Here is a 139,743-nt window from a genome sequence, read left to right as displayed (position 1 = left end):
CCCTTGAGAGCTTAGCTGGGTGCCTAGAAGCTGGGTGCGGGGGAGGCGGAGCTAGAGTGGTCCATTGTGATTCTGTCCCACTGTCCAGGTGCCCCATCCTGCAGTCTTCCAGTTTGGGCTGTGTGTATTGGGACAGGTTGGTGTTTGGGACAGAACAAGGATTCTGTTGGTGTACCTCCCAGTACACTGCTCAACAAACTCCCTTCCTGAGCTAGCCAGGGTGGTCTCGGGGTTGGTGCTGGAATCTCTCAGCTTGTTGTGCTGAGAGGGCCTTCTTGGTGCTAGCTCCCCATTTATGGAATAATCTCCCTGATGAGACCTGCCTGGTGCCAACATTGTCATCTTTTCACTCAGTGCCAGGTAAAACTGCCCTCTTCTCTCAGGCATTTGGCAACATATAATGAGTCTCTTTGACTCATTATTCATCTGATTGGATGAATCAGAGGTCGGAATTAAGATTGCCGGGAGAATTATCAACAACCTCCGATATGCAGACGATACCACCCTAATGGCAGAAAGCGAAGAGGATCTAAAGAGCCTCTTGTTGAGGGTGAAAGAGGAGAGTGCAAAAGCTGGTTTGAAACTCAACATTAAAAAACTAAGATCATGTCATCTGGCCCTATCACTTCCTGGCATATAGAAGGGGAAGAAATGGAAGCAGTGACAGATTTTACTTTCTTGGGCTCCAAGATCACCGCAGATGGTGACTGTAGCCATGAAATTAAAAGACGCTTGCTCCTTGGGAGGAAAGCTATGGCAAACTTAGACAGCATAGTAAGAAGCAGAGACATCACCTTGCCGACAAAGGTCCGTCTAATCAAAGCTATGGTTTTCCCAGTAGTAATGTATGGCTGTGAGAGCTGGACTATAAGGAAGGCTGAGCGCCGAAGAATCGATGCTTTCGAACTGTGGTGCTGGAGAAGACTCTTACGAGTGCCCTGGACTGCAAGGAGGTCAAATCAGTCCATCCTAAAGGAAATCAACCCTGAGTGCTCATTGGAAGGACAGATAATGAAGCTGAAGCTCCAATATTTTGGCCACGTAATGCAAAGAGAAAACTCCCTGGAAAAGACCCTGATGCTGGGAAAGACTGAAGGCAAAAGGAGAAGGGGACGGCAGAGGATGAGATGGCTAGATAGCATCACGGATGCAATGAATATGAACTTGAGCACGCTCCGGGAGAGAGCGCAGGACAGGAAGGCCTGGCGCGCTGTGGTCCATGGGGTCACGAAGAGTCGGACACGACTGAACGACTGAACAACAGTGAGTCTCTTGATTGTCTCTGGCTGATTGTTTTTGCATGAAATGAAATGGAACATACATGCTGAGGCTACCTTGTCAGGAGTAGCTCAGGACATCATGGCCGCCATGGCAACTATGGGTCTGTTTCACTCATTCGGCAGAACACACTTCGGATCGGATTTTCTGCATAGGATGGGGTGATGAGGATCTGGGGGTGGAGGAACTTTCTATTATTCATTTATCTGATTTGTATCCTGCCTTTCTACCAAGAAAAATGGCAGTCAACGTGGCTTACAATCATAAAGCTTGATGAAAATAATAATAAAACAATGCATTAAAACACAATACAAACACAGCAATAACAGAATAAAAACAGCATCCAACCAATCAGACCAGCTTACTCACCAGAGGCCTGTTTGAATACAGAGGTCTTTGCTTGTCAACAAAGACCTCTGGTGAGAAGGGCAGTAGAGAGGGAGAGAACCTAGCTTCCCTTGGGAGGGAGTTCCACCACCTCAGAGTGGCCACCGAGAAGGACCTCTTTTGCATCACCACCAAACGCACCTTTGAAGGTGGCAGTCTTGAAAGAAGGGCCTCTCCCAAAGATCCTAAGACCCTGGCAGACCATATGGGAGAAGTTGTTCTTTCAGGTAGCCTGGTCCTAAGCCATTTAGGGCTTTATAAGACATAACCAGCACTTTGAATTCTGCTCAGAAACAGACCAGTAGCCAGTGAAGCTTTTATCAAGATTCCCTTTTTGCCCTGCTGAACACTCCAATAGCCAAATCAACACTCAGACAAGTGGCTGCATTTCGAAGGCTTTAATTCCATTTACCCTAATGAGGCCTACAGATGCAAATTGCTAGAGATTCACAGACTACAAAGGAAAAGCCTTCGAGGAGTTCAAAGAGGAGCTACGAAAGTTGGTCTCCATTTGGGAAAAGGCGGCAAACTCTCTTAACTTAAGGAGTGGGAGTGGAAACTCTCCCCCTCTCCCGTGACACCTCTAGGCGCAGCTTACGCCAAGCCAAACGGGCAGAGCGCCTAAATTCAGGCCCTGCAATTTCCCGTTTGTGCCTGCATCTGCGTCTTGCATCTAAAGGCCGATCTACATTGCACCCGCCATCACAATGAATTCGGTGTCCCGTCAGGTTAAACGCTTTTGCATTAAAATGTGATTATTCACACTCGCCCATTTTCCCCGTTGCAGTGCTTCATCGAATGCACGAGCTCAGCTCACACTCGAGCGCTGTGCTGTTTTCCTGCGCGCGCTTGTCTGATCTCGGAAGCTAAGCAGGGTCGGCCCCGGTCAGTAGTTGGATGGGCTACTGCCTGGGAATCAGGCTTCCTGCACTGAGCTGGGGGTTGTTCTATCCCTTCAAATGTGATTAAGTTTTACCCCCTCCTATCCTCCGCTCCAGATGTTTTTTTTAAAAAATTAAGGCGTTATCCTCGCAGAATCGGGGCTTTTCCGCGATGTCTTTTCCCCTAATTCAGGCATGATCTTCGAAGATCATGCCTGAACTAGAAAAAAAAAAAACATCACGGAGATGGACAAGGCTGAGTCCAGACAACACCCAAACTGCAAACTGTCTGAGGCCTGGATGGAAGCCCTAGTCCAGGAGTCCCCAATGGTGCCCACACAGGTCTTCATGCCCCCTTCCATTTTTCTTTAAAATAGAAAAAACATTAGGGTGTCAGGTTCTGCTTCCTGTTCTTGAATCTGCCACTGATCAGTTGTTCAGTGGGAAGGAAGGGAAAGCAAGGCAAAGGGGTAGAGGCGAGAGAAAGAGCGAGGCTAGAGGCTGGGAGTGGACAGAAACAGCAAGATAAAGGGGTGGGTGGGAGAGAAATAGCAAGGTTAGGGGCTAGGAAGGGAGAAAAAGAAGGTGGCAAGGGACAGGGAAGGGAGAGAAATAGTGAGGAAAGGGGATGGGGGAGAGAAAGAGTGAGGCTAGAGGCTGGGAGTGGAGAGGGAGAGCAAAGGGGAAAGGTCTGTGTGAATGGGAGAAGATTGGGTGGGCCAGGAAACTACTCTTTCCATTTCCCCCTCCCTCCCAACTTGTATCCTCGCTATTTCTCTTCCCTACCTCTTTTGACTAGCCAGACTCCCACAGCATCCATTATGTGACTAGCTACTTCCTCCATGGGAGCCATTTTGTGGTGGTGCCCACAGCAGTTTCTCAAATTCCCAAATGTGCCCACAGGCCCTGGTCTCTGCACTCCCTGTTGACTTGTGCCACAAGTCCCCTTACAGAACATTAGAGCTACATAATTTTATTTAAGGAGTGGCTACATATTGAAATACTGTTAACAGTGCAATCCTATACATGTCTACCCAGACATAAGCCCCATTGTGTTCAAAGGTGCTTGCTCCCAAGTAAGTGTGTACAGGATTGCAATAAAATACAGGAGTCATATCCCTGATTCCATTTGGGCATTTTACAGCTAACCCAACGCAGAACACACAAATACAGGATCGCCCTCTTGTAACGTTCATATTAAAGGCTAAAGTGTTGTTGTTTTGGGGGGAGATTAGTTGAGAAAAATAGATGACAAAAGAGGGGAATGATAGTTGTTAGTATAGAATGATGCAAGGCCTTCCCCAACCTGCTGCCCTCCAGATCTTTTGGACTATGTTTCCCATAAACCCTGACCACTGGCTATGCTGCCAGTGAATCACGACAGGAGACTTTTTTTTATAAAAATCTCTGCAGAATTTTTATAACCCTTTGAAGAAGGCCTTATAATAAAATAGAGGCTGAAATGCTTCAGGCTTTTTACCAACAAAACCTGTTCAGCATCTTGAGACAGTTCTCTCTTTCTTGGTAGGGAAAATAGAGACACACAATTTCTTCCCCCTCTCTTACAACACTAGAAGGCAATCAATGGTTTGGCTTTGACCCCAAACACTAGGGTCAATCAATGGCATTGATCAGCAGGAGATTCGACGGAGACAAAGGGAAGTACTTCTTCATGAAGCACATAATTCATTTATTGAATTCGCTGCCACAGGATGTAGTACTGGCCACTGGTTGAGATGGCTTTAAAAAGGGACTAGATAAAACTGTGGAGGAGAGGTCTATCAAAGACTATTAGCTATGACAAGTAGGAGCTGCAACAAAGTGATGCAGCATAGAGGGTTCCGGGGCTCGAGCTGCTCCATTCCATTCACACTCCCCCTGGTTTCCTTTCTTTCTTTCTTTCTTTCTTTCTTTCTTTCTTTCTTTCTTTCTTTCGCTTTTTTCTGTGCTGACTGAGCATGCTCAGTTCTGAGTCTGGGGGTTTCTCTCCCCTTCCCCACTTTAGGATTAACATTTTCTAAAGGATTTTTTTGGTGCCTCTGCAAAAGTACCTTGAGTGTCCCTAAGTCTGCTGATACCTGCTTCTTGTGCATGCACAGTGCCAGTTTCACTACACCTATGCACCTGTGGATCCCACCCAGATATTACTTAGGATACCAAGGAAGGTACAAAATTGGATAGACTAGCACTGCAGATTGAACAGAACAGGCACACTAGGCAAACCTGACATTAGTTAGAGCGATGATTATGGGGCAGTGCACATTTTCTGATGGGTGTTGCTGAGGCGCTGCTGCATATTTCCTGACCGTGTGCCAGGAAAGGCAGCAGTTTCCTTTTGGCAGGTGCAAATTAGTTTTTTCTCACACTATGGAGGAGGTGAGGAGTTACAGCAAGAAAAACAAACAAGAATGCAAATACCTTCATAGAGATTTGGGAATTAGGATACAACAAAGAGGATCTGTTGTCAAAGATAAACAAAACCACCACATCGGCCCGTATCTTGCCCTAACGCGAAATGTACTGGCTAAGAAAGATGTCTTTGTGAGCAACGTAATGCAGGGGAGGTGTTCCCTTTCCTTCTTCCCCCAGTGGTTCTTCTTGCCACCATATTTTAAGGTGTGCAGCAAACAGAGCTGTTGATTCTAGGGATGTTGGAGAAATCCTCCACGGACCCCAATGAAGCCAGATTCAATAGAACTATTGAATCCACCCCCCCAAAGTCTGTGGAGGATTGAATCTTCTACCTCCTCCTCTGTTGCGAAGTCTTCACTGGGGGATCCTGCCTGCCACCGGCTCCAAAGCCCCAGCGATACGGCCGCCATTGCCATATCACTGGCTGGACTGGCTAAGTGCAGACACAAATGGCGTCCAGCATAGCCAAATATGCCATTTGTGTCCCTGCTCTTTGACATGATAGGCTACGTAAATTTTTATGTAGCCTATCACGCGAAGGAACAGGGATGCAAATGGCATATTTGGCTACGCTGGACGCCATATGCGTCTGCAGTTCGTCAGTCCACCCAGCAATATGGCAATGGCCGCTGTATCGCTGGGGCTTTGAAGCCAGCTGGTGGCTCCACGGAGTTGCCGTGGAGCAGAGCTGGCCGGTGAGGAGTCCGGGGGGGAGGAACGGATCGCCTCCCCGCCCCCGGTGGACCCCCCGCGGACAGCAAGGAAAGGGATTCGTACATCCCTAGTTGATTCTGCAGCTATTATTCCCCATTCCCCCAGAGTTCACTGGACCCAGCCATTTCAGTAGTCTTTTGACCTTTAACCTTCCATAGAGGAATAAGTAAGTCAAGATTTAGGGGGAGGACAGTCAATGGCAGGAGCATCGCTCAGTGGCAAGGCACTTGCTTTGCATGCAGAAGGCTACCAGTTCAGTCCCCAGGTTCTCCAGAAGGAATCCTACCTGAAACCCCAAGGTCTACTCAGTGTCAACAACACTGGCTAGATAGATGGCACAATGGTCTGACGAGGTATAAGGCAGCTTCCAAGATTCCTATGCAATTGTAACAGTAGTCACAGCAGGATCTTCATCTGTAGTGTAAGCCCAGCTTTGTAATTTGCATTACAGACAGATTTCAGCAAGCTGGATGCTGAATCAATGATCCGTCCAGTGGAGACTGGTGGCTCCAGTTTCAGAAGGGTGGTGATTCCATTCTGGGTTTTAGTTAGAACCAGACAGAACTCTAAGGTGCTATCCAGAGTGTTGAACTCATTTTGGCGATAGGGTGTAGCACCTTGGATAGTACCTTTAGAGTTCTGGCTGGTTCTTACTAAACCCTAGAATGGAATTACCCCCCCTCCAAAAATGGAGCCACCAGCCTCCACTGGATCCCTCCCCCTCCTCATGCAAAGACATTTTGCTGCCTGAAGTGGAGTGGTCAATGATGCTCCGGCCTGCCCCCCCCCCCACGTCAAGATCCATAGTACCCAAGGCTGGCCAAGGTTTGTAGCCCGCAAGGCACACGCGCACACACACACGAGCACCTCTCCCCCTGCTTTGCACTTAAAACTGCAATAACGAGCTATCTGTTGCCCTTTCATGACACCCCAAATCTGGTAACTAATGACGCTGCCTCACTTTGCCTAATGGTTCAGCTGGCCCCGCTCATGCATCGGGCAGATGTCTGTCTGTCTGTCTGTCTGTCTGTCTGTCTGTCTTCCTTCCTTCCCTAACTTTTCTCCATTGTGGGTGATTTACAGAGATTTCCCATGCATTTTCCCAGCCTGGTACTAACTAGACTGTGATTAGCATCAGCAAGGTTGCTGTATCAAGTGTCTTCAGACCATTTCCCACACATGACAATTCCTTCACATTACAATAAACAAACAAAATAATCACAAGCCTTTCTAGAACAGTTCAACTGCTCCAGGGATTGGGGCGGGAGATATGTTGGTGATATCACCAGTGCTAGCCAATAGGTGCCCTCCACAGCTAGTTTTTCTCTGGTTCTGCCTATGTTGGAAACTTGCAGAACTGGTTTTTCAGAGCTTACCTGAGAAAAGGTACACTTACATTTAGTACAGTGAGTGCTTTCGACACCCTCCCCTTGGAAAATATGTTACATCTGTCTTCATCTTTGGAGCCAGATAATGGCAACCTAGCATGTTTTAAGTGCTGCTTTTGAATGCAACATTTTGTACTTGGATGCAGATATCCAAGTACAGAAATGTATGCACATCTTTTCTTTCTCATCAAACATGTGTTGAAGAAAGTGAACTGATAAAAATTCCAGAAGGGTAGCCAATTATTATTTATTATTTTATTATTATTTAGTTTATTACATTTTATACTGCCCAATACTGGTTTGGAAACTTAAAACCATAAAGTACAACAATATAATAAAACATAATATAAAACCCTTTAAAAGTTTAAAATAGAATAAAACCATAGCAAAAACCAGAGAACAAACAAGCAGCAGAGCAAAAATCTAAAAACACAACACTTTAAAAAAGAAAACATGACTGAAGACCCAGGAGAATAAGAAGGTCTTCATCTGGTGCCTCAAAGACCACAATGTAGGCACCAGGCAAGCCTCTCTGGGGAGGGAATTCCACAACTGGGATGCCACTACTGAAAAGGCCCTCTCCTTAGTAGATGCCTGCCTCATTTGAAAGGGGCACTTGAAGAAAGGCCTCTGGTGGTATAAACAGCAGGGGATGTGGGAAGAAACAGAAAACTCCACATATTTGGCCAGATACTGTGGCCATGAGGTTCTGTAGGTTAGATAGGCCCAGTCTCAAAATGGAGATTTGCACAGGTGTAACCGATATCAGACTACACTGAGCAATCTGGTGCAGAGAAGCAATGGCTGATCTCTGTTTCTGAAAACACAAAGGCTGGCTGCAGCGCAGATCTGTCTTCTGCCTTGGGTGAAACGCCCAGGTATTTGATGACATGATATTAAATCAGCTTCGATCCTGACTGACATTTCCTGGAGCTCAAATGTTCTAGCTCTCTCTGCCATACACTCCTCCTTAAGTAGCCAGTGCCTGCCACTGCATTGAAATAGAACTTTAAATGGATTGACCAGTGGCGTAGTGGTGCATTTTGAAATGTACCTCCTCCTCATGACAGTCTCCATAGCCATGCCCCAAAGGAAAGACTATATCAACAAACCAATTCTGGCACTTTTCAACTCAAGCAGGAACACATCTTTTATAAAGTGATTGGGTTTGAATTGCCCATTCAAGACCAGGGTCGTGTTTCCACGAAAACGGAAGGAGAAGCTAATGGAGGAGTACCAGATTTTTTAAAGGGAATCAGCTTTGCTGCAAGCAGAGCTCCACGAGCAGATTCTCTAGACCAGTAACAGAACAGATTCCCTTTCTGGTGGGGATGGGGGTTGGAGTGAACGTCATCTGACTGGCAGGGGCTGCTCAACCAATAAGAGAAGCTCCCCCCCTTTTCTCCTTTCCCTTGAAAGTCCAGATGAGCCAACATTTCAGGAGCAAGCGTCACTGAGCACAGGAGTTACTTCTGAGTAGATACACATATGCTTGTCCTGGGAAACGGGGGTGGGGGGAGAACATAAAGATGGAAACCAGCCTCCATTTTAAACTGCAGGATCTCATTGACAACAATGGCAGTTACTTCTGATGAGACACTAATGTGTTTGTTTTGGGAAAGACAGCAGTAAACACAAAGATGGAAACCAGCACCCATTTTAACCCTCAGGATCTCTGTAACAAAGGGTCAAAGTAGTTTCTTCCTAAGGCAATAAGCCAAACAAAGGAGAATCTGAGCCTCAAGATTGTGCTGTGCCATGCCAATTGAGGGGATCTCTGTAATTTCTGTGGGCATTCAGAGGGCAAGCCTCATTCAGCACAATGGGAGGAAATACCCCTTGACTGGGATCATGGTGAAAGGCACACCCCTGGGCAGGGCTAGCATACTCGAGGTCAATACAGGGGTTGGAGCATGCAACAACTATATGGGGAGAACCTGACTTAAGGAAAAGAACCGGACTTTAAGCAGTCTCAGGAAATCTGGTTTTTCCCTGATAAGCTTCTGGGTGGCTGCTGGATGGCTAAGACGTCATGTATCCCTAATGACCTCAACATGCAGCCTGCTTGAAGTAAGTCACTGGTGGACCCCCCCCCCCCTCGCAGGCCACCACAGAATACTTTACATTCAAAAAGGGATAGCTCACAACAATATAGCTGCTGAGAAAACTCATTCCCCCCTCCCATGCCGGCTACTGTGGGGATGCAGCTAAGCTCAGAGGGAACAGGGAATTCTCATAGGGGAGGGGGTGGCAGATGATGTCAGCATTCCTGCTAATGAAAAAGCGCTGGTGCTGCATCCCTGTGAGCTGGCACTGGCTCCATGACACAGTGGCATCCGATCCCTAGCTGAAGAGCATAGCGTTGGATCCAAACTTAGTCATGCTTAGAGCAGACCCACTGAAATCAAGGGGACTTCACTTAGCCACGACTAACGTGCCCCATGGATTTCAGTGGGTCTCCCCTAAGCATAACTACTAAGTCTGGATTCAAGCCATTGTTTGTATTAATTCTCTTTTAAAAACTCAGAGTGGGCTTGGAGGAATTCCTTCCTGGGAATGAGTTTCATAAAAGGGTCAACAGCTCTATTTTTACTCATCTTTCTTTGGTCATCTGCAGCAACACTTTAAGCCATGTCCTGATCACTCACCTCACAGGGGGAACTAGGTGCTCCCTAAATTAAGCCTTAAGCTCTGGCCTAGTTCTCTCTGAGGTAGTTGTCCTGTATCTGGATTGTACTACTTCAGACTGCAGGGTGGGGACTTACATGAGCAAATGCTTACACACACACACACACACACACACACACAACTTGTAGAAAGCTAGTATGTCAGGGAAATGGCTAGGTTAACTGATGTGCTAGTTTACCATGTGCAGGGATTTCCTTTTGGTATGGTGGAGCATTTGGTCATCTGATCCCCCACTTGCACTCTGAAACAGTATAGCTAGTCACATACACATTGCCAAATAAGAGAAAATGCATCATGAAAAAAGAGGGCAAAAGAGGACACATTTGCACAAAATTTGCTTATGCTAATTTAATTAATAGATGCAAATTTAGAAATAATGACTAGATTATAAAAAGAAATGCCATGCATCTCACCATAGTAACCTGCTGCGTGCCTTTCAGTCTGCAGTCCAGGTGCTAACTGTGGATGGGCATTTTCCAGGCCTCTGAACTCTCTTCCTCTGTTCTTTATCTTTAAAGTGGGCTTGAACTGCGCACCCCTTTAAATAGATGGCTGCCCTCTGCAAAGTAAGACACATGGCCACCCTAGGTACAGCTCCATCATAGGCTGACCACCTCAGGGAGAGCTAAGTCTCTGTTTCACCTCCTTCCCTCCGAAGGAGCCTATTTCTGTATCCTTCTTTCCCATATTTCATGTTCCTGAAGAAATGCTGGGATAGGGTTTACCAGACAAGGAGGCCTTTGGTGATCCCAACAGCTGTAAGGGGGTTTGAGCCCACATGGCAGATGTTTGCTATTCAAGCCACTTCATTACTGTTTTAGAAACAAAACCCACAATTCTTCCTGACCAAAGAGGGCTGGTTTTGATTGACAGCCAGTGTGTGTTTCATGCGACATAAACCATATTATTACACAGGATATTTTTTAAATGACAGACTCATTATTGAAACGTTTCCCTGGAACCTTTTAGAAAACACTGAATGTGTGTGTGTGTGTCTGTGTGTGTGTGTGTGTGTGCATGCACGCCTATGTGTGTAGATCACCAATTCCTCACTCCCCTTTCTGGCATGCTAAAGCAGACTTCCAACTGACTGTAAGAAGCACCAGGATTAAAAATTGAAATATGTTTTAGCTACAAATCTCTGTCTAGGTCTTAATTTTCTAAAAAGACAGTTGTTGAGGCTCTCTTGAAGTCATGTCCTCTCCTTGGCTAGCCCTAGCCCTAATTCCAGATGTGCAAGAGCTTCCTGCAGTTACTCAGGGAAAGACACTTTTCCTATGCTCAGAGAAGTACCTCTCTCCTTTATTTATTCCTTCTCAGATCCCTTGCCTTGAGTGACAGCACAAACAATAGGGTCCAGAGTTAAACTCCCAGTGGCTTGTGGAAGTAAGATTTGTCATTTATATTGCACAAAGTGTTCAACACACATTAGGGACATGACTTCAGTAACAATTACAAAAGGCCTGTAAAGTAAACCTGGTCTTGAAGATATGATGAAGCTGGGGCTCTAGCAGTTGATCAGCTAGTGATGATTTTGTGGCCTGATCCAGGGGTTGCCCAATTTGCTGCTCATGCCAACATTTCATATGTAATGCTGAAAAACACATTTCAGTACTTGAATTATGGGGGGGGGGAGTTAGGGGGGCTTAATTTCATTTCTTATATTTCTATACCACCCCATAGCCAAAGCTTGCTAGGCAGTTTACAAACATTAATGACATTTACAAGCCTCATTCCCTAACTCCTTCCAGTTTTAGCCAAATCATCTACCCCCATCCCCATTTAACCTTCTTAAACAGTAGCTAAGGGGAAAGCATCAGAGAAGAAAGGGGCCCCAACTCTGTCTGCTCCCCCTGGTAATTCACGCACTTGCACAATTCAGTCTTTCTTGCTTGTTTGCATATGTGGTGGAGATGTGAATCAATAATGATAATAATAAAAAGGACTGGAAAATTGTTAGCGTACATATTGAAAAAACTAATGAATATTAAACTTTCTTTACATTGGTCCCTTTTTAAAAATTAACCTTTATAAAGAAGTTTGCATATCACCTCTCGTTGTGGCATAATGAGCGCTTATATATAATTGCAGCAGCATGGATGCCAAATACTGGAAACTTCCTCAGTGGTCTGACTGGGAAAACAAGTTACATGAATATGCTGCCATGTCAGAACTAACTTTATACATGTACTAGAAAGAAGGGAGAATTCTCATAATTTTGTTCAAAAGTGGATTGCTCATTCTCAATACGGGAAAATAAAATTAACACTGCATACTATAAATTATGCTTTTACAATGGTATAATGTCTATATTGTAACTTATAGAAATGTCTGTTTTGTATTAACCTTCATGAACCAAAACTAAAAAAAAAATAAAAATAGGCAAATGTTTCTGGGGGACATCTTTTGACCCCAAACCACGTTCCAAAATATTTCAGGGTAGTAAAATGCCCACAGAAATCTACATGTGTTATGTCAAAAGAAGGGTATTTAAACCTGCTTGCCTGCACCAGTTTTTGTTTGGAAAAAAACCCCTCAAAGCATTCCAATGGCAAAATAGAGCTATTAGGATTTTTTTTTTTTTTTTGGTCCTAGATGGCTCCCCCCCCCCCAAAGGAAATTGTAGATAGTAAGTGGCTGAAATATGGGACATTGTTTACTACTATGCTGGCAACAATGCCCTAAAAGGGCTGAATTGAAGGTCTACTTCTATGTAAATCTGCAATGAAAAGTAAGGTTTTTAATAGAAAATGAAATAAACATTTTATATATATTTATACAGAAATGCTTCCAGTTCCAATACCCCTAATCCTTTCTGGGTTGATGCATTTTTTCTGGCCTCACCTCTTTCTTTCCCCAATATTAAATATGTTTATTTTTTATTTAAAGTAACTTGGGCATGGTGTGTGTGGATCCACACACCTGTGTCAAAGACTCAACTCCAAATAATCTCCAGCAAACTGTGGCCAAGTTGAGAGTCTGCTTGATACTTCATTATCTCCCCCCCATCCCAGAAAATTCATTATATTCACTGATTGTCGCCTTTATTCCATTCGAGTAAATAGGATTACACGAGTGTAAAGAAGAAATATACGTTTTCTTACTGCGTCTGATAGTTGACTGCAGAGTAGAAGTCCCTGGGCACAATCCGCAGGGGAGTTCTCTTGTGCAAACTCCTCTGAACCCCCCCCCTTCCCCATTCATTTCCGTGAGAGCTACAGTAGACCACTTTCCGACAGATAATATCCTTCCTCGATCCTTATAGTTCTAGAGCTGAAGTTTCAAATGCAAGACTATCTCTTTCACATCTCCACCCATTTTTAGTCGTTCAAATCAAGCCCCACCCGCTGTACCCGTGTTTACTTGTTTGTTTGACGTGACCCTACTTTAAATTGTACTAATTACAATCCTTGCATAAACTCTAATTGACATTTGCAGAAGTTTCCCGGCTAGAATGCTGCCCTAACTTTGGTTGAATCCCAGGTTTGGTTTATTTATTAAGGTCACCTTCGTTATTCAAAGAATAGAATAAATGACAGAAATGCACATTCAGTGTCACTAACTGTTTAATCCAGTTTAATTTAAAGGGGTGACAAAACAAAGGACTATTATTTCCTCCGCCCCTCTTTAATTAAAAATTCCTGGTTGGTACTTTTTCTTTTTTAAAGGAAAAGAATAAGGAATGAGGAGGAAAGAGTGAAAGTATTGTAGAAGGTGGTACGTTATCTCACACCCAGATCCTCAACTTGAAAAGTCCCATTGCTTTCTAGAAAACGTCCGTCCAAGTATCCATGCTGGAGGGTAGTCACCTGACAGAACAAAACTTCTACACAAAATAAGTCCTGTTTAATTTAATAGCCCTTATTTCCTAGAAGACATTGTTAGGATATTGTTAAACTGGACTTGACTGCGAACAAGATATTTTTCTTTTGGCATGAATTGCTTTTTATCAGATTCCTGATGTCATTATTGCTTTACTTCATGGCCATACCTTGTTGTTTCACAAAATACACATTTATTTATTTATTACTGACAGAGACAAAACGGGACAAAACGGGGGGCCGAGGGGAGTTGGTCACGCCGAAGTTTCATGGAAATCAAATAAGACATCATGTTTCTGAAGGCTGCAAAGGTTATAGACACTTACCTGGGAGTAAGCCCAATTAAACACAGTGGGAGTTACTTTGGAGGAAAGGTGCTTTGATTCGAGTTCACGTGTACGTTTTCCTGTCTGGTTTGCAATTCGTTTAGCAGTATGGTGGTTTATGTCATTTTATTATATGTTTGTACGCTTATAAAACTTTGGCATCTTTTCTCCACCACTGAGATGGATTTTTAAAGGCATCTGTGTCGGGTTTTTTCTAATAGAATTTCTATCTATTGGAAGAGACAATATGAACCAAATGGTAATCGCTTTGGATTCCTTTCCTTCCCATTTTCGTTTGCAGTTCAATCCAGTCACAGTTTTAGTCTGTATGTAATCCAATTCATTTCCAATTCGCCCATATCCATACGATAGTTTTGTTAATGAATCAGGTTATTTTCACACATCTGGGGATCCCAGAGTGGGCCAAGTGACCGTTAAAATGTACAGGTAAGTCCAGAGAGGTGGGGGAGGGACGGTATATCAATACGTGTAAAAACCCAGTAGGGGGGGAAACATTAATTAAAATGAAAAAGGGGTCAATAGGGCTAGGGGATATGTGACTAGGAGACTAAGAATTACCGATTCAGTCTTTACGGGGAGAAACAGCACAATTTTCTTCAGATCTGCTACTTCTACATATCTACTCATTGGACCCATTGAGTCCAATGGAACTTGCTCCCAAGTAAGTGTATAGGACTGCAGCCAAAATTGTTTCTATAAGGCGAGGAATCCCTTGAGTACTAACTACCCTAATGTAAAGGGAGATTGTCTCCACACATACCCTCCGCTAAAATAAATAAATAAAATCACGATACATATTAATTAACCCAAATCTCATTATTTCTTACCTTTCTAGAATGTAAAATGTGTTGGTTGCTCTTGTATGGCTAACGTAACCATAGGGGAAAGAAAATTACAATTAACAACGTGGTGCTCTGGGAGATATTTATTAGAACTGTTATATTTAGGAAAGCATTTATCTGCTTTTATTTAGCAACCTGTGTTCCGAGAATAAAGCACCTCTCCCCCCTCCCCCGCCCATCTTTCTGTTCCCAAGGAACTTTTAATCTCACACCGCAGTCTTATACATTTTCCAGAGGGTTGGCCACGTTTATCTATTGCAGCAGGATAATTCTATCCTGTCTCCACAGCAAAATCAAGACGGATATAATAATGTTCAGAATATCTTATATGTGTGAATGGGATGCCTTTAGAAGTAGTAATGCTTTTTGTTTGTTTCTGGGTTTTGCATCGTTTGTTTCTGGCTTTTGCACCGTTAATTAATAGGTAGTTTTATTGTTAGCTGCCGTGGAAAGTTTTATAGGGAAAGGTGAGACTCAGACGTTGTAAAGGCAGTAATTGAATCGATCAGCCAATGGCGCTACAGAACAGAGAGACTGAGGTTACAAATCGTTGTTAATTTACAGCGCAATCCTATGCATGTCTACTCAGAAGTAAGACCGATTGACCTCGATGGGTCTTACTCCCAGGAATTTGCGTAGTATTATTTGATAGAATTGTTATACACACGTGCGTGCACATAATTAATTATACAATGATCAAAGGATCAATAGGATGATCAATGATCAAAGGATCTCTTAGCCAATAGCTAGCCTTTAGGATCAATAGCCACCTCTTCGCTAAAGGATCAACAGCCAGCCCTTAGCTAAATAGGTTTCCTCGCAAGTAAGCCCTCCTGAGTTAAAAGGGCTTACTTTGCGGTAGGCACGTTTACAGTGCAAGCCTATAAAATACGCCTCCTTGAGAGGCATGGGACTTACTCCCAGGAAAGTCTGCCAGTAACAGGTGACGAAGGCCGCTGTTCGGAAAAAATGCGGGAAGGAATATATAAGGCGACAAAGGTTCATCAAAGAATTCTTTAGGAATGTCTAAGATGAGGGGTGCAAAAATATTGGTTCACAAAAATATTGGTTCACTAATGCTGCAATCCTATCCTTGTCTACTCAGAAATAAGTCTTAGTTTGTTGAATGAGCCATGCCCACCAAGTAAGTGTATATAGGATTGCAGTCTAAAAGAACTCTTATGAATTATCATTAAAAAATCAAAGTAAAAGAAATTCTTGCAATCATAAATTATAGAAGTCATTAACGTTAAGTCTCGGTACAGAAAAAGGCGTGGCTCGACTGGGAAACCAATTTGGCTCCCCTACTCGGGAAGAAGTGACAAATCGTGAACATAAAACGGAGATGCAACTTAAAAAAAAAAAATAAAAAGTAAAGAGCAAATGATTAATGGCCATGTGGATTTTGTGTGTGTGCGCGCGTGCGCTTTTAAACCTCAAAACACCGAGGACATTCCAAGGAAGCCCAGAGGCAGTTGCATTTTTTACAAAATAAAATAAAAGAGTGCGATGGAGGGGAGGTACATTCGCCCTCCCTTAAAGCACATCGAATTGATTTATCCGAGACCCAGAGGAAGAGGAGATCAGAAAGTTAAAAAGTGCTTAAAAATAATCCCGAGAAGCAAGGAGGAAACTGACAGGATTTGTCAACAATCGACTTCTAAAGGAAGGGAGAGAGGGATTAAATAAATAGATAGATAGATAAATAAATAAATAAATCTAGATGTTGTAAAATTTAACTTCACAAGGTAGTACAAAATGTGTTGTTGTTTTTAGTGTTATGGTTGATGTTTTTAGTTATGCGTAAATGATGTGTTCTTATGTTGTGCACTGTCCTGGGCTCCCTTGGGAGGAAGGGCGGGATGGTGCTGATGCTTCATCTGCTTGCTACGGGGGCGGGGGATTGCTTGGTTCTGTAGTTATTCTTTCCCCTAGTAAACTGTGTTTTATCTAACTAGGGGAGACAGTGGGACAACCTTGGCTGGAGTGTCTGAGATCATATTCAGGCAGGTAGTTTTTGCTCCAAAGTCGACATCCCTTGATTGGCTTGTGAGAGTTTTTAGCTCTTCTTCCGTCACTCAACACTCAACACCGGGGGCCGGCGGGGGCGAAAGAGACTTTTGAAAAAAATAAACAAATCCAATCCTATGGCTGCAATCCTATACCCTGCGAGGAAGCCCCATTCAACTCACTGGGTCTTCCTTCTGCGTAGACACTCATAGGATTGCAGTGTAAGGATGCCTACAACAAATAACCCTTTGAAGAACTCAGTAGAGGTTCCTTTCGACCAAACCTATTTAGTTAAGAGCTGACTGTTGGTCGTTCGATTATTTTATAATTGTGTGCGCGTGTAAAGAATTTATCAAATAATTATGAATTGAAAATAATAATAATAATAATAATAATAATAATAATATGGCAACATTATGTTACCGTTTTATATAAAAGCAGTTTTCTGTGAGTGAGAATAACATACGAACTATCCTCCAGCCAAAGTTAAGTATTTTTCAGCCCAGTCCCACGCGTATCTGCTCAGAAGCAAGCCCCGCGGAATGCAGTGGGGCGCCCTCTTTGAGCGGGCGTGTGCAGAGGTTCGAAGTCCCATTGATCACAGTGAGAGAAACTGACAGCACAATCCTCTGCATGTTTACTCGGAAGGAAACCCTACTGCGTTCAGCGGGGCTTACCCCCCAGGTCACTGAACGTAAGACTTCAGCGCGGATTTTATGGCTGCGCAACCCGCGTGGCTTTTATCCGGAAGGTCTCCTGGGACCCACTGCTGGCATTTACGTCTGAGTAAGCATACTTAGGGATGACACTTAGAAGGGCTCCACTTTCTGTATATATATTTTCAGCGGAAAGACTAGTCGTTTAGTTAGTGCGTTCGCTGGCCGTTGCCAAATCACCTTTAGGACAATTCGGATCCGCTCCCGGGACTCCCCGTCCGAACGCTTTCCCGAAGTCCTCCCGACGGAGCACTTCCCCAGCCTCCTTCCTCTTCTTTTGCCCGAACCGGGAGAGGCGAAGGTGCGCGTCTTCGAGCCTCCGGAGACAGGCAGGGAGGGAGGAGGGAGGAGGAGCCGGCGGGGAAGGGAATGCCCGCCCGTCCGCGCGCGCGCACCAGCCGGACCGAGCCTAACCCACGGCCCTGGCCCCTTTCCCGCGCGGGGGGGGAGCCAGTCCACACCCCGGGATCTTAAAATAGAGGGACGACTGTGGCGTCCGCGGCGCGGGGCCTCTCGACGCGGCGCTGACGGGGAGGGCGAGCGTTTGATTGACAGCCGCCGTGTCCGCGGCAGGGCCGGCTGCGCGGCTGCTCCGCGGCTTATATAGAGGCTGGAGGAGGCGGGGAAGCGCGGCAGAGAGGAGCGCGCGGCGGGCGGGCGGCCGGGCAGGTGAGCGCGCGCCACCGAGGAGGCAGCCGGCGCGGGGTGGCGAGATCCCTGGGCCTCCCGGGCAGCCCGCTGCGGTCCCCCCGCCCGGCCGAGCTCCCACGCCGGCCCTCCGCCCGCAGCGGCCCACCCCGCTCCTTCGCTCTGCGTGGGGGCTGATCCTCTCCCGCCCGCCCCCGGCTCGCCCCCCGCTCCAGCCAGCCATGCACTGCCAAGCCGAAGTCAGGCTGGCTTCCCCCGGCCAGCTCAAAGCAGCCAGGCGGCGCTACAAGACTTTCATGATCGACGAGATCCTTTCCAAGGAGACGTGCGATTACTTCGAGAAACTTTCGCTCTATTCCGTCTGCCCTTCCCTCGTCGTGAGACCCAAACCCCTGCACTCCTGCGCCGGTAAGAGCCTCCGGGTCCTCCCCGCCCCCACAGGTTCTTTCTCCAGAACCCCCCCCCCTTTTTCAGGGGATGGCTGGGTGTCCCCCCCCCCCCCCCGGCTAAGCAAGGAAAGTTGGAAATGGAAGCAAAACCTTTGCAAATGTTAAAAAAAAAAAAAAACAACTTACCCCACACTGAAGAGGGAGGGGAAATCTGCTGTCAGAGGTCTACATTTGCAACAGTCAGCGTTGCTGTGCATTAAAAAGAAATGTTCGAAACGGTTGTAAGATGCTGTGAGTGTTCATTGGAAAGGTGGGGCGTAAATACTTCCCAATAAAACAAATATTCGAAATCTGTTAACGCTTGTCCCACTTTGCTGCGGCCCACGGGATAGGAAGAAGGAAATCGGATTGGGTCAGTACATTTTTCAGACATGAGAAAGAAAGAAAAAAGTGCAACCTCTCAAAGTGGGGTCGGGGCAGTTTGGTGTATTAGAGACTGGCAACTGGAGGTGGAAAACTGGAGCTAAATCCGTCCGCTTGAGACAGTGTCAGATGTTCAGGTACCGTAGAGGAACTGGTGGCCATGAGTCTTCCTGACAGTCCAGAGCTGAGGATGGGGATGGATGCCTGACCCATCTCCTCCTCCTCCTCCTCCTCTTCAAAGTGGTCTTGTAAACTAGTCGCTGACTAGGGACACACGTCAGCCCAACCGTTTTTGATAAGGCAATTTCTCACAATTGCTAGGCGCATAGTTGTTTTTCTTCCCTTCAGTTTGAGCGTCTGTCTGTAAATGACTAAGCTGCTAGGCTAATATGTACCACTAATTCCAGGAGTCCCCCATAAGCAGGAAGGTCAAGTGATCATGCTTGGTGTACATTCCAACAGGAAATACATTTTTTTCCCCTTGTTCTTTCTCTCCCTTTAATAATTGGCGCACGGCTATCTTGGTTTCATCATGAATCGGAAGGGAAACAATGCAAAGTAGGTTGTAGGTTGTGAGAAGGTGAACTTCGCAAGCATTAAAAGCTCCCCAAACTTAGGAGGGAGAGAGTGTGCTCAGAAATTTGCAGCTGGTATTGCTTTAAATGCATTAATTACTTCCTCCCACCCCAGTTTTGAATTCCCAAGATGAGGGGTTAAAAGAAGAGTGAGTAAGCACAGGATTCATTCCCTCCACTCCTTTAATTTATGCTGATAGGTGTATGGTTGATTTTTCTAACCCATGTTGATTGTTGTGAATATGGAACTGAAAGGGTGACAGTTCTAGATTCATTAGCCTGCAATAAAATGCTCTGGACATGTGTGTGTGGGGAAGGTTTGAGAGCTGGGGTTGGACAAGTGTGTAGAGGGAACTCTGAACCAGGAAGAGTTGATGATGACGCTGGACAAAAGCTATTTAATAAGGAGAATCAAATGGCTTTGCCTTAACTTAAACCTCCAAGGGGCATCTCCTTCCGCTAATCATCCTTTTTTTTCTGCTCCTAAACACTGATCAGTGGAAACTAGATCTCTCCCAACTCCATCTTTATTTGCGTGCGATTCAGAATAAGCCCTGTAGCTGGATTGCATTGGCACAGAAATGGAAAGACTCCAGAAATCCAAGTACTCTTCCAACTCATCTGTATTTGCTTGGCAGCTCTGTGTTGTGTAATGGTAGGCTTGGACCAGGGTGACCGAAGTTCAAATCCCCATTCAGCTTTGAAGTGTGGTAGGTGACCTTGGGCAAGTCATTATCTCTCAGCCAAAGCTACCTCACAGGGTTGTTGTGAGGCCAAAATAGGACAACCCCAACTTTGCCACCAGGAGCTCCTCGGAGGAAGGGTGGAATACCAATGTAGTAAATGAAGTGTCCCATGGTCTTCCATGATAACTAATTCCAAGAGCGTTGCAGCCTATTTCCTTGTTAGGCATTGTTTCCAGGCATTACTTTGGGGTAAAAAGGGTGAGTTGCACAGTGCACTGCCTTTCACAGGACCTCATAACCACAGGGTTAGGGTTGGTGACTGGGCACTCCTTGGATTTAAATGGCTCCATATGAACTCATCAGTTATCTACAGAAGTGAATGAAGTGGTGAATTTTAGGGCTAGGATCACAGATGGTCCTTGCTGAAAAATATATAGTGTTTTTGACAATGAGGCACCAAAACTAAAATCCCCACTTGTGATTCATTGCTGAGAAATGTTCCTGTCCCTCAGGATATGTGAATGGTACAATACAGAGAATTAGAGAAGACTCGATGTCCCAAATCTTTTTTCATCTTTTGCACAAAAATTTCAGAAATGGGAATCCAATGCATCTGAAAAAAGTATGTCAATTTGAATTGGATTTTTAAAGTATTATTTTTAAAAGGGCGTAATCCAGCCAAAGTTGCGAACTTTTAAAAGCGTTGTTGAATTCAGTGGGAGAACTAAACATGTATCCTATTGAAACTCGGCTATAAAGGTGTTTAGCTTGTCTAGATGGTGCCCTAAGGTTTTCATATGGCATTCCCTTAAAAAAAACTAATTCACTCAGAACAAAACATAGCTAATGTGCAATCTGTGTTCATTTCATTGTGGCTTGCCTGGACTTTCCTGAAATGAAACGAGGTTGCACAGTGGAAGTGTCTTGTTGAATAAATCCATTGCCTATTGGATTCTCCAATAGGAGTCAGGTGTTAAGCTACACCTGTGAGAAATCAATGGCAAAACTCTCATTGATATGATTAAATGGAGCCAGTTTGATGCCTTTCCTCCTGGTTTTGTAGAGCAGGCTTTCCCTTTCCCTTTCCCTTTCTTCTTTTTTCTTGAGATAAAAATGATAACTGGATTTCAAGGCTCACAATTCATTTTCACAACAGTTGAAAGGAGGCAATTCCATGGAAAGCTATATTGCCATTTCAGATTGTATCAGTGACTGCACAATTCTATACATGTCTACTTAGAAGTAAGTCCCATTCAGTTCAATGGGCCTTACTTCCAGGTAAGTGTGTATAGAATTGCAGCCAGAAAGTCCTATTATTTCTTCTTTTAACAACTGAAATAATAAAGAAATCCTTTTTGGAAACCATATACCTTAGGAGACAAGTGTGATTGTGTTTACCTTACTCTGTAATGCGCCATGTACATTGATAATGCATTGGTGTTGTACAAGTAGATAAACTATAGTGATCATTGCATGACAAGTCATGGAACATTTTAACGACAAATTTCTTTCAAAATAAAAGCAGGGGGCTATTTACTTCACTGGGCTTAATGGGTCCCCCCCCCCTTGGGGCACCATCAGTATCCATTCTGGCTTTATTTTAAATCCACCTCTGTGTTATTCCATCGTGTGTTATTCCTCCTGTGATGAGGAAGTCATCTTCCTAATAGCCTCCGAGATCCCAGTCCTAAACATACATACTAAGAAGACAGAATTCTCTCTGAACTCAATGCGACTTACCCAGATTCAGCTGAAAGGCAATAATAGTTCCCAGCAGCCATCTATGAGATTTCATTCTCAAAAATATTATAACTTCTTTATATCTAAATCTGGAGAAACAGACTGCAAAGTATAACAGATTGTATCATTAATTAAATTGCTAGAAAAGTGCCCAGAGGTCAACCCCCACCCTGCCACACAATTTCCAGAGTAATCCATACTTGGAGATTACCCCATTACAATATTACCCTGACATTTGTCTTTTCATATCAATTTCCTCTGAACTTTCTCTTTTATGCAAGAGGTGAGCCAAGAATTCTGGAGTAAATAATTACTTATTAAAGACCTGCAGGCAAGATTTCACTTTACTTTTTATTTTATATTTTTGCTCAAGTTTTGATGCTTTAGTATATCCCAGAAAGTGGAAATGTATCTATTATTAAATGAAAGTCCTATTAAAAAAAGAAAGTCTTCTGGAATTTACTGATTACATTTCCCTATGTCCCAAACCAACTTGTGCAATAACGCACAAACATCCAGAGACTTTATGCTCATTCCTGGAGGCTGCAATCCTATGCACACTTTCCTGGGAATAAGTCCCATTGAACACAGTGGGACTTACTTCTGAGTAAAGATGCTCATGGACTGCACTGTGAGTGAACATTTATCTTTCTACATTGTATGAAAGTTTTGTTCCATATAGAGATTTTTATTTTTATTTTTTGCTTTTTAAAGGAAATAATGTCAGCACTGGATTTAACTCTCTCTAAACTACTCTCCCCACAAACGTCCACATGACCAATGCAAACAACAACAACAAAATAGATCTACGTGTGTGCCGCAGATGTACCCCCAACCCCATCAATCCAGACTTTATCCCATAACTTTCCTTGAGAGTGAACTTATTTTATTTATTTATTTATTTATTTATTTATTTATTTCATTTATTTCATTTCTGTACCGCCCAATAGCTGAAGCTCTCTGGGCGGTTAGTCAACTTAACTCTAAAAGATGCATTTTCATATTTTATGGAGTTAAGTTGACTAACAGGAAGTTCTTTCATTATCATCCTGCCCATGGGAGGGTAAGCAAATGGCTAAGGTCTACTCACTTTAGTTTCGTAAGTCTGAGGTAACCTGTAGTAAAATGAGGTGATTCAGTTCACAGACATTCAACTCTTAAGCATTTTATTTACTCAAACTCTCAGTCTTTTAGTTTGAAAAGCAAATCTGTATTTCTTAGGAGAAATACCAGATGTTGTTCCAATAATCTCAGTTTTTTCATGCAATGATTTACCCTGGCACAATTGATTACAGATTGACTACCATTGGCATATATATAATATATAAACCAGTGGTGCTGGCTAAAGAGGAGGAATTGGGCAAGTTTTGCAGGTTGGATTTTTTTTAACCCTATATTCTTGTGATCGCTGTTGTTGTATTATCATTTTATACAGTGCCACCAATGTGTAAACTTTGTTATGCCCCTTACAGCATAAGCAAAAGAACAAAGGAGAGTTCCCTGCCCCAAATGGATTACTATCTAAAGTTTGAGAGGCATGTGGAAACTGGGGAAATGGAGGGATAGAAGAGGTGAGGATAATGAGGGATTCATGTGAGCAAATGAAGTTACACATCATTCGACTTCATTGCAGTGAGGAGTAAATATGGGGAGAGACTGCCTATGCAAGAGCTTCATGAAAAGGTGGATTTTAGGGAAGAGTGAGATGGTGCTACATAGGTTTTCATGCCGAGTTACTATTTTCTAGGCAAAAAGAGCAACGGGATTACAAAACCACACTATGCCAAATGAAAGGTTTCCCATGACTCTGCACTGAACAACTGAAGCTTGATTTGCACTGCTGTTCATGAGAAGAGATTGTTCCCCAGATCAAGGAAATGAAACTGATACATAAATATGGGTGAAATTAATATGACCTGGTGTAACTGGAGTCAAATCGCTGATCTAAACATTGGCCTGTTCAAGTGCCCCCAAACTGGATATTTTTCCAAAAGTAGGAAGTACTGAGAAAGTCACAATGATGGTGCAAAAATTAGCATGATGCTTTTTTTTTAAAGCCTACACACACACACACACACACACACACACACGGTATAATAATAGACAAAGTAATAGACATTCTATAACCGTCACCAAGGTGCTCTAGTTTTGGCTCTTGTCCTAGCTATCACTGTTGAAAGCGGAAGTGGAAATGTTTGATAAAACTGAAAGAACATACATTTATTCCTGTTTTGCCAATTGCTTAAAAACACACACAAACAGCATGGCCTCTCGACTTCCACAGTTTAAGCTACTTGTTTTTAGATCTTCCATCTCTGAAGGCTGCAATGTGAAGGAAGACGGCACCATGTAACTCTGTCCAAGCGTGACCGCTCTTAATGGAAACCGTGTAAAGTTTGCCCAGATATTACAGCGAAGGCTGCTTCTAAAATTCTTGGAATAATAATCTTCATAATTAATCACTTCATCTTCACAGCTGTGCAGCAGGACAGACCTTTCTCATGTCGGGAGTCAAATCTCTTAGTATTTGTGTTGGCCAGAGTGGCAACAATCTCTTTGTTTCATCTTGGAGCCTCTCGGTTGGTAGGGTCAAATATGCCTTTCCAATATTCTTGGAGATCCCACTGAGACTGGAATGAGATAAGATGTCTGCACACTTGTGCCTAAGCAGCAGAGCAATCTAACATAGCCCCTTTATGAAAAGCAGAAATCTGTAAAGCACTGGAATCTCTGATGGCCATGTCTCACAATTTAATCTCAAATCTTGCAAGAGATTGCCATGAATTCATAAACTTCTCAGCATATAATTTTAAATTGCAATGTCTTGATATTGGTTTATACTTACATGGTCAAGTTTCTAGCCCACAGCATAGCAAAACATGGAAGAACCAGAATAGATTGTATCACAAAATATGAGAATGCATCTCAAGCATTACCAAAACTATCAGAAACCAAAGTCTAAGAAAAAAAAATACACCCAAAGCATTCAAAATGGGAGGATTGAAATAACTCTATTTAATCCAATTATCCAAGAGTTTTTTTTAAAGAAGAAATCACAGTCTAATAGGTCTAAATGCTGAAATGCAGTGCAGTTAATGCAGATTTTATATGTCTTTGGTGGAGTTGCAATATGATTATTGCAATATCAAGATATTGCAATTTAAAATTATATGCTCAGAAGTTTATGAATTCATGGCAATCTCTTGCAAAATTTGAGATTAAACTGTGAGACTTGGCCATCAGAGATTCCAGTGCTTTACAGATTTCTGCTTTTCATAAAGGGGCTATGTTAGATTGCTCTGCTGCTTAGGCACAAGTGTGCAGACATCTTTATCTCATTCCAGTCTCAGTGGGATCTCCAAGAATATTGGAAAGACATATTTGACCCTACCAACCGAGAAGCTCAAAGATGAAACAAAGATTGTTGCCACTCTGGCCAAAATCAAAGGACATTGGGAACAAATCTGCAAGTAATTGGTTAAATCCCAGGGATCAATCTTTATGGATCCTATAATTTTTTTGTGTAATAATTTGGACAATTTTCTCCATATTTCTGGAAAACATCTGATTTTGAATCTGATAGTAGTGACAAGAATTGTTCTAGCTAGTCACTGGAAAGCTCCAACAGTCCAGTGACAAAAAATAGCTGATTAGAACCTTAGAAACTGAATTGCTTGAAGAAGAAATTGATTTATTATTTCACTGTCTTTAGAAGATGTGGATTTTACATTGTAATTTCATTGTATTGGACCAAAACTGGTTTTTGTAGAAATCCTGTTTCATTCAAATATGAGGATGATAGTAATCTAATTTATCCAAGTCCACAAAAGCTTGTGCCATAATAAATTTGTTCGTCTTTAAGATGCCACAAGACTGTCTGGGTCCCCCCCCCCCCCTTGAAATCAATCTGTCTCAAGAGGACTTTGGTATAACTTGCAATTTCTTGTAAGAACTGGTCTCTTAACAGCACAATCCTATGTATGTTTATGCAGAAGCAGGTCCCACTATGTTCAGCGGTGTTGCTTTCAAGAAGTGGCGCAGGAATAGCTTAACTATAGAACAGCTCATGTGTCCTGGGTTTCCTGCCCCCTATATGCAAAAAGTCCTAACATTTCAGAACACGTGTGTGTAACAAATGCAGTGTGTCAGTGTCTGAAGTGGCCTTGTGAAATGTGTTTTTCTGAAAGCCAGGTCTGGGGACAAGCAACAGGAAAGGGCTGTTGCCTTCATACCAAGGGCATTGCAAGGCAATTAAAAGTTTCGGGGCCTGGACCCATAGGGCAGAATCCAATGGGGCACTGATGTCCACACTGATTCTCTTTCACCCCATCAATTCTGTTGCACAAGTGGCCCCCACCACTTGCGCAACAATGATTTAGTGCTTCCAGGGCAAGCCAAAATGTGCAGAAATGCTTGTTTCTGGAAGGGGGCAGGTTGATGAAGCTCACATAAGGGAGCTTCGCTGGCCTGCCTCCTTCCAGAAACAAGCATTTCTGCTCATTTGGGAGCTTCTCCTAGGAAGTGCTAAATTTCCCTTGTGTAAGTGGTGGGTCCCACTTGTGCAACGGAATTGGTAGGACCCAACTCTTACAGAAGGAAATCAGTGGGGCAGAAAGGAATCAGCAAGAGTGTAAGCAAACCATTGGATTCTGCCCATCGGATACATATCTACATAAAATGTGCATCTGCTATATGCACATTTGTAAATAATTACTAGGATTTATTTTAATTTTGCAGAAAGCAAAGCAGCCAATTAATTTCTCATCCAAATCACCTGACATATATATATTTTTATTAATTTGCATCCTGCCCCAGGTCATCTCAAATCAGTAGTGCCTCTTCAATGACAATCAATTTGTTATTTCTCACTGGTCCTTCCCCAATTCTCCCTCCTCCTATTTCTCTCTGAGACTGTTTGCATGATCACATCAGTGACGGGTAGATTTGCATAATTACCCTTGCCAGTGCAGCTTGCCATGTTGTGCAAACCCAGTGAGGGTGGCTTGTCACCATGGTTAACAAATCACCCCAGAACCCTAAAATAGCCCATGTGTTCTGGGTGGCTTATTAACCATGGCAACAAGCCACCCTCACCAGGTTTGCATAACAGAGCAAGCCATGCTGGTTAGGGTAACTATGCAAATAATTCCAACAGTCTTCTTGGTGGTGGCTCCCCAATTATGGAACACTCTTTCCATTGAGGTCCACCTGGCACCTACATTATCATCTTTCCAGTGCCGGGTTAAGACTTCCTTCTTCTCCCAGGCATTTGACAGCACATGATAAGACTTTTAACAGGGCCTGAGATTTTTTTTATTGTTGATTGAGCAAAATTCTTTTATATTTTTGAATGTAAATGGTTTTATATTACCTTATTATTTTGTATTTTTAGGGTTTAAATGTTTGTAAATCTCCCAGAGAGCTTTGGCTATTGGGCCATATAGAAATGTAATAAATGAAATGGCAGGAAGGCACAGTGCAGCTCCAACTCATCTCCCTTAGGGTGATACATGGTGCACAAACATACTCAGCAGCTCCTCCCAACATCAGCTGTGTCCCGCACTGCCTGCATCCCAGCTGTTACCTCCTATCACAGATCAGAGAGAACAGCATAGGTTTCTCTAGGGGCAATGCTTCGAGGCTAAGCCCTACCCCCTGGAAGAATCTAAGGGGGTTCCTTGGGCCACATGGGAAACTTCAGTGGGCAGGAAATTCCCCATCCCTGTGGAAGATGGACCCTCTGTCTAATCCAGCAGGGCTCTTCTTATGTCTTCTTCTTTGCCTTAGATTGGTATTTACTGAAGGAATTTACAGCTGTTGACATGTCTGCATCAAAAGCAATGGAATGCTTTTGTGTGAATAGAATTTATTAGATCCTTATGTCATTAGCAAAATTGCCCCTATTGTTATTGACAGCTAAGATCATACCTTCAAAGAATTGATATATCAGGGAAGAGAGTGATTGTACTGAATATTCTTTGATCAGATTCAGCACCAGGTTGAGTTGCAGTAAATGAATTTAAGCTATAGTCCATATTTAATTTATTTATTTAAATTGACATGAAGTCATGTGGCTGAGATTCAAGTACTTTGGCTTAATAGTTTCATGTACTGAAGTCTTGGTATCTTTCCAGCATTTGTTTGTCTTTGGCCACTGAGAAATATAATGAGCTCATACTTCTTATTGTTACGGATACTGTCAAAGGTTATACATTAAGAAGGGGCAGTGTGTTATCAAACATGTGTGAGATTTTTGATTAGTGCAGTGGAGAACCCAGATGGAAATAGTTATTAAAATGTCTAGGGATACATCTTAAATTTAAGGTCAACCAAAAGTAGGCATAGAATGTATTGATTTTCTCAGGGTTGGCTCCAGACATTTTGCTGCCCGAAGTAAAGGACAACATGAAGTCCCCACCCCCATTCCATATAAAGAACCTGACTGGATGGGCAGTTGAAATGTAGTCCAATGCTGGTGATGGGACAGAAACTGAGGGGAGCAGGTTTGTTTAAGGCACCTCTTTCAACCCTAAAGCCAAATTCAATTTTGGAGAAGGCCTTGAGGACCACATTCCAGTGGTGGGTGGAGCTGAGGGCAAAAGGTGCAGGGCCAAAGGAAAAATTGTAGGACCAATATATCAAAAAGATACCAGCATACTTTAGCTTCAAGCTCCTACTGCTAGGAACTAAGCATTAGGAGAGTCATTTCAACCTTTTAGACGGTGAAATAACTGTACAAAAGCTGGGAAATCACAAAGTGGCTGGGGAAAGGGGGTGGTGCCAGGGAGAAAGGACCGGCCCGCTGGGGAACCCCAGGGGGCCACACTAGGATCCCAGGAGGCCTGGCTTTGGCCCCCCAGGACTGAGGTTATGTACCCCTGGCTTTGGGGGCATAGGGCAGGATGTATGCTTTGCTGCTCCCTCACTGTGCTCTACCTGGTGCCTGTGCTCACTGCCCACTCAAGTGTGGCAATTAGCAGCAGTGGTGCCAGTGTGCATCACATTGAGCAACACATGAGCCTGCCAAATGCTTGCTGGATTGCATGGCCCAGCCTGGCTGCCTCTCAGCTCATTCAGTCAAGGTCCTTTCCTCATGGTGCTGTCTTAGACATGTTGGGCGAAGGGGATATGGTAAGCCAGCCTAGGTCATGTCAGCAACAAGCAAGCAATGCTGCCATTAGGGCATTGGGTCAGGAGGATGAGAATAGCTGGGGGGCTCAGGAACGTGGGGATGGTAGGAGCTGTTGCTGCTCCTCTCCCATCTCTCGGTATCCACTGCCTGATGTGTATACATCTCATTCTGTCAAATGAGTGGGCCGACCCTCCTGTTCATTGAGCTGAGCAATTATATTCCTGATCTCTAGTTCCAATACATATAAGAGATAATGGGATGACACAAGGAGCTAAAGATTGTTCATTTTCCAGTCTTTTGTAGAAAAACAGAAAAGGCTTGATTTTATCAGAAATTTCTTTCCTTGTCTCCTCTTTGAAGGAAGTTGCATAGCACTTGAAGAATAAAAGCTAGAATTGAGGAAAAACTGTGGACTATTAGCACTAGTTTGAGATGGCAAATCTTCCATGCAGACAAATGCCCAATGGGTCACACTGCATTTGGTGGAGAAAAAAAGAGCCAATCTAGATCTCATCCCTTTACATGAATAATCTAGTGCAGGATTCTGTTCTGTGCAGACCAGAACAAAACAATGAAAAGATCCAGATGTAATCATAGATAGAGTAGACACATTGCCATAAGTGGACAGAGCTGACATCAAGGCTAGGCATGGTGAGGCACTTGCTGAGGCCCACACCCCAGCAGGGGACCACTGACAACAGCCCCATGGGCTCGATCCTCCTCTTCACCACTGCAACCTACTTGTTCACCTGCCCTTCACACTGGCCCAGAGACTGGTGGTGGTGAGAAGGAGCAGTAGATGCCTCTGCTTACTTGCTCACAGGCTATTTGCCTGTGGTAAGCAAGCAAGTGGTAGCTATGATGTGAAAGAGGCCTGGAAGCAAGAGCAGCTGGTGACAACGGTGGTGAGAGCCTACACTCATAGCGGGAGGGGGGCCCTTGAAGGTACCTTGCCCAAGGGCTCACAAAAACCTGGAATTGGCACTGTAAATGGGGAAAGTTAGTCTTGTCTAGCTCAAGTCCCATTGATTTCAATAGGTCTGCTCTTAGTATGACTAAATCTGGATGTAACCTATAAACACAAAATCTGTGGAGCAAGGATAGAAAAGCGGTTGTCTGTTGCATATGTTTTATCCCAAGCCATTAGAGGGTTCCAGTTTGTTTCACTGTGCCACCAGCCAACCAAATTACTGGTATAACTACCAGTTACCCCAGAACTGTGACTATTTGCAGAATCAATACAACAGGACCAACAGCCTTAACCATATCTACCATTGCTATCAGCTGCAAATCTCTGTACACTCCTGGATTTGGATGCAAAGGTCCAAAGATGCAAAATATCCGTGGAATTACTGTGTTTGGCAAAAGTTCATACCCAACTCTCTTTTGTGTGCAGGTGTTTCTGGATGAAGCTCCTTTTGGTTTCTGGAATATCAGGCTGTAATCTTATATAAACTTAATTGCTTCCAAATAAACATGCATCAGGCAGTTAGTTTGTCAGGTTCATTCTTGTAAGATTTAATTTATGCACCCATATTTAAAAGATGGATCTATTACAACATTATAGTTGATTAACAGAACACTTTGGGGAAGATATCCCATTCTTTCTTGAAAAGAAATGTTTTATGTGTAAATCTGAGTCTATTTTGTTCCCTTAAAAATAATAATCAAGTTTTCATCCATCATCGTGATACAGTTTAGACTTGTTTATGGCAGGCGTGTCGAACCTCTTTCAGCCTGAGGCCTGAATTCAATTTTGGAGAAGTGTCAGGGGCTGCATTCCAGTGTGGATTGGGGCCAACATATCGCAAATACCAACATATTTTAGCTTACAACTCTTACTAAGCCTTAGGAGAGGCATGTCAACCTTGGGGGGGGGGCAGGGTGGAACATGCAAAAGCCAGGAAACCATCAAATGATAGGTGGTCAGAGGGTAAAACCAGGAACCACCTGGTGGCATGGGGAAGGGGTGTGGCCATTTGAGGAACCCCAGAAGGCCAGATTGAGACTCCAGGCAAGCCACATTTGGCCCCTGGACCCTGAGGTTTGACACCTTTGGTGTGTTGTATATACCCTGCTTTGTTTCTTTTAAAGCAAAGTGGCTTACATTACAAATGTCAAAATACGTCAAAATGCATAAGGGGTGGGAGGAAATGTGCGCATTTTCACAAGTTCAAATTTGCACAAATGCGAATTGCACAAATTCAGGAAATGGGAAAATATCAGATTCCATCAATGACTAGACTGAAAGGTGCCTGACAACCTGCAAAACACAGACAGAACAGATTTTACAAAACCTGCACATCCCTAGCTTCACTTTACTTCATGGTATGGTCCTGCTTATTTGTAGTGTGTTCCTGACCATTTCATGGTCCTCTTTTTAGTGATGCTGTTTGTAACCTTTCCAAATGGGAGAAGGGAGGGAGTAGCCTATCAATACGACAATGGAACCAATGACCTAGGGAGGTGGGGGGCTCTCCCACACTGGAGGCATTCAAGACGAGGCTGGACAGCCATCTGTCAGGGATGCTCTGACTTGGATTTCTGCACTGAACAAGGGGTTGGACTCAGTGGTCTTGTAGGCCCCTTCCAACCCTACTATTCTATGATTCTATGACCCTCAGGCTTTCCAAGGACTGCAACATTTTAATGCTCCATGGATCGAACTACATAGTCTTTAAAAATACAGAAACCTGTAAGAGGTTATTAGGTTGTAGGTTGTACAATAGAAGGGTGAATATTGATATTTCTAAGCCTCAATCAGCCTTGTCAGCTCTGTGGAAAACAAGGGGAGGAAGCAGATTTATGACATATTATAAAACAGTCCAGTTGTTATAATCGGTGACCCCAGAAACACAACATGGCATTCCATGTGGACGAGGTCAAAAGAGCCCCAGCATGGCATATCTGGCTCTGTTTTAAATTTGATCCGGGACACTCTTCAAAATCCAAGTGGAAACCATTTCTGCTGGGAAACATTTAGCCAAACCCCTTTCCCCTTTTAATTGAACGGATACTGTTACGGCATTCCTGAGGGACACTGCTGAGCTGTGGGAAAGGGAGAGAGGAATGGATACGGTGTGTGTATATCAAAGTGTGGAGGAGCATGAGACACCCTTGCACCTAAAGCTTATTATCTGAAACATAGCAGCTGTATTAATCCAGTTAAATAAAGCAAACACAATATTGTGGATAATACCTTTTATCAGGCTCATTTACACCTAGGCCCAGTGAAGTTGCATCCTGTCAGTCATATATCTAACTGGAATTGGATGGATGGCTATAGAGGCAGTTGCTCTTCCGAGCTTGATTAAGCATATTTGTCTGATACAAAAAGCTAGAAGGACAAATTCAGATTTCTTCCAGATTACAATTTTGGCTGGTATAATCCACTGATGACATTGGAACAAAGAGAAGCAGTCACTTCTGAACATTTTTACATGTATTTCAGGGCCAAAACAGACATTATTTTAAATCCATATCTAGCAGCTACATCTTATTTTTTTTCTTCCATTTTTACTCTTAACAGGGCCCCTGTTCCAGATTTTAAAAGTCCCCCTATCCAGCAGGCTAGGGGCCCAATCTGGATTGCCCTCCCTGTGCCTACTCTAGAGTAAAAATGGGCAGGGGGGACATAGCTGCTATGTACAGATTGAAGGTAATGTCTGTTTTGGCCTTCCATTCAATTTTATTTCCATATTTGCTATAGACCATCACCACCAAATGTAAAATAGACAACAATAACATATCACCACAGGTTACTATGATGGGCATGAAGTAGGTCACCCAGAATTAATTGTCATTAATAACACTTCACATCATAGAAATCATATTGCACAAGTTTTAGATAATGCCGAGGAGGCATACACTGCTGACTTTAGTAGCTCTCCCTATGTATTTGCTAACAAAAAGCTGGCCTTTTAAACATCTTTATCCATCAACAACTGGGGAAGAAATGTTCTTACAAACAAACATATGAATGAGGAATTTTAAAAGACAATGTTAAATGTTAAAAGATAATGTACAAGATCCTCAGTTTCTCCTGTGCCACAATAACATACTTATTTTAATAATGGGTTTTTACAAATGGCTTTAATTTTATTGCTTATTTCTAGTAAGCTGCTGGGAAGACTAGTCTGGTTGAAAGGTAGCTTAGGTAAAATTTAAAAAGTTAAAATAAAATGCATATATGATCATATAAACAACAGAATGCAGGTAAAGAAAAAAGGAAGAAATTCCTATAGTTTGTGATCACAATAGTGAAAGACTATTTGGGTTGAAGCTGATTTATGGTAAAATCTTGTGTGTGTTTACTCAGGCATAGAACCCACTGTGTGTGATGGAATTTACTCCCATTTAAATGTGTATAGGATTGCAGCCTTAGGGAGCAATCCTATGGCCACTAGACAGTGGCTAGATGGCCATAGGATATCGTGTTATCCAGTAACCGACCTTGGAGCCCATGCTCTGAGGTCGGTTCCTGGAGAACCAACCTCCCCCCACTTCTGCACTGCCTCTGAGGCAGCACAGAACAGCCACGTCCTCTGTGCTCACAAGAGGAGCGTGTAGCGGCCAAAAAGGGGCATGACTGGGGGCGTTCTAGGGCAGGGAGGGCGGAAATGCCTGTATGACACATCCAATGTGTTGTACAGCAGCCTCCTTCCCGCTCCATCCTCCCATGGCTAAACAGCTGCAATCTGCTGTCTAGCTGAAAATGCAGGGCAGGAGAAGTGTGGAGGGAACAATCCCCTCCGTGCTTCTTCTGCCCTGCTTTGGATAGGCGGTTGCCTCCGAGTTCAGAGGCAGCTGCCTATCTGGATAGGATTATGCCCTTAATCCCCTTGACATCATGCATAAGGGCAAAGCAAGCAGCTTTAGCACACATGAGGCTGCCACTGAAAACAGAAGGTCCATGCCTCCTTCTCCCTTCCCTCCTCCCCCATAACATGTATGGAAACTCAGTTTATGATGTGATGTCATGCTGCAGATTTTGCTGCCTCTGCTCCATCTCATTCATTGCCACTTTTGGGATGGGGAAACTCACAGCATGATGATGTCACATCACTCTGAATATATCAAGATATTAAGGGGAGAGAGGGTGAATGAGATACAAGGCTCCCATTTTCATCAGCAGCCCTGTGTCATTTGCAATTCCACCTTAAGTTGTTATCTACAAAATAAGATGCTGACCAAGGACATAACCCACTAGGAAGTTCAGCTTTGCAACAGGAGCAGCAGAACAGCATGGCTTTTGTGCTTTCATACTGAAGTATGGTGGCTGTGATCCTTAACAGAAGTTGCAATCTAGGAACACTCTAGAACTGAATTCTGTTATAAGTTGCTTCTAAAATGACCTGATTTTTACATGGTCTCTTTTCAGTGAATGCAATGCATGGTTTCTGTAACCTGCTCTCAATAATACATCCTGGAAAATGGTATGTTCTGAGTTTTCTCGTGCTAAATTTAGCACCTTAATAACTATGTACTAACTAGGCTTACTGCAAAGTCCCTGAATAGATGCCAGCCAGAGTTGCTTAAATGGATGTATTACTGCATCTTTTTTCCTCCCAGCAATTGTCCTGCCCTTCCTCCTCCGCCTTTATCAGGGCTTATGATCTGTTCTGGATTTTTTTTTTTTTTTTAGTGGTTGTTAATCCAGTTGTGTGGATGTCCGCCTATTTACCGATCATCACAAGGTAAAGAACTCATCAGCTATGAGGATTACAGACTTTCTGCACAAAGGACTCGAGAAGAATCGATGTATTATAGCCGTGGTTTAGAAGGATTAAACATTGTGTGGGAGCTGCATAACAGTTGCTTCACTTATATTGTGAAGAAACAAGCGTAGATGTTGAGTGTGGTTAGTTTGTCTTTTCTTTCAAAAAACACTAGAACAATTGTAGTGAATACAAAACTGTACCAGTGAGTCATTCATATGTCTATAAAAAGGTGCTGATAGCCCTGTGTTGTAAGATCACATAACCATGCCATTTTTAAAATGTTTTTTCTCATGCAGATCCCACTGTACTTATAGCCAAATCCTAGGCATGTTTACTCAGAAGTCCTGCATAGCTCAACTGGAGTTACTTCTTAATAAGAGTGAGATAAGATTTTAAGAGCAATTGCCACAGATTCTTTACCCATGGGGTGTGCTCAGCATCCCAGATGTGTATTCCACATAACACAGCAGCAAGCAAATGGTGCTCCCTGCCCGCTCCAGTCAGAACTGTCTTTAAAGGAACATTTTATTCTTATTAATTAATTTATTCATTTCATTTCACTTCTATACCGCCTCTCTGGTTGGTGCACAACAGCTCACAAAAAATTACAAGCCACAACATTATAAATACCACACGACTTCACATAATACAACATTATCCTAAAACTTAGGCTAAAAAATTTTAACATACAAAATTTAAAACAATTTCTAACAGCTAAAAACAATTTCAATAAACAATTTCAGTACCAGACCTGTTCAAGGCAGCTGACATAAGTGCCCCATCATATGCAATTAAACGCGTGAAAGTAGAAGGCAGTCTTAACCTGATGCTGAAAAGATGACAGTGTCGGAGCCAAGTGGGCCTCAGTGGGAAGTTCAGCTCATTCCAGCTCATTCCATAGTCGGGGGGGGGGGCACCACTGAGATGGCTCTCTCCCCTGTTGCCACCTCTTAGCCTCCCCTGGAGGAGGTGCTCGGAGGAAGGTTCCAGATGTTGATCATAGTGTCCGAGTAGTTCATGTCAGGAGAGGCGTTCCATCATGTATTGTGGTCTCGAGCTGTGTAAAGCTTTATAGGTTAAAACCAGCACCTTGAATCAGGTTCAGAAACATACAGGCAGCCAATGCAAATGGGCCAGAATTGGTCTTATGTGCTCAGTTGTGTGGTGTTTATAATGTTGTGGTTTGTATTTCAGTTCCATTCTATTTCAGATCAATAGACAGAGCAAACTTAATCCACACCGCTATGCCAACTGCCCTCTCTTCCCACAGGGCCAAAGAATCCCCAACTGGGGAGGGGCTGTAGTTCTGTGGAAGAGCACATGGTTTGCAATCAGAAGGCTCTAGGTTCAATCACCAGCATCTCTAGGTAGGGCTAGAAAATAAACCCTCCTGAAATCCTAGAGAGCCATTCTGGTAGGCCAGAACAGTGCTGGAGTCAGGGGCCCTCGTCTGCACCAGAGGGCCTCCAGGCTCTGTGACATCTCAGTCATCATTGGAGGAGGTCACCAGGATTGGGACCATGTCAGACATGAAAAGGGAGCAGTGCAGTAAAATTATACAAAGGCTACATGGAGTTAAATAAGCTTTACTGCACTACGTTGCATCAGTGCATCCATTCAGGATCTAAATATTATATAAACTAGTACTGAAATATAAACGTGTAACCAGTTGGTGATCAACTTGATTTATATGTCTGGAAAGCTGCAATGGAATTCGACACACAGTTGCATGCTGACACCAGGTCCAAATGCATCATGGATCCTCTCTAGGCTTGAAAGCCTATGAAAATTGGAGGTCCTTTCCAATGATTTATAGGGAATCTATTGGTCTCTGCCTTGTCTTCATTAAGTGTTGGTCATTTAAGCTTCCTGCATTTTTCAAGTTGGAGATAACCCTCGCATCCATTTTTGGCATGGTGAGTTTTAAACAGGAAACTGCCTTATGATAGGTGAGACTATTTGCCCAATAACAGAGACTCTGATGCATAGTGACTCCAGAATCTTAGGCAGGGGACTTCCCCATCATCGGTTACCTGATCCTTTTGACTGGAGGTGCCAGGAATTCAACCTGGAACCTTCTGCATGCAAAGCATATGCTCTGCCACTGAGTTCTAAGCAAGGGAAGATGAGGCAGTACGGTCCCTAGATTCTACACAAACTGCACCATGGTAAACTGTGAATTCAAGAATCAAACTTCAGTACATCAAAAAGCAAGGCACTGGCCTGATTCTCTTGGTGTTGGTGTCATGTGGCTTCTGCCGAAAAACTGCTCTGTCATGGTGAGAAGCCAAGTTGCAATGATGCTTGAATGATGCTGGGGTTTTTTGCGGGGGGGGGGGGTTGCTTAGGACTTCCCCTATCAGTGCTGTACATTCCTAGAGGTAGCTGGTACTGTAGGGCAGGGATGGGTAGAAGGTGGAGCTCTGAATGTTTTGGTCTTCAACTCCCAGAAGCCCCTGGCAACATGGCCAATGCCCAGGAATGCTGGGAGTTGAGTCCCAAACATCTGGAGATCTACTTTCTGCCCAGTCCTGTTGTAGGAGGCAGTTGCAACATACTGCTGCAGCAAGGTTTGGGTGGCATATTAATCCACTGCATTGATAATGTGAAGATCAAGCCACAATTAATGTTGCTGAGAAATTATGTCATTAATGTGTTTTATTTTATTAACTGACTAATGAATGGACTGGAATTTGCATGGGTAGGAATAACCCTTCGATCGATATAGCGATCAAGCCACCTTATGAAGTTGTCAGAGTTGGACACACTGTGCCCAACATGTCTGGGTGAAGCCATGCCCACTGTCCTCTGCCTCTATAATTATACCTCTATAATCCCCTGAGGGAGGAGGGGTCTATCCACTCCATTCCCCTGAGGAGGGTTGCCCCACAGCAAGGGGCAGGGGTCATGTGTATAACTGTGCCCCTCAGCCTACTGATCTCCCCTGGTTTCAAACTGTATGGACTACAAAGCTATGTGGTGGTTGAGAAAGTCTGTCCTTAGCGGCTGAAGATGTTACTGCAGGCTTCAACCACATGGACACAGTTACATGAATCAAAATTAATTGATGTGCTTTAAAAACAAAATAACCCCAAGCTGCATACCCATACGGTCCCTTTAGTATGCATGCCAGGTTTTAGGTGTCTAAATTTCACAGTCTTGGCACTATGGGGCTGAGAGAAAGACAGATCCACATCCTCTTTTATTATTATAAATAACTACATGGTAGATTTGACTGTGTAAAACAGCTATTGCAAATCAATGATCAAGGGTAGAACTTTGTGAATGCAACACCTGTCAATGGCAGGAAAATCAGGAGTGGTGACTGACCAGTCACGCAACTGCAGTCACATCTTGGTTATCAACGTATAACTGCTTTCATGCATCACAAAAATGGGCCCAGTGGCCTGTTAGCCAAGTTTAATTGATCAGCAGCTACAGTCCAGTTGTCTGAAGGGTTTTTAAAGATGGTAATGGATACTTGAGGAGCATCTTCTGCCAGAGCATCTTCCTGCCCTTTAAGACCTAGCACAGACAGGGGTTTTTGGCTGGTTGCTCCCAAATTCTGGAACCACCGCATGTTGATGTTTACCAGATTTGGGACCTTGATGTATAGCAAACATCCTATGCATGTTTAGACTGTCCTATAAATCCCAGCATTCCCCAGCCAGCATGTAGGCCTTTTTCTGTCTAAACATGCAAAGGATTGCACCCTTAAAGACTTTAAATGAGTCTCTACTGGGTGCCCAATTGGTTCTACTGATTGCTATATTTGTTTTTCTGTTTATCATCTCCTTCATAATTTTATAGATGTTTTATTGTATCTATTATATTGAAAAGCAAGCTGCACGTCATCGCTCTAAATAACTTGTGGCTGTATCTTGGTGCATGCCTGCATTGGTAGTTATGTTAAGTATACTGTGGAGTAAGTCTCTGTTTTAGGGTGATGCTTAACCTATGTATGCAAAATGGACATCTCTGTTCTTTCCACTAAACTACTCTGGAATTTTCTATAACTCAGGCCACTGTGGATTATGTTCTTCTCTATGGATGTGTTTCCAATCATGGCAAAACTTTTAAATTGCCCACATGCCACGTAGCAGGAGGAGCAGAATAACCAGTTGCTTTATATAATTTGGCAGATTTTGGATACAGGATAAGCAAAACAAGGGATAGATGTCAGCCTGTGTGCATATGAGGGTGAGAGATGCCCCATTTTTATGTCAGTGTGGTGAAGCATTTCTTTTGAATGCATCTTCACATGGTGTCTATGTGAAGGAATCCTTGTGAAAAAATTTGACTTCATGTAATAAAGTTTACGATATCTACATATGAGGGCACATCCAAATGGCATACTCACTGTGCAAAGCAGGCTTGAGAAAGAATGCAATGCTTGAATTACAGGAGGGTACAGGGGTCCTTGCCCTCTTACTCTTTTTTTTTTTTTAAGTGATGGCCTCTTTAGCTATGATGTTTTAGAAGATGATATGATTTTGCCAAAATTGGGGCAAGCCAGGGTATATGGCTCGTAGATTTCATTAATAGCTCCTCTACCTTCAGTGTGGCCAGGTGTCCCCTTTTACAGAGGACAGTCCTCCATTTGAAGTGTTGCCAGAGGACCATCCTCTATTTGAAGGTGTCCTCTGTTTGAAAGACTCTCTTGTTCACTTCTGCTTTGAAGATAAAGAACCATAAGAACTGTGGCTAATCAACAGTTTAGCACCTGGATAGTAGACTGAACAGACAGGCATGGAGGTCACCTGGTCAAAGTCTTCCACTCTATGGTGAGATGTATTGTATTTCTATTCAAATTATACTAATCATTTCTAAATGTGTATATATACATATAAATTAGCATCTGGAAATTTTATGCAAATTGGTGTCCCCCCCCCCCTTTTTGGCTTTTGCATTTCCTCTTATTTTATTGATTCATAAGTGGCCACCCAACCCCCAATAATTGGGGTAGTGTAAAACTAATGTTTGGGTCAAATGGGTGAGATTCAGGCCTGAGTGCAGAGAGAGAAAGAAGCAGCGGAGGCTGGTGGCTCCAATGTCAGTGGGGTGGTATATCTGCTTCAAGTTTCAGTCAGAACCAGTCAAAACTCTAAAGGAGCTATCTAAGATGCTGAGCACATTTTTGGGGATAGGGTTCAGCACCTTGGATAGCTCCTTTAGAGTTCTGACTAGTTCTGACTGAAATCCAGAGTGGATGGCCCCACTGACCTTGGAGCCACCAGCCTCTACTGGAGAGAAGGAAGTGGAGCTTTGGTGGAGGAGACCTGTGAAGAGTGCTTGCAATTTATAATCCAGCACAGAGTTTATCAGTCCCAGTCTATTGCTTGCAGTGTGTTTGCCTGGAAGGGAGAAGAGGAAATAGCTGCGTGTTATCCTATGCATCTTGCCAAACAGTTATCGAACAGCTACATTCACTTGCTATTGTGAGTGTAGATGAAAGTGTGTTGGGTTTATTTATTTGCAGATCTCAAATGTACAGACCACACATATAGATGGCTCTCATACATAAGGGAAGCCCTAGACTACCTGCCAGCAACTGGCACCCTAGGCGAGCCATGCAATCGGCGCCCCAAGGGCAGATCAACGCTATTTTCCATTTAATGTTTGTAAGCATATTTATTTAAACAGAGACATAATTATTCAGGTTTTCTGTCCATTCATCTGTCCAACCAACATTTCTGACATCAGATAAAAAAGAGAAATGGAATTTTCAGAACAGATTTGTACATGAGAGCAAGACGATATTTCAGTCCGATCTCAAATAAAAATGCATTAAAATGTTAATTATAACTTTTATTATTACAAAGCCAAAATCATCCATTACATTGTTCTGATTTAACTGCCATTATCACCATACCCAATATAGGAAGAACTAAGAAAATGCTTGGAAAACTAAGATTTTTTTAATTGTATTTTTCCCTTCGAATTGGGCACCCCATTTAACTTGGCACCCTATGCGGCCACCTAGTTCGCCTATATGGATGTGCCACCCCTGAAAGTGTGTGGGGTTTATTTGCAAATCTCAAATGTAGAGAACACACATATAGGGAGGCTTTTATTAAGCATTCATAGTGGGTCATTCATGGAGGTTTGCCGGTCCTTTCAGGTTTATTCTGCCATGATTTAACTCACCAAAAATGCAGTAATACATAAAACCTGAAACAAAGTGGTGGTGAAAATCTGGAATAGTGAAATGTTGTGCAACATTGCAGTGCCATCTACTGGCTGTATAAATGAAACATATGGGGCTTGCACAAACAGAAAATGCCCCCTCCCCAAAGTGGGGGGGACGGACAAGCGTGTCTCTTTTGCTGATAGTAATACTGCAAAGTGCTCCAGTAAGGATGTGGGATTTCAGCCTCATGTGATAACACCAGCGGGTGGCTCTTATACAGAAGGAATATTTGAAAGTCAGATTATCTACATATTACTACCAAGTAATATTCTCCAAGTGTGGAACTTGGAGCTGAAGCATCACCATCCATGCTCAAGGAGGAGGTATCGGTAGGCATGGAGGAACCCCAAGATTTGCCCGAGTACAAACAATCTTTAGAAAAAGGAAACTAAAGGGGGAACCCCCTAAACAGCTCAAAGGTCAGTGGCCACAGAATGAATTCTGTCAGATGGAAGTTGGGAAAAACCCATACAACCAAAGCAGGGGGAGAATGGAAAGGAATATTCTGAAGAGGGCATGGCTGGATGGAATCTGAGCCCAAATGCATTGTGTTGCAGGTCCTGTTTGTGTGGACAATAGCAAGTATAAGCTTCTTAGCTGTTTGGCAAGCGGCACAGGATGACCCACAGCTATTTCCTTCATGAGTTATAGGTTCTTTGCTATGACTGCAAACCAACAGAGCTGTAGAGCAGGTAGGAGAGAAGCACACAGGAGTTGGGCTTGTTCTAAAAGTGTTTACTGCTTCTGATCATGTGGCTGAACTGGCAAGCCTGGAAGGGCAATGCCCATTCTGTGAGGAGAGCAGCTGTAGTTAAAAACTTTCAAAAGGCCTCCCGCTTAGCCTGTGCTTTACTGCTGCCTCTTGGCCAGGGCAGGGTGTCTGGGATGGCAAAGCTAAAGATGGGGAGAGAACTTGGCTGGGTACAATAAGATAAACACTGATATGCTGTACATATTCAATATATTAAAAGAATGATATGCATATCTATAAGATCAAACAGACCATGCAAATGAGATGTAGAAAAGTGTGGAGAATCACAATTTAAAAAAATGGTTTCCTCATTGCTTGTATGGATATCATTCAGTGAGTATGGTGCTTTTCTGCCCCTTTTCCAAGTCTGCTTATTTGCACTGTCTGCTTAATCTTGTGGGGAAAGCATTCTTTCCCCTCCCTGTCCCCCAACATAAGGGGATGGCTCTTTTAGGATGGAGCTTGACCCTTGCAGTTTGTATAGTATGTCTTTTTAAAAATAATGGTTTTGATCCTGACTGATGTACAAAAACTGAAAAGGCAAAAAGTCCTGACTTATTTGTGCTTTGAAGTTAGTCAAGAGTAATTTAAGGCCTATTGATTTCAATGGGTCTAAGCATGACTAAGTCTGGATCCAACCCAATTCTTTTAAAAAAAGAAATGCATTGCCCATTTCATCAGGGTGCATTCATAGCCTAAAAGTTTTTTTAATTGATCAGTCAAACTCATTTATTGATAAACAGTGCAATCTTATGCATATCTGCTCTGAAGTAAGTCCTACAAGTGGGATCTGCTACAAACGTTTGTAGTATGTAATGCTACAATAGCATGGACTCTATTCCATTCCCCCACAGCCCACCCCCAAGTTTTTGGTTCCCACCCCCCAATAATCAATCATCATTTTGTGTCCACTGAACATGTATAGTTGTCACTGGGCTGGCTTTGGGGGTGGGGTGTGGGGTTAAGGTCTTTTTCTAATTTTTTTTCCTACTTCTACAAACCTGGGGATTCTCCCAGAACTACTGATGCCCCCCTCTCACGTGTGGGTGGTGGTGTTTTGGCTACATATGCAGCAGCACTCACTGCCTGAACATAAATAGAGGGAATAATTAGTTTTGATGGGACTCCCAAGGAAGTGTATCTAGGACTGCAGACTTAGACATTCATAGGATTGCACTGTTAATGTTGTAGTCTTACTTTTACTATAGTGAATACATATAATATATTTCTGTTTTTACTGTATGCAACCTGGTACTTGCTTATTTTTGTTTGTGATTTTTTGGGGTGTGTGGATGAGGATATCCCTTCTCCTTTTTTGGTCTGTCTAGGTTTGCAAGTTAGATCTTTTGCTAATAAATTAATGTACAAAAGGTTCTACACAAAAGTCTCAAAATTCACATTCTGAATACAAAATTTGAAATGTAAAATGTTCATTGTGAAATTTAACCTCCAGAATCTAATCTTCAAGCACTTTAGATGTGGTGACATCTCTTGATGGCTTTGATACTGATGGGTTCAGATATTGTTATGTTTCATGAGCTGTAAAATACCAAACCCTTGTCCATGACCACTATCCAATACAGACAAATGTAAATTACCACTCTGTGGCAATTCTCAAACACTAGTCACCGTTCTATGCCAGCTATTAAACAATTAGATGTCTCTAATTCTCTCCTTTCCCTCAGGATACTTATTCGGAGAAGCTTGGTTTCAAGTCAAACTTTTGAACTCATGAAATTGACCAAACTAGGAATTGCGGGCGGGATGGGGACCAGTTTTGCTATAACCTGAAGAGAGTTTCAGACCTTGAAGCAATGGGAAAGAAAGAAGGGGGAAAGAATTAAGAAAAAGCTCCCTGTTTTATAAGCATCTCTATCTCCTCAGTTTGAAAACCTGTAATAAAGTCGGCTGCACCTATGAGTAACAGAAGCATTTGAGATGTACACATTGGATGATGTAATTTATTGGTGTAGAAACCATTTCTATACTGATAAGTAACTTATCAGGGCAGTTCTGAAAATGGTATGCTAATGTCTCAGCAAGCTGCTTAGTTCCTGCTAAAAATGACTTAACCAAAGGTGATCTGTGCAGGAGCTGAAGCCTTGCTTGCAAAAATAAGCAAATAAACTTTTTTAAAATTGTAGCTCTTATAATCCTTTTCATAAAGCCCTATAATAAATGCATAAAGCTGGCAGTTGGAATCATGGGGTAGTATCCAATGTTAGTCCTACATAGAATAGTTTCATTGAAATGAATGGGACTTAAGTTAGTTGTGACTAACTTAAGTCCCATACATTTCAGTGGGTCTATTCTATGTAGGAAAAACATTGGCTGCTAGTCTTAGTAACACCTCTTCACCTTTTTGTGTGAATACAGCCTTATGAATATAAGCTAAATGAGTGATAAGGAATACAGACTAGGGCTGTGAAAAATCCTCCCATTTTCCCATCCGATTTGTTGATAGTGAAATTTGGAAGGGGCATTTTGCTGAATATTCTCTGTTGTGGTGGTGGTGGGGGAGAAGAATTCTCCATTAATTTCAATGGGGGGCAGGAAAGAAAATGCTCAGGAAATGCCAGCTTAATACTGAAACAAAGTATACTACTGGCTGATGAAGCAAGCAGTAGGCTAAGAGAGGGAGACCAGAAGGAGGAGAGGCCAAGCCCATGACTTCCTTCAACAATATTAAAATATGCTGGGTTGGATCCACAGTTGTGCCTGAAATTCTCCACCCCATTCACAGGCAGTGAAATTGTGAGAGGGGGCATTTCGCCAAATATTCTCTAGCCCCCTTACTCTAGAAATTCTCCTGCCATGAGGGAGAAGCCTGAAAAGGAAAATTCTCTTAATTTTTTTTTCTGAGAAGTTTCGATCCAGTTCTAGTACAGTCTGTGCAAAAAGAGTCTGTGCACGGATAGCTTGAACTTAGGCTCTATGAATATGGAAGAATTGATGTGTGGATATCAGGGGTAGGACCTACCATTGCACCTCTAATTCCCCCTTTGCATGTGTTTATTGTAGCACTTTAAGAACATCTGCTCTTATGAGCATGAACAGGATGACAAACAGTGTTGTGCAGTGGTTAGAGTGTTGGACTGGGACTCAGGAGATCCAGGTTCTAATCCGCACTTGGCCACAAAGTTCACTGGGTGACTTTGGACCAGTTACTGGCTCTCAGCCTAACCTACCTCACAGGGTTGTTGTGAGGATAAAATGGAGAGGATCATGTAAGCTGCTCTGGGTTCCTTGCAAGTGGAAAGAAGGTGGGGTATAAATATAACAATAAAAATAAAAACAATAAAAGATGGATTTTTTAAAAGATTCACTAGTTCATTTACTTCTTTTTAAAACTAGTGCCTAGGGACAGGTGAGACTATTACTTGGTTCATTTTTTAAATAAGACCTTCCAAAATTTGCAATTTTCTTTATAAATGAGTCAGAAAAAGCTTGAGGTTCAAAAATTCTCAAGAAGAAGGGAAGAGTGAAATGACAGATTCGGCTGTCCAGGCAGAGGGCTTTGAGTGTCTGGGTTTAAACCCCTGTGTATTCTGCCATGTTTGTGGTGCTGAATTACGGTTGTCACCTCTTTTTTCCTGACAGGCTCCCCATCTTTAACAGCTACATGTGGGGGAGGCAGGTACAACACAGTCTTCCCCATGCTGGGAATAGCTGCACCTGTAGCATTTCGCCAGTGTTTTGTTTGGTTCATGTTTTGATAATAACTTACCCAAATCCACTGATTCCTTCAAAAACAGGATGGAAAGTACCTGAGACTTAAAAAATTGAAATGTGGGAGAAAGTGAAAACAGATGGATTTGTCCTACTTGTGCCTCATATATACCCATCATCAAAAAATGTTTAAGTGTAATCCTATGCATGTGTAGATGGGAAAAAAGTCCTACAACTCCTGGCATTCCCCAGCCAGCCATGCTGGGAGTTGTAGGACTCTTTTCCATCTAAACTTGTATAGGATTGTGCCCTAGTTAAAGCTGTGCACTAACTACATGGATGCCTTCACTGAAGATGTGCCCATGGAAGGGCTCTGAGTCAGTGAGGACTGCTTAGGCTTCATTATCAATCCATGTAAGTGGTACATAAAGAAAGCGATTTCATAAACATAAAAAAAAAGGTAAAGGTGTCCCCAACCAGTCGTGTCCGACTCTAGGGTGTGGTGCTCATCCCCGTCTCTAAGCCGAAGAGCCAGCGCTGTCTGAAGACGCTTCCGTGGTCATGTGGCCGGCATGACTGAACACCGAGGTGCACGGAACGCTGTTACCTTTCCCGCCGAGGCGGTACCTATTTATCTACTTGCAATTTCTTGCTTTCGAACTGCTAGGTTGGCAGAAGCTGGGACTGAAGACGGGAGCTCATTCCGTCACGCGGCACTCGGATCTCGAACTGCTGACCTGCCGACCTTCCAGTCTGCAGTTCAGCGTCTTAACCACTAAGCCACCGCAGTCCCCTTCATAAACATACCAAAGAACAAAAGAGAACACTCAGTTTAAAACATCCCTGCAATCGATGAATGGGAAGTAACCTGCAGGATAACAATGTCTTCTCATTCACCATTGCCTTCCGTCTGATCTGCCTTCCATATTTGTCTCTCTTTTTTTAATGCCAGAGAATTTAAACATTATGACATCCACATGTGGGTGGCATCAGCATCTTCATTTCAGTCACGGAGAAATAAAGCCAAGAGCAGTTCACTACGCAAGGAACTTTAGTCACCTTAATCCACAAATCAGTTAAGACAGATGATTTGGACTGAAACAGATTTAGTCACAATGAGGTCACCAGGATTACATTTATTAAAGATCTCTTTGGACTTAACTAGTTAGGCAGATGAAGTTCTATGCCTGCTCACAAACTGAGTTCTCCCATCTCTCTGGCTTGGCAAGAGAATATGGAATCATCTCTCCTTGTTTGTAACAGACATCTTGATGATTATTTACTTACAAGCGTGGGGGGCAGGAGAGAAGCTGTTGCACTGTGGAGTGTTTCTGTTCAAGTTGCCTGTGACTCCATTCCATTCCTCCTGCTAATTTCCATTTTCCCACCCCCACCGCACCCAACAGTCAGTCAACTGTCTGAGGCACTGATCATGCTGCTTGTCAAAAGGCAAGCAAAGGTGGAACCAGACAGACCTTCCTCCCATAACGCTGGGGCCAACACTGCAAGGGCCACGTGCTTCATGCTTAACCACTCCTCCTCTAGCATGCAGCAAGTCCTGTGATGTTGCTCTTAGAATTCAGACAGGCTCAGAGAGGAGAAGGTGGTTCTTGAAGTATCCAGATATCCTAGACTAGTTAGGGCTTTAAAGGCCAAAGCAACACTTTGGACTGGGCCTGCAAACAAACCAGTGAAGTTAACGCAATGTTGGAGTAATATGCTTTGATGGGTGTACCCCAATGAACAACTAGGTAGCCATATTGTTAACTAACTGTCAAATTTATGAACTGCCTACAGAGGCAGTAATCTAACCTGGATGGGACTTGGGCATGAATGATGGTGGTTGGAGAAGCTGAAATCTAAAATAGATGTCCTTACAAGATTTTAGTTGGCAAACAGCATAAGTGCAGAGATTTAAAGCACTGTCAGTCCTCAAATCATTCTGCCCTGACCTGATTGGCTATGGTTTCCACCCTTGATCCATCTCTTGATACAGATGCCTGTGTGGATGGTGTTCAGCCAAATCTGAAATTAAAGTAGAGCATTACATCCTACTGTGAGTGGGTGGGATGTATCGGGTGGAACGACAGCTTCTCTAGGGCTTGCTGTCTGGTATTCCTGAATCTTCCTCCACTCACAAAGGGATTTAAGCAGCTGCCCTGTGTGGCTGAGTCATGCAATACTGTAGATCTCTCTAGGGATGTTACTTTTTTTGGAAGATTAAAGCATCAGAAACTGTCAAGTGCTCATAGGTGCATTCCCAAACCTTTTGGAGGCCTGAGGAGGAAAAGCCAAATGTCCACCACTAGTGCTAATCTAACATGCAGCACAATCTGCCAAGATGTTCTCCTGAGCGAGCCTCATCTAAATGAATGTGGCTTGCACAGGAGAACATCCTGGTAGATCGTGCCTCATTCATGGCACACATCTACCTATCTCCCACTCTGCCATCTATAGAGGTAACCACTGCCCGACTTTGCCTCCGGGTCGGGCTGGTTCTGATGACACAGAAGAACAATCTTCTCTTTCAGTCTTTGAAATAAAAGATTATAAGTGGAATAATTTAGCCACATGAATTAAACCTCAGGAGTTTTTGACAGTACGTTAATAAGCTTGTAGCAAGCTTCCACTGGTTGAAGAGATAAATCAACGAAAGCTTGAGTTGATTAATGGGTGGTCGGACCAATTTATGGGGTTGGCTTAATGGGTGGTGAACCACTTTTAATGGGCCAGTAGTGATTAGGATCAAAAGGATGCACCTGTTTGTTTTTATTTTGCCTCAAGTCTATTTCTAAAATTGGAATGAAAAAGAAAATATTGAAGGTGTTCTTTCTTTCTTTCTTTCTTTCTTTCTTTCTTTCTTTCTTTCTTTCTCAGAATGAGTGGTAGCAGGCTTGGCATCGGTACCTGGAATACTGGGGCATTTTCTGGGGCCCATGTGCCCTAGCAGGGCCCACCAAGGCAGTCACCTTGCCTCCCCACCCCCAGTGCTCATCACCACTTGGGTCCCCTGGTGGTGGCACCTCTACAGAGGCCACCCTCCCTCTTGCTTTCCTTCCTGCTTGTGTGCTCACTTGTGTGTTTACCTGGTGCCAGTCATGCTGTAATGGGCTGGGAGCCAAGCAGCCACTTGACTCCTGGCGCATTATAACACACAGCTGCCACCACGGGGTAAGGCCACAAGCATATGAGCGCTTATACAAGGGGGAGGCTGGTGGTTACCTCTGCTTCACAAGGCTGGTGGCTGCACCAGAACTACCACAGGGGGTCCAAGTGGTAGCATACACTGGGGGGGGGGTCTGATTGGCACTGGGGAAAGCACCAAGGGAAGTCTGCCCAGGGCCCCCCAAAACTGGATCCTGGTCTGAGTGATAGCTTTCGTTTGCTAATTTGTATTTGCATTTGCATTTGTATTTGTATTGATTGATTGATATATACCACTACATATAATAAAAATCCCTAAGTGGTTCACATATAAATATTAAAATCACATTTAAAATACAATATGAAAAACACACTGTTAAGAACAATCCCAATAAAAGCAATGCAAGGAGCAGTAAGATGGAGCGGTGTGATTAGCCCAGGGAAAGCCTGGGTGCACGAGTGTGTTTTCAGGGGGCATTTGAAAGATGCCACATTTTCCTCCTCCCAAACTGCACCAGGGAGGGTTTTCCAAAGGGGGGGGGGTGCCACTGCTGCTGAGAAGGCCCTCCATCAGGGTATTTCATGGTGACATTGTTTTAGTTTCAGAATGACCAGCAAGGCCGCCTCTGACGAGCATACGCCTGGGTATGTACAAGGGGAGGTGGTCTGCTGGGTATCCTGGTTGTTTAAGGTTTTGTACGACAATAACATAACCTTGTACGTATCCTCTTGTATCTCAAAGAAGTGCCTATATTACGGGTTTGGAAATATGCAAATGAATTTAAATGTAATAAATTATTCTCAGTCCATTAGCAGCAGATGAGTAATCAAGACAAAGTTCTTGAGGGCAATTTAAGCTCTATTGGGAGAGAAATGGTGGGATAACCATCAAAGCAAGCAGCAACCTGTTTAGTAGGGGACGTTCCCTCTACTCCTAGGAGGAGGCTGTGTCCTTCTTTTATGACATCTCTGGGTCCTTCCACCGGTGTTTAGAGTGCTCTTGGACAAGCTGTGCAGTTGGCAATTCTTTATTTATCTGTGTTGTGTGCCCTTCCCTCCTCATTACCCAACCGCGAGAGATTTGTCTGAGCTAATTGACAAAAACAAAGGTTAGGCCGGCCGGCCAAAACTCTATCATATGTCATTATGCATCCTTCTAAATCGCATTGTTTATGCAGCTGTTCTGCAAAACTGGACACTGGGTTTATTTTTGTCCCATAGAGGGGAGGGGGAGGAAGAGAAGGGTATTCTTTCTATTGTGGCAGGTCTTGGTTCAAAAAATTAAAATAACAGCTCAGGAGATTCAAAGAACTTAAATGCACTAAGGACCTCTGTCCAAGGTCTGAAATGTGGGGGGCTGTATAGGAAGATTGTGGGCACTGATAATATTAGGAGGAAACTGTAATAGGAGGGCCTTGAACTGAAACGTCAGTCCACAGTTGGTAGATTTAAATCTGCACCTGTCAGAAGTATTGCTCTCATTGTATTTAAAGCAACCTTCTCCAACCTGGTACCCTCCAGATGTTTTGGACTGCAACTCCCATCAGCCCCAGCCAGCATGACCAGTGGTCAGGGATGATGGGAGTTGTAGTAAAAAAATCTGGAGGGTACCAGATTAGGGAAAGCTGGTTTATGTAAAGTGAATGGTAACTATGATTGTATTTTTTTAAGTAATTCTGTTTTGCATATTTGAGGCAACATCCCAGATTCTATGCATGGAGATGAAGGCTGAGTTTGTACAACTGTCAGAATCAAATAGGATTTCCCCATACCCCTCCAGGACTGTACCACTTCAGGACTCAGAATGTGGTAGTGGCATATTTGCATGTTTTGAATGATCTCCTGTATAAACTGAGTAAATAGAAGGTGTTGGATCTCGATTAAATTAGTTCAGCTTGCGTCTCATTGAAAACAGTGGGACAAATGAGTAATGACTTAACTTACTTCCCACTGATTTCAGTGGGAACCAAGTTCACCCAACTTATGATGCTTCCAGGAGGATGTCTCTAGCACTATCAATCTGAAGGCATCGTGCAGCTATTCCATCTTTTTTTTAATGGTTTAGTGATTAGAGTGTTGGACTGGGACTTGGGAGATCTGGGTTCTAGTCCCTACTTGGCCATGAAGCTCACTGGGTGATTTTGGGCCAGTCACTGACTCTCAGCCTAACCCATCTCACAGGGCTGTTGTGAAGATAAAATAGAGAGGAGGAAGATGATGTAAGCTATCTAGGGTTCCTTGCAGGAAGAAAGAAAGGTGGGATATAAATGTAATAAATAAATACATAAATGGATTTTCTGTAGTAAGAAAAAAGATGGAAGAAGTGGTGGGTAAACATGGGAGGGCTATGAGTAAAAGATGACGTTATCTGGAAGTGCCCTTAGCCTGGATCCAAACCATAGCAATTTATTTATATTAGTAGCAATGAACTGGAAAAAACTAGCTTAACCATTATTTTGTCCCCCCCACCGCCCACAATTTTCTTTTTGCTAGAGCTTTGAATCCTTATTTACATTCCAGTCTATACATGTGCAGACAGTTCTTCACACATCACGGTTTTTCTTCTGTATTAAGGATGGTGTATTTACCTGCTACAATTGTATATGACAAGTCCACATTCCCATTGTAAACAGCAACAACAAAAACTAATATAAAAGCTACAGTTTTAATGCACATAGGAAATTAAGCTGCAATCGTATACTGCTTCAGATTATAGTGGGGGCTCACATGATGGAGTGCTCCCCCATGAATAAATGATTCCTACACATAAAAAAAAACCTAGCAAGTATTGGGAAAGACTAAGTTAGAACACTTTTTTTAATGTCTACTTGTCTACACTTATGGATTTGTTTATTTTTTCTGTGGAGGAGCATCCCATAATAATTTGCACAGAAAAGTATGTGCTCTACCATTGAGCCATAGCCCTTCTATAAACATTCCTGGTTGTGTTGAGAAGAAACTACCAGTGCAGTAAACTGCAGCCAATAATCAATGTAATCTATCCTGGGTTTGGGAAACTCGTACCGTGAAGTGCCCAAAGGAGGAGGGTGTTTTTTTCTGGATTTATGTAGTCATAATAGAGAATGGAATTGGCTGCATGTTTTCCCCACAACAAAATGCAGGAAAATGATTCTACTTTTCATACAACTGACTTCCTGTGCCCATAGCCCTTCATGCACCCAAGAAATGTATCCCCTGTAAGATAAATACGTTTCCTGAAAGGCTAGAGAGCCTGGCATTAAAACAGCTCATGGTTTGCAAATAATTAATTTTGTTTTCCATCCTTGTGTGTCACTCATCAAATTATTCTGCAGGAGAAGGCAGTGGCGCTTTCAGCAAGCGTTTTCTTGGCACCAGGCAGAAGGGTGGGCTTGTGAAACTTGAAGCGTCTTTTGTGTACAGTGTGAGTCAGCAGTGCAGAATCCATGTTTGCTTATGGATGTTGCGATAATTAACAGAGCAGGAAGCCAACAACTGATTGATTTATATTTAGGCATGCATTCACACAAACACACATGTACTAAGCAATAATAATGCACCTCTTAGGACTCAGAGACAGATTTGCAGTCAGATGATTTTCTGCATGTTTAGGATTTCAGGTGTAACCTATTGCTCTTTTCTTCTTTTTCTGGGTAGCTTGTAGGGCTGCTGTCTCAGTGTGATAGAGCACCTGCTTTGCATGCAGAAGGTCCCGGGTTCGTTCCCCGGCTTCTCCAGGCAGGGCAAGGAAAGAATCCTGCCTGAAACTCTCAAGAGCTGCTGCCAGTCAGTGTCAACAATACTGGGCTAGATGGACCAAGGCTCTGACTCAGTATAAGGCAGCTTCTTATGTTTCACTTCATTTCATTTTTTTCATTTCTGTGTTGCCGAATAGGCAAAGTTCTCTGGGCAGTCCACAGAATCCTCAAATGGAATGGGTGGTGTTTGCATGGTGCATATTAAACAGGGATGGAACATTACTTTTGCATTTAGGATTAGGGGCCAGTCCCAAGGTCTGCCTTTATTAAATTCTTTTGCATTTCCAAAGGTTGCAGGTTGTCCCATTTTGGGGGAGCTAATTAGTTACTGTCAGTGCATTTACCTTGAAGATATAAGTAGCAGTATAAAAAGTGTCATTATAAGTAAGTGTTAATTATCCTGCTGATTAGTTTTTGCTGTAACCTCTGAAGGCCTTCAGGCATGGGAGCTTTAAGTGCAATCAAATTTATTAATTACTATTATTATGCCCAGATTATGCTGTAATGTTGAGTTGATAGGCTGCTAATAAGGCTGAGGTCTGCTACACTCATCATAGTGGAGCCAAGCCAAACAAGAAGGTTTTAGAATAATGGGAATTATGTGATTTGAAGACTACAGAATGGAGAAGAAGTTTGGTGCCATATCTAACAGATGAAAATATAAACAGAACCGCTGCCCCTCCCCACTGCATTATTTGCTGGCTCTTGGTTGATTAGCCTTGGTTAATTATTACCCAAACAATTTGAAAATGAAAAATGCTCTATCATTGCTAAGCATAATTATAATGATTATCAGAGCTTAGTTGGGCAATTAAAATTCTGTTTGCCGCCAACTGAATGCACAAAGAGATGACCCAAAATACTTTTTCTAATTGTTTGTTCCTCTTCTAAAGACAGATCAAAAGCATTCTAGAGCATGGTTGGGCAATTTGGTGCACCCTTTCGCAACCCTCCAGATATGTTGGAATACAACTCCATCATCCCCATCAACCTTGGCTTCTCAAAAGGAGGGAGGGGGAGGAAAAAAGTGGCTGCTCTTAAAGCCATGGAGTCTGCAACCTGATTTAGACCCAACACTAACCTGTGGTTTATGTAACCCATGGTTAACCCACGGTTTGCAGGGTTTGTCTGGCAGATGATCAGACAAAAACACATAAGGTGCAAGGAATGAACATTCAAACCATCAGGCTCCATATCGGCATTGCATCGCTTCTATCTTGGAATCCATAGTGAATATCTCCTGATTAGTTCTCATTTTATTTTATTTATTTATTTAAAACATTTCTATCCCACCCTATATCATTAAGATCTCAGGGTGGAGTACAGATAAAATCAATTTAAACAGTATAAAACAATAAATAATTTAAACACCTAAAAACATATTAAACTATTAAATAAACTAACACCAGTTAAAATCTAAAACAACAAAACAGTTAAAACAATGTGCTAGGGAATGCATTTAGCCCTCAAAGTCTTTGGTAAAAAGCCATGTTTTTAGTTGGCGTCGAAATGTGACCAATGTCTGTGCCAATTGGTCCTCCAAGGGGAGGGCATTCCACAACTGGGGTGCCACAGCAGAGAAGGCCCTCTCCCACATCCCACCATAGAGTACGTCTCGTACTGGTGGCATGCAGAGGAAGGCCCCGACAACAGATCTCACTTCTCAGGCAGGCATATACAGGGAGAGGCGCACCCTCAAATATAGTTCTTCCAGTTAGGAGCAACGTAAAGTCAAGAAAGCACTTATTGAGGATGGCAGCCCATTTGTTCTTAAAGGCCTCATATTCCCTAAGCATCCCTAGAATACATTTAATGCGCAACTACTTTGGGAGGCTGATTTTGTGGTGTTATCTCTTCAGTGCGGGGACTGGCTTTCAGAATGCAAGTACATTCAGGAGAAAGAGTGAGTTGGAGAAAATTGATTAAAATGATTTTTAGCTTATGGCAGTTTTGTGTTACCAAATTTTGGGGGAATAAGGGCACAATCAATAGGGTTGATTGTGCCCTTATTCCTGTTGATTGTTACCTCAGTGATCAGAAGCCTCTGAATTCAGAAGCATCCGATCATCCAATGCAGGGTGGGAGGAGCAGTGGAGGCAATCTTCATCTCCCCATCCTCCCTCCCTGCAGTTTTTGCTAGACGGGCTTTTTTTTCACTAGGTGCTTTGGAGGAGGAGGGAAAGAGGCGGCAGGAGGCTCAGGATAACTCATATTCTGGCCCCTCCGGCCTACTCCCCTCCTGCCCACCAGAATGCCCCCCTTTCCCCTCCCTGAGGTCATATTTCTGACCTCAGAAAGGCAACCGGTGGAATTCTCTCCACCAGGCTGTGAAGAGACAGGGGTTGGATCTTTGACTTCCCCTTCTGAGGTCTGAGCGGTGTATCGGAGGGAGGAATCTGACCTATCCTATGGTTCCTTGGATGCTCACCCAGGGACCATAGGATTGCTCTCTAAGTAAGATTGAGAATGCATTTGTTTCTCTTTTCAGAATTTCCATGTTTAATACGATATTAAGGTTTTCTCCAGATGAATTAATCAGCTCATAGTTTATAATATACTTGACTATTTGGTCTTATTTAATTGACCAGTATACCACTGAAAATGTACAGTATTGAAGAAATGGATTTTTCCTTGTTATAGTAGATTTCATAGTGTGTTATAATACTTAAGAAAAGTGGTCTATGTAGTTCCTGAGGAAGACTATTTCTTGTCGAAACAGTAATACACTGGGGTTCTGTTGACTGAGATGACTGAGATGATGTATACTGGAACTATTGACTTCCTTTGTAATTAAGAGAGATGGTTGATATGATGTTGGAATTATTGATTTCCTCTGGAATTTGGTGAATATAAATGAGTGTGCTTAATTGCTTATATACATGTCTTCAAATTATTATAAATTCTACTCTTTTCATTCAATATACATAGGCTAATTGTAGTTCTGTAAGGTTCCTTTCACCTTGTGTGTTTTTGATTAATTCTAATTGGGGATCCTATCTTTTTTGTTTCATTAGATGATCAAACAAACCATGGATTTTTTTTCTCAATACCCAGGTTGTTTGTTTCCCTCTTCCTTCACCTGCTCTCTCCCTGTAACCCAAATGCCTTTGCAGTGGTGTAGTACTGGCATGCACAGCAGTTGATTTTTTTTAGGGTGCAATCCTATGCATGTTTAGACAGACAAAAGACCTACAACTCCCAGCATGCTGGGAGTTGTAGGCCTCTTGTCTGTCTAAACATGCATAGGATTGCACCCTTAATCACTTGCCTGCTACCTCAGTAGCCTGGCAAAACAACCCATGAATAACCCATGGTTCTGGGTTCACACATGACCCGCATTCTGGGTCATTAAGAAACAGAAGAGGTATCGGTATGCTCTGGAAAACATAAGGGAATAACCTCCCCCCATTCCCCACCACAGCCTAATGAGGACTGAGCATGCTCAGTAGCTTTGGAATGTTGAGTGTCAATTGGAAAAGAAAAAGCAGGAAGGGGAAGAGAAAAGAATATCCAGGAGAAGGCAAGGAACCCTGAGCGGAGGTATGCTTGTTAGGAGGTTTTGTCACTGTCCCTTTGTATCATTGAATAGATGATATGCCTCCTCCAATTATATCGTCTGCTAAAACATAGTGTCTGAGTCAGGGCTTTTAGTGAATTCCACCCATCTCCATAGGCGATGCTATGTTGATGTGGATTATGAGTGAGGAAACTCAGCGTATAATGGTTATGTGAGTTCTAATATACATATGGCCAGGATGTGTATGTAATAAAACTCAACATGTGGATACTAATCCCGATAGCAAATATGACATGTATAATAGCTTTTATAATCTGCTTTTATAATCTGCTTTTAGACCAAATACATTAATGGGGGGGGGGTCTTTGGAGATCAGGTCTTTGGAGGTCACCTGCTGAGTCTGCCAGACCTGTCAGCTGTATATCCAGCAAATGAACCTGACTTCCTTGGGAATGCTTGGATTCTCTCCTTGGGTTCTCAGGTATCAGCGGTAGGAAGGAGAGCTTTTGCACAACTACACCTAGTGTGCCAGATGCAGCCATTCCTGAGTCGGTCTGAGCTGGCAACCGTTATCCATGCCTTGGTTACATCACAGTCAGACTATTGCAATGTGCTGTATGTGGGACTACCCTTGAAGAGTGTCTGAAAGCTTTAGTTGGTGCAAAATGCAGCAGCTAGGCTGTTAACTGTTGCATGGTATCGTAATCATATCACCCCAATACCGAAAGATCTGCACTGGTTGCCAATTGTTTTCCAGGATCAATTCAAGGTGTTGGTTTTAGAGCTCTAAACACCTTAGGGCCTGGCTATCTGAGGGACTACCTTTCATGGTATGAACCTGCTTAGTTATGAAGATCAGCAGGAGAGGCTGATCTTTTGAAGGCACCCTCGCTTTGTCATGCATGTGGGAAAGGGCTTTCTCCTGCATTGGTCCCAAACTGTGGAACGGACTTCCTTTGGAGTTGCAACTGCATTGAGGAAGGGGATCAAGGCACATCTTTTTAAATTGTTATGGTGTTTAGTGCATTTTTTAAATGTTTGATTATGTTTTTATGAAGATGTATTTTATGCTTTGCGGGTTTTTTTTGGTAAACTATCTTGGTTGGCCTTAGAATAGTGGCATAAAACAAACAAACAAACAAACCATCGAGGTGGGCCCTTCATATGTAGGTGATAACTGTCTAGATAGAAAAAGCCATGTACACTGTCAGGTATAACATGCAGAGTGACAGACCTAGCACTCTGAATGCATTGCATTGGTGAATTGAACACTTTTGCTATACTATATATGAGGTATATTTAGTATAGCAATGGGGAAAGATTTATGCATGAAGTAGCCTTTTGAGTAGTTTTACCAATGGAATCCAAGGAACAATTGTTCCTGTTGATTGTCAGTGATAGAAGACTATGCAGGATCCCCCTCCCCGCTTTTCACTCCCCAGTGGCTGCTTTTTGGTAGTTGCTATATTTGTAGGATGACTCACTCAGGGAAAGAATAGAAAACAAGTGGAATTTGTAGATAAGTCTTATTAGTGTAATGGTAAAGCTTTGAAATGCGTGCTGGTGCTTGAGTGGTGTATGTGAATAGAGAGAGAGAGGCTGAATGTACACGTAGCAATTATACCGTTATCATACCGTTATCGTAACTATTGGTACACATGACACCAATGGGCACCAATAGTTATGATAACGGTATGATAATGGTATGATAACGGTATGATAACGGTATGATAACAGTATAACTGCTATGTGTAGATTCAGCCTCTAGAGAGAGAGAGAGAGAGAGAGAGAGAGAGAGTCAGTAGTCATGAGGAATTTTTAGAAACTTCCAAATGTTTACAAGCTGATCTATCAATCTATTCTGAATATGAAGTGGATAGTGCTGGCTATTTGGGTACCTGAGGCAGAAATTCCATTGGCATCCTTCTCACTAATTAATATGAGGTATGAACCACCAGTAGTTCCTACTCTACAGGCCTCATTGAAATGATCAAGATACAAGAAATTAACAGGAGACAAGCAGAATCTGCAACAAAATGTTGCAGTGTGGAGTGCTCCCTGTTCAGGATTCGAGGCACTCTATTCCATTTCCCTTCACTACCACCCCACTCCAGTTTTCTGTTCCTCCCCTCCTGCCAATACTCAGCCAGCATTCGATCACCACTGAACACACTCAGTCTTCACTGGGCTGTTTTGGAGTCTCTCTCCCTTAGGGTGTCCCCCAAAAGGTTGTTCATACTTCTGAAAAAAAACCAAACCGGGATCCTCCCGAGCCTGCTGGTACCTCTCTCTTGCATATTGGTACTGTTTGGACTACATAAGCAACAGCACTCATAGCCTGTGCATCGGAAATAGAGGGAATAAGTGGGGTCTCATAACAAATGTTGCAGTGTATCCCTGGCGTGTGTGCGTGTTACTTTAGCCTGTGGCTGGGGCTGAAAAAAACCCAAAGGTAGCATTCGTACTCTAACTTGGGTCTTATTTCAGGTGCAAAATTTTATTTTATTCTTCGAACATTTAAAGGCACAACCACTCTGCATGCAAGTCTGTGGAGCAGTAGGCTTCTGCCTTCAACTGGATGATTGATTTAGCCTGAGGGAGTGGTTTAAGTAGATTGGCCTTTTCTGCAACCTGAGAGGTGGGGGGGGGGGTATTCAGGATATTCGACTAGGAATCCAAACCAGCCTCAGTATATCCTCTGACCTGCAAACAGTGGACTACATTGCAGGCTACTGTAAGTTGCTCTCTCTTAGCACAGCCCTCCAACCTGCTGTAGGGCATTACAATGAACTACACTGCAGAATTGTTGTTTACTACTCTCTCAGTCCAACTTGTTATGTGTGGGGATAAAAGAAATGGATAACATTGCAGGGCTGTTTTACTCTCAGTTTTAGCCCTACCTATAACAGGCAATAGGACTCTAATACCACAGGACAACACTGCTGTGTTGTTATAAACCACTCAGAGTGAACTACACTGCAGGGCTGCCATAAGCCATTCTCTCCCAGCCACAGCCCCTTCCAATCTGCAGTATGGGCAATGAATGGAATTTGCTTTGGAATTTGCACTAGCGGGGCTATTTTTTAAAGTATATATTTTACACAAAATAGAATTGAGTTAGATAAAGCAAGAACACATTTTTTTGCTGCTTCCCATCAAAATTATTGATTTTTCTCTTGATTCTTATGGGCAGCTCTCCTGTCTCTGGGGACATTTAAAAACAGCTACTTTGTGTGATACGTTCCATGGGGTTTTCTTGGCAAGAATACTGGAGTGGGTTGCCATTTCCTTCTCCAGTGGACCACATTTTGTCAGAACTCTCTGCCATGACCTGTCCGTCTTACAGAATAGCTTATGGCTTCACTGAGTTACGCAAGCCCCTTCGCCACAACAAGGCAGTGATCCATGAAGGGGAACATGGAACAACCGATTGGTTCAAAATTGGGAAAGGAGTACGACAAGGCTGCATATTGTCGCCCTGCTTATTTAACTTATATGCAGAGTACATCATGAGAAATGCCGGGTTGGATGAATCAGAGGTCGGAATTAAGATTGCTGGGAGAATTATCAACAACCTCCGATATGCAGACGATACCACCCTAATGGCAGAAAGCGAAGAGGATCTCAACAGCCTCTTGTTGAGGGTGAAAGAGGAGAGTGCAAAAGCTGGTTTGAAACTCAACATTAAAAAAACGAAGATCATGGCATCTGGCCCCATCACTTCCTGGCATATAGAAGGGGAAGAAATGGAAGCAGTGACAGATTTTACTTTCTTGGGCTCCAAGATCACCGCAGACGGTGACTGTAGCCATGAAATTAAAAGACGCTTGCTCCTTGGGAGGAAAGCTATGGCCAACCTAGACAGCATAGTAAGAAGCAGAGACATCACCTTGCCGACAAAAGTCCGTCTAATCAAAGCTATGGTTTTCCCAGTAGTAATGTATGGCTGTGAGAGCTGGACTATAAGGAAGGCTGAGCGCCGAAGAATTGATGCTTTTGAACTGTGGTGCTGGAGAAGACTCTTACGAGTCCCCTGGACTGCAAGGAGGTCAAATCAGTCCATCCTAAAGGAAATCAACCCTGAGTGCTCATTGGAAGGACAGATACTGAAGCTGAAGCTCCAATATTTTGGCCACGTAATGCGAAGAGAAAACTCCCTGGAAAAGACCCTGATGCTGGGAAAGACTGAAGGCAAAAGGAGAAGGGGACGGCAGAGGATGAGATGGCTAGATAGCATCACCAATGCAAAGAATATGAACTTGAGCACGCTCCGGGAGAGAGCGCAGGACAGGAAGGCCTGGCGTGCTATGGTCCATGGGGTCACGAAGAGTCGGACACGACTGAACGACTGAACAACAACAACAACAACAACTTGGTGTGAACCAGGAAATCAGCTATACAGATAATAAGTTGGTTCTCTCTACACTTTTTATATCTATATGTATTTTCCTCCCTCCTCCTTTTACAGACTCCCCATTCCATTCCAGTTCCTACCTGGATCTCTGTTTCCCCCAACAATCAGTTAGCTTTCTATGGTCACTGAGCATGCTCAGTCCATATTGGGCTGTGGGAAGTAGAAACCTTTTTGTACTTCTGCAAACCATGGGCTTCCTCCAAGTCTGCCAGTATCTCTCTTTCTGGTGTTGATGGTGCTGTTTTGCCTATATGAGTACAGACACTCGAAGACATGAATCGGTATCGGAATATGAGATGATGCCCAAAAGCATTACCATGGGGAAAACACTGCTGGTGGATCGTGCCCCATATACCTGCCCTTTCTCTTTGCCACATACAGTAGCAGCCTGCTGCCTTAGGCAGCTGCCCACCACAACATTTGGCAGTTACCTCTGAATCTGGCGCTGACTTCATAGCAGGTACCCAGTGCTGGCTCCAAGGTTGTGAGTTCCCTTGGACAACGTTCCCTCCGTGAGCCCCTCCTTCAGTGAGCTGGCATTCTCACCACCACTGTCATCAACTGCTACTCCTCCTCCTCTTTCTCAGCATTGCTACTGCTTGCTTGCTTGCTTGCAGGCAAACAGGCAGTGAGCAAGTGGGCACTAGCACCCACCGCTCCTCCTTCACACCACCATCAGTGGGCTGGAGCGAGAGGCAGTTGAACAAGCAAGTCACAACAGTAAAGATGAGGACTCTGGTCAGTGGGCCACTGCTGGGGTGTGGGCCCTTGGCAGGTGCCCAACCATGCCTGCCATTGATGCTGGCCCTGCATGTACCCAAGGTAGCATTCAGGGAGGTCAGTGGTGATCCATTTCCCAGGGTTTTGACCTCCAGCTCTATTAGAGGTCAAGCTAGAAATAGAATAAGCTGTCTTTGGTTTCCCTTTTCTTTGATGCTCCCAAGCCAGCAGATTTATAGGCCTTCTAGTGTCACAGATTCATTCATTTTCTTCTGTTATTTACCTTTTACGCTGCACAATGTTCTCAGCAAAGATCTCATTTCTGCCTCCGAGCGGAGGTGATGTGCCAACGAGGTGCCGATCCATAAATCTTTCCTTCCTTTTACTTTTATTCCAAGGCGGATTCAGCTGAGCTTTTTGCCTGGGAGGAAAAAATGTCCTGCCGTTGCTGGTGTTCAGACAGTGCAATTAATTAGTGCTTTGCTCCTCATTTTTATACACCTTGTCTCTGCTTTCCACTTGTTATAACATCTGCGGTATACATCCATGTTGTGCTAAAAAGAATGGGGAACTGGGAAATGTGACAGCACAGAGAAAAGGGATTTGTTTGACTTTTTAATCTTAATTAAACCTTCTGAAATGTGATCTTGTAGAAAACTGTATGTATATTATGTCATGTCCAGAGGTCTTCAGCAGTTTAATCAAAATCTCCTGAGAGATGTTTATAGCTGACTCTATAGCAGGGCTGGCTCCACAGTAAGATAAAGTTGGGCATTTGCAGGTCCCATCTCTTCCAGTTAAGGGTGGGGGGCACTGAGGTTATCCTGCCCGATTCTCTCCCCACCCCCCAAACCCTGGAACTAGGATTGACTTCATGTTTGTGTATCGCATGTTGAAATTTCAGTGCTTATCAACACGTCTGGAACTCTTAATATGTATTAATGTTTTCACCTACAAAAGGAGAGCATAATTATACAATTTGGGACCAGACTGTCCACCAAAGAGCTCAAGAAGTTGTACCACTCTATAGTCATAAGAACATAAGAGCCATGCTGGATCAGACTAAGGGTCCATCTAGTCCAGCATTCTGTTCACACAGTGGCTGACCAGCTGTTGACTGGGAACCCATAAGCAAGACATGAGTGCAATAGCACCCTCCAGTCCAGTTTCCCCAGCAACTGGTGTACATAGACACAGTGCCTCTGATACTGGAGGTAGCAAATGGCCTTCAGGACTAGTAGCCATTGATAGCCTTCTCCTCTAGGAATTTGTCTAAGCCACTTTTAAAACCATCCAAATTGGTGGCCACCACTACAGATTCCATAGTTTAACTATGTGCTGTGTGAAGAAGTGCTTCATTTTATCTGTCCTGAATCTCCCACCAATCAGCTTCATGGGATGACCCCAGGTTCTAGTATTATTTGAGAGGGAGAAAAAAAGTCTCCCACTCCTCATTCTCCACACCATACATAATTTTGTACACCTGTCTCTCCTAACCCTCCTTTTTTCCAAGCTAAACAATCTCAGCTGTTGTAATTTTCCCTCATAGGGGAGATGCTCCAGCCCCTTGATCATTTTAATCGCCCTTTTCTATACCATCAATTTTATCTTCACAAGAACCCTGCAAGACAGGGACTAGCCCAAGATCACCCAGTGAGCTTCAAGGCTGAATGAGGTTTTCAACCTGTTTTCCCAGTTCTAGATCAATGCTCAAACCACTAAACCATTAAATAAATGAATTCCAAGTCAGGAAAAGTCTACAGTTCAAATCCCATCTCAGCCATGAACTAGCTAGGTGGGCATCAGCAAGTCATTCTCTCTCTCTGAACTGTAATACAAGGATAATACTGGCCTACTTTGCAGGGTTGTGGTAAGGATGATTGAGAACACTGTATGTGAAGCACGTAGGAAAAGTGCCTTTCACATCAATGGGAATTTTGTTGTTGTTGTTCAGTCATTAAGTCGTGTCCGATTGTTCGTGACCCCATGGACCATAGAACGCCAGGCCTTCCTGTCCTCCGCTCTCTCCCGGAGTGTGCTCAAGTTCATATCCCTGGGAAACCATAGCTTTGATTATACGAACCTTTGTTGGCAAGGTGATGTCTCTGCTTCTTACTGTGCTGTCTAGGTTTGCCATAGCTTTCCTCCCAAGGAGCAAGTGTCTTTTAATTTCATGGCTACAGTCACCGTCTGCAGTGATCTTGGAGCCCAAGAAAATAAAATCTGTCACTGCTTCCATTTCTTCCCCTTCTATATGCCAGGAAGTGAGGGGGCCAGATGCCATGATCTTCGTTTTCTTAATGTTGAGTTTCAAACCAGCTTTCACCCTCAACAAGAGGCTCTTTGGATCCTCTTCACTTTCTGCCATTAGGGTGGTATCATCTGCGTATCTGAGGTTGTTGATAATTCTCCCAGCAATCTTAATTCCGACCTGTGATTCATCCAACCCGGCATTTCTCATGATGTACTCTGCATATAAATTAAATAAGCAGGGCGACCATATACATCCTTTTCATACTCCTTTCCCAATTTTGAACCAATCGGTTGTTCCATGTCCGGTTCTTACTGTTGCTTCTTGACCCTCATACAGGTTTCTCAGGAAACAAGTAAGGTGGTCTGGTACTCCCATCTCCTTAAGAATTTGCCACAGTTTGTTGTGATCCACACAATCAAAGGCTTTAGAATAGTCAATGAAGCAGAAATAGACGTTTTTCTGGAATTCTCTTGCTTTCTCCATGATCCAGCGAATGTTGGAGATTTGATCTCTAGTTCCTCTGCCTATTTGAAACCCAGCTTGTACTTCTGGTAGTTCTCGGTTCACATACTGCTGAAGCCTAGCTTGTAGGATTTTGAGCATAACCTTGCTGGCATGTGAAATGTCTGCAATTGTGCGGTAGTTTGAACACTCTTTGGCATTGCCCTTCTTTGGAATTGGAATGTAAACTGACCTTTTCCAGTCTTGTGGCCACTGTTGAGTGTTCCAAATTTGTTGGCATATTCTCTGGAACTCTGCATTCAGTTGGATATATCTTCCCCTTTCTCCCCTGCTTTTCGCTTCCCTTCTTTCCTCAGCTACTTGTAAAGCCTCCTCAGACAGCCACTTTGCTTTCTTGCATTTCTTTTTCTTTGGGATGGATTGAGTTGCTGCCTCCTGAACAATGTTACGGACCTCTGTCCATAGTTCCTCAGGCACTCTGTCTATCAGGGCTAATCCCTGAAATCTATTCCTCACCTCTACTGTATATTCATAAGGGATATGATTTAGGTCATACCTGAATGGTTTAGTGGTTTTCCCTACGTTCTTCAATTTCAGCCGAAATTTTGCAAGAAGCAGCTCATGATCTGAGCCACAGTCAGCTCCAGGTTTTGTTTTTACTGATTGTACAGAGCTTCTCCATCTTCGGCAGCAAAGTACATAATCAATCTGATTTCGATATTGACCATCTGGTGATGTCTATGTGTAGAGTCACCTCTTGCGCTGTTGGAAAAGAGTGTTTGCTATGATCAGCGTGTTCTCTTGGCAAAACTCTATTAGCCTTTGTCCTGCTTCATTTTGTACACCAAGGCCATGCTTGCCTGTTATCCCAGTTATTTCTTGACTTCCTACTTTGGCATTCCAATCCCCTATGATGAAAAGGACATCTTTTTTTGGTGTTAGTTCTAGAAGGTGTTGGAGGTCTTCATAGAACCGATCAACCTCAGCTTCTTCGGCCTCAGTGGTTGGGGCATAGACTTGAATTACTGTGATGTTGAATGGTTTGCCTTGGGTTTGTACTGAGATCATTCTATCATTTTTGAGATTGTACCCTAGTACTGCTTGTCTCACCCTTTTATTGACTATGAGTGCTACTCCATTTCTTCTAAGGGATTCTTGCCCACAGTAGTAGATATAATGGCCACTTGAATTAAATTTGCCCATGCTTGTCCATTTTAGTTCGCTGATTCCCAAGATGTCGATGTTCAATCTTGCCATCTCATGTTTGACCACCTCCAGCTTACCTTGATTCATTGATCTGACATTCCAGGTTCCTAAACAATATTGTTCTTTACAGCATCAGATTTTCTTTTCACCACCAGACACATCCACAGCTGAGTGTCCTTTTGGCTTTGGCCCAGCTGCTTCACTCTTTCTGGCGCTACTTGGAAATTCCCTCTGCTGTTCCCCAGTAATATATTGGACACCTTCCGACCTGAGGGGCTCATCTTCCAGCGTCATATCTTTTAGCCTTGTGATACATTCCATGGGGTTTTCTTGGTAGGAATACTGGAGTGGGTTGCCATTTCCTTCTCCAGTGGACCACATTTTATCAGAACTCTCTGCCATGACCTGTCCGTCTTGGGTGGCCCTGCATGACATAGCTTATGGCTTCACTGAGTTACGCAAGCCCCTTTGCCACAACAAGGCAGTGATCCATGAAGGAGCAATGGGAATTTGTTGTTGTTCAGTCGCTAAGTCATGTCCGACTCTTCGTGACCCCATGGACAATAGCACGCCAGGCCTTCCTGTCCACTGCTCTCTCCCAGAGTGTGCTCAAGTTCATATTCATTGCATCGGTGATGCTATCTAGCCATCTCATCCTCTGCCGGCCCTTCTCCTTTTACCTTCAGTCTTTCCCAGCATCAGGGTCTTTTCCAGTGACTTTTCTCTTTGCATTAGGTGGCCAAAATATTTGAGCTTCAGCTTCAGTATCTGTCCTTCCAATGAGCAGTCAGGGTTGATTTCCTTTAGGATTGACTGATTTGACCTCCTTGTAGTCCAGGGGACTCGTAAGAGTCTTCTTCAGCACCACAGTTTGAAAGCATCAATTCTTTGGCACTCAGCCTTCCTTATAGTCCAGCTCTCACAGCCATACGTTACTACTGGGAAAACCAAACTTTGATTATACGGACCTCTGTCGGCGTCTCTGCTTCTTACTATGCTGTCTAGGTTTGCCATACCTTTCCTCCCAAGAAGCAAGTGTCTTTTAATTTCATGGCTGCAGTCTGCTTCCATTTCTTCCCCTTCTATATGCCAGGAAGTGATGGGGCCAGATGCCAGGATCTTCATTTTTTTAATGTTGAGTTTTAAACCAGCTTTTGCACTCTCCATTTTCACCTTCAATAAGAGGCTCTTTAGATCTTCTTCGCTTTCTGCCATTAGAGTGGTATCGTCTGCCTATCTGAGGTTGTTGATAATTCTTCCGGCAATCTTAATTCTGACCTGTGATTCATCCAACCCGGCATTTCTCATGATGTACTCTGCATATAAGTTAAATAAGCAGGGCGACAATATGCAGCCTTGTCGTACTCCTTTCCCAATTTTGAACCAATCGGTTGTTCCATGTCTGGTTCTTACTGTTGCTTCTTGGCCTTGACGGACAGGTCATGGTGGAGAGTTCTGACAAAATGTGGTCCACTGGAGAAGGAAATGGCAACCCACTCCAGTATTCTTGCCAAGAAAACCCCATGGAATGTATCACAATGGGAATTTACTTGCAAGTAAATGTTTTTAGGATTGGGGTGCCAATAAATGAAATGGAGACAGAGATGTAAAGTGACTTGCTAAAGGTCATACAGTGAGTCAGAACTCGGAATAGAACTCATGTCATTTGAGTTTATGGCCCACATCTTATCTGTTGGCCTCTGTTAATTGTTTCACTTTTTGGCTTCAGTTTTTTTTCCTTTTTCTTTTTTAAACATGCTTTATTTTTTAATCTGTAAGCTTATTTAAGCTTTCAGCTTTCAGGAGTGAAGCTCTTTCGCTTTCTTTTTATTTGTTTGTTCAAAAAAGAAGGAAGATGCTTTAAACCAAGGAGTATACCATATATATTATATCCTATCATTGATCCTTAGCTTGCAAGTCACCTAAAAGATATCGTAGAGTTGGGAAAAATGCAGAAAAAATCTACTAAAATGATCAAGGGCCTGAGCAACTACCCTATGAGGGCAGGGAAAGTTACAACAACTGAGATTGTTTACCTTAGAGAAAAGGTGAGTGAGGGGAGCCATGATAGAGGTGTACAGAATGATGCATGGTGTGGAGAAATTGGATAGGGAGACATTTTTCTCCCTCTCTCATAATACTAGAACCTGGGGTGATTCATGATGAAGCTGTTTGGTGGGAGATTCAGGACAGATAAAAGGAAGGACATCTTCACACAGCACATAGCTAAACTATAGAATTTGCTAGCACAACATGTAGCGATGGCCACCAATTTGGATGGCTTTAAAGGGAGGAGAAGGCTACTAATCCTGATGACTATGTGCTACCTCCAGTATCAGAGGCAGTGGGGAAGATGGGCAGGAGGGTGCTGTTGCACTCATGTCCTGTTTCCTGCAGGCAGCTGGTTGGCCATTGTGTGAACAGAATGTTGGACTAGACGGACCCTTGGTCTGATCCAGCATGGCTCTTCTTATGTTTTTCTAGTTTAGTATCATGTACGAACTAGCTAGCAATGGCTCTCCAAGTCCCAGTCAGGAATCTCTCCCAGCCCTGCCTAGAAATGCCAGGGATTGATCCCAGGGCCTTGCTTGCAAGGCATGTACTTTACCTTACCACCAAATATGTACTCCTTCAAGCAAGAATTAACCCAGCAATCTAAGATTGACTCATTAACAGTGCCATCCAAAATGTGTCTACTCAGAAGTAAGCCCCATTGAGTTCAGTGGGACATACTACCAAGTGGGTGCGTATAGGACTGCAGCCTAAGTCAGCCTTCCTCAGCCCAGTGCCCTCCACTGGGCATGCTGGCTGGGGCTGATGGGAACTGTAGTCCAAGCATGTGAAAACCAGTTTGGCAATGGCTGCAGTAACTGTTCTACAGATCTCCACTATATCAGCTGAGCTATCAAAGTTCAAAGCAGTTCACAATTTTAAAATAAAGAATATGCTATTAGCTGCACAATATAAATACCACCAAATAAAGCAGCTGCAAATTAAAACCACAGAATATGATCCAGCTCACCCAAATATCTCTTAGGAGGGAGGGGTTTTGCAACCCCTCTGAAAAATTAAGATAGAAGTAGCTTTTCTAACCCCTTCAGAAACAGGATTCTATAACTTTGGAGCCACAGCTGAAAATTTCCAGCTCCAAATTATTACTTCCGAACCTGATGTTAAGGCAGAATGTTTACCCTTGGCTGTGCTTAAGCCAGGGGTGGCTAACATGCCGCTGTGGGCCACATGAGGCCCTACTACCCCCACATTTGTGGAATGCCCTGAAAAAATGTTTTTTTTTTTTAAACCAATTGAATCCATAGCACTACAGGGCACCGAAACAGTCAGATTTAGCTTGTTTGCAAGTAAGCTAAATTTGACCCTTTTGGGACTCCATAGTAATACAGATGCCATTTCCCCCCCCCCCTTTTTAAGTTAAATTTTTTTTTTGGATGCCCTACAGACTGCATGGGAGTGAATCTGGGGGGCAAAAATGGTCCCCAGACCTCCCAAAGTTCCTCACCCTTGGCTTAAGTGGATGATGAAACGAGCAGCTGAAGTCATGATTATCATTGTCCGAGTGTCTGAAAAGGTACAATCTGTACACTCAATGGCAGACATTCACCAGCAGCAGGAACAGTACATTGATAGAGGTACACAGACAAGGATTCCCTTTGCTGCTTTTCAGACAGTGAACAAGCCCCAGCAGCACCAACTGGACAGAGCCATTTTATGCCAATTTTTAATTGCTTGTCGATATTATATTTTTTGTTGTTGCTTCAGTTCCAACAAAAAGGGGCCTGTCGAGAATTTTAGGACATGCCTAGGTGCTTTGGAATTGACGTCTGCATCCAGACTTTAAGGACACTGTAAATCCCAGAAAATGAGCTGAATCTGATGAGTGCAAATGCGACTCAGATTACTAGAATCCTGGACATTTCTAAGGAAAAGAAGAAAGGACTCATCTTTAAAAAATGGCGCCTACTATTTACCATGCTGGTCAACCAGCCTCAAAAAGGATATAGAGATGGATGGATGGATGGATGGATGGATGGATGAAGGGAAGGGAATGTAAAATTATCATAGGACTGAAGAGATGTTTCAAACATTGGGTTGGGTTGGGTCCAGAAAAAGCCTCCCATGGATTGAAGGGCCTCTCCCACCAGCAGAACGCTTTTGATCCAATGGAGTTTTTCTGCTGGTTGAATGGAGGAGGACGTGTTCTTTGCGGATTCCCCCCTCCCCTTGGATGCCCCTATGTCCCTCCAGGGGGTATCCTATAGAACAGTGGGGGAGGGGATGCTGCGGGCTGCATAGGAGGGAGGAATTGCGAGCTACCAGCAGGAGTCTGGGTAGAACTCTGCTTGGAGATGTTCCCAGTGGCCTAGTTTGCATGATCAGCACAGACCACTGTGGCTTATTTAACCCATGGGCAGTTTTTGGGTTGTGGGTGGTTTGTTAACCACAGCAACAACCCACCCTGCACCAGGTTCATGTGTTACAATAAGCTACAGTGACCTCCCACCATGGCTTAAATATTTACAGTGCTCACCGGCCAGTGCTGCAACCCACCATGGCTTAAATAAGCTACAGTAACCTGCGGCAATCATGCGAACCAGGCCACTGACTGAATAAAAACGTTGGCTCCAACCCATTGTTTTGAATCTTAGAGGCAGTATGACCAAGATAGTTATATGAAAGAGTTTTATAAAGTCATTACTGACATGAAGAGAGTGAATAGGAAAAACTAATTCAGGTCTCCTGTTACAAAAACATGAGATCAGCAATGGAAAACTGGTCCGGGACAAATAAAAGAATCTACATTTTTACACAATAAATAAATTAGGCTATGGAATTTCTTGCCATGGCATGAACAATAGCATCACCAACATAAAAGCAATAGCAGTTCATTTGCATATTAGTTACAATAATATCAGAAAACACGAGCTGCTAGATAGCTTAGGTCTAAAGTTTTGCAAGTAGAACTTGAGCAACTTTAGATCTGAGCTATCTAACAGCTCAGGTGTGGCAAAGCTTTTTAATTAACACACATTCATTGCCTCTTCACAAGGAAATTAAGGGTCCTGTATGGAAACACTATTTACCCTTAATATAGTGTTAAAGCTTAGCAATGGGAACCATCTTAAAATATTCTTGATTTCAGCTCACATTTAGGAATGTGATGACAATCAATGCAAATATATTAATATCTCTTCTGATTTTCTTGTACTGACTTTTGTGAGTATAGTGAGGATTTTGGATCAGTGGAAGGAGTCTAAATCTCATGCTTTTGGATGTCCAAACACTGGCAACAATGCAGGTGGTATTCAGCCACATCCATCATCAACTGAAATGTAGGGCATAATCCTATGCATGTTTAGACAGAAAAAGTCCTACAACACCCAGTTGTAGGACTTCTTTCTGTCTAAACATGCATAGGATTATGCCCGTAATGTTCTAGGGAAGGACAGGGAGGCCATTGCCAGCTGTTACCTAGAAACTGCTGGCAAATTCTCCTACTGATTTTGGAAGTGGCATAGAAATGTCAACAGCAGATGTTCTTCCCATTTGGAAGTGGCATAGAAGCATGTCAATAGCAGATGTTCTCCCCACTCCCCTCCTTCACACAAAGAGGGCTGCTGCTGGTGCTGGTGACAACCTGGGCTTAGAGCTGTGTGCAAATGGTCTCTCATAATTCTCTATCCTATTTGTGGGCATAGAAGTTGGGGGACCACCTTCTCAAATTTCTGTGGGGTGAGGAGAAAATTCTCCAACAGTTTCTCAGGGGTGGGGCTCACCATGACTAGTGGTAGTTAGGGATGCTGGAGAAATTTGAGACAGACTAAAATGAGTTTGGATTTCTAAGAATCTGACCTGTGGAATCTGCTGTGTACTGGCCTCCTCTGGCTACACAGAGTCCATGGACTTTCAGATCTCCCCCCCCCTGAAATTTATGCAAATTTATTCATAGGAAAATACGCAGAGACTGGTAAATATAAGCGGGGAAATGTGGAATGGAATGGGAGACAATCCGCTAAATGTCAAGTACTAATGTAAAGTACGTAGATTGCTGCGAACTGTCTCATGGAATTATTTGCGTACTGAATATTCAGAGAAAATTTTTAAAGTTGTCTTATTTTTTTGGGTGAGGGTGAGAAAAAGAAAATTCCAGGAGCATTTGCTGGGAAATTTCAGCTCACCTCCAGCTTGACTCCATTTGTAGGTGTCAAATATTGACCTTGTTTGTACATCACGACAAGCCACCGTGGTTTAATTTACCTGCGGGGCTTGTCGTTGCACACCGGCCAACATTTTTTAAATGCAAGCCACGGCATTTGAGGGTGGATGGTGGTTTATTAATGGCTTACAGAACTCTTCGTTTATTAATCATGCGAGAGTGGTTAGTGATTGCACTATCAAACAAGGGTTGTATTTCCTTCTCAGCTCTTTCTATCCCACATATACCTTTCTAATATGCTGATCCCATTAAGTTTTTGTTTTTCTTAATGGGATGATGAATGCTTCACCATTCCTGTTTCCTTGAGTTGTTTTGGCTCTCCTACTCATGCCACCCCCTCCCTTGCACCCCACCCAAATAGGAAAACAAATATTAACTGGGATAGCTCTTGATACAGAATATCCTTGGCTAAGCTCCTTAGAAGCCGGTCCCTTGTAAAAATGCTTCCCTCTGAAGGATTCAGACATCCAAACTGTCTCGGTGGTTTCTGAGCTTCACCGATTTATTGCTTTTTAACTGTTTTTGTGGTTTCTTTGGTGCCTTCCTTGAAGGGCACAGGAGGGTAAGACAGAAGGTATCGGATAGCAAGTTTGTTGGTGCCTCTGTGCAAGGATATCAGTGGAGTTTGCACTCTCACTATGAGAGTGCATGTGCATGCACGCACAAAGGATGCTTGAGGATTTTATTCAGTCCATATCTTTGAGCAAGCCAACCTGATGCATGCTGCCCAGACTAATACATGGATTGGTAGTAGCACACAGTTATTTTTTGGTTTTCTCATCTCTCTGAATTTAAGCTAAAAAAAGTACTAGAATGCAATACAAATGCAGATATTAAGATAAAATGTGCACAAAAATGCATATTTTAATATGAAATGCACACAAATGTGTGTTTTGTGAAAAAGGTGCATACAAAATAATGCAAATGCAGTTTTTAAAAAATCACAGATTGATGTGGAAATGGGAAGGAACAGTCTTATGAATGGTTAGATGTGAAACTGATGTGGACTAGAAAGAGATGAATTCATCCATTTCTCTCTCTCTCTCTCTCTCTCTTAGGGATGGGGGAGAATTTCTCCATGAATCTTCGGGAGGCCAAGCGCCGAGGCATTCGGCCCCCCGAAAGTGTTGGGGAAATTCTCCGCCGGCCCCCCGCCCCCCCCCCGGGATGGGACTTACCGTGGCCGAAGGTCCCTCTCGGCGGCGGGTTCCGGCGGCGGTTTGGCGGCGTTTCGTTGGGGGCGGGGGTGGCGGCCGGTCTCCTGACTGGCTGCCGCCACCGCCATTACAAAATAAAAAAGTAAAAACAAAAACAAAAACACACACCCATGATAGGCTATGTGACGATTTACGTAGCCTATCACGGCTAGATTTCCAAAGTCAGCCGTGAAAGGCTACGTAAATCGTCATGTAGCCTATCACGGGTGACTTTGGGGGAAAATAGCAAATAGCATTCCCTTATTTTCGCCGTAGTCTACGTAAATCTTTACGTAGACTAGACGTGCCAAAATAAGGAACGCAAATGGCGGCGCCCATGGGCCGCTGCCATTTGCGTATGCGCTTTTTTTTTCCCCCAAAGTCACCCGTGATAGGCTACGTGACGATTTACGTAGCCTATCACGGCTGACTTTGGAAATCTAGCCGTGATAGGCTACATAAATCGTCACATAGCCTATCACGAGTTTGTTTTTTTCCCCACTTTTTCTTTCGCGGCCGGGGAGACGGGGCGCTTCTCCCCAGCCTGAATTTCGGCTGGGCGAGGCGGGGCACCTCCCCCCCCTCGCCTGAACTTCGGGGGGAGAAGCGAAGCGCCTCCCCCCTACCGCGAAGCAAGCTGCGGGACAAGGTAAGTCCCTTTCGTACATCCCTACTCTCTCTCTCTGTCACACACACACACAAACACACACACACAGAGCAAGGGAGAGAGAGAGAGAGAGAGAGAGAGAAACACAAAGAGAACACTACAAATGTAGACTTTTCTCTGCCACTTTACATTGTATTTGCTTATTTTGTAAGAAACTGATGATGATTCTCCCTGCTCTCACTGCTCATGCACATGGAGAGGCCAGGTGAACAGGAAGCAACAGCAAAAAGAAGGCATCAGTAGTGGGCCACCACCTGGGTTCTGAGCCTTGGCAGAGCCCAGTAATGTTGATCTTTAATGCCAGCCTGGTTCCAACATTTTCCTAACAGGTGAAATTATAACAACAAAGCAGTGACAGTGATTTACCAAGGACAGGCACCTGAAGATAGGAATAGTTGCATGTAACATGGGACCGTGGGATTTTGTAAGCACAGAAAGAATGGAACCAGCATGCAAAGTTGTTGAGTAGTCTCTTCCAAGATGTTGTAATGCAAATACAAGTTATATGTATAAAGAGTTGGGAAAAACTTAGGGAGAAAACTAATTCTGCTAATTTGAAACTGGCTTGCAAAAACACCCCTTGGCATGTATATTTTCCCAGTCTGATATCTCCCAAACCCCTCTCCAGTCTCACCAACATTTCCAATAATGAGTGTTAGTAGATTTTGGAAGTTTCAGGGTGACGAAAAAAGAAAAGGAAAAAAAAGAAACGTACAAATATTGTATTTGGCAACATAATTTTCTCATCTCCAAATTTGTTCCTAATATTTATGATTTTTTTGTTTTGTTAACATATCTCAAAAAGAAAAAGAAAATGTTCAGATGTTCCAAATGTGCAGTGCAGTCCTAGGCACAATTACTCAGAAATATGACTCTGCAATGGTGGGAAAATGTTTGCTGGCAGCAAAGAAAATTTGAGCTCGTATGAAAAGTTAATGGTTTTTTGGAATGGTTTTTATTTTACATGCATGTGATTTTTTTTCTTTTAGTTCCTTTATTCATTGTGATTAATTTTTATTTTAATATTGGGCATTTTTAATAGAAAGACAGGGTACAAATACTTTGAATAAATAAAAAAAACAAGTATATCAGACCTGGTGCTAGGGGAGGGCCTATAGTTCAGTGACAGAGTACATGCTCTTCATTCATAAATTTCCCAGGTTCAGATCTTGGCATCTCCGGTTTCAATTATCAGAGCTTGGAAAGTTTTTATCTGATATCCAGAATTAAGGGGGCATTGTGCACTGCAGCAGGGGGTGGCAGAGACCATGTCTTGCCCACCACTGCCTTAGGGAGCCGCTGTCAGTCAGAGTAGAATTACTGGGCTAGATAAACCATTTTTCTGGTTCCGTTTAAGGCAGTGACATGAATTCTGAAATGCTGATATGTGCAAAAGTCAATTTCTGTGCTAGATAGTATGTTCGATCCATGTGCTAACAGATCGACCACTGCTTTGTTTTCAAATGAGAGGTAGCAGTGCTCAAACCTGACAGAACAGAAGTCACACCCTCTGACACAGTAGCCCATTGCCAGAATCCTAAATTAACTGGAACCGGCCAGTTAAAGGAACTGGCCAGTTAACAGAAATTAATGTCTGCTGTTGTGTTAGCTATGGAAGTTGGATCAGGTCCCAGAGCTGGCACAAAGGCCTCTTGTGGCTGGGCATTTGCTATGAACGCATAGCAAACATGTTCTCTGCCCCCAAGAGCTTATAGTGCAAATTATCAAAGAACTGAAGGTGAAAATCCAAGTTAGTGATGTGCCCAAGAGTATCCAGTCGCAAAGTGGCAGATCATAGCACAGAAGTTTAGGCTGTTAGTTGAGTGTGCCACCTTTTGTTACCATTAGAGAGGGTCTAATGCTTCGCATGTCGTGGAAGAGCACCTGTTTTGTATGCAGAAGGTCCTGGGTTCAAGCTCTAGCATCTCTAGGTAGATGAGGAAAACTGAAACCTTGGAGAGCTGCTGTCAGTCAGTGTCAACAATATTGGGCTAGATGGACTGAAGGTCTGCAGCTTCCTATGTTCCATTGAATCAAGGTTTTGAACCTTAAAGATGAAACATCTGGCAAAGCCATTATCCTGGGATGTAATCCTTTTCCTTCTCTGATGCTTGTTTCCCAGGCTCCCCTTCTCTGAGGGCCTATCCACTCATCTCTGTCATCACCAGGCAGCCCTCGGTGGCCTCCCACTTCATCCCCACAGCAAGCACCTCCCGGGTTCTCTCGCCGCACCCACCTTCGGGAAGCACCTGTTCAGAGACGCAGGCCAGCGAAACCCACGGGAGCAGTGAATCGGAGACAGAGCAGCCCACACCTCGCTTGAAAAAGCCTCGCCGCAGCCGGACCATCTTCACGGAACTGCAGCTTATGGGGCTGGAGAAGAAATTCCAAAAGCAGAAATACCTATCCACGCCAGACAGGTTAGTCGAGGAGATGTGGAGGGTAAGGTCTGCCAAATGGGTTAGCGGTGATGGCCAGCAGGCCAGCAGCCCTAGACTAGCTGCCAGCAACTGGTGCCCTAGGTGAGCCATGCCATTGGCGCCCCCATCCAAACCCCAAGGGCAGATCTAGGCTGAGGTTTTCGGTAAACCACGAAACATTTTGCCCCTATTTTTTATGGTTAAATTCCTGTGGACACCCATGGTAATTAGTAATTATTTCATATTATTTCATAATATGAAATGATATCTTTGTTATTTTATTTGTATTTTTTAAATTTGTATTTTTTCTCAAATTTGGCGCCACACTTATTTTTATTTATTTATTTATTTATTGCATTTATATCCCGCCTATTTTTCCTCTTGCAAGGAACCCAAAGTGGCATACATAATCCTCCTCCTTTCCATTTTATCCTCACAACAATAACCCTGTGAGATGGGTTGGGCTGAGAGTCTGTGACTGGCCCAAAGTCACCCAGTGAGCTTCCATGGCTGAGTGGGGGCTAGACCCCGGATCTCCCGGCTCCCAGTCCAACACTCAAACGATTACACCACACTTAACTTGGCAACCGCCTAGTGTTGCTGATATGGATGGGACGCCCCTGATGGCCAAGGAAGCCCCTTGAGGGGTTGAAGAAGGGGTCCAAGGGACGCACATCATAGGATGACAGGCCTCCATAGTGTGGCCATGTGTCCTCCTTTACAGAGGACTGTCCTCTCTTTGAAGAGCTGTACTGTCCAGTTCTGGTTTAATTGATAAAGAACCTTAAGAACTGTTACTCATCCACAGTTAGCACCTGGGCAGCAGACTCGGCAGGCACACACCTCACCTGGTCACAGTCTTCTACACTAGGGTGTGATGTACTGTATTTCTATTTAAATTATAAGAATTATTTCTAAATTTGCATATATACATATAAATTAGCATATGCAAACTTTATGCAAATCACCGTCCTTCATCTTCTTTTTTTTGGTGATTCAGCTCCTCTTTTTTGGCAATTCATACCAGGCCACCCTACCTGTCTGTGACAAATTTCATTTTACATAGTCATGAATTCCCCACAGGTCAACTTTCTTGAGCAATCTCAGCATGGCCAAGTGGTCTTCTGAATGATTGCTTTCAACACTGGAAGTGGGTTGAGCCCAAAGCTGGCCCAGCCCATAATGGGGCAGCACACTTAAAAGAGCACTATGCCAGTTCAGTTTAGGAACTGAGGCTGCACCTCAGAGCCTTCATGGCTGCACAGAAGCTTCCGGAGTGTGTTCTCATTGTGTGTGGGGATACTCTTGCCCCACTCCACCTGAGGCAGGTGAACCCTTGAGCCGGCCCTGGTTGAGCTGAGATGAGGCAAATCACAATCTTACCATAAAGCTTTGACCACTATGCTATGCCTTAATCATCCAGCATGGGAGTACATTCATTACCTAAAACGTGATTGTAGAAATGGACCCTCACTTGGGTAAACAAACATTCCATAAACATGTGAGAATCAAAGTGGAAGATGATGGTAGGGGGTACACAGATACAAATAGCATCAGGATATCCTGTCTATGAGCACTGATGATCACTGCTAACAGTGCTGGCTCCAGGATTTTGAGAAGGTATGCCCCTTTGTACCAGTTGCTGAGGAACATGAGCAGGAGGGAACAATTGGACCCATGTCCCGCTTGTGAGCTTCCCATTGGGGCATCTGGTTTACCAATGGGGGAACAGAATGCATGACTTGATAGGCCTTTGGTGTGATCCATCAAGGCTCTTATGTATCCCCAGTGGACCTCCTTAATTTGGTAGAGATGGGGCAGGCAAATGGAGAATTCTCTCTGACCTTCTTTGGCCCAACCTGAGCATCCTGGTGCTTGCTGGAACAGTGGGCCCTTTGCTAGTCTCTATAAACACTCCTGGAGGCAGGCTGGCTGGCTGGCTGGCTGGCTGACCCCCAACCCCTGGTTTTCTGCAAGTAGTAGCTTGGGCTTGTGGGTGTGTCTCCATGTGCATGCACATGTGTGGCCATACACATGAGTAGGGAAGAGGCTGCATGCTGGATATTCATGTTGATTTCAAATGGACACATTAATAGTGATCTCTAACCCAGCTTTCCTCAACCTGGTGCCCTCCAGATTTTTTGACTACAACTCCCATCAGCCCCAGTCAGCATGCCCAATGGGAATTGTAGTCCAAAGCCATCTGGAGAGCACCAGGTTGAGGAAGGCTGCTCTGACCAATTGAGCTTTGAATCCTGACTCCTCCTTATAATGCAATAACCTTATTTCCTGAAGCTAATGCTGCATTAAAATGGAAGGGAGATGCCTTTTTTGCCCTGCTCAGAATTTTAAAAACTTTTTAAAAAGTATGTTCTGCATTTACTATTTGAATACTATCTATAAACATTCCCAGTTTCATCTTCCTAGCTTGTATGAATTTCCAGAAGGTAGCTGTTAATTTAAGTATATCTTCATTATGTCAGTAACAAACACCTATTTACGTATGAATAACAGCAAAAACAATTGTACTGTTTGGTGCATTGGAAAAAAGGATAAGCAAGCAGACGCTCACCCTGAAATATTCTCTTAGATCTTCTAAGACCAGCCAGTGCTTTGACCTCATCATGTCATCATTTGTCAAATAGACTCCCGCTGCTCTTTGTGGGATTTAGGCCTGGACAAAAGTGTTCCTTGAGCTGGGATTGGGGGAGTAATCTCCTCCCAGCCGCAACAGAATGATTACTTGTTATGCTCCTCTCAGCTGTTCAGGTGCTGAGAGTACCATGATGGCTCCTAAGCATGTGAAGATGAGTTTGCTCTCCTGAGTGCTCAGTCACATGATCAGATCAGATTTCAAAGCACCCTTGCCTTAGAATCAAAGGCGACATGAATAGATCATATCAGTGGAAAATACATACCAGGCCATGGGAGTGCTTGATACATATGTGCATGCCAGCATGGATTTATGTGCAGTGATACTTAGGAGGAAGAGAGATAAACTTGTTTTCTTCCTCATACCATTTGAAAGGGTGACCTATATATTTCCACTGGCTGATATGGAGAGGGAATTGATGCTGGCTGTGTGAGTCAGTGGGGAAGGAAACCAGTTGTTTGTTTTCACAGTTCAGGAAAAAAGTCTAATGGCTACTAGAGACAACACCATTCACATAGTTAGCAATGGCATGAATGTGTTTTAAAGAGTAAACTGCAGGTGCAGAGACTTCAGTCTGGATCAGGACACCCATTTAGGGGAGCTTTATCCCTCCTCCCCATTATATTGTGGGGGGAAAGCTCCCATTGGAGCATAATGGGGAACTCTAGCTAGTTTAAAATCAGAAGTGAATGCTTCCAATCTTTTTTTCCAGGGCCAGCCTTACCATTAGTCAAGGTGAGGAAGCCAACTCAGGCAGCAGATACTTGGGGAGCAGCAGTGAGTTGTTGGAGGACAGACCTAGGTGCCATATGAATTAAGGGAATTGCAGTTCACTGCAACTGGACAGCACCAGACTGGGGGAGGCTAGTTTAGCATTATGTATTCCATTCTATAGTTCCCAGCTTGCTACTCTATAGTACCCAGCTTTGATTCTATGATTCTATGACCCTGGTGGTGGTGCAGAGGCTAAATATTTGCCTCACATCCTACAGGCTCCAGATTCAAGATCTGCTATGGACTCAAGTCCTGATACAAACCTTGCTGTATATTGAATTGTCGTGTGCATCCGGGTAGCACACCCCTTCAAGAGGAGCTTTCTGTATAATTAGCCTGCAGTTATTAATAAAATCACAGCTTCACAAACGTTTTTCTCGTTTCACTCTCCTCCCTCCTTTTGTTTTGTGTTCTGCAAACTTAGATCTTTTTTCTTTCTTTTTACTGACTTTTCCAAAGCATGAGGCCATGGTGGCTGCATTTCAAGTGCTTGGCATCCGTCATCAGGGCGAGATGCTCACCAGCACGCCAAACATATTTGGACACTTCATGCTGTCAACTTTCCAGATGCCTGTAGTGCTGCTCAGTATGTAGGAATTCTGTGTCCCTTTAGTAAAAGGGCCATATTCATGATGGTTCAAGCATTCGGGTGGCTAATGTGGTGTGCTAGAACTTCACATGACTGGTTGGGTGGCCTCATCAATCATGTGCTTGGGTTGCTGCTGCATGAATTTTCTGGCATTAACGTTCCTCGGCATGGTACGTGACTGAGCCTGATGAGCAAGCAACACTTTTGCAGCTCTTTGCCCCTCTGTTTGTTGCTTTGGTTTCCTAGGCAGCACTCGTTTCTAACAGGCGTAGCAAGACGTTTGTAAGGGTTACAGGTAATCTAGCTGCAATGAGGCACATGCTAGCTGGTGCAAGAAAAAAAGCGGACACATTTCCCATGTGAATCTTGGTAATGCATTGGCACTGGCTAACTTTCCCCAAACATACAATACTTTGGGTACAGTTATTATTACTGCTTTTCCCAGTTTAAAATGGAAGGCATGTTTCACTTGATACTCAGAAATTTATGTATGCATTCTTTCAAGAGCTCAGTCATCCTCCTTGTAGTTAATGCTGCAGTTAATACTGCCTTCTGGCATTCCCCCCCCCCATTTCCCCAGTACTTTCTGGGTGATGGTCATGTTTTGGGGATTCCCAGCATAAATGCATCGCTGCCACTTATGAATCGCCAAAAAAGAGGGCAGCAATTTGCATAACATTTCTATATGCTACTGTGTATGTATAGATGCAAATTTAGAAATATTGACTATAATTTAAGTAGAAATGCAGTACATCTCACCATAATGTGCAATACTGTGACCAGGCGACCTGTGTATTTTCCTGTTCAGTCTCCTTTTTAGATGCTAACTGTCAATGGACAGTCATTCAAACAGAGAACGCTTCGAACAGAGGGAAGTCCTCTGGCAGCCCTTCAAATAGAGGACTATCCTCTGTAAAAGAGGATACATGGCCACCCTGGGCAATGAACACTAGCTTAATTGAAGTGGAATTCGACAAATTCGTGTTGGGGAGAGGTCTATTAATAGCCATAAACCTTTGGCAGGGTGCCTTCTCAAATGTAGGAGCTCTCTACATGTGGATAACTCTTTCTCATGAATGCCCACTGGGTATTCATTAGGGGAGGTGGCACATGGTTTCCAGCAGTGGGTGGGGCTAGCCCACGTGACCTCTTCCACCCATTCTTCCAATGCATGGAGTGATTCACGTGTGCCTCCATCTGTCTAACTGTGAGAGGCATCAGTTGTCGGTAAGCACCGGCAACACAAGTTTGTCACAATCGCACACCGTTTCCCCACAACTGAAAGAAAATGCTTAATATTTCTCACAGGCTACCTTCCTCAAAGGAGCTTGAAGTGACATACATGGCATTATCTCACTTCATCCTTGCAAGAACCCCCCCCCGCCACACACACACACACACACCCTCCTCCATCGGTCAAGTAGGTTAGGGTTAGAGACCTAGTCTGGCCAGTCATACCACAAGCTTCGTGGCTGAGCAAAGATTTGTACTCAGGACTTCCTGATCTGAGTCCAATACTCTGTCAGCTACACCATAAGTGCAGTTCTGCTGGATCAGTAGTCAAACAACCTGGTTCCCACAGAGGCCAGACAAATGCCTGGAGGGAGCCTAGAAGCAGAGCTTAGAGGCAATGACTTTCTTCTGCCATTGCCCGAGCAGCTAGTCATCTGTGGCGCTCTTCCTCTGAACTCTTATATTCCAGATTGGCTGTCGTGGCGAATATCACTGTGGATATGTTCAGGGATGATCCACCGATCCGACCCCAATGGAGGCTGGTGGCTCCGATGTCAGTGGGGTGGTGAATCTGCTCCGGGTTTCAGTCAGAACTCTAAAGGAGCTCTCCAAGGTGCTCTGCAACCCCTTTAGAGTTCTGACTGAAGCCTGGAGCGGATTCACTGCCCCACTGACAACAGAGCCACCAGCCTCCACTGGGATCAGAAGTGTTCAGGGAGGATCCATCTGTCAACAGCTATATTATCCTCCACTGTCTAATTCCAGTTTAAAGCCATCTCCATGGAGGCTCCAGTCATGTAAATTACACACCATGGGAAGAAGTATTTTCTTTTGTCTGTTTTGAATATGCTGCCAATCAATTGACCCAATTTCGAGTCTTATCAGAGATGGATCAAAATGTCTCTCTAACCACATCCTCCATGCCATGTATCATTTTATAAACCTCTATCGTGTAACCCCTTAGTCACCTATTATCTAAACTAAGGTACCATGTTGACTCTTGGGAACACTTCACTCGCTATGTGACCATAGCCCACCATAAAGTTACCTAATTTAGGAAGGGTCATAGCTCAGTGATAGACCACTTGCCTTGCATGCAAAAGGGCCCAGGTTCAATCCCTGGTATCTCCAGGTAACACTAGGAAAGATTAATGTCTGAAACAGTTGAGAGTTGCTTCCACTTCGTGGAGACTAGCCTTCCTCAACCTGGTGCCCCCAGATATGTTGGACTGCAACTCCCATCATTCCCAGCCAGCAGGGCCATGCAGACAATACTGAGACAGAAGGGCCTATGGTCTGATTCAGTATAAGGCAGCTTCCTATGAACTTTTCTACACGAGGCTGTTAATCACTGTATAGAATTTCGGTTTCATTGCAGAACTGAGATCCGAACTTTATACAAAGAGCTTTTCCTTTCCTGCTTTTCCACTACATAACCTGTGCTATAGCAGAATAGTGTAAATACACAAGTAGGAAACTACCTTTTCATTTGCTTTCAGAAATGATACCCTATTTTCCCCACTCTAATCCCTTCCCCAGTAATGTTCCTTCCTCCTCTCCCTTCGCAATCAACACACTCTAAGTTACTAGGCTTCAGGCTCGCTACTTTATTAGTTAACAACCAGGTTCCTTACAAATGCAAATTCTAGGAATCTCTCAGGCTACAAAGGAAACAGCTACTCCACACAATTATGAATACCAACAGAGGAGCCGAAGTGGAAATTAGAGAAGTTGCCGGCAGTTTGAACAAGAACTTCCTGGCCAGACTAGCTTAGGAGGGATGCCCCTCCCTTACAGTTGCTCCCTCCTACATAGGCTATCATGCATAGCCAACCTGGAGGAGCGTCTGAGCTCCGCCTCTAATTTTCCCCGCTTTGCTCTGTGATGGAACCTAGCATCCCTCAAGTCATGCCCCTCACTCTCCTCCTCGCCTGAGACCTGGGTTCTCATGGAGGAGGACGGGGGGGCCCTTCAGGTTGAGCCATCTGTGTGCCAAAGTCTTGAGAAGAATGCCTTACCATACATGAGCTCACTAGGGAGGGAGCCTCCCCCGTTTTTGGCTGTTCCCATTCTGAGTCTAATCCCTTCCCCAGTAATGTTCCTTCCTCCTCTCCCTTCGCAATCAACACACTCTAAGTTACTAGGCTTCAGGCTCGCTACTTTATTAGTTAACAACCAGGTTCCTTACAAATGCAAATTCTAGGAATCTCTCAGGCTACAAAGGAAACAGCTACTCCACACAATTATGAATACCAACAGAGGAGCCGAAGTGGAAATTAGAGAAGTTGCCGGCAGTTTGAACAAGAACTTCCTGGCCAGACTAGCTTAGGAGGGATGCCCCTCCCTTACAGTTGCTCCCTCCTACATAGGCTATCATGCATAGCCAACCTGGAGGAGCGTCTGAGCTCCGCCTCTAATTTTCCCCGCTTTGCTCTGTGATGGAACCTAGCATCCCTCAAGTCATGCCCCTCACTCTCCTCCTCGCCTGAGACCTGGGTTCTCATGGAGGAGGACGGGGGGGCCCTTCAGGTTGAGCCATCTGTGTGCCAAAGTCTTGAGAAGAATGCCTTACCATACATGAGCTCACTAGGGAGGGAGCCTCCCCCGTTTTTGGCTGTTCCCATTCTGAGTCTGAGCTGCTAACTATCTCCACATGCTCAGATTCATTCCACACACACACACACACACACACACACCTCGGGAAAGTGCTCTTAAAAAGCAGTAGTGAAACTGGAGGATCACGATGTTGTCTAAAGAGCCCATAAACAACCATGAGTAAGGAATTGTGAGTGCACAATAAATGTCTCGTGCAGAAAAGTTCTATGTTCCTACCCCTTGCAAGAGATTTTAAAGCAGAAACCAAGTGGTAAGTAGTCACCTGTTTTCACCCTTTAAGGGGAAACTTCCGTACTTCTTGGTCCTGCAACCAAAGGATTAAAAATGGAATGTATACACAAGCCTTAGAAGCCCATCTTACAGAAAACGACTCAACAAGTCACAGAGTAATTCAGAATCATTTACCATGTAACTGTTGGTGTGCAAGACGTGACAGGGTGCATCAGCTTTGGCTTACATTGCCCTCGCACCTTTTGTGTTTCTGGTTCACTGACGATAATCATGGCGGAGGTATAACTAATATATAATACCAGCAGGTGTTATTCAGGTTTCTTTGTTTGGTGAGTTTCATCCAAGGAGACTTATTATTTCAGTCTGTCCTTTACCAATGGGCCTCTGGATCAAAACCCTGGTTGCATAAAAACAGTACTTGGTTTGGAAGAAATCTCACATATCTCTTCTATCATCTCTTGAACCCTTCTGGGTTTTTGGCACCTATTGATAAAGTACTTTTGGGACTGGCATTTCCAGGAAGGGAATCTTGTTCTCTGTATGAGGATTTGTTTTGAATACTGCATGGAAATTTCTTTAATATAAGTGATCCATAAATATTGGTAAATAAATAATAACGTTAATTTCACATGAGGCCCAGGTTGATTTGACTGCAGTTCAGAGCTGACTCCATACTTCAAGCTGTAGTTTCTAGAACTGTGGCTACTTAGCTTGAACAAACTGGTAGATTAATTCTTTTCCCGGTTCCTGTGAACTGAGATGAACTTAAAGGTTCACACATTGCTGATTGCCACTTTTCCCATAGAAAAAGAAAAGCACGCAGGCTGTCCTCCTCAGGGTGTGGTGCCTTAGAAGGTTATTGCTAATAAAACAAAAAAATTAACATTATTTTTCAACATGCATGATACAGAGTGTGACATGACCACAGACCTGTACAAACCATGCAGCCCAAACCTATGCATGTTTACTCAGAAGTTAGTCCTTGCTTAGGGTGGTAGCCTTTAAAAACCCAGTTAACAGCATGGTCCAATGCATGCTGGCTCAGACAGAAATCCCATGGAGATCAGTGGGACTTTCTTCCAAGTAAGTATGCATTTGATTACTGAATTGCTCCTGCAAAACCTTCTCAAGAAAATTCTGGGCTGATTATGCTATTCAACTTAATCTGTTAATTACACCAAAGAGGAAGAAGAATATTCTTCTAACTTTCTTTGGTTGGTTTATTTGGACATTGTGCAGTATGCCAGTCATGGATTTTTATCTTTCCTCTGAAAGGAATAGAAAATGCCAATTACAAAAAGCTGGTATTTGGCTTTCCTTGATTTTCCCCTCCAGTGTATGAACAATTTGTTCACTTTCAGCAGGATGTGATTTAATCAGATCTTGGCAGTGGACTGTGTGTCTTGTCTTCTGTCTGTTGTTAATTCAGATCTCTTGTTTTCTAGGCTGGATCTTGCCCAGTCACTGGGCCTAACTCAACTCCAAGTGAAGACTTGGTACCAGAATCGCAGGATGAAATGGAAGAAAATGGTGAGTGCCATGATCATTGGGATCACAGGGTTGGATCCAGCACTGGGCAGAAAACAACGGAATGAAACTTAATAGGGATAAATGCCAAGTTCTGCACCTAGGAAAAAGAAACCAAAAGCACAGTTACAAGATGGGGGATACGTGGCTCAACAACACTACAAACGAGAAGGATCTTGGAATTGTTGTAGATCACAAGCTGAATATGAGCCAACAATGTGATGTGGCTGCAAAAAAGGCAAATGCTATTTTGGGCTGCATTAACAGAAGCATAGCTTCCAAATCCTGGGAAGTACTAGCTCCCCTCTACTCAGCACTGGTTAGGCCTCATCTGGAGTAATGCGTCCAGTTCTGGGCACCACATTTTAAGAAGGATGCACACAAACTGGAGAGGGTTCAGAGGAGGGCAACAAAGATGATCAGGGACTGGAAACAAAGCCCTATGAGGAGAGACTGAAAGAACTGGGCATGTTCAGCCTTGAGAAGAGAAGACTGAGGGGAGATATGATAGCGCTCTTCAAGTCCTTGAAAGGTTGTCACAGAGAGGGAGGCCAGGATCTCTTCTTGATCATCCCAGAGTGCAGGACACGGAATAATGGGCTCCAATGACAGGAAGCCAGATTCCAGCTGAACATCAGGCAAAACTTCCTGAAGGTTAGAGCAATACGACAATGGAACCAATTCCCTAGGGAGGCGGTGGGCTCTCCCACACTGGAGGCATTCAAGACGAGGCTGGACAGCCATCTGTCAGGGATGCTTTGACTTGGATTCCTGCACTGAGCAGGGGGTTGGACTCGATGGCCTTGTAGGCCCCTTCCAACCCTACTATTCTATGATTCTAGTCATGCTTAGACTAGAATTAGACTAAACCCATTGAAATTGATCTATGCTTAGCATGAAAAAATGGCTGGCTGGAACACTGAACTGAACTCCACATGGCAACATTTTGTTGCGAGTCCCAGACCCATAAGAAAACTGAAATGCAGTTATCCTTTGATATTTGCAGCTCTGTGGATTATGTACTTCTCTGAGTTTTATGATGCAGTTCTCCAATCAAAAAAAGTGTTAAAAATGTGTATATTAGGGAAACGTGCTCAAAAAGCATATATTAGTGAAAATGTACAAAACTATGGTTTTTATTTTTTTATGTATAAACCTATGACTCACCTTTCAGCCCAAAAAGATACCCCAAAGCGACTTAACGATTTAAACCTAAAACAATGTAAAACATCACCCACAGCAGAAACAAGAGCAGAAGAGAAGAGTGTGGAGTTAATACATTTTAAAAGCCATGCAGAACAAAATGCCTTTAACAGCCCACCTAAAACGGAACCAAAATGTGCATGGTAGAGAAAATTGCTTGAAAAAAAATGTATATATGTGACAGAATTGTATACACAAATGCAATGTGTATTAGGAAAAATATGCATGAAAATAAATATAATTTTCATGTGGACCTTTTGAAATATTGAAACTGATGTGGAAATGGGATGAAAGAAATGTAAGATGTAGGGGGAACTGAAAGAATGTGAAAGTGATAGCTTTGTCTGTCTCTGTCTTGTACTATATAATTTCTAAACAGTGGTAAACACTAATGTGTTTTTGCTCTAGGTCCTGAAAGGTGGGCAAGAAGCTCCCACGAAGCCCAAAGGCCGCCCCAAGAAAAACTCAATTCCCACCTCAGAAGAGATAGAAGCAGAAGAGAAGATGAACAGCCAAACTCAGAAACTAGCATTGGAGGAAGGCCAGACTACGGAAGAGTGCAAATTGACCAAGGAGCAGTTGGATGCCTCCTCAGAGACAGAAGAATCTCCTAAAGACACAGCAGAAAGCTCCCCGGGGGAGACAGTATCAAGTTAAGAGTGTGAGAAAGAGAGAACACGCCCCCCCCCAGACAATATATAAACTGGATTCACCTGCACTTTGTGCCTTAAGAAATCGACTGGTGCGGTACCTACACTGCGGGGCAAGGAGACCCAATGTAAACAGTGACCCAGTGTAAACAATTTTTTCCTTTCCAATGCCATGTGTACACCCTCTCCACAGATACCCTGGAGACTGAGCTCCCCTCCAAATGAGATTGCATGCTTAGAAATCTGAGGCTCTGGAGATGCACACAGACTCAGCTTCCGACAGCACTGGGAGGAAGAGGCGCTTTAGTGAACGGACTGTGTTGGAGAAGTCCGTTCATTATCTTGCCATTATGATTATATTATCCTGAGCTTTGAAATGGGTTCAGAGCTGCAACTGCCAAAAAAGGGGGGTGTCTCCCCACCAGCATAGTTTTCTTCTGTAACCAGTGCTTAATTGGGTATGGGCTGAAGCAAAGCATTTTTATGGGGTGTTCAAAAGGTGGGATGTTGGTGTTCTACCATTATAAAGAGCAGAGGGCTATGTCTGGGGAGGGGGAAAAACATGGAGCAGATGTTAGGCTTTCCTGCAAATCTAGAGTTGCTTTTGGAGCTGCGAGGCTCAGACCCAGCAGGAAGGAAGCTTCCGAAAGGTGACCTGAGGAACTGTGAGAGGGGGCCCAAACAAGAATGGCAGGAAGAGCTGGCTCTGGTGCCACTCTGCCCGAACGTAGTGGTTTGGTTATGGAACTTGCCCTGGCCAAGGCTGCAGGGGCAAATATGTAGGGATGCCTTTAGCTGGCCAGTGGACTGTGGCTGCAGTCCAAAACTCTGGTGCTTCCCTGTTCACATCGGCAGAGGAAGCAGATCTGTGTGCCAGAGGGATGCATGCAATGAGATCAGAGCCAGTCCCAGGGGTGGGTATCTTTGGGCACCTGCCAAGGCCCAGACCCCTTTGGGGGCACATTGCCAGTTGCCAGTAGGACCTGTTCCTCCTCCTCATTTTTGCTGCCTATTCATCTGCCTTCTCCAAGCATACAAGCAGTGTCAAGAGTGAGGAGACAAAGCAGCATCCTTGCACTCTCCATTTGGGTGATGGTCTGGATTGGGCCCAGAAAAGGAGGGCTAGAAAATGGGCAGTGGTTTCCAAGAAGGAGGTTAGCTCACTAAAAGAGTACTGAGGGTATCTTGAGAAAGAGCCCTTGAAAACCTGGAGCCCACACTGACACTGACAGGGCTGCTCCCCTCTGCAGAAAAGGAACAGGAAGCTGTTGCACCAATGTGTGCAATGCAGGTGGCAATGAGCGGATGTATCAAGACTCATGACTGCTATCAATATAGCAGAGGTTGCTAGGAGCCTACAGTAAGTCTATGCTTCCATCAACTGTTCTTCAATATCACACTAGAACTGTGATGGCAGTCAGTGGAGAAGCGGGGTCTGGAGCAGCTCCCAGCGCCAGGGTGTGTGAGTGCATTCGTTGCACTTCCCCCAAGACAGCTATGCAATGAGTTGAGTATTAGGGTTTAATAATTTGTCATAACTGAGGGCCTATTCACACTTTATATTTTTAACTTGCGCCTGGTCTATGTTAGGGATGGGCAAATCACTCTATTTCCAGTTCATGGGCTACATAAACAGACTTTGTCATGCTTCAAGTAGACCCATTGAAATCAATAGGGCAAGTTACATTAGTCATGACTAAGTCCCATTGATTTCAATGGGCCTACTCAAAGCACGGCTAAGTTTGGATCCAGACCCATGTCATTTTCTCATTTTGTTCTCCCATAGGTCTGTTCCACCCCATTTTGGAATGTATCTGCAATTAAAAAACAAAACAAAAAACATCTCCACAAAACTTTTCATTTAAATATGTATCTAAAACATATTTTTAAATAAGCTTTCTCTCAGAATGTGCATTTCAAAATTACTTTCTCTCAAAATGCACATTTAAAACCATATTTCAATTTATTTGAGCTGAGAACATTCGGGAAAAGTGAAAGTTGCTGAATAACTAAGTTCTGATCTGGATATTAGTCTGGGAGATGCAGATAGGAGATGCAGCTCAGTTGGAATTTGTGAAGATTGAATTCCTCAAGCATCTTGAGTCTACATATGCAATGAGGTGGTAAGTATTTAGAGGGCTCAACCTGCTCAAGAAGCTTTAAATAAATTAATCTCACTAATTAAATAAATGCATAAAAGCAAGTTTAGTCAGAGGTGAGTTCCATTGAGTTCAGTGGGATTTACCCAAACGTTGCAACCCTAGTATTTAAAGACAAGTACTTTTGAACCAGAGTTCAAAATGTAAGATGGGAATTTACATTTAGCTCGATCTCTTAATAAAATCTGGGTTGGCTCAAGGACATTTTAGATGTCAAGCACTCTACAAAAACATCAGAGCATTCGGGGGGTTTCTGCTTTGAATCCATTTCTCCCGTTTTGTTAGGCAGTTAGTTTTAGGAGCACTGAAACATCTTTAGCATCTGGAGAGAGCAAGCCATAGAATTAAGAGGAAAACCTTTTCAGGAGAAATATTGCATTTATTTTCCAGCCCATTGTGCCAAGATTTAGATAAGCATCGTGTTTCCTATAGTCTTGTTAAAGGGTGCATTTTTGCCCAAAGGCTGCAAAGAGATGTATCAAGATAACATTTATTTTTTAATTAAAAAATAAAATATATAAATAAAGAAGTCAATGAAGTCTCTCTCTCTCATCCAAGCTTCAGAGAACTGGGTTTCTTCTTCTGCATTTTGCTGTAGCTGGGCCAAAAAGCCCAGAGAAAACTCAAAGACTCTGTACTTCCCATTAACAACACTACCGCCACCAACACCAACCATGCACTAAGCAATTCCTGGCTCCATCCATCAGTTAGTTCAGCCAGAAAATTTGGATTTAAGCTGGTTTAGGACCCAGGCCTAGAAATGTTGGAGGAATCTACAGCGGAATCAAATAAGTTCAGATTTCTATGAATCCGTGGATTTCGCAGTGAACCGGCTTTTCCTGAGTCACATGGATTCCACAGATTGCCAACCAGTTGTTTTTTTTTACTTTCCAGAATTTTATGCAAATTTAGTCCTAGAAAAATACGTAAAATTTAAATAGGCTAAAGCATCAAAATGTACAATTAGGGGAGATTTGCACATTTGGGGAGGATTTACACATTTTGGGGGGGATTTGTGCATTTTTGCAAGTGCAGATTTGTGCAAATGTGAATTTGCACAAATTTGGGAAATGGGGGAAAAATCCGATTCTGTGAATGAGCGGATGATGGAACAAAAGGCACCTGACAAACTGCAAAATGAAGACAGAACGGGTTTTACAACATCCGTACATCTCTATCCAGGACTGTGAAGGTGTGTGCAAGCAGTCCTACATGGACTGGCCCATGGACCACCTCACTGGTCTTTGCATTGCCATGCTGGCAAAGAAGATGGAGTAAGGCATCCCTTGCTTCTCTACTATATATCAGGATGCAGACGTTCAGGCTTGGGGGCCAAATCCAACCTGCCTGGGCTCCCAGTGCAGCCCTCCATGGTTCTCCAGATGTGCAGCCCCTTTCCCCCAACCATTGATTGTTTGGTGGTTTCCCAGCTTTTGTGCAGTTTTTTTCCCCATTCTAAAAAAACATGGAAACACCTCTGGTTACTAGTTGTAAGAGTTTTAAGCTTAAATATGCTGGTATTTTGCATATTTTGATATCCTTGGCCCTGCTGCTTCTGCCTGTCCCCTTTTTCCTTCAGCCCTGCCAGCCACTGGAATGCAGCCCCTGAGAGCTTCTCAAAAAATTTAGACTTTGGGCTGAAAGTTGTTCTCCACCCCTGCTGTGTACGGATTAGAGCCCCTACTCCCCAACTTGTTTGTAAATGTGGAGTGGAAGTGTGGGAAATAAATCCATCCTTTTAGCATGCCTACCTTCTGAGTTCGCTCTGCAAGGATGGTGCCATTTTGGCTACATAAGGATAGGCACTTAGAGAACTGAGTTCACGATTAATAGATAAGATAAAAAATATTGAATACGCCACCCTTTCTGTCTCATCAGTGGGGACCTCCAAGGTGGTTAGTGTTAAAAACAAAACAATAGGATACCATCAAATTAAAAATGAATTATCCATGCCAAAAGACCAATGGAAAGAGCATGGTTTTCACTTCGTATTTAAACAACATCAGGGAAGGGGCAAACAAACCCCCCGGCGTGGAAAGCATCCCGGTCTGCGTGTCTCAAATTATCTCCCACGTCACTATTACAAGTGACGCATTTTGATGCATGATTCACAGAGCTTGTGGCTGACGGTAAAGAGAATTACTTGATTGAAATCAGAGGATGCTTTAAACAGCGTCAGGAATAACTCCACCACCTCTCCTTCCAAATAGTGTGTGTTCACTCTAACACATTCCAGTCGGTGCTGAACTCTTGAATACAGTGAGCCTAGAGCAAGCTGGGGAACTACTTCCGGGTGGCAGGTTGGATGAGGTCTCACCCAGCCCCCTATGGGCTGAATGACATCTGAGGTTGTGGCCAGGGGAACCCCACATGCAGTGAAGCCACTGCAGCTGGGGCAGCTTTGCCTGCCCTGTGCCTTCTCCCACTGGGGAGGACAAAAGGCAGATGAAGCCACTCAGTGCACAGGTCACTGAGCCAGCTTTGCTTTGCTCCTGGCTTTGGCACATGTGTGCTTTTCCCAAATCCCTGGCCTAGTGGTGCCATCCTCTGTTGAGGAGACAGGGGAGGAATCGCAGCCATTCTCCCAGGTGAATATGCAGTGACATTTAAATACACATGCACATTTATATCTACTTACTTTATTTTTCATACTCATACCGTGCCTTTCTGTCTTTGCAATCCACAAGGCAGCTTGCAGCAATAAAGACATACATGCAAGACTGTAATAAAACAAGAGTCATGAAGTCCAGCTGCATAAGGAAATGCAACAAAGGCATAGGGAGAGGGTAAATAATTCTCTACAGTCTCAAATACCCTCTGAAACAACCATGTCTCAACCTGTCATGTGCTCTCCAGACAGCAGTGATGGAGCCAAGGAAGGTTTCGTGTGGGAGAGACTTCCACAGAGTAGATGCCACCACTGTAAAAGGCCCTGTCTTTCCTAGCCACTCCCAATATTTCAGATATTGGCCTCAGAAGATGATCTAAGTCACAAGGCAGGTAGGCCTGTGTGGAAGGAAGTGGGCTTTAAGGTATTGTCTTGGCCCCAGACTGTTTAGGGCTGCAATCCTATACCCATGAATCTGGGAGTAAGCCCCACTGAATTCAATGGGACTTACTTTTGAGTAGCCTTTTTTTAATCCCATGACATTTTATTTTATTTTGAAATACAAGGTTGACAAAATAAAGGAGAGTGTATGTAATACTAAATCAAAATCAATGAAGAAACAAAGGAAGTCACTAACTATAAATCTTAGTCTATAACTGATATGTTTATGGTACATCTACAGTAAAATGGCTTAAGCAGGAGCTCAGTACCTAATGAAAGTAAAAATACAAGTTATACAACATATAAAAGGACTGTGTGCAAGTGTATATCAATTTGTGTATAGGTGTGTATTAATCAGAAAAGAATGTAGGCAACTGTAGTTGGTTGGAACTTTATCCAAAGTCTGAAGTGCTTTACATAGGAAATGAATGGAAACCATGGTGCCATAATATTCTTTAAGTTAGTATTCCTTGCTTGCTGCACTTGCTGAGTAAGTTTATACATACTCATAGTCTCCCAAATTTTATTAATCCACTGCTCTTTAGTTGGCTCCTTTGGAGACTTCCAGTTACACGCTATACATAACTTTGCAGCTCTATACAATTGCTTAAGAAGATCTTTATACAGGAATCCAGTATCATGAGGTTCAAGAAGCAGCATTGCTTCAGGAGTTACCAGTGGTCTAACTAGAAGAAATTCTTGACAGTAATCAGCAACCATGTTCCCAAACTCCCACATTGTAGAACATTCCCACTAAAGAAGAAGTGTGTACCAATGTGGCTACACCCCTTCCAACAATATTGACTATAATCTGGATGTATTAGATGAATCATTGCAGGTGTTATGTACTCCTAATCTACTCAGAACTTTGTATTGTGCTTCCTTTATATCAGTGTTGATTGATAAAGATGCAAAAGAAGTTGAAATATACTGCCAATAATCTTCTTCCAAAGACTCACCTAAGTCAGTCTCCCATACCCATACATAGGATGTCTTGTCATCCAATAATGGCATTGGTAGGATTTTATAAATAGATATCAAACCTTTATTTGAACTAACAGCAGCTTCTATAAAAGATTCAAAAGAAGACAGTGGGCATTTGGCTGCCTTTTTAATGTGATTCAGGCCAAGAAAGTGATACAGCTGCAGATACTGATAAAATGATAGCACAGTTGGTTCAATTCTTTTTAAAGCATCTGCACAGGGGAGAGGTTCCACTTTATCAGTTAAATAAAAAAACCTATAAACTTTTGCTGCTAACAAGCACAAAATTGTTGTGTGGTGCAAATTCTGGATGATGCAATTTACCTCCAATTACCAGCTTCTTAGAGCATGGTTTAATCATTGCAGCCTGACGATGTAGGCTGGGCTCCGAGGACTGGTTTTTAGGTCTGTTTGGCCTATCACTTTAATGCTGGTTAAAGCCATACATGTGAAACTGAATGGTTTTCTTTCTTTTTAAAAATTATGATATTTTATTTTAGTTTGAAATGAGATTCACCAAAGTCCCATGCCTGCACATAGCATGGCTTGTCATCCAGTAATGGCATCTGGATGATTTTATAAATAGATAATATCAAACGTTTATTTGAAGTAACAGCCATTTCTATACAAGATTCAAAAGAAGTAAGTGGGTGCTTGGCTGCTTTCATACTGTGGTTCAGGCTAAGAAAGTGATGCAGTTGCAGATGCTGATAACAAGGCAGCACGGTTGGTTCTGTTCTTTTCAAAACATCTGCACAGGGGAGAGGTTCCCCTTTATCAAATAAAAACTTCTATAAACCTTTGCTGCTATGCAAGCACAAAAACCTTGGGGATTGTTATATGCTGCAAATTCTGGATGATGCAACACTGACCCTAGTGGAGACAGAGCAGGAGCCGTTTTTTTTCTGCCAGGGTCCCCAAGTAAGTATAGTGTCTGTAATCACTGGATGCTGAAAGGGGAACTTAGGTCTATCACAATGCCTGACCCATATCAAGGCGTCAAGAGGTTGCCCACTGCTTGTTGTTCTCTGAACGTCCATTGGTGCTCTGAGGGGGATGCATCCATCCTAGAAGAAAACTCAGTTGAGCAGCAGCATAATATAATTCCAAATTTGGTGCTGCAAGATTGTGAATACCAAATACACTAGAGAAAACTGCAGGACTCTTACAGGCAGTTTTCAAAAAGAGAGGAGTGGGGAAATGCCATACCATCCATTATAGTCTTTCGGTTTAAAATAAAGCAAAGTGATGTTGTCGAACATCTTTAACTTGCTGCTGGCTTTTACTCTGGTTTTGACTTTGGTTCTGTTGTATTTTAAAATTTTAAAGGTCTTTATATCATGTGATTTTGCCCTTAAAAATCTGCATGAAAATTTGTATGTATTTTTGTGCTCATTTTTTGGAATACATGCATTTTTGTATGCACTTTTCCTAATGTATGCATTTTTCCAAGCAATTTCCCCTAATATAATGCATTTTTGTGTGACTGTCTCCTAATATACACACTTTTGTTCATACTTTCCCCTATTATACACATTGTTGGTACATGTTGTTTGATTTGTGAACTGGATCACAAAATACAGTAATGTGTTCTGGTTCGTGTGTAGGTTCGAGATGTGTGAATTTGGTACCTCTCGAACCACAACTCCCCCCCCCCAATTTCCACCCATCCCCTACTCTAAATCAATGCAAATGTAATTGATGATGGATAAAAATAGGGTGACTCAAGGGAGCTGCTTTCAATGGACATGTTACTCACTATAATGTTTATATGAAAATACATGAAAAGCATGTATTAAAAACTTCTGATCTGAAGCATCCCTTTTTGGAAGAGCTTAACCCAGCTTCAGTTTTATGTGCATGTATAAAAAGGTCCCACTGAACTCAAGTTGGACACATTTCTGAATAAATAAGGATAGGATGAGACTATAAACACATGAAACTAATTCTAGGTTAGTCCTAGCCAGAAGAGTCTGGTTTGTTAGCAGTTACCTTGTACTCAGAAGGAAGCCAGTTTAATCTGAACACTGCCTCGATCTAAGCAGTACATAAGAGGGACCTTTGGTTTAATCAGTATTTTAATTTTGGGGGATTTTGATTGGGTTTTATTTGGATGCTTTTTGTTGATATTTATTTATTTAATTCATGTAATGCCCAACTGGGGCAATTTACAGTCACAAAACCAAACAACAATGACAAGAACAAGAAAAAAAATAAAAAATAAAAAATACAACAATACCAGTAACAAAATTATACAATATTAAACTTTAAAAACATGTAAATAAATGTACTGAAAAACAGAACACATTGTTATTTCAAGTCATGCACCCATAAGCACCCTACCATAATTGCTGTCCAAACCAATTCCGAGATCAGCATGTTCAGAGATTATTTTGTAGTAACTGCTTTTTTATTGGCTTCATCTTGATCCCTTGCACAAGTCTGCCTTCACCACTTTCATGCTGTTTGCATCCCACCCTTTCAACTGTATTCTCTGGTCTCCATGACACTGAAATACTGCCTTTCTCCTGCCCATGGGGAAACATATAATTTCCCTAAACTCTCGTTTACCAGCCATTGCATGCTAAAGCTACCTTGGGTCTTTGAGAAGCTTCTCATTTGCCTCCAAGATTAACAGCTGGCTCAGGTTCAACTTCCCCCTAAACATCTTGAGATTCAGACAGTTCTGCAGGTGCAGTCCTTGGCCCTGAAATATCATTTAGCCCTTAGAGAAAGCCAGCAGCACTGCTATCATGTGGGAAACTACAACAAGTCTGCACAAGGGTGAACTGGAAGCTTGGCTTTTATCAGCTCAGCTCAACGGAAACAGTATGTTCTCTCATTCAGATTTTTTTTCTCCATGATGGCTGTTCTCTTTGGGGCAGTTTATACAACCTAGCAGAATCACATGGTAAAGCTGTACAATTTTAGGTTGTATGTCCGCCCTCCCACACCTAGATAGCCAAAATCAGCTGTCTAACTGCAAATGCAGGGCAGGAGAAGCATGGAGGGAATGATCCCCTCTGTGCTTCTCCTGCCTTGCATTGGATAGGCGGTCACCTCCGAGTTCGGCTGCAGCCACCTATCTGCATAGGATTGCCCCCTTAACAAATAAATACAACATTGATTTTTACAGAGAGTTGAAGATGATATGGGAGAAGGATCATTCTCCATGCTGTATGCAGTCAACCCACTATTGACTCTGTTCATAGCAGGGCCAGCATCCGGGGGCAACTCCTGAGTGCTGACTCTCTGGTGTTGACACCTGCTCTCAGCCCCCATCACTGGGCTGAGGGCAGCTATAAATCATCAAAACAAGCTCGGGAAAATGGCAGGTGCTCGTGGACGGGTCCACTTGAGTGTAGGGAGTGTAGGCAGCCACCGAGAAGACTCTCTCTCATCTTCCTGCCAGATATGCCTCCGATGGTGGCAGGACAGAAAAAAAGCCCTCTCCCAATGATCGTACCCCCCCCCCAATTGGCTGTCTACTTAGGCTTTTCTTACATTATCAAAGTGCACCAGCATGTTGAGGCAATACAGCATAATCGTGCTAAGACAGCATGGGGTCCCAGCCTGGTAGCTGGGTCAACCTGCTTAGAATCTTGAGTAACCTCATCTGACATTCCTAGATCCAAACCTTCGCAATCCATTTAGGTGCACAGACTTCCATGGTAGGAAAAAATCTGGAATTGAAAAATACCCATCAACTCTGCTGAGAAACATTTTCCTGTTTAGGTAAACTGAAATTTAAAATGACAAAAGCAAATCCACAGGAGGAATTGGCCGGTTAAGCTCAATTGCTCTGAATGAACTCTCAGTCACAACAGTGTGCGTAAACCACTCAAGACCGATCTGAACGACAGAAATAATTACATTTCTGCACTATAGCACTCAGAGTGAACCCAGACCTGCCTTGGCTGCTGAGATGTGTCAATGTTGCCAAGAGGGAAAGGTGTGCTCTTAGGTTGCTGCCAGACAAACAAGGTGAGCTAACCCCTCCGGTCTGTTCCGACATGTCCATTGCCCCAGTGGAAACACTGAGGCTATTGTTTCCTTGAACAATCTCAGGGAGGAGGAGGCCCGAGTTCATTTGCAGACATTTGCAAGTTACTCCCAAGCTCAAGGGGCATTATGGCAGACTTGAGGTTTTGCTTGCCTTCTTCTCCAATTTTGTAAGACAACCCATTAGGCAAAGGTGTTCCCTCATATGTTATCATGCAGTGGCAGTCTCTCTGTGCATATATATTTGCATAAATGAGAAGAAATTAATCCACAGCAGACAAAATAATCTCCCCTATCTGCATTGCACCACATACACCCATCATAGGTTATAAAGTAGATTAATACAATAGTTAGAGAGCATTCCTCCTTTTTGGCTGCATGATCCTAGCAACTTTGGAATACAATGTAGCAGCATCCAGGTTTATGCTATTGTGTGCCAGAATCTAAAAATGTGAGCAGCAGCAAAGATTTATATGCACTTAATTGGGAGTAAGCTTCACTGAATTAAGTCAGGGCCCAATAAATAGGCATTGAGTATGTGGGAATATTCTGTCACACTCAGGTAATCTCAGCATGGTCTGCTGGAGTTGGATCTGATTGTCTTCCTTCTGACAACATAGGAACTATTAATGTTGATTTGCCCTGCACTTCAGGGATGACTGGAGACCTTTCTATAAACCTTGAGAAGAGAGCACACCTGTATTAAGTCAGGCATAAGGATGATCTTACCTTTATTCAAAACACGGTCCTATGGGGTGGTGCCATTGCTTGGTCATAGAGCACACACTTTGCATGTAGAAGGTCCCAGGCTTAATCTCTACCTTCTCCAGTCAAAAGGATCTCAAGTAGTATGCTGGGCCTCAGGTTGGAATGGAAATTGTTCAAACCTCTGAAATGGCTATAATTCATGATGTTTTACAGGGCTTTTTTTTGGTGGTGGCCCCATATATATGGAACTCCCTCCCAAAGCATATACATTGGAATCCATCAGTACTGTCTTTTAAACAGGCTTTGAAAATCAATTTATTTCTAGTTGCTTTTAGTTGAGATGGTGAGCTGAAATTTTGCATTTTTACAGTGCAACCCTGTACATATCTACTCAGAAGTAAGTCCAATTGAGTACTTTCTCCCAGGTAAGTGTGTATTGACTGCAGCCTTAATGGTTTATATTGCTGCTGTTTTAAAATTGTTTTCTCTTAAATTGTTTAAACTTAGTTTCAAATAAATGTGCTATAGGGATGGAGGAGACATTTCTTTGGTCCACAGTTTTACACAAATGCACCTAATTCACACTTCTCAAATGAATAACTAAACCAAAATGCATGTGCTCAAAAATGTAGACTTTAGCAAATTTTGCGATAGGGTTTTCCACTCAAAATTTGCATACAAAATGCATGTATTAGGGAAAGGTGCACATAAAAATGCATACTTTCATGGAAATTACATACAAAAAGCATACTAGGGAAATTTGGTTGCAAAAAATGCATACATTAAGAAAGAGGGCACGCAAAATGCATATACTAGGGGGGGGGGAAGTGCACACAATAATGCATATATTAGAATGTACATGAAAATGCATATAAGGTTTTGTGCAGATTGTTCATACACACACACACACACACACACACACACTGTAGTAAAAATAGTTTAGACATATTTTATAGCATCCAAAAAGTATATGAAGGAGACTCAGAACATGCAACAGTGGAAGCTATTCTTTAGGATCAGCTTTCCTTAACGTGTTGCTTGTAGAATCAACCTGGTAAGCTTGATATTATCACTGAGAACTAGCACATGTACTTGACTCTGCTTAGAAGCCTTGTTTAAGAATGATGTTAGATGTTTCATGTGTTTGAATTTATGCATCCCTAAGCTCTTGTATTTAGTACTGTTATGCTAATACTTGGTAGTAAAAGACAAAAAGACAAATCTTGTCTGAGAGCATGTTTCTTTAAGAACTAGAATTCTGTATTACTCATATCAGAGTGAAGTATTGAACTGGCTCTAGATGGTATCTGGTTGTAAGAGAAATCTGACTGTATACACAGTAGACAGGTGATCAGTGGTTGCCAATGTACTGACAATATAGTTTGAGAGAATCTCTGAACCAGAGCATTTGCCACAATACCCTTGTGCAGAATTGAGCCAAAACGAACTTAAGGTTGGAAAAATGAGAAACAGAGTGGAACCAAAATTGACAGATGCATCCACCCCTAGCATGGTGCTGGACTGATATGTTTTAACTTGCTGTTTTAAAGGATTGCATTTTATTGGAATGGGATACTGTAGCTTTATGTTTTATTTTTTACATGTGTAAGCCACCTTGGGGGTGGGGAGGCAATAAATATTTTTTACATTAAAAAAGGACTGGGACTGCAGTCCTATATACCCTTTCCCAGAATTAAGTGTCACTGAAGTCAACGGGGCTTTCTTCTGAGCAGACATGTATAGGATTGCACTGTACATCACTTATTCAGTACCCCAACCTTGTTCCAGAGGCTCCCCATGTATTTGTGATCCCTTTGCTTCCCAGATTCATGAATAGTTTTCAGATTGAACCAACATGAGGTTGGCAAACTTCAAAAATCAGCCCCACTGAATTCGTGTTGATGCTTGAACTAAACACATTGAACCACCCCTGAGTTCTCACAGGTTCTCAGTAAATAATAATATAAATAATCCATCCGGATCACCACCAAAACGTGATTCCAAAGAATGCACCCTTACTCAAGGGCAGATCCGGCACCAACAAGAAGAAAATGAATGAGGCAGGCCAACTGACTGACATGTATGTGACCTGAGTCCTCTGTACATAACTAAACTAGGCAACTAGAAAGATATCCCACTTTGGCAGAAGAGGATCTATGTGAGTTATTTATTCATCAACTTTTGACACCACCTTCTAAAGCATCCCACCAGTAGAACCAAACAAACAAAACAACACTTAGAAACAGTTTGATATCAAAAGGACAACTTTGCCCAAACTTGGCTACCCAGATGGGTTTGGACTACAACTCCCATTCTCCACAACCACGATGGAATGGATTATGGGAGTTGTAGTCCAACAACATCTAGAGTTGTTGGGTAAAGGCGATGGTAAGGACTGATATCCGATATAATAATTTTTATTTTTTTAAACAAAAGAAAAACAAAACACAACAACAATATAAACACACAATACACATACATTAAAATATCTCTTAAGATTGTAAGATATCTACCTTTGGCTCCCCTTAAACAACAAATGCTCATTATTATTCTCTAGTTCTTATCTTAGTTGTATATGATACATCGAGTTCACAGACATTATCTCATTTCTCTCCTAATTTTAACAACAACAACAAAAGAGAATTAACCATCTCAAAGTTCAAAATCCACATACATAGATATCATTTTTCTTTATTTCTTGTACAAATTCTACAAAAGGTTTCCAATCTAGCATAAATTCAGTTGTTGAGCCTTCTTTAATTAGAATAGTAAGTTTTGCCATCTCTACCAGCTCCATCATTTTCATGATCCGCTCGCTCACAGTTGATATTGTTTCATTCTTCCACTTTTGTGCATACAATAACCTTGCAGCCGTTGTCAAATAGAGAAAGAGGGTTCCCCCCTTCTCTTTTACGTGTTTATCTGTTAGTCCCAATAAAAAAAGTTTCTGGCTTTAATTCTATGTTGTTGTTGTTGTTCAGTCGTTCAGTCGTGTCCGACTCTTCGTGACCCCATGGACCATAGCATGCCAGGGCTTCCTGTCCTGCGCTCTCTCCCAGAGCATGCTCAGGTTCATATTCATTGCATCAGTGATGCTATCTAGCCATCTCAGCCTCTGCCGTCCCCTTCTCCTTTTGCCTTCAGTCTTTCCCAGCATCAGGGTCTTTTCCAGAGAGTTTTCTCTTCGCATTAGGTGGCCAAAATATTGGAGCTTCAGCTTCAGTATCTGTCCTTCCAATGAGCAGTCAGGGTTGATTTCCTTTAGGATTGACTGATTTGACCTCCTTGCAGTCCAGGGGACTCGTAAGAGTCTTCTCCAGCACCACAGTTCGAAAGCATCAATTCCTCGGCGCTCAGCCTTCCTTATAGTCCAGCTCTCACAGCCATACATTACTACTGGGAAAACCATAGCTTTGATTAGATGGACCTTTGTCGGCAAGGTGATGTCTCTGCTTCTGACTATGCTGTCTAGGTTTGCCATAGCTTTCCTCCCAAGGAGCAAGCGTCTTTTAATTTCATGGCTACAGTCACCATCTGCGGTGATCTTGGAGCCCAAGAAAGTAAAATCTGTCACTGCTTCCATTTCTTCCCCTTCTATATGCCAGGAAGTGATAGGGCAAGATGCCATGATCTTCGTTTTTTAATGTTGAGTTTCAAACCAGCTTTTGCACTCTCCTCTTTCACCCTCAACAAGAGGCTCTTGAGATCCTCTTTGCTTTCTGCCATTAGGGTGGTATCGTCTGCATATCGGAGGTTGTTGATAATTCTCCCAGCAATCTTAATTCTGACCTCTGATTCATCCAACCCGGCATTTCTCATGATGTACTCTGCATATAAGTTAAATAAGCAGGGTGACAATATGCAGCCTTGTCGTACTCCTTTCCCAATTTTGAACCACTCGGTTGTTCCATGTCTGGTTCTTACTGTTGCTTCTTGACCCTCGTAAGGTGTTCTGGTACTCCCATCTCTTTAAGAATTTGCCACAGTTTGTTGTGATCCACACAATCAAAGGCTTTAGCGTAGTCAATGAAGCAGAAATAGACGTTTTTCTGGAATTCTCTTGCTTTCGCCATGATCCAGCGAATGTTGGCGATTTGATCTCTAGTTCCTCTGCCTCTTTGAAACCCAGCTTGTACTTCCGGTAGTTCTCGGTTTGCATACTGCTGAAGCCTAGCTTGTAGGATTTTGAGCATCACCTTGCTGGCATGTGAAATGAGCGCAATTGTGCGGTAGTTTGAACACTCTTTGGCGTTGCCCTTCTTTGGAATTGGAATGTAAACTGACCTTTTCCAGTCTTGCGGCCATTGTTGAGTGTTCCAAATGTGTTGGCATATTGAATGCAGCACTTTAACAGCATCATCTTTTAGGATTTTAAATAGCTCAGCTGGAAGAATGTCATCTCTGCTAGCTTTGTTGTTACTAATGCTTCCTAAGGCCCACTTGACTTCACTCTCGAGGATGTCCGGCTCAAGTTCAGTGACCGCACTATCATGGCTGTCAGGGACATTCAGATCTTTCCTGTATAGTTCTTCTGTGTATTCTTTCCACCTCTTCTTAATCTCATCTGCATCTGTTAGGTCCCTGCCTTCTTTGTCCTTTATCATGCCCGTCTTTGCACAAAACGTTCCCTTGAGATCTCCGATTTTCTTGAAGAGATCTCTAGTCTTTCCCATTCTGTTGTTTTCCTCGATTTCTTTGCATTGTTCATTTCAGAAGGCCTTCTTGTCTCTCCTTGCTATTCTCTGGAACTCTGCATTCAGTTGGATATATCTTCCCCTTTCTCCCTTGCTTTTCGCTTCCCTTCTTTCCTCAGCTACTTGTAAAGCCTCATCGGACAGCCACTTGGCTTTCTTGCATTTCTTTTTCTTGGGGATGGATTGAGTTGCTGCCTCCTGAACAATGTTACGGACCTCTGTCCATAGTTCCTCAGGCACTCTGTCTATCAGGGCTAATCCCTGAAATCTATTCCTCACCTCCACTGTATATTCATCAGGGATATGATTTAGGTCATACCTGAACGGTTTAGTGGTTTTCCCGACGTTCTTCAATTTAAGCCGAAATTTTGCAAGAAGCAGCTCATGATCTGAGCCACAGTCAGCTCCAGGTCTTGTTTTTACTGACTGTATGGAGCTTCTCCATCTTCGGCTGCAAAGGACATAATCAATCTGATTTCGATATTGACCATCTGGTGATGTCCATGTGTAGAGTCGCCTCTTGTGCTGTTGGAAAAGAGTGTTTGCTATGATCAGCGTGTTCTCTTGGCAAAACTCTATTAGCTTTTGTCCTGCTTCATTTTGTACACCAAGGCCATGCCTGCCTGTTATCCTGGTGATTTCTTGACTTCCTACTTTAGCATTCCAATCCCCTATGATGAAGAGGACATCTTTTTTTGGTGTTAGTTCTAGAAGGTGTTGTAGGTCTTCATAGAACTGATCAACCTCAGCTTCTTCGGCCTCAGTGGTTGGGGCATAGACTTGAATTACTGTGATGTTGAATGGTTTGCCTTGGATTCGTACTGAGATCATTCTATCGTTTTTAAGATTGTACCCCAGTACTGCTTTTCCCACCCTTTTGTTGACTATGAGTGCTACTCCATTTCTTCTAAGGGATTCTTGCCCACAGTAGTAGATATGATGGTCACCTGAATTAAATTTGCCCATGTCTGTCCATTTTAGTTCGCTGATTCCCAAGATGTCGATGTTCAATCTTGCCATCTCATGTTTGACCACCTCCAGCTTACCTTGATTCATTGATCTGACATTCCAGGTTCCTAAACAATATTGTTCTTTACAGCATCGGATTTTCTTTTCACCACCAGACACATCCACAGCTGAGTGTCCTTTTGGCTTTGGGTCAGCCGCTTCACTCTTTCTGGCGCTACTTGGAAATACCCTCTGCTCTTCCCCAGTAGTATATTGGACACCTTCCGACCTGAGGGGCTCATCTTCCGGCGTCATCTCTTTTAGCCTTGTGATACGTTCCATGGGGTTTTCTTGGCAAGAATACTGGAGTGGGTTGCCATTTCCTTCTCCAGTGGACCACATTTTGTCAGAACTCTCTGCCATGACCTGTCCGTCTTGGGTGGCCCTGCACGGCATAGCTTATGGCTTCACTGAGTTATGCAAGCCCCTTCGCCACAACAAGGCAGTGATCCATGAAGGGTTTTTTTTAATTCTATAGTAGTCTTTAATATTCTTTGAGCTAAAGACTGTATTCGTTTCCAAAATGTTTTAGCTTTTTTACAAGTCCACCATAGATGATAAAATGTTCCCTCTTGTTCTTCACATTTCCAGCATTTTCCAGAAACACCTTTATACATTTTAGACAATTTAAATGGTGACATATACCATCTATACATCATCTTATAAAAATTCTCTTTAAGAATTGTACATAAAGTAACTTCTAAACCTTTTCCCCACATAGTAAGGACTGATATAAAAACACTGCTACAACTAGCAAAACCAGCAGAACAAGAGCATCTCCACCTGTTCATGGAACGAAATCAATGAGGAGAGCAAATGAACAGCCCTTGGAGACTGGGATGTACAAGAGGCTCATGCACATACACCCCATCCCCAATTAACTGGGCTTTTTGTGTGCCAGTGCTTTTAAAGAGTTTTGGTTAAATGTAGGGATGTCAGAGAATTCCGCCACGGATCTCTATGAGGCCGAATGCCAGTGCATTCAGCCCCCTGAAATCTGTGGTGGAAAGAAGCCCCCCTGCCCCCCTCACCCCGAAAAGGCATGTGAAATGGAACACCTACCTGCTGCCGTTTGCGCTGACTTGCGAATGGTGGCCGCGTCCGCAGCCGCCATTCGCTTCATCACTATAGCCATGATAGGCTACGTAATTACTTACATAGCCTATCACGGCTAATGCAAGGATGCCATTTGCGTCCCTGCGGAAGCTGTGATAGGCTGTGTAAGTATTTACGTAGCCTATCACAGCAAAAAAAAGGGAACGCAAATGGCGGCGGCTACGGCAGCCACCATTTGCGTTCCCTTTTTTTGGCCGTGATAGCCTCGTAAATATTTATGTAGGCTATTACGGCAAAAGAGAGGGGCACAAATGGCATAGTGGCCGCCATTTGCATTCCTTTATATATTTTTGCCATAAATATAAAGTAACTATGTAAATATTTAAGTAACCTATCACGGCAAAAAAAAAAAAAGGAACGCAAATGGCGGCCGCTGTAGCCGCCGCCATGTGCGTTCGCTGTTGTTGTTGTTTTTTGCTGTGATAGGCTACGTAAATATTTATGTAGCCTATCACAGCAAAATACAGAGACGCAAATGGCAGCAGCTATGGCCACCGCCATTTGCGTCCCTGCAGGCTGCCCAGTGGCCGGATGTCCGGCTGCGGGCGGCCCCAGCTGGCGGCTCTGTGGAATTTCCGTGGAGCGGAGCTGGCCAGAGAGAATTTCAGGGGGAGGGACAGAGCGCCTCCCCCCACCATGAATGTCACCCTTCGAAAAGGTAAGTGACTTTCGTACATCCCTAGTTAAATGCTTGAAAAATGGTGAGATTTTTTCAAGCACTCAGTTTAATCACTGAAACAAAACAAACAAACAAATAAATAAAGCTATTATTTTCTGACATTCCCCTTTTCCTGCAAGGCCCCCAAGCCCCAAACACATTACCTTTCCTGGGAAAGGGAAAGGAGGGCCATGGTGGCAGAAGGCTCCCTTCCAGACAGGAGAGGCCCCATAAGGCCTTTCCTCGACTGCAAATGTGCAAGATTGTTTCCTGCCAGGGACGATGAGACTTGTAGTCTCAGGAAATGGCAAGGAATGGGAATTGGCACCTTTGCAGCTTAAGAGAGGCCCCACCAGGCGTCTCATGGCCTGCTTTCTGCCTGCCACCACCTACTGTCCTCTCCCCTTTCCTCAAGCAGTGTGGACACTTATGCATACCAAAAAAAAGAAAAAGAAAAAGAGGACACTTGTTTGTATAGTGTAATTTATATGCATAGCTGCAAATTTAAAAATAATTACTAGAGTGTAAATAGAAATACAGTCCATCTCACCATAGGGGGGAAGACTGTAACCAGGTGAGCTCTGTTCCTGCCTGCTGTTCCAGTCTGCTGTCCAGGTGCTGACTCTTGATGGGCAACTTCCAGGCCCAGCCCTTCCTTCTGGTGGTTCCTTATCTTTAAACTGGACTTGGACTGGACAGCCCTTCCAATAGAGGACTGCCCTCAGTACAGTAGGACACATGGCCACCCTTTTAGCCTGTTGCATTCTGGTGTTTTCTGAGACTCGATCTGTGTGTGTGTGTGTGATCAATTGTCATAGCAACGCCAGCCTGGCCAGTGCGGACAGGCAAAGTGGTATTAAGAGCTTTTGAGAGCTCTTGTGCTTTTAAACTGAAAACTTCCTCTTTGCAGATTCAGCCCTTGGAGTGGATCCAGATTTAGTCAGACGTAAAGTAGACGTATTTCAATTATAGTAATTATTTCCTAATGTGTATCTATGCATGTAAATTAGCATATGCAAATTTTATGTAAATCTCTGCTCTCTTTTTTGGTGATGGATTTCCTCTTTTGGGGGACAAATGATGTCATGTGGATTCCTTGTAAAAAATGAGTGAGGGTGCAATCCTGTGCATGTTTAGACAGAAAAAAAGTTTTACAGCTCCCGGCATGCCCCAGCCAGCCATGCTTACAGAGTTATAGACTTTTTAAATGTCTAAACATGCTGTCAGTGTTCCCCTTATGACCTGGACCCCCTGAGCAACTCCTTAAGGATCTCTTGCCTCCTTAAGAGTCCCACCTTCCTTCTTTTAAATAAGAACCCCTTTCAAACCCCTTTTCAATAACATGGGGTTTAGGCTGTAGACATGGGGTGATTGACACTCCAAACATCTGGAATTTTAACCACAACAGTTTATTGGTAAATTAAAGCAAGCAACCTACAACTAAAGGTATTTACAGAATAAAGCTGAGAGATACAAAAGGCACTAAGAGAAAATGGTTGCAAGAACACAAGTTTCTCTACCCTAACTGACTTCTCTAGGCTGCTTCCTCCTCCTCTCTCTTCATGCTCTGCTCTCCTTCTCACTGTCTTTCGCTCCCCTTTTCCCCCTTCCTTCCCCAGAACTGAAAGTACTGTTTCTAAGCTGGTGAAATGAAACCTACTCAGGAAAATGAAATCTCACCGGGGAAATGAAAGTACTCTTCTCTACCCCTCCCAACAAAACCTCCTCTAGGCCTGACCTTTTTCTTTTCCTTGACTCTGTAGGCCTCAAACCTTCACACATGTGTAGGCTTGCATCCTGAACCAAGAGCAGAAATCCCTGAGAAAAGGGCAAGTATGGAAGCATACAAAGAGAATAACTGCATGTACATCACATTTTAGAGTGTTCAAGCTTCTTCCCATACATTATCTCACTAATCTTCACAAACATCCTGTCACTTGGCAGTACAATATTGAATACAACATGTATTGCAATGGAGTATTTAACATATAATACATCTTTCTTGTATATCAGCGTCCCACAACTGTCCTCCAGGGATAGTCCAACTTCCATTATCCCCAGCCAGCACAATGATTGGACACCATGGCTGGGAATGATGTGAGCTGTAGTCCAACACATCTGGAGGCCACCAGGTTGGGAACAGCTGCCATATATAATGTTAAAAATAATAAAATAGTTCAAATTATTAGTTAAAATAGTTTTAGTTTAAAGTATTACTCCATTTCAATCCAACCCTTCCCCCTCTGAGCATCCCATGGAAGAAAGGGAGCCAAAGGAATTCTCTTACAATACATTACAAATTTTATTTATTTTATTTACACCCAAATACCCCTCAATGTGGTGTTTATTATTATTTATTACATTTACAACCTGCCTTTCCCCTCTTGCAAGGAACTCAAGGCAGCTTACATGGTCCTCCTCTCTCCATTTTATCCTCACAACAACCCCGTGAGGTAGGTTAGGCTGAGAGTCAGTGGCTGGCCCAAAGTCACCCAGTGAGCTTCGTGGCTGAGTGGGGAGCAGAACCCAGATCTCCCAAATCCCAGTCCAGTACTCTAACAACTACACCACATTGGCTCTTTTTTGGTCAATGACAATTACCCTTTATCCATTTTAGCATTTATTTTTGCTTCCCCCCCCCCTCTCTCTCTCTCCTTTCATCCCCCATCCCCCAAGTCCTCTCTGTTTGTTTTGCTTGCAGATTGATCAGGCACGGAGTTAAGTGCCATTTTGTTTTGCAAAAACTGTCATCGCTAGCACTTTATTAACAGGATAATTCACTGACAACATTTTAAACAGCAAAAGGAAGAAGCTGAAGGTGGGGGTAGGGAAAAGAATTTACTGCCTCAGGTCAATGAGAAGGCCAAGATCAACCGAAACTCAGCCATGTGTACCTTGAATATAAGCATGCCATGAGGGCCATCACAGCTTCCTTTATAATTATCCCCACATATCAGCCTGATTGTCACCTTGCCTGAGTTGATGTTCAGCATTGAGGTTGTTTCTTTTGCTTCTAGCTTCAAGCGAATGGGAAAAAAAGAATAACCGAAGCCTGAGAATAAGGAGGTAATCCTGCACCTGCTAATGAGGTATGTGATTTATCTGTGATCTCTCTTGTAAAGATGTTTGATGGCTTTGGTAATGCCAATTTCCCAACCTAACAAGCTAATACGGAGGTAGGAAAGATTGTTTTATGTAATAACTGGGCTGAAATTAAGATGAATTGGCAGAGAAGGGCATCTAAAGGTGAAGACAGAACTGTACATTGACCTGGTTCACATGTAATGGTGGCAAATTAATCCACAATTTGCCACAGCACGTGCCAGGTGCATACCACCACCATTTCACATATGCAGCCTCCAACTGGACCAAATGGCGGTTCCTCCATATCATCCAAACCTGGACAATATGGGTAAAACATGAGTTAAACAACCTACAGTTAACCTACTAGTAGAGGAACAGAGGACTGCTTCTCTCTCTCTCTCTCTCTCTCTCTCTCTCTCTCACACACACACACACACACACACACACACAGAGTGCCCATGTCTTGAGTTTCTCTCTCCCCCTAGTTTAACTCATCCCATGGTCTGAAGTCATCATTGGATTTATTAGTCAAGTGACCATAATAAAGAAAACAGGAAAAGACCACATTCAGAGCATGAGTACAGCTTAGTTTGCCACCATTAGAAATCTAGTGTTAAAAGCAATGTTCAAAAATGTGACAGTCATTAAAGTTATCTTGGTACTAGAGCCATCCAAACAGAAAGCAAGCAGAATTCCATCCGAATCTCCAGGAAATACCACTGAAAGAAGAAAAGAAGGCACAGCAATTGTTCCCTAGCTCATTTATAGAAACTACAGTAGAACAAGACATGAGAAATAGTTTCAATCTCACCAGAGTGGCAGGGGCATAATCTTAGTTCAACTGGGATTCCTAAGAACTTTCCAAAACTTCAGAAGGTAAAACTTTGAACCATGCCTGGAGAAAGAGTCTTCTTCTATATTTTGGGACCACTAAAGCCCCCAGTATGGAGCGCATTCACTCAAGCAAGGGATACTCAGCACTCAAGCCAAGGGTGAACAGGCACTCCAAGATGAAGCTACCAGACTTTGGTTATCTACATCCTGGATCCTTGCTTAATTAGCTTTTTGGCACCATCCATATCCAGTAGTAGTGAGAGGTCTGATGACATCCTGCTGTGCATTTTTCATTGTTTGTTACTGGCCAGGGCAAGGAAATATGCATCTCCCTTACCTATGCACTGCAGTCCCAATGACAAGCAGGTTGTTCCATACCTACTATCTTTTAAAAAAAAACTGATGTGATTGTAAGTGAATGACGAACTGCCTGAAGACAAAGTGAATTCCCTCACCGGCAACATCGCTTCAACTCTGTTCGGAATCCCAATGCTAAATAGAAAACATTGAGTTCTTAAAAAAAGAAAAGAAAAAGGAAATGGAGATTTCTTTTGAGCGACATATGACAAACCAGCACAGAGCATGAATCAATCCTACCTTGGCTGAACTAGGTGCCCCTCAGTTTCTCAGCTCCCAATTCACAGGATATTTTGACCTTATGAATTCCACTGCTTTTTTCCCTAGTGAAAGCTTTCTTTTCACCTGATCTTGGGGATATTGCCTGGCTTACAGCTCATTATATGTGGAGGATCAAATTGTACTGTAAAGTTGACAAAAATGACAATTTCATATCAGCTTTTCCCCCCCTTGAAATTCCAAATCGCCGTGCAAAGCTCCTTGGCTAATCCACTCAGATTTAAAGTTAATCCCTTGCCTGCATGGTATATTTGCGTGAAGGTATTTGAGAGATTTATATGGACACCATTAACCTCCATGGGGCCTTGCTTCTTCACATACCTTCGAAACACAATCTGATGGAGGAAGGTGAGACCCAAAGGCCTCTTTTCCGTAACGATCGCTTTTCATTCTGTTCTCTAAGCTGTGTGAAATCGAGGAGGGCAAGAGCGCTGGGCCGTTACACTGGAACAAGTCTCAGGGTGCATTCCGCAAACATGAATCAATTACACTGTCCGACATCAACTAGGTGATAAATGTAGCCATGCCCTTCTTACAGAGGTGGTGTACTGCGGTGCCGGTGGATAAGACAGACTGATCTATGGAACAGAAATTCCTCTATTCAGATCTCACTTCTGCCATGCCCTGACTAGCTGACTTTAAGTGAGTCACTATCTCTGTCTCAGCCCACCCTGGTTGCAATAGAGGGATAATACTGATGACGATCTACCATTTTCTATGGTACAAGATATTGTATGGGTATAAGGCAGTGACCTGGTTCGCATATAACAAGAAGCCACCGTAGGTGAATTTCCTGCATTATTAGGTGAATTTCCTAACGATGCGGCCCCAGGATCCCTGGAAGTTGTCCACCCCTGAAGTAAAAGAAGGGACATCACATCACATACACTGGCCTGGTTCGTATGTAATGAGAAGCCCCCTTTGGTGAATTTCCCCATGGGGCTCTCACTGCAGTGGTGGCCACCATTTTGAATATTCAAGCCATGATGGGGGCACACTGTAGCTTGTCATTATATCCGAACCTGGTGAGGGTGGGTTGTTGGGGTGGTTAACATGCCACCTGCAATGCTAAAACAGCCCATGGGTTCTGCGTGGCTTGTCAGCCACCCCAACAACCCACCCTCGTTGTGTTTGGCTGTAACGACAACCTATGGTGCACCCCCACTGCAGCTTGAATATTCAAAATGGCAGCCACCACTGTGACGAGGAGCCCCATGGGGAAATTCACCAAAGGGGGCTTCTCGTTACATACGAACCAGGCCAGTGTATGTGATGTGATGTCCCTTCTTTTACTTCAGGGGTGGACAACTTCCAGGGAACTTGGGGCTGCATTGTCTCCCATTGGGCCCCTGCCTCCAATGCTGCCATGCCACTGAAATTCAGTGGCACAGCAGCAAACCTCCTTTTAAACCCGCAAAGCAGTGGTTTGCTATCAAAATTTGGTGGCAAGGTGGTGGCAGTGGGGAAAAGGGGTTATTTTGCTTTAAAATATCCCTTTTTGCTGTTGCTTATTGGGTGGGTGGGGGGACCCAAAACAGCCCAGTAAGGACTAAGCATGTTCAGCCAGCACAGAATGTTGACTGGCTGCAGGGGAGGGGAAAAGAAAACTGGGGGCGGGGGCAGAGATGAAATGGAATGGAGTAACTGAGGAAGGGGCATGCATGGCATCTTGAACAAGAGCACGCCACACTGTTGGAGATCTCACATGTTGTTGTTGTTGATGATGATGATAATAATGTGCTTCAAACATTCTAAAGCACTATCTAAATGGTAAGCACAAAGCAGCGAAGTGGTCATATTGACAGAAATAAGAGAGAGGGAAACCGAAAACTTGAATCCTGCTATACGTAGCATCCTTGCTACCTAGACACTGGAAATGTACCCAGGGCCATTTCTTGAACCCATGGCTATTTGTTGGCCAGGAAAGCCATCATTCCAATGCAGGAAATAATATGGAGAAGAATTATAGCAATCTATAGCCCTATTCAGTCTATAGAATCCCATAACGGGAAGAGTGGGTAGGCACTTGCTGGCCACGTCACCTCCACTACATTCCTGCCACCTTCCATGTGTTGGATTCAGTGCACGATATGGGTTCTAAACTGTGTGAGGAGTTTTCATAGATAGAGAGCAGGCACTCCCACCCCATCCTTGGTCTCAGACCTTCCACATGCAAGACATGGGAGGTGGTGGAGTGGGTAACAGGGATGCAACAGGTTCTCTTCCTTCACACAATGAGGGTGAATGCCAGAACAGGAGTTTCCACCATCAACTAATATTTAGCACCTGGTCTGTGTTTTTTTTTAAAAAATAGGGAAATTAAATATTCATTTAATGTTCTCATGTCACAAAAGTATTATATAAGAAGCTCCCTAACCAGTAAAAGAGTCCCTAGAGTTAGTGGTACAAAAGCAACTTTGGCTGTTGGAAAAACTGAATGGGATGACACCTTGATAGTTTTGTTTATTAGTAAAGGTAAATCAATTAAACAAGCTTAATCAGATCACCACTTATTGGGGGAGAAGTTCTGGAAAACCCAAATCACTGAAAGGAATGCATGCACCATGCAATGCACATTTCATATCCTGCAGCTGCTGAGGTATATTTTGGACCATTGATAATATTGTAGAACTATTACATTGTTCAAGTATATCTTTAAAAGCCTCCTTCTGGGCTTTTAAAATTACTGTGTATGTGTGTGTGTGTGTGTGAGAGAGAGAGAGACTGAGACCGAGACCGAGAGACAGAGAGAGGCTATTGCAGAATAAAACAAAGGGTTGTTTCGAGTACAACTCCTATGTAGAGGAGACCCAATGAAATGGACAGGGCTTCACTTAGGCTAACACTAGTCACAACTCAAATGCAGTACACAGAAAGCAGAGTAGAGTCTTTTGCAATGTGTAATATTAGGAGGTGAGGCTCAGGCAGTGATCCTTGGTATTAAAATTGGGGTGTTACAAATATGTTCCTGCTTCCATCTGTGAGATGTTGGCGGATATACATTCCCCAAGGCTCCCCTGTGGTTTCACATTGAAGAGGAAGATCGTGAACATGGGGCACGCTGTCTTTCAATCTGCCATTACCAAGAAGCGCTTCTCTGGGGAATCTCAGCATTCTCCAGAGCATGGTTTTGAAAATCGCTGCCCCTAAGAAACTGTCATGTTTATTTCTCCAATGAATGATAGAGTTAGGAGGACAAGGGTGGGGGACGAGACAAATTCTGCAATCTCTGCCATTCCTCATTCCGTACAAAATCATTCCATAAAGCCCCCCATGCCCTCCTCTGCCATCCAGGGCTGCATTCTGCTAACTCTATTTATAAAAGCAAAATTGCTCAGCAAGGCATGCTGGGTAACAGCACGCACACTCTTGCCAAGGCAGGATTAGCGCTAACTGCATTGCAGCAATACCAAGTACTGCCAGCTGAGAACGTTTGTGTACGCGAAGTGCCAGCTCTTGAAAGAGCAGCAGCAGCCTCACTGATCCATGCTGGCAAACTCTGACATCGTAGTTAAATGCTCACGGTACAGTTAATGGCATTCTGTCTGAGGCCCAAATTCAGACTAAAGGGTACAAGAGATATTCAGAGTTCCGAGACCTTCAGAAAGAGTCACTGAGGCCAACTGCAGTTGACATTTCTCACTTCATACACAATGCCTAGGACAGCTTGGATTTTTGTGTGTGTGCAATCCAATCCCAGGTGAGCACTTTTAGGGCTTCAAGCCTATGCCCACTTAGTCAGTAGGGTGGCCACTCATGCATCGCCAAAAAGGAGGACATGCACTACCAAGAAGAGGACCAAAAAGATAGATTTGCATAACATTTGTGTATGCTAATTCATATAAATACATGCTCATTTAGAAATAACGATGATGGTTTAAATACAAATACAATCATCTGACCATAGTGGGGAAGAACTGTGACCAGAGTGCCCTATGCACCTGCTCAGGGCAACTTCAAGTCCCCTGCTCTCCCTCTTTATGGTTGTTTAAACTTGACTTAAGGATTGGCAACTCGGTGTCCTCCAGATGCTTTGGATGACAACTCCCATCATCCTTGACTGTTGGACATCCTGGGTGGGGCTGATGGGAGTCATAATCCAAAACATCTGGAGGGCTCCAGGTTGCCCACCCCTTAGATCAGCTTCCCCCAACCTGGTGCTCTCCAGATGTTTTGGACTTCAACTCCTATCAGCCTCAGCCAGCATAGACAATGGCCAAAGATCCTGGGAGCTGTAGTCCAAAATATTTGGAGGCCACCAAGTTGGGGAAGATGATTTACAATGGCCATTATATAATCTTAATGGTAATGTCATCTCTTCCTAAAATCAAAATGAGAAGGGAGTGTTTGTGTACTTGGCAAAGGACAAGATTATTGGCAATTTGTTGAATCCATTTCGAACCCCTCAGTTGTAGCATGACCTCCAGCATTCCAAAGATGAAAAGAGGGACAGTGTTGTGTATTTTGTTACACCCTACTCTGACACCAAGTTTCTCTGGTTGAGCTTATTCCCCTCCTTCCTGCCCCTATACCATTGCATGTGTCCCACATCCCCAAGTTGTGAGAAGTTCCAAGGGGCAGGTTTGGTTTCCTTTGGAAGAGAGGGCACTGTAGACTCAAGGCATCTTTGTCATCTGCTTTACTCACAAATACACAAGTAAAGAGTAAGAATAAGTGAAGTCACAAAAGCAGGCACTCGCCTACAAGGCAGCAGATCCATTAGAGCAAGAGCAGGGGACCTTTCTTCTGCCGAGGGGTGCATTCCCACAAGGGCAATATGTTGGGAGCAGTGAGGAAAGCCAGAGCCAAAAGGGGGCTGGGCCACCCCATTTTCTCTCTCTCTTGTCTCTTCCTGTCATCCCTTTTTCTCGTGTGCTCTTTCTAACACCTCTCTCTCTCCCCACATACCCACCCAGCAGGATGGAGAGGTCTGAAATGAACATCCTTTCCAGAGGTCTCTGCTGAATAATAGGAACAACTCCACATGCTTCCAGATACTAGGGGGCTTCTTCACACTGAGCTTTTATCCTGCTATTGAGATTGCTCACTCACAGAAGTTTGAGGGCCCTTTAGATGATGTCGTGAACCTCCAGGGCGTCTCCCACACTAAATGACCTTTATTCCATTTTTAAATAGATTGGAGTTAATGAGGTATCAAATTACTGTGCTTGAGTTCTGCTTGAGTTTCCTCCATGAAAAAGGAAAAGCTGCAAGTAGAGGAGCTAGATTAAAGACACATAAGGAAGACTCCGATAAGGGGGAGAAGAAGGGGGAAAGGGAGGGGGGAAAGGAAGCACGTGTAAAGGGAGTCTGTGGTGATCCTGCATTTAAAATGGAAGCAGAAAGCCCTGTTTTAAATGTGGGATTTTAGGCTGGTATGGAGATGCTCTAGGGGACAATGGACAATATGTTTCATCTACAGCCACTTGTCTTGTTCATCCCCCCCTTGTTGTCCTGTAACTTCCAGTTCCTTTTTCCCACTCCCTTCCCTTCCGCTCCCTTCTTCCTTCTCCTTTCTTTGCCTATGCAACATGCACCATGTGCTCTCTCCAGAAAGGAAGCAAGTAACTCTGTTTCATGCCTTCGCTTACCTACACTCATGCACCCAAGTTTAAGGGGTGCTTGTAGCTGAATAGCGTTAGAGAGCCTTCTCTGATAATGTGTATAAAAGCACTAATAAAGTAAGATGTTTTGAATGTCTAAACTGGTTCTAGTCTGTTTATTGCCTCTAATACTAAGTGCTATGTTGCCACTAGGGATGTCAGAAGAATCTGTTTGAAAGGTTGAGCTCAATGAGTTTTCAATGGCTCAACCCCCTGGAGTTCGATCTGTTTTTGAAGTGACTTGGGCCAGTTAGCAGATTTTCTGTGTGTTTTTATTTGTGTAACTTACTGCCATAATTTGAGCAATTTTGTGAAATTTGCACAAATTGCACAAAGCATGGCCGTAATTTATGCAAATTACATAAAGTTCAGCTGCAATTTGCAGAAATTACACAAATTACAGGGGCAATTTGCACAAATTCTGGCTGTAATTTGCACAAATTGTGGCTGTGATTTGTGCAAATTTTGGCAGCAATTTGCACAGTTCTCTATTTGTGCAAATTGCAGCCAACTCCAAAAACATTCCTAGGAAAACCCGTGGCTTGGCTTACAAATGTAAGCCCAGTTAGGTGGACAGAGGACTGTTGAGCGAAAAAGGGCTGGACAGCAACAGACATCCCTAGTTGCCACACTTTCTCTGTATAAGGCAACACTGCCAGATTTTCCAATGATCTCAAATGATCTCTTGCAGAGGACTTCTGAAATTGGGCTAATCCCTGGCATCTCCTGGTAAGGCTAGAAAAGACTACTGTCTGAAACCATGGAGAGCCACTGTGTGTGAGTGTGGACAATACTGAGCGAGACAGACCCATGGTCTGATTCAGTATAAGACAGCGTCCTATTTACCTTACATCATGTACCATGTACCTTACATTAAAACCTTGGAGAGAGGCCCTCTACCCCCCCATGCTCCTTCACACTTAAGCCAGCTCACAACCCCTTCTCTCTCTGCCGCTGATTGTCTTGACTGAACTGCTGTTTCTTCACCCACCCATAGACATCTCCCCACCCCCCTCTATTTAGCATTCCAACACAAAGAGATTGCCAACTATCTCTGACTTGAAAGCTGGTATGTTACATTATGATCCTTGGTAGGCCCGGACAAAGGGGTTATTTTACTGCCACTGTGAAACTTGCATCCCTGTGTTCCTGCATAGCTCTCACCTACAGCTCTGTAGCTTATGTATCTAAGAAGTTTTTAAAGCTAATATTTTTTAAGCTATTTGAATCGGCTAGCCTCTCTCCCTCTCCCTGCTTTTTCATTTGAAAAGGCAGAACTGGCTGAAGCGATTAACATCTTGTCAAACAACATGCATTAAAAGCACATAACAGTTGTTATGTCAAACCATCCAATGTTCTTACAAAAGCCAAGCTTAAAATAGAGCTTTTATTAATAAACATGGCCAGACCGAATGCAGCACCCATTCCTGATTGGTTTGTTACATACGGACTGAGGTCGGTGGACCTACACACGTATGAAAAACAGCAAAGAGTTTTGTGGCCCCATAAAGATTATCAGCTTTATTTTGACATGGGCTTTTGCCAGCTTTGTGAGATGTAGGAATCCAGATTTAAAACTAGGACAATGGAGCCATGCCTGCCATGCAGACTGTCTTGCTTATGTTCAGTGCAGTTGGCTCACGTTGTTTGGAGCAAGTCCACATGGCTTTAATCTCAGGGATCAGGTAAACTGTTTTAGTATTCAACAACTGCATCATTGCAGTGCAGTCAACAGACGACTGACAAACTACAATGGGCACAGGGCAGTGATTGCCCATATTTTTTTTTGGTACTGCACCCAGATATTATTCAATGATTAAAAAAAAAAAAAACCTACTGGAGACCAGATTTAAAGCTATCTCATGCTGGCTAAAGCTCTACAAAGACAGGACATTGGAAGCTACCTCCCTGATCAGCCATGATGTTGACAAACATCATTAATTGTGCTTGCTTACAACTTACCCATACTTCCCCTTGGTCTTTCAGGACCAAATGCAGATGGGGAGGATGGAGTGCCTGGGACCAGCAAAGATGCCTCATTTTGTCCTGTTCCTGTATTGTCTTATGAAGCATCCAATCCTTCCTATGTTGCCAGATGAATCCTCCTGTGCCTGTTTTCTGCTTACATCAGACCCTTGCCTGTTTTCTGCTTACATCAGTAGCTGGCATGGGCTAAGCAGTGGGAGGGGGCTCTCATCTAGAACCTTTCATTCTCCTTATGCTGGATCAGCACACAGTTTTTGTGTGGCATTACAGTAGGAGTAAGTGACATGAGACTTCAGCTTTCTTATTCTGCATTTGGAATGGCAACATGATTAACAAGTAAAAAATATTCATTCATTACCATGTTGAGATTTCCAATGGCAAGCACGCTATAAGACTTTGGAACCTGAGTTACCTGGTAGGGATAAAGCAGACTGGGTAGTGTGGTGCTGCAGTTGAAAAGAAGTGATGAGTGGAATGGTTAAGCACACTGTTCCAGCACACCATTTCTTTGCTTCAAATTGCTTCCTCACAACAATGCTTCTCAACAGGCTAATGTTTGCTGAGCTCAGTTTTGTCCAACTTTATATTCTATGTAAGTCCCTGTGAGCACCTTTTAAAGGGGAAGAGGCACCGGCCTACAAATTCACTGAAATATAAATCATTAAGTAACCCAGTTGTGCTCAAAATCAGTACATCCCCAAACCTCACACAGCCAAGATGCTCCATTTCTTGGTGCCTCTTAAAAATCTATGAAACAGATAATTCTCACAACTTGTGTTGACATTTTTCATTGCTGGAACCATCATCAATCACAATGGTGCTGGGAAACATGGCTACAAGCTCTGCACCCCCGAAGTCATTAGCAGAAGTACCACTCTCACTGCTCCTGCATCAGAGGAGACCCCACCACCCCATCTCCCACTGGAGTACTGGCAGCATGATAGCTTCAGAATGAAACTGAGCATGTACAACATAACTTTGCCAGCAGTTGCTGCCATAGACTTAAATAGGGCAGGAAAACTATAATAACATTTGAACTGCTGCTCAGAATTTTACTAAACTCATGAAGAATTGCTATCCTTGAGAAGCCTGAAACAAGCCCATCAGTAGTTTTCACCAAAATTTGAGAGAAATATATGGTATGCCTCTCCAAAAACTGAAGTAAAAAGGATAAATGTGTACTTTTAAACTTACTGTACCTGTATCAGTTCTTATCAGATTATTTTGCACATTTGTAACCTCATCAATTATATCATGAATGCCTAGTTTCAAATTATTAGCTCAACCAGTGTCATTTTTATAAGCAATAGAATTCTGAGGCTTATAATTCTGGATAATTCCATTTTGTGATTTACCTTAGCTACTACTGTGCTCCATTAATAGTACTGAGACTGATCTTGCGTACAATGATCTGGTTTGCACGTAACGACAACACAGAGTATGGGTTGAGTATGGGTTGTTGTTAACTTGTGATGTGGGTTGTTGTTGAATTACGTGCAGACCCCACACTATAGTTTAACTATGGGAGGGTGACATGACACCAAGGCTTCTAACTGAAACTAATTAGCTCCCAACATTTTTGTCTATAGGCAAATCTCAGAAAAGGCTTTAGAAATGAGATTCGTGCAAAGTTTTTCCTTCATATATATCAAAAGGAATATTTCCTTTTTTCAGTAACCAAAAGTGGTTGAATTGAACTATTTGCTGGGAAGCAGATCCGATAAAGCACACTTAGGCTGCAATCCTATACACATTTATCTGGGAGTAAGTATCATTAAACTCAGTTGGACTTCCTTCTGAGTAGACAGGCATAGGATTAGAGCAGTTGAAATATAACGTTTAAACAAATTTAAAACTTCCCTTGAAGATTACTTTTTATTGGAATACATATGTTTATGGGCTGTAGTCCAAAATTTAAACCATTTTTAGGGGCTGACCCGTGATAGTTCAAATTAAATCCTGCTTTAAGCGTAAATTCCAGATGTGTGTGGAAGTGTTGGTTCTGTGTGGAGGTAAAGACATTCTGCACATGCTCAGGGTCTTGCTTAATTATTATTATTATTCCACATGTCTTGAGGTGAGCTTTGCCATTGGAAACATATTTTGGAGCTAAGTCCTTGAGTCACCTGGCTACAATTCTTAAGCACACAATTTCAACTACTTACATGGTGAGGAAGTTCACATAGGATGGTGGTGTAGTGACAATAGGAACTGTTTGATCAAACCTCTCATAAAAAGAGGAATGTTGTATTTCCCACTCTTTCTTTTTCTTTTAAGCTGTTTGAGGGGGGTGGACATGGGAAGCAAAAACACCTGTCACTCACTTTCCCTGTCAAATTAAGCAGCTTGAAATATTCTCTCGGATAAGAGAACAAGGTTCAACTGATGGTCACAGGTACAGTGTTATCACTACAAAAATAAATAATTCCTGTAACTGATGGAACTTTCACCTCTGGGTCTATACCTCTTGTTGTTTAATATCTTTGGGAATCAAGGAAAGCATGCCATTGTAAACCTGGTTTTCTCCACCTTGTAGTGCCATCTTTTGCCCATTGAAAATCTCTTGGTTCCAGCAGGCTGTGAGCAAACCACCTGTCTTTGCTTTACAAAGGTATAAGAATAAGAAAACAAAGGGTCTAGTCCTCATAATTACAGAGATTGGGGGGTACAAATGACAGGGCCTGTTCAGTGGTAGCCCATATCTGTGGGATACACATTTGGCTCCTTCTCTCTCTGTTTTTAAGTGGGCCTTGAAGACCTTTTCATTTCAATCTGCTTTTACTTAAAAAGAAACTGGGGTGGATTTTTAAATTTTTGATGCTCTGTATTTTAAGTTCTTTTAGATTTTAAATATTGTCTTGTTGTTGTTCAGTCGTTCAGTCGTGTCCGACTCTTCGTGACCCCATGGACCATAGCACGCCAGGCCTTCCTGTCCTGCGCTTCTCCCCGAGTGTGCTCAAGTTCATATTAATTGCATCGGTGATGCTATCTAGCCATCTCATCCTCTGTCGTCCCCTTCTCCTTTTGCCTTCAGTCTTTCCCAGCATCAGGGTCTTTTCCAGAGAGTTTTCTCTTCGCATTAGGTGGCCAAAATATTGGAGCTTCAGCTTCAGTATCTGTCCTTCCAAGGAGCAGTCAGGGTTGATTTCCTCTAGGATTGATTGATTTGACCTCCTTGCAGTCCAGGGGACTCGTAAGAGTCTTCTCCAGCACCACAGTTGGAAAGCATCAATTCTTTGGCGCTCAGCCTTCCTTATAGTCCAGCTCTCACAGCCATACATTACTACTGGGAAAACCATAGCTTTGATTAGACGGACCTTTGTCAGCAAGGTGATGTCTCTGCTTCTGACTATGCTGTCTAGGTTTGCCATAGCTTTCCTCCCAAGGAGCAAGCGTCTTTTAATTTCATGGCTACAGTCACCGTCTGCGGTGATCCTGGAGCCCAAGAAAATACAATCTGTCACTGATTCCATTTCTTCCCCTTCTATATGCCAGGAAGTGATGGGGCCAGATGCCATGATCTTCGTTTTCTTAATGTTGAGTTTCAAACCAGCTTTTGCACTCTCCTCTTTCACCTTCAACAAGAGGCTCTTGAGATCCTCTTCGCTTTCTGCCATTAGGGTGGTATCGTCTGCATATCGGAGGTTGTTGATAATTCTCCCGGCAATCTTAATTCCGACCTCTGATTCATCCAACCCGGCATTTCTCATGATGTACTCTGCATATAAGGTAAATAAGCAGGGTGACAATATGCAGCCTTGTCGTACTCCTTTCCCAATTTTGAACCACTCGGTTGTTCCATGTCTGGTTCTTACTGTTGCTTCTTGACCCTCGTACAGGTTTCTCAGGAGACAGGTAAGGTGGTCTGGTACTCCTATCACTTTAAGGATTTGCCACAGTTTGTTGTGATCCACACAATCAAAGGCTTTAGCGTAGTCAATGAAGCAGAAATAGACGTTTTTCTGGAATTCTCTTGCTTTCTCCATGATCCAGCGAACATTGGCGATTTGATCTCTAGTTCCTCTGCCTCTTCGAAACCCAGCTTGTACTTCCGGTAGTTCTCAGTTTGCATACTGCTGAAGCCTAGCTTGTAGGATTTTGAGCATCACCTTGCTGGCATGTGAAATGAGCGCAATTGTGCGGTAGTTTGAACACTCTTTGGCGTTGCCCTTCTTTGGAATTGGAATGTAAGCTGACCTTTTCCAGTCTTGCGGCCATTGTTGAGTGTTCCAAATGTGTTGGCATATTGAATGCAGCACTTTAACAGCATCATCTTTTAGGATTTTAAATAGCTCAGCTGGAATACTGTCATCTCCGCTAGCTTTGTTGTTACTAATGCTTCCTAAGGCCCACTTGACTTCACTCTCGAGGATGTCCGGCTCAAGTTTAGTGACCGCACTATCATGGCTATCAGGGACATTCAGATCTTTCCTGTATAGTTCTTCTGTGTATTCTTGCCACCTCTTCTTAATCTCATCTGCTTCTGTTAGGTCCCTGCCTTCTTTGTCCTTTATCATGCCCGTCTTTGCACAAAACATTCCCTTGAGATCTCCAATTTTCTTGAAGAGATCTCTAGTCTTTCCCATTCTGTTGTTTTCCTCGATTTCTTTGCGTTGTTCATTTCAGAAGGCCTTCTTGTCTCTCCTTGCTATTCTCTGGAACTCTGCATTCAGTTGGATATATCTTCCCCTTTCTCCCTTGCTTTTCACTTCCATTCTTTCCTCAGCTAAAGCCTCATCAGACAGCCACTTGGCTTTCTTGCATTTCTTTTTCTTGGGGATGGATTGAGTTGCTGCCTCCTGAACAATGTTACGGACCTCCGTCCATAGTTCCTCAGGCACTCTGTCTATCAGGTCTAATCCCTGAAATCTATTCCTCACCTCCACTGTATATTCATAAGGGATATGATTTAGGTCATACCTGAATGGTTTAGTTGTTTTCCCTACGTTCTTCAATTTCAGCCGAAATTTTGCAACAAGAAGCTCATGATCTGAGCCACAGTCAGCTCCAGGTCTTGTTTTGACTGACTGTATAGAGCTTCTCCATCTTTGGCTGCAAAGTACATAATCAGTCTGATTTCGATATTGACCATCTGGTGATGTCCATGTGTAGAGTCGCCTCTTGTGCTGTTGGAAAAGAGTGTTTGCTATGATCAGCGTGTTCTCTTGACAAAACTCTATTAGCTTTTGTCCTGCTTCACTTTGTACACCAAGGCCATGCCTGTCTGTTATCCCGGTGATTTCTTAACTTCCTACTTTAGCATTCCAATCCCCTATGATGAAGGGGACATCTTTTTTTGGTGTTAGTTCTAGAAGGTGTTGTAGGTCTTCATAGAACCGATCAACCTCAGCTTCTTCGGCATCAGTGATTGGGGCATCGACTTGAATTACTGTGATGTTGAATGGTTTGGCTTGGATTCGTACTGAGATCATTCTATCGTTTTTAAGATTGTACCCCAGTACTGCTTTTCCCACCTTTTTGTTGACTATGAGTGCTACTCCATTTCTTCTAAGGGATTCTTGCCCACAGTAGTAGATATGATGGTCACCTGAATTAAATTCGCCCATGCCTGTCCATTTTAGTTCGCTGATTCCCAAGATGTCGATGTTCAATCTTGCCATCTCATGTTTGACCACCTCCAGCTTACCTTGATTCATTGATCTGACATTCCAGGTTCCTAAACAATATTGTTCTTTACAGCATCAGATTTTCTTTTCACCACCAGACACATCCACAGCTGAGTGGCTTTGGCCCAGCCGCTTCACTCTTTCTGGCGCTACTTGGAAATACCCTCTGCTGTTCCCCAGTAGTATATTGGACACCTTCCGACCTGAGGGGCTCATCTTCCGGCATCATAACTTTTAGCCTTGTGATACGTTCCATGGGGTTTTCTTGGCAAGAATACTGGAGTGGGTTGCCATTTCCTTCTCCAGTGGACCACATTTTGTCAGAACTCTCTGCCATGACCTATCCATCTTGGGTGGCCCTGCACGGCATAGCTTATGGCTTCACTGAGTTTCGCAAGCCCCTTCGCCACAACAAGGCAGTGATCCATGAAGGGGTAATATTGTCTACTTTGGGTCAAATATTGGATCAAATATTTGGGTCAAATATTGTCTACTTTGGGTCAAATCCAACATTGCACAAGCTTATTTCTGCCCATGTGATGGGACTTTCGCCTCCTCTCACTCCCCATGGAGCCCCCACAACCTTCTGGAGCAGACTTTGAGAGTGCACAAGGTGCTGCAACAGAGAGAGGGAAATGCCCATTCCATACTCCACTGATAAAAGGTGTTCCATTGGCAGGACAGGCTGGATACAAGCCTTTGGATTTACTGGACTGGATTAGGATGAGTTTTGCTATTTTAGTTCATATCTTTATGTGTTATTAGACATTTTTAATTGCTTGATTTTATTGCTTGGGAGCCGCTTTGATAAGCATAGAAATACCAAAGCATAGAAATACTGAAAATAAATAAATCAAACTCCTGTGTGTGGACCCACAAAATATGCCCTACATTAAGGGTACGGGCTGCCCTTTATGTTTAAGTGTTTGTCCCATGCTCTTTAATGTCATAGCACTTGGTGGCAGCCCTACACATAACACAGTTAGAGGTCAGGATTATGCAGGAAGACCCAGCATGCAGGCATGGGTGAAACTGTCTGCTTGTACTCTTCCCACCACCTGATTTTTTTTCCATCCAGAAGGCCACTGATGGAGAACATATATATCAACAGATGAAGCTACTGTAACATATGAACTCAGACCATTGGTTGACCCAGTACCAACTACCAGAGATTGGCAGTGGCTCTTTGAACAGTAGGGCAGCTAGGTCATTTTTGACCCTGGACTTAATAATCTTATGGAGAGAACCCATTAGAAGGCCATGTGTATTACTTCAGTGATGAAGCACACAACTAAGATTTCTCTTCTCCCCTCCCCACCCTTCCATGCTTCACAACAGGTTCTACCTTCCTGATATGTTACAGCAAACAAAACAAAATCTGTTTCCCAACCCCGTGTTTTAAAAAAGACAGGAATACTCTGAGCATGTGCAGTTTTGCATTTTAAACTCCATTATATAATAACAGTGTCATGGCTACAGGAATGAAATGTAGTTTACTTCTGTTGCTCTGATTCTCAATACATGTACTTGGGAAAAGCACAATTTTGCTGTAGAAAAGGACAATATACTTTAAAAGTAAAAATAATAAAATGAGCCCCTAAAACTATGTACATGCCCAGTTGGCTGTTCCCTAACTCTAAAATATTTAAAAATGATAAGAAAGGATGCTGCGGCCATCAGCATGAGTCTTGGTAGGCAAGGTGCCAGCCAGGGTCTGTTTGCCACTGCCACCATCACTTGCAAATTTCTGGGTGGTCATTTAGTGGCCCCCAGGCTTGTGGGGGCCCAGGACCTTCCCCTGAAGGTTGCTCTGTAGGTGCATTACTGTCTCTGAGGTCTCAGATAAAGTTTTCCTAGCCCTGTTATCCAAGTTCCTTTTTAAGGCCATCCTTCTGCCTCTGCTACCTTGGAAGCTACACCATAATATGGGTGCCCCAGTTCTGCTGGCGGCAGCCTTACTTGAATCTGATTCTGAGGGGCGTTCCCCACATTTTAGGTTTGGTGCCACATCTGTACTGCTGGTGTGATGCCATGATGGAGCAGTTTATTTCCAGTCTAAGTCAGTTTTGCATGTGTTCAGTAATAAGTTCATCCCATCTTGTTTCTGCATCAGTCTGCAATTAAAAAAAGAAACCTGCACCAAAATTTGCATTTGAATTGAATATAGTTTTTCTTAAAGTATAGATATTTTTTGTACACATTCTGTCCTAATATATGGCCTAGAACATCACAGAAGCCTGTGGCAAAATAGAAACCATCTGGGTTCTGCTAATTCCTGGCTAATGACATGAGAACTGCTCTGTAAGATCAAACCAAAGATCCATATACTCCAGCATTCTTTTCCCAACAGTCGCCAGCCAGATGCAAACAGGGCATTAACGCAGTGGCCTTCCCTTGTTGTTTGTTCCAGTATTTGGTGGCACACTGCCATTTTGTGCACAGATTTTTCCATTTAGTTCTCATGGCTAACAACTGTTGTTAACTGATCTCCATGAATTTGTCTAATCCTATATACCATGGGTGGGCAACCTGGCGCCCTCCAGATGTTTTTGACTACAGCTCCATAATTCCTGATAATTGGCTATGCTGGCTGGGGCTGATGGGTGTTGTAGCTCAAAACAACTGGAGGGCACCAGGTTGCCTACCCCTGCTTTATATTAATAAAGAACTCTGAGTTCTGATTCTCATGTAGCCAAACCAGCACCATCCATACAGCAGAGGGAGATATCAGCATCCTCAGGGATAGGCCAAGGTTTGCAGAAGTACACAAATATTTTAGGGGGGAAAGGCAAGGGTGAGGGGGTATCCCAAAATAGTGCAAAGGGGACTGAGCATGCTCAGTGGCCCCAGATTGTGGAATGTCTATTGGGGAAACAAAACAGAAAACACAGTGGGGAGGGGGAAATGGAATGGAATATTCTGGGAAAGAGCATGGCTGTATGGCTGGCCGGGACCTTAACAGGAGCACTCTACACTGCAACATTTTGTTGCAGGTCCTGCTTGCCCTTTTTAAAAGCCACCTAAGCTAGCATCCATCACACCTGCTTGTGGCTGTGAATTCCATACATTAATTGCATGTTGGTCTGGTGCTGTGGCTAGATCCACCACTGAAGTTGACTTAGAGCTGAATTTGGCAGCAGCCCCTGTGTTGATCTTTGGTGTTGATAAAAAGCCAGGAGGGAAAGAGTTCTCCACAGTAGACCTATTCACCCCAGCAGTCTTTGCCACGAGCAGGGAGAAAAACATTCAGTGTCTCTGGAAGATAATGATAGTTTAGGGTTAAGATTTACGGCAAGGTTGTTAGCGTTTTGCCGGTAGATGTGCAAAGCTCTTAAAATATAGCCAGGGGTAGAATCCATAAAGATGACAGAGAAGTCTTTATAGAAAGGAACACAAAAGGTAGCTTGTTTTTCCAAAAATTATTCTCAGGTAGTAAACCTGCCTCTTTCTCTCTAACTCTGTGTCTCTCTCTTTATGTTTGTCCCCACCCTTCCTTCCATTCCTTGGCACACAGTCCTAGACACATTACCAAATGAACCCTTCACTTCTCTGCTTTTTAATGAGCAAATGGCAGTGACTGCCATCCTGTCTCACCATGAGTAATTCTCAGAACTTGGGGAAATCGTCTCTTCACAACAGCAACAGTTTGCTTGGGGCTCTCAATTCCAGAGCAGCTGCAGATGTTAAAGAGAAAGGTGGTAGCAGTGGGGTTTTCCTTTATCACCCCACTTCCAGCACACACACCTTGGCTTCTTTAAGGCAGAAATGCCTTGTTTATGCAGTGGAACCATAGGAGCAAAAGGATTAAGCCATGTCTCTATCTCACTGTTGGTGGTCTGCAGGCTAAATAACAAGAAGAGCTCTGCCAGGTTAGACCAAAGGTCTATCTATCCAGCATACTGTTCCTTACATTGGGCAGCCAGATACATTCTCTGTTTGTTGTTGAACCTTGAATACTGAATACAGGCTCCACACAGGTGCTGCTAACATAACACATTTAGGGCGCAATCCTATGCATGTTTAGACAGAGAAAAGGTCTACAACTCCCAGCACACCCCAGCCAGCATGGCTAGCTGGGGCATGCTAGGAGTTGTAGGCCTTTTCTCTGTCTAAACATGCATAGGATTGCACCCTTAATAAGAGAGTTATATACAGCTCCCTGGGAGAGCTCTTAACATAGGCCTGCAGCAAGATTTCTTTTAGGCCATATATACCTGCCTTGACCCTAATATCATCTTTTTATTTACTTATGTATTATTAACATTCATATACCACCTTATTTGCTATGCTATGGAGTGAGGACATGTCTGTATGACCTCTTTGTCACATGGAGGCCAAAGGAAGATGCTTGCCAACACTGGCTGGTTGCACTTACATGCACTTGCCATGGGCAAAGTTTGGCCTTCACTACTCATATAAAACACAGAAGAAGGACTTCTATATTTCTTAAATTAACCTCTAGTGTTTTTGAAAACATTAGGGTGAATTAGAATAATTCCTCCTTATGATTACTCTCTTGAAAACAGTCTGTCCCACTCTAAGCCACACTTGCATGTTCTTAATTTGCAGCACAATTCTATGCATGCTTACTCAGAAGAAAGTATTGTGGTGCTCAATAAGGCTTACTCCCAGGTAAATGTGCAGGGGATTGGAGTCTCACTTGTAGTACAATCCTATGGACATTTACTCAGAAATAAGTCCCACTGTGATCAATAGGGCTCACTCCCTAGCAAGTACTACGTTTAGGAGTGCAGCCTTACAATGCAATCCTAGGCATGTCTACTCTGAAATAAGTCCTACAGAGTTCACTGGGACATATTCCTGGCTAACTATGCATGGGATTGCAGCTTTGAATTCTCCAATTTTGTGTGAACTCTTAAAAGCACTGTGTTTGGTTTGAACTCATAAAAGCACTGTGTTTAAGCCAGGGGTGGGGAAAATGCAGCCCTCCAAATGTTGTCGGACTACAACTCCCATCAGCTCTAGCCAGCATAGCCAATGGTGAGGGATGATGGAAGCTGATGTCCAACAACATCTGGAGGGCCATATGTTCCCCATGCCTAGTTTATGCTGCCAAGATATGAAATGGCTGTGGTTTTATATCTGTGATGTTCATTCACATAAGCTAGTCAATGGCCTGGTTGGCACATAATGCTAATCCATGGTATGGGTTGTTGAATTCTGGACTATTTTAATGTGTGAACACAGTTACACTAACAAACCATGGTTTGTTAACTACAAACAACCAAAAAAGAGAACTCATGGTTTGTTGGATTGTGAACTCTGGGTTGTTTAAACTATGGATTGTCATTACATACAAACCCAGAATTATGGGTTGTTCATAGGTTGTTTCACCAGGTTACCGAGGTGGTGGGCAAGAGCAGTAAAACAAACAAACTAGCCACTCTACATGCCAGTACTACAGCACCACAAAGGCATTTGGGATACAGAGAGGGAGCAAACGAAGAGGGAAACATGTCAGGCCCTGAGAAAACAACCCATGGTTGTTCGATTGTCTGCCAGATAAATCCTGGATAGGACAACAAACCATGGGTTAAATAAATTGTGGGTTAGCATTAGGTGCGAACCAGCCCAATGACCAATGGACATAGATGTGTGAACTAGGGGTGGATGGATCAGTCTATTACTGCTCCATGTTACTTTCACATGTGTTTATTCATAAGCTCACTCCATCCTGGTTTTGCATTCATCTGCCATTGATAAAAAATGTACCAGATTTCACATTTTGAATTGTATTTGTGAACATATTTTGTTCATTGAAAACATATTTTCAAACATATTTTCTCACAAAATACCCATTTCTAAAAGTATTTTATGTCAGAGTAAGCATTTTTCAACGTATTTTGAAATGGTTTTTGAGACAAACAACACATGGTTGAAAAATTCGTAGAAGTGCGAAATCTGAAGGATGACTACATTCAGATGTGCACATTAGATTGGGGGGCGGGGGCGGATCAGGTCAATTTGTATCAGAATTCACAAAGACCGAATTCCTCAAGCATCCCTAGTGCTATCCTACCAGTGGGTGGGATGGTGATCCAAAGGTAGAGGAACTGCTTTATCCATAGCCCTGCTGGGCTCATGCTTCCAGGACGAAAGGGAGAGAGGAGCAATGTTTTTCTCCCATTCCCATTGTTGTTTTCTTCTACTTTTATGATTATGTATGCCAGCTCCAGGAGGAGCAGTGGTATAGCAGAGCCAGGGTTTGCAGGGATGCAGTGCTGGCATTTTTTTAGTAGCAGGGATGCTGATATAATCTACCACCCCAGGCAGAATTCTCTGTTCCCTTTGAATTTAGCTGCAATTCTCTCAGTAGCTGAGGACTAGGGGAATGAATTTTCTCTATATCAGTATATAGTGTGAGCTATTCCTGTCGTAATGCAAACTCTTTTGTGATGGCTTTGTCTTGAATGGACAATTAAGACCCATTCATTTTACAAAAGACCTGCACCTGATGGAGATAAAACCGTTAGTACCGATGTGTTGATATGGATCAACACAGCTGCCTGCATTTTTGCCTGTTCTTGGGGGTTGTGGCAATGGGGACTTGTCACAATGAGTGCCTGCACTTCAAAATTTACCACTGAGGTCTGGTATTAGGGATGTACGGATTATGTAAAATCCATTCCAGTTGTGTTTTGCAGATTGTCAGGTGCCTTTTGTTCCATTGTCTCCCCATTGTTGGAATCAGGTCTCTTTGTGTTCCAAATTTGCACACTTTCACACTTCCACAAATGCAAAAAAATGCACATGTGCAAATGTGCAAATTCCCCCCAAATGCATGTTTTCATGCTTTGGCCTACGGGGTAAATGCACATTTTTGGCCAGGTTTTTTTTTTTTTTGCGTATTTTCAATGACAAAACTTGTGCAAAATTTGGGAAACTCAGAAAACCTGTCTTCATGTCCATGGAATCTGACAGGGGAAAAGCCGGTCCTCTGTGGAATCGCAGGTTGGATTCATGAAAATCTGAACCCATTTGGTACCGTTGCAAATTTCTCCAACGACCCTAGCTGGTATACATTTCCCCCAATTCTAGGGGCATGACAGGGGAATGGGAATACTATGGATCTGCCAGATCTGAGCCTTTCCCCTATCTGCCCCAACATACCCATGGAATGCACCCTTTTTGCCTCTGCCAAAATCAGAACTCTGATGTTGGAAAGGCAAGGGCCACAGAGGTTTGCAAGGTTGGATCTGTCCCTCCAAGGTCTGACTTCTCTCTCTGCCCTTGGGATAGAGAAGATCTGAAATATCTTTTGACCTCTGGGATGCCCTCCTAGGGACCAAAAGATTGCAACCTTAGTGTGTGAAAGAAAAAGTGGCTGAGATGTGTCAAGTGGTTAGTTTGCTCTTTGTGATCACCACTGGGTATTGTTGCATTGGACCTCTCCAAAATATTATTTTAATAACAATAGTTCATGCTACTTTGAAATAATTATTTTTGAAGTAGCCTTGGGTTAGTGAAACAGGAACATAAAACTTTCTTTAATTTCAGACATTCTTCAGATATTTTAATGTGCTTCTATAAAACGTGTTGCCACTCATGGCAAAGACTTGAAACCATCTGGCAAATCATGCACACCTGCAAACTCCTACATTTTTCTGGGTACTTCAGATAATCCCTGTGGTTGCCAGGATTCATCAATCCATTATATAACTGGAAACTCATTGTATGTAGAGGAAACAAAGCAATTTTAGCAGCATTTGTTAACATCATACACAGTGTTGATGTAGCAGAGCTGAAATAACATGATTCTAAGCCAGCTAGAAGACAAAGGTATATTTTACTTATTTACTCTAACAAAGCTGCACCATCTTGCATCATGCATTGGTATCCTAATTGAGCCAAAGATTATGATGGCAGTCAAATGAATAATTAAAGAAGGGCTCCCCTACGTACAAAATAAGGTGTATTGTAGTATGTGTAGCAATAACTCTATGGTACCCTGAAGATAATATGCCAGGAAAGCGTTCTTGTGGTTATGGTGGAGAACTCAGTGAAAATGTTGACCCAGTGTGCAACTGCAGTGAAAAAGATGAATTCCATGTTGGGGAATCATTAGGAAAGGAATCAGAAATATCATACTGTCCTTGTACAAATCTGTGGTGCAACCACACTTGGAATACTGTATACAGTTCTGGTCACCACGCCTTTAAAAAGGATATTGCAAAGCTAGGAAAAGTACAGAAAAGGCAACCAAAATGATCAAGGGGCTGGATCAATTCCCCTGTGAGGAATGCTTACAACCTTTGAGGATTTTTAGCTCAGGAAAAAAGGCAGGTTTCGGGGGACATGATAGACTGAAGCATATAAAATTATACATAGTGTGGAGAAAATGGATAGGTTCTGCATCCCCAAGGTACCTTCAAACATCTCTCTCTCTCTCTCTCTCTCTCTCTCCCTCAATCTCTCTCTCTCTCTCTCTGCCTCTGTCTTTGTTCCAAATTGCTGTTTCTTCATACCCACACCTAACACCAATATACATTTATTGTAAACCATTACAAATACACCCACAGACTGTTATTTATTAATTTGGAATAGTAATATAAAAGTAAGGGGAAGACTTATCAAGAGTTCAAAAAGTGGACCAGCATTCCGATAATACAGTTCAATTTTTTGAAATAAGTTCATCAACATTATTATTATTATTGTAATTGTTATTACATGCAGCACCTGCAACAAAATTTTGTGGTGTGGAGTGCTCCTGTTCAGTGTTCCAGCCAGCCATGCCTTCTTTCTGGATAGTGCAATCCATCCCACACCCATCTCCAGCAGGCACTCAGCATTCTGCATACACTGACGATCTTCAGTCCTTTGGGGGCTGTTTTGGATCTGTGGATTTTTTGCCCCCTTCAAGTTTTTCCTAAAGATTTTTTTCCTACTTCTGCAAAACTTGGGGTTTGCTCAAGCCTGCTGATACTTCCCTCTTGTTTCTTGATAGGCCCATATTGGTTATGCAGCCATCATACTTCAGCATCATATTTCGGCATCTATTCATATATATTATTATCATAATCATATGATTTATACCTCCACTTTTAACAGAAAGTAAACAAGGTGGCTTGCATAGATATACAGCAATATAAAATACATCTGAATCCCTGCCCTATTTATATTCCCTGCATAGGTTAGACTTTTTCTTCCTGTTGTGCTTTCTAAAGAGACTGTTCTGGTGGCTGGAGAACACAACTGAAACACTTTTACATATTTTATTGCTGTTGCTGGTTTTCCTTTTTGTTTTCTTTTATTCTGAACTCTATAGGTTGTACTTAATCAGGATTTAATGGGACTTTTCATGACAAACTTGCTCCATTGATGTCAGACAGTATACTCTAAGCATGATTAAAGTCTGGATCCAGCCCTATATGTTGCACTCCCCTCCCAACCCCCCCCCCCGCTCTTATTGAATTTTGTAATACAAATAAATATGTATTAAATATAAATTAGGAAAGAAACAAAACAAGATAAAGATGCAACCCCCCCCCAACAGAAACAAACTGACAAGCAGTCTAATGGCAGCCTAAGCAAATGGCAGTCTAAACTAAACAGCAGATTAAAACAGGCACAGAACTTGCAATACCCTCAAGGTGATAAGAAGGACCACTGAAATAAAAGTTAGGACAATGCTCCCATAACATTGCTAAACCTAAACTTCAGATCTAACCATACTTGCTTAGTTTCACCACCGACCCTCCCCTCATATCACTTTGCGAGCATCATGGCTGCCAATCAGGGCCAGCCCTGCCATTAGGCAAAGTGAGGCAGTTACTTCAGGCAGCAGATGCTGGGAAGCAGCAAGGTGTTGGAGGAGAGAGCTGTGCGCACCACACAGCCTGTCATGTGCCCCCTAAGCTAGCCTGCTGCCATCGGGTGTGGTGGAGGAGGTGGTCCCATTGCCAGTGTTGAAGAAGTATTCACCTGCCAGCCAGTTAGCTTTTGTACATGGTATGGGAGGGGGCACCATCTTGTCCTTTGCGTCAGGCAGCCAAATGTATCGGGCCAGCCCTGCCACCAATGAAACTTGCAGTTTTTATTCCCATATCGAGTTCTACATTCCAAACCCGTGTCGATCAAATTTCAGGTAGGACTCAAGCCAGGACTTCTCTCCCTGAGGCATGGAAACCCTGAGCAGAAAGGCTGGTCCTGCCCAATCTTGGATGCTTGAGGGAAATAATAATAATTTTTTAATAAAAGATCTGTCAGTCAAACATTTCAGGATCATTAAAGACAGAAATGAAAAAAGAGAAAAGAATAATTAGATCTCCCTTCTAGCCAAGTAGGATAATGTAAAAAACAATTAGAGTGGGTGAAAGACCCCCTAACTTTAGATGAGAGATAGAAACCTTTGGGGAATATATTTGCATTAAAAAAACCCTAATCTCCAGAGGCATTCATGATTCACAAACTAATCACATCCTGTATAAGCAGCACAACAGATTTTGCAATGGAGACATCACATTCTCTCATCCATTCCCTTTCTACTTTCTGCATCTGAAGACAACTATAGGCTATTTCAGGTTAGTTCTAACTAGCTTAAACCCCCATTGATTTCTGTTACGTCTGTCTCCCAATTAAAGACATCTTACAGTGCCATCTTATACATGTCTTCTCAGAGGTGAGTCCCATTGAGTTCAATGGAGCTTACTCTCAGGTAACTGATTTTAGTTTTGCAGTCAGGGAGAGCAATGCTATAGCCCCGAGACAGCATCTGGGGGGACATAAAATTGTCCAATTTCCGGGTTCTGAGGTTGAAGACAGGGCTGTGACCTCAAAGCCAGGAAACCGCACTCCCTGCCCCTGTTCTATCTTCATGGATAGAACCACGCCAGCTACCTCTCTACACTTGGAAAATGGAGCACAGAGATGGGGGAAAGGAGGCGTTCCTGGGGCAGGGAGGGGAGGAGACCGGGGTGGCTGCAGTACACCTTTTCCTACGGCTGCCCCAGCCTCCACTGTCCTCCCACCCTGTACTAGATACTCTGCAGCCTCCCATTTCACAGGCTGCCAACTATCCACACAGGATTTCATCCTTAATTTATTAATCATATAGGTTTTAGTTAATTAATCATTTAATTCATTAATTTGATGTGAATATATTTCACAGAGTTGGCCCTACCATTAGGGAGTGTGAGGTGCCTGCCTAAGGAAGTTAATTATTTTGGGGGTGTCATGAAAGGGCAGTAAATTGTTAGTCATTTATTATTATTGTATTTTTACTGCTAGGGATTGGGAGAGGCATTTGTGGGATTTTCTGCCTCAATATTGCTCCTTTCTGCTTCACTCTGTATTGGCCTTCATAAAAACAAAAGCAACAAACAAATATGAAATGCCCATGACTTATAGGTGGAAGTAAGGTCTGCTAGTTACTGGACTGGCTAGAGAAGTTTATTTTCATCAAGACAAAATGCAATGTCTCTATTTAGTAGGTAGAAGGTAAATATTCATATCCAAGAAATGATTAAAATTGTTCTTCATTTACATAGAAAAGCCTTCTTTAGTCATGACTAACTTAAGTCCCATTGACTCCAGTGGGTCTGCTCTAACTATGACTATATCTAGAACAAACCCAATATATTGGGCAAAGACACTGATTCAGTTTAGAAATTCAGTTTATCCAGATTATTTAATAACTTAGTTACTATTTAAGAGGAACTAATTTTCTCTCTCTCTTTTAAAAAATCTGATTTATTCATTTTTTAAAGTCCTTTATCTTTTAAAACCACCATTTTTATTGACCTTTTCTTTGGTTTTATACAGTGCACATATCTGTCACAGCAGTAGACACCATCTTGGCAGATGCACCCCCCTATTTCTCTTATACAGGACAGACTGCTTTTCCTAAGGTGGCTCTTGCTTGCCATCTACAGTTTTTATAAATACTTGTATTAAAAATAATATTAAAAATAATAAACTGCAACCTGATTGTCCAGGGACACCTTTTTGCTCAAATAGAACATTTTAAATCAGTTACTACAACAAATCAAAACACTGAGTATTGCAGCCCTACTGTCAACCAGACCTGGGGCCAAAGTAGGTGAATTGATGGAATAGCCATGATTAGATGTCCCTTTTTAAAAGGGCTAAGAGCAGCTGTGGGGAGGGGCCTGCTTCAGATCAGGTGTCCTACTTGTAATGGTGAAACGACCGAGTTTCAGGACATCAGGGTGAGTTCCAAAGGCAAGGTCAGTAGGCACTCGACATTTAGGAAGTTTCAGAGAAGAACTACATTATCTGAGAAATACAAGATAGGAGCTGGTGCACAGACATTATTCCAGCTAAGTCAGACCCTTGTGTTCTGCTTACAGTGGCACAGGAACAGAGCTCCAGGGATATAGCCAGGATCAGTTCCAAAGCCAAGTCCAACCACAGAGAGTTCCAGAGAAGAGTTGGGTTATCGAGGAAAGACAGGCATCTGAGAGCTAGAGCTTTTCTACATGAGGCATTTATTGTGTGCTCATGATTCCTTACTCATGGCTGTTTATGGGTTCTTTGAACGACGTCACAACATCCTCCAGTTTCGTTTCTGTTTTTTAAGGGTACTTTTGCAGTATTTTTTAGAGTGGGGGAAATGTGGTATTATTTCTGAAAGCAAAAGAACTACTTGTGTATTTGTGCTTTTCTACAATCGCACAGTGCCACCTAGAGGTTCTATAAGCAGGAAAGCAGGAAAGGAAAAGCTCTTTGTGTAGAGCTGGGATCTCAGTTCTGTGACATAACTGAAAGCAGATACAGCAGTTAACAGCCTCATATATGCAGACATTGTTCCAGCACTATGTGCCTAGAACTGAAGGCTTTTAACCCTGAGCCTTCAGACCCCCATCTAGAGCACAGCTGAAGGCCATCAGTGCCACCTAAGGAATGGTCTGCTCAAAAGCAAAGCCTTGCTGGTGAGTAAGAACATAAGAAGGGCCATGCTGCATCAGACCAAGATCCATCTAGTCCAGCATTCTATTCACATAGTGGCCAACCAGCTGTCAACCAGGAAACCACAAGCAGGATATGAGTGCAACAGCACCCTCCCACCCATATTCCCCAGCAACTGGTGTACATAGGCACACTGGGGGTAGAACATGGGCCATCAGGACTAGTAGCCATTGATAGACTTCTCCACCAGGAATTTGTCTAACACCTTTTAAAGCCATCCAAGTTGGTGGCCATCACTACATCTTGCGAATTTCATAGTTTAACTATGCACTGTGTGAAGATATCCTTCCTTTTATCTGTCCTGAATGTCCCACCAATTGACTTCATGGGATGACCTTGGGTTCTAGTATTATGAGAGAGGAAAAACATGTCTCTCTATCCACTTTCTCCATACCGCACATAGTTCTGTAGACCTCTTTCATGTCTCCCCTTAGTCACCTTTTCTCCAAACTAAACACTTCCAGGCTGTTGTAACCTTCCCTCAAAGGGGAGTGGCTCCAGCCCCTTGATCATTTATATATATATATATATATATATATATATATATATATATACACACATATATACCTATCTATCTATCTATCTATCTATCTATCTATCTATCTATCTGGTTTTTTTTTACCCTGAAAGGTGAGGTATTAAAATGCACTAATAAATCAGAGTGTTCTACTATGGCGTTCTTGGTGAATATTGAATTAAGTAAATCTTTGAATTGCTTGTTGAGTCAGTGCCTGATTACTAGGGCTTAAAGCATTAATCACTTAACCAGAATGATTAATGAATCACCTAATTAACCACATCTTGGAAACGTGAAAAGGACCTGTCTCCTTGGCGCTCAGGGCTAGTGACATTGCTGAAACAATCCTAACTATGTCTTTTGAAATATATTTTAAAAGTCCTTTCCAAAGAGTAAATGTCTATTCTCCTCATTAACTATACTCAGAAGCTCCTGTCAAGTGTTCTAATCGAGGACAGAAAAATAACAATGGTGGGCTCTGCTCCCCACCTATACAGCATACGATTTCTATAAGTAAGAAACTGCAGCCACCTTTCCAAAAAATAGTCAACAAACTTCGGATGTAAAACCCCCTTAATTTGCAAGGAGGTCCTATAGTGTGTTCTTCCAGATATATGAAAAAGTCGCTGATTCAGTTTGCACAATCAACGGTGCCTGCTGTGGCTTAAATAAGCCATGGTGGGTTGTAGCACATGCCAGCCGCCATTATGAATATTCCAGCTGTGGTGGGCAGTGATGTGCGAACCTGGGCAGGGTGGTCTGTTGCCATGGCTAACAAGCTACCCAGAACTCACAGGCTGTGGAACAAGTGTGAGATACCCTCTGCACAACAGTGTCTTTGTGAGCCTTCACTCTTGGGGTAAAATTCTGAAAGGTGCTACATACACCAAGGGCACATCTAGACGTGCCTTTTACTCCAGTGGAGGTCCTTTTGATTAGATGATGCAGTCACCACTTCGCAGCCCTCCATGGTTTTCTCCTGGAGGATGCGGATTTCCGAGGAGGCATTTTGCTCCGATGTTTTCTGCTGCTGTGGGTTCAGGGTACCTTGGTTCCCTTTATTTATTCTTCAAAGGCCTTCTTGAGGATTTTTTTTTAAAAAAATGAAGTCACAAGATGTCTTTTAAAATACCACTTTGAAGCCTGTATTTGATGTTTTGTGGGATTTTTCTGAAAGGAGTTGACATATTGTTTGCTGAGCATCTGGTTTCACAACACTTTATGGAGCCAGGCAGAGTGGTTTACACCTGGGCTGGTGGCAACCCTTCAGCCTGTTTATTTCTATCTCTTGGGCTGATTCTAATGCTTCCTTTTAGAAGCACAGAAGTCTTTCCCGAGCATAAACATATTGGTCCCGATCCATGTAAAGTTGATCATCATTCCCTCTATTTCTGATGTTCCGCTTCTGAGTGCCATTGCTTTTGTAGCCAACACAGCACCATCCAAGCACAAGAGAAAGGTATCAGCAGGCTTGGGGAACACAAAACATTTTTAGGAGGGGAAATATTGAGAGAGGGGAGCCCAAAAACAGTCCGACTGAGGACTGAGCATGCTCAGTGGCCACAGTCTGCTGAGTGATTGTTGTGGGGAGGATGGAAACCCATGGGGACTGGAGAGGCAGATCCCACTTCTCATGATTGAGGGTCAAACTAGATGAGAAAGTAGGTCATGACTGGATCTCACACTTTTTGTAGGGGGACAAATGCAGCTGCTGCAGGTAGAGGCACTGATTTGGATGACAATTGTTGTGTTGGAAGGGAAGGGGTTCAATACTTCCTCTCCCCCACACCCATGTAATTTCCCTGATAGTCTCCCTTCCCAGAACTGCTATTTGCTCTGCAAAGCAAAGCGTACAAGCACCATACAGAGTTTTGGATGTTTACCCCTTGCACGATAAGCAGTGGGGAGGGGGCATGATTCAGGTCAGAAACAACATAGAAGGCTGGAGTTAACCCTCTCTCTCCTCCTCCAGCATCACAGTCCTAATTCCATTCCTCTTCTGGAAGACTCATTTTCACAGTATGCCCTGGAGTACCCCCCCCCCCGAATCCAGCATCTTATGTTCTTATCTAGATTGGGGCTTTCTTCACATGGTGCTTTTCTCCTGCAATTGAGATTGTTCCTTCACGGAAGTTTGTGGGCTCTTTACATGACGGTGTGATCCTCCAAGGTGTCTCCTGCACGAAATGCCCTTTGTTCCATTTTTAAATAGATCGCAGATAATAAGCTATCAAATTACCCCGTTGTGTTCCGCTTGAGTTCCCTCTGTGAAAAGAGGAAAAGCTGCAAGAAGAGGGGCAACATCAATGAAACATAATGGAAGACCCAGCTACTGGGAGAAGGAGGGGGAAAGGGAGGGGGAAAAGGAAGCAGGTGAAAAAGGGAGTCGTCGTGATCCTGCATTTAAAACGGAAGCAGAAAGCCCCATTTTAAATGCAGGGTTTTAGGCTGGTGTAGAGATGCCCATGCCTTCGAACTGTGGTGCTGGAGAAGACTCTTACGAGTCCCCTGGACTGCAAGGAGGTCAAATCAGTCCATATGAAAGGAAATCAACTCTGAGTGCTCATTGGAAGGACAGATACTGAAGCAGAAGCTCCAATATTTTGGCCACCTAATGCAAAGAGAAAACTCTCTGGAAAAGACCCCGATGCTGGGAAAGACTGAGGGCAAAAGGAGAAGGGGACGACAGAGGATGAGATGGCTAGATAGCATCACCGATGCAATGAATATGAACTTGAGCACACTCCGGGAGAGAGCGCAGGACAGGAAGGCCTGGCGTGCTATGGTCCATGGGGTCACGAAGAGTCAGACACGACTGAACGACTGAACAACAACAACAGAGATGCCCTGAGTCATGCTTAGGGTTTGGGGTGAGGTAGGAGAGCTGCCACTTTGCTTTTCCCCAGCCCCATTTAGGATTGCACTGTTAGGGTGAAATCTTATGCATAATTAGACAGAAAAAAGTCCACAATTCCCAACATGCCCCAGCTGGCATAGCTGGCTGGAGCGATGCTGGAGGTTGTAGGACTTTTTTCTCTCTAAACATGCATAGGATTGCAGCTTTAGAGCTTCTTCACATGGGGCTTATATCGTGTGTGATCAAGATTGGTTGCTCATGGAAGTTTGCAGGTCCTTTACACGACATCATCAACCTTCAGGGCCCATCCCGTGGCTGTGTGTAATGATGGTGTTGCGCTATAATCACAGTGCAATCTAGTGGCTGTAAAATGAAACATATAGAACTTGCTGACAAAGGAAGTCCTTGATTCAAAGCATGT

General features: G+C 43.2%; 1 protein-coding gene across 1 annotated transcript; it reads left to right on the top strand.

Moving 5' to 3' along the window:
* Positions 1-18,113: 18,113 nt before the first annotated feature.
* On the top strand, positions 18,114-89,562 carry BARX2 (BARX homeobox 2). Its single transcript, XM_084803692.1, has 4 exons — positions 18,114-18,540; positions 75,079-75,376; positions 84,918-85,002; positions 86,611-89,562. The coding sequence occupies exons 1-4, from the start codon at positions 18,354-18,356 to the stop codon at positions 86,857-86,859; spliced, it is 819 nt and encodes a 272-aa protein (XP_084659818.1). The 5' UTR covers positions 18,114-18,353; the 3' UTR covers positions 86,860-89,562.
* Positions 89,563-139,743: the final 50,181 nt, after the last annotated feature.

The sequence above is a fragment of the Heloderma suspectum genome, chromosome 6, assembly GCF_057233095.1.
Source record: "Heloderma suspectum isolate Gila_16-S chromosome 6, 16-S_ref, whole genome shotgun sequence".
NCBI classification, from domain to species: domain Eukaryota; kingdom Metazoa; phylum Chordata; class Lepidosauria; order Squamata; family Helodermatidae; genus Heloderma; species Heloderma suspectum.
The sequence above is the reverse complement of the archived record's forward strand: the minus strand, read 5'-3'. Positions and strand labels throughout refer to the sequence as shown.

Bases quoted from the DNA above. Each gene is read 5' to 3' on its own strand.
- BARX2 (XM_084803692.1), top strand. From the start codon at position 18,354: ATGCACTGCCAAGCCGAAGTCAGGCTGGCTTCCCCCGGCCAGCTCAAA. The intron at 18,541-75,078 runs GTAAGAGCCTCC...CTTGTTTCCCAG, and splicing joins ACCCCTGCACTCCTGCGCCG to GCTCCCCTTCTCTGAGGGCC. The intron at 75,377-84,917 runs GTTAGTCGAGGA...CTTGTTTTCTAG, and splicing joins TACCTATCCACGCCAGACAG to GCTGGATCTTGCCCAGTCAC.